The 144,179-nt window shown below is 40.0% G+C and overlaps 1 protein-coding gene across 1 annotated transcript; it reads left to right on the top strand.

Moving 5' to 3' along the window:
* Positions 1 to 73,253: 73,253 nt before the first annotated feature.
* CYYR1 (cysteine and tyrosine rich 1) lies at positions 73,254 to 143,526 on the top strand. Its single transcript, XM_087817929.1, has 4 exons — positions 73,254 to 73,508; positions 78,639 to 78,741; positions 133,837 to 133,994; positions 141,923 to 143,526. The coding sequence occupies exons 1-4, from the start codon at positions 73,436 to 73,438 to the stop codon at positions 142,054 to 142,056; spliced, it is 468 nt and encodes a 155-aa protein (XP_087674055.1). The 5' UTR covers positions 73,254 to 73,435; the 3' UTR covers positions 142,057 to 143,526.
* The last annotated feature ends 653 nt before the right edge of the window (positions 143,527 to 144,179 follow it).

Raw genomic sequence — 144,179 nt, 5'->3', positions numbered from 1 at the left:
AAATAGTAATGACTCTCCAGTGGCATCGAGGGCACTAATAGTCAACGGCATAATCTTGCAATACGGATACATAAAATATCTCTGCTGGATACTCCTGAGCTGGGTGACTGAGTATATGATACTTTACACCATTTTGGGAAAGCTAATAAATATAATAAAATGGCCTAGATATTCCTAATGTGTCTGGGGAAAGTGGTGAAAGGAAAGAATGAGCTCTAGCATTGGAATTTCCAGCTCAAGTGCTGCATAAATTACGGGAAAGCTTCTCTGTGTGCCCTGAAGGTCACTCTTATCTCCCGAGGACCGAGATTGCTGAAAACCAAAAGCAGAATCTCACCCTGTGACTGGCTGTGTTACAGCACAAGCTGAACTATAAGCCACACAGGACATCTACTTTTAAAGTAAGGATAGTGATTGAAAAAGAACAGGATCCTGTAAGTTGGGAAGGGGATGTGTGGAAAGGCCCCGACGAAGATGGGAACACCGAGTCACTAAATTCTGATGAGACTTCTCTGCCCGTGGAAGCAGCTTCTCCACTCCCGGGGGTAACATTCTCTTCGGCCGCCCCCGACTGAAGGGATTAAACCCGCACTGCCTGAGAAAAGTGTAAGGACCTCTCCTGAACCACTCGCCCTATAAGACAATACCAATTCTCTTCAGGACCCACCCTCACAGCCCCTCTTTGCTTCTAGATCTATAGCTTGTATCAAGACATTTGAACTAAGAAATTTGCATAAAATTTAGAAATCAGGATAATAGGAGTACCATACTATTAATAAATGCAATAATAAAAGTAAAATATAAAGAAAGAATGGGCTTCTGGAAATTTAAAAAAAAAAAGATGACAAGAACAAAAAATAATAATAAAATGCATGAATAATAAATTTGAAGAAATATTCCATAAAATAAAACATAAATAGAAAGAGATGCAAAATTCCAAAGAAAAATTAAGATGATCATTTCAGGAAGCTAAATATCTAGTTCAAGACAAGGAAAAGAGGTAAGAAATTGTATTAGAAAGCAATATGAGAAAACTCTTGAGAACTGGATGAAGGACAAGAAACTCCATCTTTAAAAGGCTCATCAAAAAGCCAAACATGAAATTGAAAGAGTAAACTCACTAATGCCTATGACTGACATTTCAGAAGACTGGAGGCAAGTTACATAGAAAGAATGAGAAGTCATAACGACACAGGAATTCTCAGTAGCAACACTGGGGTCTGGAAGTCAAAAGTATGATACAAAACTCTCAGAAAATGTCTTTCAAAGTCAATTCACTTTCCAAACTATTAAATGCAAGTGTAAATTAAAGCCATGTTCAGACACGCAAATGTTTTTAAAAATCACTTTATTTGCACCATTTCTCTGCACTGTTCTCAAGAAGCTATCGGAAGATCTGATCCAGCAAAACCAAGAGGAACACATGGGACCCAGGAAACAGGCGATCCTACACAGAAAATAGGGAAAAGATTGCCCCAGACGATGTGTTCATATTGTTTACCAGTGCACACTGACATTGTTTGCAATTTTTGTCAAATATTAAGAACTGTACAGTGATATCCTTTGCATAGCCTTTTCATATAAATTCCTAGAAACAGAGTCATTCTGTGTGAAAAACACTTGCCTATGTTGCCTAATTGCTTAATGTCTTCTCATTATAATTTACAACTTCTGAGTGGGGATGGCTAGGGGGCCGCCCAATTCCTCTTTTAATATTCTACATGCTCCTGAAATTGATTTGCTCCATGGAAGAAGATTCGCTCCTGGAAAAAGTGGCGTAATTGTGTCTGGAAGAAAACAGGAAGATATATTTCTAAGAAAGAATCTTTGCACGAGCTTTTCGGGCTTGTTCAATGATAATAAACTCAAGAGCAAGGAAAACCCCCAGTTCCAGCCCCTTATTGTATAGTCCACTTGCTCATTTCATATGTTTACTGTTTTATTGGAAAGGCACCCAAGCTGTTACCAAAAGTAAAACTTAAATGAGTTATATTCATATATGGCTCAAAATGTAGCGCCATATATCTAAATTTAATGGACAATAATTGGGTGCATGTTAGTTACTCTAAATAAAATTAAACATGGCCTTAAATCCTACTGACTACACTTCATCCAAAATCCAAACACCTAGCATCCAGGCCTGTGACAATTATAAAGAACATTTTACTTCTGTTAGGCCTATTTTATTGTCATGTATAGTGGAGTTTGGTTGATTAGTTCTGAAAATAAACTCTCTGATGTCTTGCTTTCTATTTAAAAACCCGCACCACCTGGCAGCTAGCTCCTCTGCTGACAAGGGCTCAGCACTCATCTGTGAGTACAGGATTCGTCACAGAGAATAAGTTCTCAGGGGTAAAACACGAAGAAAAGGCGGAATGGAGACATCAAGCAGAGAGACAAAGACAAAAGTGCAGGGCCTGGCCCTTGGTTACATCAGCCCGTAGTCTTCTAGGTAATTTCAGGTCTTTTGCTTTTTACTGGGTTTTCGCAATCCTAACGAAAATAGGAGCCCCACATCAAAATGCCCTGAGTTCTAGAAAGACCTTTTTGACAGATGTTCATATGCTCTTTTCTCCAGCATTTTGGACATTTTGGGGAAATGTCAAGTGAATAGATAATGAAGACAATTGTAAAAATGTGTCTTTGATAGACCAGCTCTACTGAATGAAGCAAAATACTGTGAACTGGTTAAAAAAGAAAAAAAAAGGGGGTGGGAGGAGTCTATATTTTAATCCTGGCCCAATTCCCTTTTTCTTTCTTCATCAAACTAAAGTGTTCTTTCTTTTTTCTTTCATCAGAAATTAAGTATATAAAATTTATCAAAATTTAACAATAAATATTGCAGAGCATATGAACCTAGTGATTTTTAATTTATCTTAGTTATTAGACAGCTGTAACTGCCTTTAGATTTCATGAAATGTCACATACTATTGAGAGGAATAAAGAGGCCATCATCACTCTTTGTCTGTTACAAGCAAGGTTTTTCAGCATCTGGCAATGGCTGTGCCACTGTTCATGCGAGGAGGGCTGGGGTGGCCTGCCTTGTCCTGCCAGGTTAGACAGGTGCTGATTTCTCTCATTCCTGGAGGGGTCTGTGAGGTTGGACCTTTAGGAGAAGCACACATCAATGCAACTTTCTACCAAATTATCATATATTTCTACTTTCCCATTATAAAAGCAAGAGCATTTAAAGAGGGCTATTGGCAAAGAGCAGCACTGTAAAAACAACAACATAGCAAAGGGAGAAAACAGAATCAAAAGAAAACCAGAGAATACGCTCATTGCGGTGGTTACAGGTACTTTTACCATTTGATTTTCTCAAAATTTTTCTATCAAACTCCAACACGTAATATGTCTTATAAAGTAAGTTCTTCAAGGGGCAATGGGGAAAGTCTACCGTATTGCCTCGGGCTCCCATAACAAAATACCACAAACTAGGTGGCTTAATCAGCAGAAATTTATTCCTCAGTTCTTGCTGCTGGGAGTCTGAGGCCAGGGTGCCAAGGGGACCGTGTTCTGGTGAGAGCTCTCCACCTCACTTGCAGACTGCCACCTTCTGGCTGTGTTCTCACAGGGCAGAGAGAGCAAGCGAGCTCTCCCGTGTCTCTTCTCATTTTATCAAAGGACTCCACCCTCAGGACCCAACCCCGCTTACCTCCCAAAGGCCCCATGTCCAAATACCATCCCATTGGTGGTTGTGAATGTTGGGGAGACAAAAACATTCAGTCCATAGCATCTACCAAACTGATATTCTAGGCAGCATTAAAACCAAGGTCAAAACCCAGTTGCGGCCAGCAGGGAAACAGAAGCAGAGGTAAGGGGACAGGAAGGATTTAAGAACGCTTCTGACGAGGGAGCCAATGAATGAAGGCAGCTGGGTCAGTTAAGAGCATCCTCAGAGGAAAAGGCAACCCGCTGCCGTGTCCTGAAGAGTCCTGTGTCCTACCGCAGGATGTGCTCCTGGTCTGCAGGAGATGGACTGCGGGCCACTTCCCTTTCTCGTGCTGTGTATCTCTGTTAGTTCGCATTCATAAGGTGAATTTGTTATTGACCACATATTGTTCCAGAAGCATCCTTATGTATTTTTGAACCTGTCTTTGTTTAATGTCCCCAACTAGCATGACACTTCTTGACGACAGGGACTGTATTGCTTATTTATTATGTCCATACCAAATAACTTCATTAGCAGCCAGTTGAATCCTGTAATAGAGAGTTTACATTTTGAGTTTCTATATACTGATTAAGATTTTCTTTAACTATATTTTAAAGGCAAGTTGGTACTTTTCAAATCAAGATTCGTTGTTGTTTTTTTAATTTCTGAGAAGTCATAAATGGAGTGACAAACATTTTCTGCTGCCTTCTTTAAGGACATTAACATGGTTATGCTTAGGATGAGTTATGAAAAATTAGAATTTTTGCCTTTGACTGTGTTGGTAATTTTTACTCAAATGCCACTGCTAAATGCCATCACAAAGTGTTCATTCCTGGCAGGCTATTCTCTTGAGAAAGTGATCGTTATATGTAAAAAAAAAAACAAAAAAAACTCATTTTTATATACATATCTTTCCTGTGTTCTCTGTGAGGCAAGGCTACTTTGAAAGAAACCAAAGCTTCCTTTCTATTTTGCAATAGAGCTATGTTGAGGTGAAATTAGAGTACTGTAGTTAAATATTTCTGTAATATTTTTCTTATTATAAGTAATATCTTCTCATTATGGGATATTTGGAAACTATGAAAACCATGCAATGGAAAATAAAACTCAGTTGAAGCACAGATAAAAATAGCATTAACATTTTAGGGCATTTCCTTTTAGTTTTTCTGTGTGTGTATAAATATATTTTACATTACATGTTGCATTCATTTCTGTGTCTTGGCATTTTGCACAGCATTATATTAACAGTGTGTTTCCATGGCATTAAAAATATCAGGAGTATTATTGCTAATGGATGTAAAATGCTGTATTGATGGTCATTTTTTGATAACAACCTTATTGAGATATAATGGATATACTTCATATAATTTATACACTTAAATTGTATAATTTAATGGTTTTTAGTGTATTTACAAAGTTGTGCGGCTATCATTGCAATAAATTCTAGAATATTTTCATTAGTCTACACAATAGCCCTACCTTTTAGCTATCCCTCCAATTTCCCCAACCCTGCAACCTGGGCAGCCACTAATCTACTTTCTGTACAGCTTTGCCTATTGGGCAGTTATCACATAAATAAAATCATATATTAAGTGGTCTTTTGTCATTGGCTTCCTTCAGTTAGCATAATGTTTCCAAGGTTCACCCATGTTGTAGTGTATAACAGTCCTTAATTCCTTTTCATGGCCAAATGATATCTCATTGTAGTGGCTATATTTTTAAGGTAAGTCTTTATAAAGTAAGGATATTGATTCTAGGCTTGTCATACTTGGTGCAACTTGTTTATGGAGTCTTACGCAGTAAAGAGGATCATTTTTAAAAACTTTTCAAGTCAAATAATTGATTTTTTTTCCAATCTCAGAGTTCCTTTCTTCTCCATTCATCCAACAGGTAATTATTTACAGACTACAAAATACCAGATCTTGTGCAGGCTTTGTGAATTCAATGTGACCAAAATCAACACAATTGCTGCTGTCTTTATAATTCTGTGAGGAGCCCAACTTTATCACATAGCCAGACAAATAAGGATATCATCAAAATTACCGAGGTAAGACCTACCAAGTGCCCTCTAGCTACAGTTCACCAGGAACACACTTGAAGTCACACAAAGCTAAGCTTATTGGCTGGTTGCTCTGAGGGAGAGCACACACGGTGAGCCATGGAGCATCTCCGTGGAAGAGTGCTGGGTGGGGGTGCTGTAGAAGTGGGGCTTGTGTTACATGATTTTGAGAGTTCAAGGAAGTGTAGTTCTGCTCCGAACTGAGTGCCGTCAGAAAGTAAGGGCAATTCTATTATTGGGCATCACGGTAATTTTTACCTAAAGGCAGGAGGAACTAAGTAAGGTAAAGCTATCATTGGTAAAGGAACACCAGTCACTGATGCAGCTAAGGGAGGGGACATCTGGTCACTTTGTGGTTAGGACTATGTTCTTGATTTTGGCTGTGCTCAGTCAGATCTGACTATGAAGTGGTCTTGTTTTTGTTTTGCTCCATCGTGGTCACAGAGTGGACATTCTTTCTGTCCCGCAGAACACCGGGGCCTGGCTGTGAGAGCCAGGCCAGCTCAGCTGACAGCGGTCAGGGGTGCCGGTGTCTTTCTCAGTACCCCCTTTTGGCACAAGTGGACAGGTCGGCCTGCAGGATGTGAATGTACAATACCAGGGTCATTATCATGGCTGTTATTTTGCCTCTCAGAAGTTTGTCTAGAGAAGACTATCTCTAGTTGGACGTGGGTTCGTTCTTCTTGATCTTTCTGTTAGAGAAGTCATTGAACCATCTGATGTGACAATGGCTGTGCAGTAACATTTAAGACTCTGTAAAGGATCCACTGACCAGCTGTGACTCAGGCAATCAGCAGAGGGGAAAATGTTGTTTAGTCCTTGTAAGAGAACCTGAAATAGGAGCCTGAATTATCAAATCTGGGCAATGAAAATATGTCTCCACCTTCATCTGGGTCTCTTCTACAGATCTGGTTGGCTTTTTCCCCCTAGTCATGCATTTTTTACTTGATCTATAATATTTATATAGGTGTAACCAGATGTGTTTATTATAAGCATAAACTGCCCTTTGGATAGCTAAAAAGAAATTAAATGCTATGCATTTGACCGTGACAACTCTGGTTAGTGAATTCAAACTGTTTTGTTGGATTTCCAGAGTAGAGATTGTGTTCTCATAAATAGTAGTGATTTAAAGGGGTATAGAATCCAGTGGAAATATAAATATTGAATATCTCAATAGAAGTGAGCTGATGATTAGTCTCTTTAAATTGGAAACTTTTCAGAGTGGAGTTAAACAGCTGTTGAAAAGCTGGCTGGAATGTCTCTGAAGAAAACAAACTAAACATTTTAGCCGAGAGAGCCCCAATATTTATTCTCATTGTTAATGAGCTAGATTTTGCTGGGAAGGTTGACAGATCTGGCTGCAAAAAATACAAGACCTAATGCAAAATGAAATAGTAGCCCACTTTCTCAAAATTATTAAGAATTTCAGGATGACAACAGAAAAGCATTAAACCATCCTGAAATTATAAGAGCAGGGTCACTAAGTCAAAAACTACTGTCAATTCCCAGTCCAAAAAAGCTGGGTATGTGATGGTCCTGATAAGAGAGGAAAGACACTATATGAGGAAAGAATTAGCTGACATGCACTTGTCAGAGATAGAAGAGGACCCTGGGATTGGATTTTCAGGGTACTTGATCAAGGGGACCAGAATTTAAGACTGGAAAAGCAAAAAGTCCTTGACTTAGGAGCTCTTGCTCTCAGCACTCAGAATTTAATATCCAACCAGATACTTCAGAGATAGGGCAAACTTATTGCTAGGGTTACTTTTAGAAACATGGAGTAAAATCTCAACAAAATGGAAATGCCTGGTTTTCCCTTGAACATAGTAGAGGAGGGAATGAAGAGGCTGAGAAGAGAACATGCTGGAATGGCTACCTTATGCAAGGCCAGATCATTTGTACCAGGAGAAGACCCAGAGGAAACACCATTCACCAAGGCCGTCGGGAATGTGTTGGTGAGAGGGGCACCAGCATCACTAAGATTTTAGGTGTTATCTCCCCTGCAGGCCAGGGGTAATACATGGTAGGAGACACAGTCGCAGAGCTAGATAATTAACATCCATGGGGATGGAGGGGCACTGAAGAAATAAAGATCAGACGGCCACAAACGAGGAGGCTGAGTTATTATAATGAACAGCTGGGTAAAAGGGACAGACAAAGGGCCACAATCCACTGGAAGTTTGGAAACTCTTTAACTAAACATGGTGTTTCCAGGGCCAAAGTAGATGGGCAGCCAACAAGATGTTGCTTACGATCTATTACCAAAGGAAAAAGAATTGAACAGGAGGCTAGAGGCGGTTTCTGAAATAAACAAATAAATGACCTTTTGCTAAGTTTCCACAACTCATTCATTGACTGAAGAGGTGTTTGAATCCTTAAGAGGAAGAACCTTGAAACATCATGGCAAGTCTATACCATAACCATTTCCCTAAGTCTTTGCCTAAAGGGACCTGTTTAGGTGGTAGTATGCTGGGAAAAGGAAAATATCAATATATTTAGAGAACTGTTGGACACAGGCCCTGAGTTGACAATGACAATCAGAGACCCAAAGCATTGTATTGGCCCCCCTATTAGTGTGGAAAGCCCATGGATCCATGAAAGCCTATGGAGTCCTGCCTTTTAGTGTGCCCGCAGCATCCACACACCACTAAGTAGTTATTTCTCTAGTCCCCAAGGGCATAATTGGAAATGATATGCTGTATATGGCAATTAGAGCAACCCTCATTATCAGGAGTGTCTCATCACAACCCCTCTGCCATCGGGGGGCAGCTGGCTTCATAAATGCTGGAATCACTATGAATAATGAGGTGCCATCCTTTAAGACAGAAAGTATCTACTATACCAGGGACTCCAGGAAAAATCTCAGTCCGTCCTGAGATAATAAACAGTTGCCAGAGCATACTCATAGCCCATGTAGTTCCATCTATTTTTTATAGTCTTATCAGAATTATGAGGGTGGTAGGTAGGACATACATTGCAAACACCCTTGAAAATACTCTTAAAATTACCTCATTAATGTTGAATCAGTATCCCTATTAATTTTTCTCTGTAATTTTGGATAATATCCTGAAACATTTTTATTAAACCACTATCATTACATCTACCTCCTTAAATAATAAAAAGGCATATAAGAATCTTTAATTTGTTGTCATAATATTTTCTGTAGAAATGAGAAAACATAGTATTTGAAGTCATAGACTAGTCCAAAATCATACTTTTAGTATAAATAGTTGCTCTTTTTGTTTTGCTAGCTGGCAGACCTGTGCAAGGGCAACTAATTTTAACATTTGAACTCATTTTATTTGGGGAGTGTCTTATATTTCAAAAGTAAATTCAGATCTGTTATAACCTGCTTGTTAAATTTTAGTTCTTCTTTTGAAGAGAAGCCATTAACAAACAAAATTAAATTAGAGCTATTGAAAGGAGTCTCCAATGGGTCTTTGCAGGGCTTGGGGAGTTTCCTAACAGCTGTGAGCAATCATGGCATTCTCCTTCTGGGTTTGGAGTGTTGCAGCCATGGGTAGTGATGTGTGAAGGGGAAAGAAGGTCACTAGCTGAGAAATTCTGAGTGTATTCTGTCAGCAGAACAGTCTTCATGGGAAATAATTAATTGTAAAGGAGACCCTGGAACTAAATCAGTTGAAGTTTCATAAGATTTTTCCACTGCTTATATAGCTCTTGGATGAAGTGGATATGCCTCAACTACTACATCTAATGAAAGACTGAAATCATGGCTTTTTGATCATTTCTCTGTATTAATTCAGTACCCTGTTATGGATTAAATGTTTGTGTTCCCCCCTAACTCATATATTGAAATTCTAACTGCCAGTGTGGCTGTATGCGGAGTAAGAAAGTAGTTAGGGTAAGTGAGGTCATGAGGATGGGGCCTTCATCCAATAGGATTAGTGTCCTTCTAAGAAGAGACAACAAAGAGTTTGACCTCTCAACCTCTCTCTCTCTCTCTCTCTCTCCCCCTCTCCCTCCCCACTCCTCCCCTCAACTTCCCTTCCATTCTCTCTAAAAATCAATGGAAAAAATATTCTCAGGTGAGGACTTTTAAAAATAGATTGGAGGTGGCTGCTCAGAGAACAGTGGCCGATGACCAGGTCAATTTAATCAAATCTATGTCCAGTAGAAGAGGAACTTGCTTTTCAATGAACCCAGGGGTCAAACACATTCTCTTTGGGTTCAAATCAAAATAAGAAGGCACTCAAAACTTCTTAACTGAATGCTTTAGTAGAGAACACGTAAACAAGTAAACTCCCAGAATCCTTCTTCATTGACAGGATATCCTCTAGGTTCGATGAGGGGTTAAGAATTACCTGGTTAAAGAAAAGATCTTAGCCACTAGTTGGCATTAGGTTCAGCTGATAAACCTTCTCTCTTCCCCAAAGCAAGGACTTTGGGATTACGTTTGGATTCATAGTCTGGCCCTGCTTGCTGTGTGAAAAGATGGGCATATACCATCCTTCTCAGGCTCACTTTCCCACTTGAAAAGTGGTGATGATAGGACTTATCCTCCAGGGTTGTTGTTATGATTAAACTTAACAAGTGTTAAATGCCAAGCATATTTAATATATCCATCAATGGCAACTATTAATATTTTATTCCATTGTCTCCCTCCATAGTCTTCTAAATTTCTTATAGCTTGTGTTGAAATGCTATGAGACCCAAACTGGAGTCGCTCTTGCCTGGGGTGCCTCATCAGCAAACTGAAACTTAGATAATTTTGTGTTCCTGTAAAATGTTCTGCTTGACCAGAAATGGGGAATAGCTAGCTGACTCTTCAACATCATGGGGGTTAGGAGATTTCTCAGCCTCCGTAATTGCATGAGCTGGCTCCATATAAATATCCTGACGGACACAAGGACCCTGTGATTACATGGGGCCTACCCAGATAATCCAGACTAATTTCCTCACTTCAAGGTCTTCAACTTAATCACATCTGCAAAAGCCCTTTGGCCATATAAGGTAACATTCAGAGAGATTAGGACCTGAGTATCTTTGTGGGCCATCAATCATCCTAGTACATACACATACACAAATACAAACATTAGCAAATAAGTTTACTTTACTTAGTCTCTGACTTTTGTGTGTTTAATCTAAGTATTACAATTATGACAGAAACCAAATAGATTTCAAGTTTCCACAATTAAAAAATAAATGTTGTGGGGTTTTCGTAGATTGCACCAGCTTCTTCTAATTACAGCAAGACATTTATCTAAAATCTCTGTAACAAAGGTCTCAATAGACTTCATGAATATTATCTTAATTTTATTCTTACAACTTCCAAGCACGGTGGAGTAGTTATCAGGGGTCTGTGATAACAGTTACATTGCAAAGTACAAGCTTTTGAAATAAAGAAAGGTGACTTATTAAAATGTTTTAGTGTCTGCGATTTACAGATAACATTTATGTGGAAGAAAATGAATAAGTATCTGATGTTCAACTCATGGTTTAATTATAAATACATAGATCAAGAAGGCAATTGTTATTGGCTCCTAATTAAAAAAATAAAGTTGTACAACACAAAACACATACACTGTTTTCATCTTAGCATATCATTAAAACTCATGTTTCTATGTCTACTGTTTTTCAAAGTCCCACTCAAATCATAACAGAACATGCAAGAAATGCATGTCACGTGCAGTTACAGGATTTAAATTCAATATCAGTCATTACATATTTCAAAGCAAATTAACATCCACTAGTTCTCATAAAGATCGACATCTCTTTACTAAAACCTCAAACACTTCTGAACGTCTCAGTTACTTACCCTCTTACAATGTACTATAAATTCCTGGAATCAAGTGACTTTCTCCCATTTCTCCTGATGTTCTAGAATATTCCTGCCAATGCTTCTAACAGCAAATGAACTTGGCTGATAGAGTTTATCCCTTCAGAATCCAGGAAAGTCACACTTCTTTCTTTACTTGCTTCTCTTAGTGAGCACTCCAAAGCTGCCACTTTCCTTTCAATATTTTCATGATCTCTTCCAATCAACTCTCATACGATAATCGAGATGTCGTATTTCTTCTCTACAGGGGTGGGGCCAAAGTAGGTTCATAGTTGTCAGTACGTGAAACACAGAGTTTATTGTATTAATTATTAATTATTGTATTATTTTCCATACAAACTACTGTAAACATACTTTGCCCACCCCGTATTTGTGTATTTATCCTAATGTCTGTCTATCCATTTGAAATGCCACTATCAAAATGAGTTTTCCAAAGGCAAACAAAAACTCCCAGACACAGATAACAGTCTGGTGTTGCCACAGGAAAAAGGGGGTGGGGGGAGGTAGGGAGGGCAAAGGGTGACAGAAGACTTGATTTTGGGTGGTGAACGCACAATGCAATATACAGATGATGTACCATAGCAGGGTACGCTTGAAACCTATGTAATCTTAGTAACCTGTCACCCCAATCAATTCAATAACATTTTTAAAAAGTCTTCCCTGAAAGAGCATCTTTCTCTACCCCCGGGAAAGAACCACATTTTCTGCCATGCCCCTGAGTGTGTGGGCGTGGGTGTGACCTGTTCTGGCGGGTCTGTGGGCATATACACACATGCCCCCCGAGGCGCCCCGGTTTCTTTAGAGGGTAGGGGGCTCCCGCTCTAAGGCGACCAGGCTGTCCATCCTGGCACCTTCCGTGCCGGCCCCTCGCCCATGGGGGTGTTTCCCGCCGTCCAGGCCGCACCTCGCTCCTTCCTTCTGCTTCGGCGCCTTTGCTCGCAGAGCCGCAGCCGTGGGTGGCCCCCGTCATCGCTTTCGGCACCGGCCCCACCAGCAGGCCAGAGCGGCTGCCGGCTGTGTCCTGCGGCCTCGTTGCTGGCAGGTGCGTGGCGTCTAGACACCATTTGTTAGAGCTGCTCGGTGGGCGAAAGCTGTGGTTCTGGAGGCTTCTCCCAGCCCTGTGCAAAGGTGGGAGGGATTCATCAGAGGCTTGCCCGCCGGGGCTGGGTCACCCATCTCTGCACCCTCAGCGCTCGCCGCAGGGCCGACACTTAGTCTGCATTCTCAAATGTTTGCTGAATTAACAGCACTTTGGAGGGATATTGATTTATGCTGTTACCACAAAATCAAGCATGGCGTTGAGATGAAAAGCGTGGATGCTGGAGGCAGAAGAACACTGGGTTCAAATCCTGACTGTGTGACATTAGATATGTTTTCGAATGAGCCTGTGCCTTGGTCTCCTCACCTGTTAAGTGGGGGTAATAGTCATCCCATCTTACAGAGTTGTGACTATTAGGAGAGCTCCGATTTGGAAAGCTATTTACAAGTCACTGGGCACATGAGTAAGGCTCCAAAGATGCTCTATTTTTTATCATTTCCACTTTTCACCTGCAAACCCCCAACTGGACTGCCAGCTGTCAGTTTTCTCAATCTGATATTGTATATGTGTGACATTAGGTTAAACGTCAGGTTAGCATTAGTATAATAAATTTAGTGAAAACATTTCTTTCTCCTCTGGTGCTGAAGACACCAAATTGGGCTGTAAGGATGTCTGTTCCCTTACAGAGGATCTGGCGTCCGCAGTCCCCAGTCCTTGTAAAGAAGAGGAGGGGAGGGACTCCGGGCTTGGGGCTTCCTTCTAAGTCTTACATTATAAAGGAAAAGACCACAAATACAGAAATGTGAACAAATTGCACAGCTCTCCCCTTAAATCAAGGGAGTCTACTGTGACTCACTGCTGTCAGGAGCTATTTTTACTAAAGATAGAAAACATCACCGCAGATAATGTTGAAGGCAATAAATATTAGCTAATATGCACTGTGCCTCCAAAATGTACCTCTGAAAAGGAGAAATAAGCTCCTGGAAGTTGGATGAGGCGTGGGAGATGCCCTGTCCTGAGAAAGGGCCTGTGGGGAGGACCCTGCAGAAGGAACTCTGGCAGCCTGGGATGGTCCCCTGTTCTGGAGGGAGCTGGTGAGGCTGGAACTTTCCAGCCCCCCTAGCAAGGAGTCATGAGCTTTTATGAGGTGTTGAGGAGACCTGTCCTTCTTCCTGCTTCCCTAAGAGATAGGATTCGGGGCTCACAGGCAAGCACGGGGGTCTTCTGGAAGTGGAGGCTATGGACCATTCCTTTATAGCTAAATTAGTTTTACCTTCAGGGTTGTAATTTCTTGTCCTTCAACTCTACCCCATCTGCACACACACACACATACACACTCTTCTTTATTCTATTTACTTCTGGACTGTACGCGCTGATGTTTCTTGTATTAATTTAATTTGTAGAATGACTTAGCAAAGACCTCTGAACAGAGGTCAAGCCTTCAGCCTACTAACCTGGTGTTCATTTTGGCCGTATTTTACCAGGTGGTACCCAGCGTCACTTGCTGAGTCTATTGCACAGCCCCGAATATGGCCTCTGCAACCATCACATCATGGCACCTTTGTGGATCTATATACACATTATGGATGGTTAAATTTCCTCTCATTAAATTACAAACTAAAAATAAACTTCCTCATGTAACCACAAGATGGCGCATTCAACCCACAAGCGGCTACTGCTAAATCTGTTGGTAATGTATTTTATTTTTATACAGGCATTTTTACCGTTCAGGGAAGGAATCTAAAGCTGAGATAAAAGAGAATATTGTGTCTTAGAAATCTTAATTTTACACTAAAATTCCATAAGTTATACTGGAGTATAATTTTCTAAAACATGAGTTGCATTAAAAAAAGTCTTAATGGCCAAACTGTGAGTAATTCTAAGCTACTAAGTGAGTAATGTACCAAGTGATAGATTTATATAAGCCTACATTTTTTGAAGTGGATGGATTTGCAAAATGCAGCAGTTGCAAACAACATAAACCTGGATTTTCTTTTGCACTCTACTTGACTCATAAGAAACCAAATTCGTGTGTCTTTTTAAATCTAAATTCTCACATTTATATTAATCCAAATAGATTTTCATTATTGTAATTTTTTGAAGATTACCTTTGGAAGGCAAGGTATGATATGTAACACAAATAAGAAAACCCCTTCCAAATCAAAGGTCTTTAAAGGGGACTGATTTCACCCGAGTTGATGTTGACTACATAAAAACCAATGATAATGTGTCTTGAACATGCTTCATAGCTGACCTATTCTCTTGCTTAAAAAGGGAAACGATCGATTTCAGTAAGAGATGCTGGCTTCTTCCATGAAACCTAGCACTAGGCTTTGCTCTTACGCACCAGCCCTAGGCCACAAGAAGGGTCATGTCAACCCCAACGTACAGTCTGCATGTTTCCGCAACAAGGGCAGGATTCGGGGTGCGGGAGCCACATTCTGTGATCTGGAGGAAATCACACTGGGTGCCCCCTGATGAAACCTAACCAAATCGAACATTGAAAGCATCCTCAGAAAGGCAGCCAGCACCCTAACTGGAATTGGGGGAAGGATTCCACTGGATGTAGGGTGGGGAGAGGGCAGAGGGAGAAACACCCTGTCTTAGCTGGGAGGAGGTGCTGGGACATCTTGCAGTCACTCAAATCACAGGTTTTGGGGCTCTCTTGTCTCCTCCATCAACGGATCACCCAGGGGTTGCCTGCATTTTCTGCGTCTTCAGGATTATAAATTCTCTTGTCACTGTTAGCCCTGTCCAAGGCTGAAAGCTGCCTCGGACCACAAATGGGCACCCCTTCTTGATGGGCGAGGGGAGACAGGCACAGTTACAGGTGCTCACAAATGAGAGCTCATGGGGCGCCCCAGCGCGAGCGGGTGGCCTTCACGGCGCCACCTGGTGCCGGCAAGTGTTACTGCACTTTCTTGATCGCCCTGGTTCTGGGGCTGGGCACCTGGGTGCTGGACCCAGGGCTTTCACCCCTCTCTCGTGTCCCCCAGACCCTGGGTCTGAGACCGGAGAATGACCCGGCTTCCTGGATGACTACGGGCACCTAACGGAAAGAGAGACAGGGTTTGTGGGGGAAGTGGAAGGCGCATTTCTTCAAAATGCAGAAATAGATTATTGAATCTACCATTTTAGTTAGTCCTAAATTGTTTCAAAACATCAACATAGTTTATTTAAAAATCATTACATTAATTAACTACAAATTGTAAACACCTCATATAGATGGTCCAATTATCTACGGTGATGAGACAACCATAATTTCTTTAATTTAGTCATTGTTAAGGGAGGTTATATTTAACTGACTCTACATTCCACAAAACAAAATCAGAAAAAGCTCAAATTGCCCAATAATTAATTACGACTGATGTAGTTGAAACAAATAATTAGTTTCCATCCGATTTATGAACAGAATAATTTGCTTGGAAGTCAATGACTCAGAAAATAAAAAAGGCAAGAGACAGGTATGCTACTTTGTTTTTAGAAAAGTGTGCACACAATAATTCAATTCTTTAAAAAAATCCTTTGTGTTTTCCCCATTGGTTATACTGTTATAACAACAAAGTCCACCGCTGCAATTAACATTAGTTTGTTCAAAGCTTAGCTAGGAGGCGGCATGAAGCTTACGTAAGTAAAGGCATGGCCTCTGGGTTAGACTCTCATCGCAACCACTTGCCTCCCATGGGCAAGTCATTTTATCTTCCTAATCCTTGCCTGTCTCAGCTCTACATTCGGAATAATAATAGCACCTAACTGTGGCGGAGAAAATCCTATGAGTTTTGCAAACGTTTTCACTGTCTGTGGGCACACAACCGGACTTTACTTCCCAGCTCCCCTTGAATCAAATTGATGTCGTTCCTAATCCTGGTCAACGGTATGTGAGCAGAATGGGTGAAGCCATTTCCGGGCTTGGTCCCAGGAGCCCCTTCACGTGTTTTCTTTACTGGTTTTCCAGCTGCTTGCAAATGACCCAGTGGAGCAAGTGGAGGCCCAGGGTAAGGATGGTAGAGATACTAGCTCAAAAAAGCCCAGAATCACTGCCTTTGGAATCACTGCTTGAAGAAAAGGAACTGTCAAATGAGCAAGTAATAAACCTCTCTCTGTTAAGTCACTGAGATGTGCTTGGTAGAACAATGCACATGCCCCAAATAATACACCACCTCATGAAGTTATCCTAAGGATTCAAAGAGATGGTGATCATAGAGTGCCTGGAATGTAGTCAATGTTCAGTAACTGGGGAACGTTGTTACCGTTTAAAGGCCAAAGGCACATATAATGTCCTGTTGTACATTATAGCCTTTGATAATGGTTGAAATATCTTAAGAAAGATAAAGAAACTGATAATACACACACACAATCAATTCTATAATGCATAAAATTCTATTACTTAATGTAGTATACTATCACTCTCATCTCCTGGCATAATACCTGGTGGAACATCACTATTCATTGAGGGTTGAGTGAATGATAGTTTCAATGAATAAATTAATTCACGAATGCAATATAATAAAAGAAACTTTTTCTGTTTAATTGCACTGAACAGAATTACCATGGACCCTATAGAGATTAGGAATTTTCAGAGACTCAAGAATGAAAAAGATGCTTAACATTAAGAGGAGGGAGGAACACGAAGGAGCACAGAGGCAGCTTCAACTGAGTGGGTTCTCTGCTGGTTCCTGCGTCGTATGGTGAATGCGTGGGTGTTTGTGCGATTATTTCCTACATAATTTACATGTGCTCTGTAAATTCTGTTTGCAGGCAAATATAACAAAGATTTCATAAAAGAAAAATAATAGTCAATACAGATGATTAGGATCATACGGAAGTTTTGAAAGGGATTTGTCATCCGAGTTTATTAAATGAGCAATTCCCCATGACTAAGTATCAAGATAAAAGACCTTGATATGATAATGCTGTAGACACTCAGAAACCACAGAGATAGCTTTTGGTTCAAACTGAGAGATTAATAAGAGAATAATTGTGAGTAGACAACATTTGTGGTGGGAAGGAAATTTCAGGCAAGGAATGGATCATGAAAACCTTGGCAAGGGAGTCAGAAGCCTCAGACTCCAGTCCCGGGCCAGTCATTTAGCAGGGGTTTGGGGGCAGATAAACTCTCAGAGGCTCCATTCTCTGGTGCATAAAATTATGGGATTATTTGGCTAATTTTGTGATGATTCAGGGGGGTCATTATTTGTTTAATATCATCATTATAAACATTGGTTTTCATTGCACTATATGTGAAAAAAATTATCAGAAGAGCTTCGGCTGATAACACGCTAGGTAAATCTTTTTTCTTTCCTTTTTTTTCCCAGTTTGTATCCTTTCTTGACACATAAATAGTTGCTTTCCACAGGAGCCAAGTTATATCAGAGAAGAAATGGAAAGACAAGTGGAAGCGAGGATACTGTATTCAGACTTAATTGAGCATACACAGTTTGTACGCATTGCAAACAAACAAATGCCAAATAGGGCAGGTATTCGAATGAACCTTCCTAACAACAGAAGCAGTGAGGAAAGAACTGATCCAGAAAGAAAAGATGATTCGAAGATGTATTTATGGCACACCTGTCACCCCAGTTCCTAGGCAACAGGCATTGTTCAAACAGAAAAGTAGGTAACTATAGACCCTGGTATCTTTGGTCTTTAATCCTTAAGGAAGGGTATCTGCAAGAAATTAAATGTTAGGAGACTCCTAAAGGTGTCTAGTTTTAAATGGAGTTTCATGCCCTGTGCAGCCCAGCGAGGGCTCCTTCGTCCGAGCAGATGTGCTCGGGTCCCTCCTTGCACTCGGCCCTTCGCTCTGCACCCGTGGCCTCCGGCCTGCGGCGCTCACTTTCCTCAGCAGTTTGCAACTATTTTTAGGAGAGACTTCGGAGAAGAAGAAGAATCGTGGAAATGGGGAAGGAAAATATGCTTTCCCGGTGATTTACTGAAAGGAGCCTTTTCCCAGTTTAGAACATCCCTTTAGGTTCCAAGAGTGAGCTCCCGCTTTGTCTGGTGGCCTCTCGCCTCCTGCCGGTGTCCAACGCGAAGGGGCCACGAGAAGCGCCCAGGCAGGAGCAGAGCGCAGGCCAAAGAGGAGACAGCCCGGCGGGGCCAGCGACCAAAATGCCAATACAGGCAGAATCAAGAGCTACTCTAGAGTGCGTTTAATTTCAAACCTAAACTAATTATCAATTTAGTTTGAAAGCAAACTCTAAGAATCCATCTTTTTATGAATTTAACACATGCTGAAAATACTTATGGATCATCTTGTCTGTGTCAGGTACTGTTTGGTGCACTGAGGACATGCGGTGTTTGGCCATAAAGAAGTGGAGGGAAATTGTACCGAGAAGAGGCACCAAGGGAAGGTTTGTTTGTTTTTAGGTTAGTGTTGGTTTTAATATTGATGATACTACAGGCTGTTTCTCTGCTGAAGAAAATTATCCCGGATCAAGACGTGAAAATGCAAGGGGTTGGGACCCAGAGCACATGTGAAAGGAGTGGCCTTTACAGGAGAGAAATTGAGTTAATTAACCGGATCCCCAGCAATAATTACTTAAATATATAGAGATGTCTTAGCGACTCAGTTCAGAACTGTCAGAATCAAAATTAGTTTTTAAAATACAAAATGGAAACTGCTTTCATAAACTAAAACTAGGTCTTATTTAAAATGCTTTTCACTAGAACATAAAAGTGGGGGAGTGCAGGTTTATGTACTGATTTCTTTCTTTCACAGAACCAGCCTTAAGTAGATATATTTCATTACATCGCTGGTTTCGCTGCCCTGAAGGCATGGACATGAGTACTTAGAATTTCATTACTGTGAAATGTCAGTATACACAGGATAATAGAAAATGAGACCAAAAAAAAAGATCCTAAGTAATGTTATGCTTGCTTGCTTTCCCCCATGTCTCTCTCAAAGTTAAAGCCCAGTCTTGCCAATGTCAGATGGTCGGCGAGATGGCAAAAGGCGCCGTCCTGCCATGGTCCCCTGTAATTCCACGGGATGACCTTTCTCTAAAGAGATAATTCAATATTTACAATCCCATTGTTCCGTAAGTACGAGTAGGTTCTCCCTAAGTGGTCATTGTCTTATCCTGCATGTGAATCAATTCCCCTGCTTTCCTTCCTCTCTCAGAAATGTTGCCTCACAGTCCATCCTTCCACAGCTCGTTGGCACCATCGCAAGCCACAAGCATGCTGGAATTGAGTGGGAAGGGAAATTAACATCGAATCCTTTTATAGTGAAGCCAGTTTTGCTATGTGATAGATACGTTGAGGAGAAGTTTGTGGGGGTGGGGGGGGAATTTGAAGACCTTAGTGAAGTGATGTCCTTCCTGTCCCCTGCATAGTTAGTAACTGAGTTGGCTTTCTTCCCCCTTTTCCAGCCTTCAAACAGGAGTTTCCAAGCATTAGATGATAAAGGTCAACTAGCAGGTATAGACTAGGGCCAGAAATTATATGGCAACGTTTCTGTAATATCCATGTGTGGTCAGGAAAGTAATGGTACCCAAAGATATCCACGCTCTAGTGCCAAACCTGTGAGTATGATACTTTCCACAGAAAAGGGGACTTTGCAGATGTGATGAATCTAAGGATCTTTTCTTTTTTTAACAAGAGAAAGTCACAGAGGTAGAAGAAGTGAGCTGTGGAAGAAGTGAGCCAACTGGGCTGGGTGGGCTCAGGAAACAAGTAACAAAGGAAATGGAAAGGCCCTTGGAGTTCAGGGAAAAAGAAGGTAGAGAGACCAGAGAATGCACCTGGGGAAAGAGAGGAGGGAAGGCAGTGAGGGGGCGGGGGGGGGGTTAAGAACCTTGAGATGGGAAAAGTATCCTGGATTATCTGGTGGGCCCAATGTAATCATACAGGTCCTTCTGTCTAACAGTGAGGCAGGAAGGTCAAATTCAGAGAATTTGCAATGACAAAAGCAGAGGTCGTGATTATAGGCTGAGCCACCAGCCAAGGAAACAGGGTTGCTACTAGGAGCTAGAACAGGCCGGCAAAGACTCCCCTGAAAGCCTCCAGAAGGAACAGCCTAGGACCCATTGCAGACTTCTGACCTCCAGAACTGTAAGAGAATAAGTCTGAGTTATTTAAACCACCAAGTTTGTGTACTTTGTTACAGTAGCAATGGGAATCATCATTTTCATTATTAATATCACCTAATGTATTTTGTATTCTACTTCAGGCATACGTTATTGTTATTTTGTTGTTGTTGTTAGCTTGCCGTTGTTTAAATCTAGGTATTGTGTGAAACTGAATTTTCTATTCTATTGGTATCATTTTTAGGAATCTGAAAAAAAAAAACAAAAAACAGAAAACTCTACCTTGCTTTAGAAATCATTAGAAATGGAAGACAACTGCACTCCTTTGACAGTTGACAGCCCTTTTGCTGGAAGCAGCAGCTTCCACTGACCAAGTGGAAGGAAACGCTAAACCATTGCATCCATTCATAAAGTTGTACTGCTAGTTTTGTGGCATATGAGGAAGCTTACGAAGCATCATACTTCTTAGGCTGAAAGGACAAGATGAATATTAGTTCCTCCTTTTCTTTATGAACAGTAAAAAGGCCTGGATACTGTAATGAATTTGCGTGTTTGAAATACAAAGTATCCCAGGCTTACACGGGTAGTGGAAATATCTGGGGGGACACTTTGTGACGTCTAACCACTGTGCTGTACGCCTGAAACCAATGCAAAATAATATTGTAAGTAAACTGTAACTGCAAAATACATAAATAAATAGAAATAAAGTTTCCCAGGCTTTATTTCATTTATTTCTTCTGAAAAGTGCTAATTAAACATATTGTAAAACTTGTAATATTGCATTTTTAACTGTTACAGCCTATTCAGAACACAATACTTATCTTTCTCATGGAGTTTCTCTCTTGTTTTCAACTTGAAATAAATCCACGGAGAGAAACTAAAACTAGCCCCTTCGAAGAGAATTTTGCTTTGGAAGTGGCCAGGGCATCCCTCAGAGCTGGTCCTTGTGGTCCGCGCTGTCCATTTCCCTGTTGAGTTTAAACCACGGGGGCTCCTGTTACATCACCAAGATTCTCCTCCCAGGTCCGAATGTCCTGACTGTCCTACAAGAAACTCTGCAGATATAGAGATGGGAGGCTCTAAAAAGTGTGTAGAGCAACATCCCGGACAATGAAGCCCAACTTAACGTGGCTGGGTGGAGAGACGAGCACTTTGTGCAGCTAAAGGTTGCGGTTATAAACTGCGAGACAGCTTCCCAGGAGGCGACCGCGGCCCATCGGAGTGCTGCGTGCTCAGCTGCATTCATCTACCGGGCTGCTCTTGGCTGGCTGTCTGTACATACCTACTGCTTATGTTGAGAAAAGAAAGCCTGCCTTCTGTGAATATAAAACAAGGGAGGCAATAAAATATTTACGATGCCAAACTTGCAGGCCTCGATACACGTGCCTTCTAGAATACCAAGTATAATGAACCCTCCCATTAGAACTGAGTTCGGTCCTTTTTTATCCATTCATACTTCGCATTACTTGCGTGCGTGCTATATATAGGTGCCCTTTCCTCCTGCAACCTTCAGATGTCTTGGATGAATTTTAAACCTCCCGTTGCGAATTCTTATACCCTTTTGGTGTTAAAGAAGTCCTCACTGACATTTACAGGTCCTACCACTTGCAAGAGTGCGCTGCGGTCTCCATGTTCATCCCCCACTCGTTGCAATACAATGTGTTTAATGCTCTATTGATTATTGCTGCAGCAATAAGTGACCCTTTTCATGAGTGACTTTCTTTCTAGGCTTCATCCTGGAAGCATGTTACACAGTAAACTATATTCTGTGTTAAAAAATAAATAAAATAAAAAGGTTTACTCGCATCCAGTAACGAGCGTAAGACAAGCTACTTTCTTCAGTTTGTGAAAGAGAGTCACAGTGCAAATAATACTACTGATATAGAAATGGGAAACGGTTTGTTATTCCAATGACACCCATTTCGCCGTGGTTAAGACATTTTCTCCTCAGTGTTGAAGTCATTAAAAGTTTACCCTGTGCTTCTTGAATCTGTAAGTCAACAGTTGACATATATTCTTAATTTATATGAGAGTTATAGGAGCTGTGGGGGTGGGTATCTTGTGTTTAGTTTTAAATAACCCTTTTCAACAGGGAATGGAGGGTAGAAGGAGAGGCAATATTTTAATGCTAATTTAGAAGGTTGGAAACTGGACATGTATCTTTTACACATACGTTTTTAATTCATGTTTTGCTGGATTGATTTTTATGATATGGGGATAAAAAGGGAGAGAAACAAAGGCCTTTTAGGTTTATTGTATTCCTATTTAATTACGTTCAAAATTCCCAAGAAACAACTCAAGCTGTAGGTGCACGCGCAACTGATGTGGCGATTGTTGTCCGGCCACTCAAAAAACAATGAGTCTATCTTTTTGAAATGTTTAGGTATTTTTATTTTTTTCCTTTTGGAGACTGGATCGTCATAGAAATTCATGGATGGTCCTAAATTAAAAAGCGGCTTAGAGATCACCTTCTCCCCATCAGGAAACTCTTTACTATCCTGCACCTCAGACCTTAAATACTATCGTTCATTCTTTTTTTTTTTTCAAATAATCATTCCCAGAAGAAAATGCAAGCACTCCTGTGAAGGCTGGCACATCAAGACTTAGATTTTTACTCTTCAGTAAATGATTCCATATTTCCTGTCCAACCTGACAGCTTGCTGAAAACAGCTTTCTGTAGCATGGGGCCTGCAGGGAGCATCAAGAACCATCCACACAAGAGCTCCATCCACAGGTGCCAAGTGTTAGAGGAATGCCAACGGGGGGCCCTGCATAGCCAGCCAACGTGGCTATCCATACCCATAAGCCAACGACGCAGGCATAAGTATTTGGGATAGTAAAAAAAAAAGATGGGGAAGATGATTGAAGAGCGTGTAGGGGCTAAAGGTCAACACAGACACATCCCGTCCGCACTTCGACCTAATGCTGATGTTATAACAAGAGAGCACAGTGCCACAGGCTGAGACATGAAGTCATGGCTATAGGGCAATGGCTGTGTCAGAAAAAAAAGATTTAATAACGTGGTTAATTTCAACTGCTCATATTCTACCTTCTCTACCACTCCCCCTAAATCATCCAAACAAACCAAAGCCAAGTTTATATCGCCATCACCAGCATCCTGGCATCCTTGATTTGCACGCACAGAGTGACATACAGGAATAGAGAAGTGTCCCTAAGACTCTTTTTGAGTGAATTACCATATAATGATTCAAAATATGTTAGGCTCTGATTTTAGAATTCACTCAATTTTCCTATTTAAATGCAGAGTTGCTGTGTTGCTTATGAAATGAACAATGTGAGAGACAGATGCTTACAATCGGGTTGTTTTTTTTTTAAGGAAAATTGACAACCATTATATGTTCTTTGTCATCCTATGTCTCTCTGAGATGGTATGAATATATTTAGATAATAGGCTGTGTGTGAATCTAATTCCAGAAGAGAACTGAATAAATAATTTTCCAGAAACCAAGCCACATAATGGAAAATTAGATCTGCTCTATACCGCACAAATGTCTGTAATAACAGTGTATTTCATCATTTCTTCAATTTGCTAAAAGTAGGGTAGTGCCTATAGAAAGTGATTTTATGCATCTGCTCAACAAACATGCCCCGAATGCGTAACAGGCACCATGATTTGTGCTGGGTGCTGAGTGCAACAGCAAGTCAGACACGCAATTCCTGACCTCAAAGAGATTACAGTCTAGTAGGACTTAAACACGGTCAAGGGCAGGATATTGACTAGGCACGAAGCCTTGCTGGAAGAAAGCAAGTAAACCGGAGGCTTCAAGGATGACCAAGAATTAGCTGAGCAGTCTCAACGACAGCCAATGACAAGAAAATAAGAGTAAGGAGAAAGATCCTGTCTAATAATAGTTTTGGCCAATAATGATCCTTTGAAATTATCCATTTTAATTTCTACCCAGAAAACTCATATCATAAAAAAAATAGAATACCTGTGTTTGTATAAAACGTTCCATTCTTTTTTATCGAGGTATAATTGACATCTGTCATTACATTAGGTTAGGTGCACAACATGATTCAACATACGTGTGTGTATTGCAAAATGATCACCACAATGGTGATGAATACTTCTAAGATCTACTGTCTTAGTAACTTTCAAATATGCACTGAAGTACTGTTAACTATAGCCACCATGCTGTACATTACATCCCCAAGACTTATTTATTTCATAGCTAGAGGTTTCTATCTTTCGACAACTTACACCATTTTGCCCATCCCCTCCCTGCCAACACCAGCAACTACCCATCTGTTCTCTGTATATATAAAAATTCTTTGAATTATGATGTGAAATTGTTTAAACTTGATGTGCTTTCTCTCTCAACATTTATTTGTTTAAGAAATATTTGTTGAGACAACACTTTCAGTCACTGAGGATGTAATGTTGACAAAGACAGAGAGGTGACACCCAAACCTAGTGGACATTTGTCATGCACTTTGACTACCCACAGCTAGTGGACATTTTTTTAAGGACAAAACACCTGAACACCTTTCTTTCTTTGAAGAATTCTCCGTTTTTTGAGTCTTGGTTGAGCACAAGGACTTTCTCCCGCTAGCAGTGCTGAGGACGTTCAGTGCTTTTGCAGCCTCCCTTGCAGCTAGCCATGGGCTTGTACCTTAGGATCTGTCAATCGGAGCTAGTGGCACAAAAAGAAAGAAAAGGGAGGTAGCCTTTTCTCTCTGGCGTTGATGGCAATAGCAGTGGCTTAGGACTGAGCTCCGTGCAGAAGTAAAGACTGCACAGTTGGCCGCAGTGCTAACAGTAACACCTGGTCGTGCCCACTGGCAGCTGGAATGGCTCTCAGCGGAGCAGCAGAATTTAAGGGAATATTCCAAGGCCTTGAGCCTAACTTTGATGATGTTTGTTAAATCTTCTTAACAAACATACCTTTTTCTTACTCTAACCCAGTAGGTTTCTGTTGCCTACAACAAAGAACCATGATTGACAGACAAACTTCAGAGCCAGCCAGACATCAGGAGAAGCAACAGTTAAAGCAAGGAACATATCAGGCCTTAGGGACTCAGGAGTCTTCCGTGTGTTGATTTCTCAGAAACATTTCACTATAAAAATGGAAGATATGCATTTATTGTGGCTTTGAGCTTTCTCTATTAAATATTTGCATTCGTCTGTTTAGGTTGGTATAACAAAATGCCATAGACTGAGTAGCTTAAACAACAGACATTTATTTTTCACTAAAAGTTGGAAAGTCCAAGATCAAGGTGTTGGCACTTTTGAGTTCTATCCTGTCTCATCTCACTTCTTCTCATCAATGCTCTGCCTTGATATGAGTGGTCAGTCATGGCCAGGTGAACCCCAATGACTACAGACAAACTGTCAAGGGCTCTGAATTAAGATTTTGGATTCTTTCATCACCTAGCCTTTATGATGTATAAAAAAATATTAATTTAAAAAGCCAATTCAAACGCAAGTTCAAGTTCAGAGTTGCCAGCACTTCGGCATAGTCCTGATATAATTGGAAACCAGTATCCTACAAAATTGGTGTTCTACCAAGAGCAACCTTGCCAGGTAATGTGGTAACTGAGTAGAGAAGGGGCGAAGGGAAAGAAATGCCACAGTAACTGATTTCTTACTTTGTGTTTTTCTTTCATCGCAGCTTAACAATATAGGAATAGCACCCACATTTTAGAGATGAGGAAATACATGTTGAGGAGAATAAAATAATTTTTCCAAGTTCTGAAAAGCCTAAATAGGGTGGAGCCAGTTCACACTTCTGGCAGCAAGAGGATGCCCCTGTGTTGAGCTTTTGATTTTCAGTTGCCTAACGCTGCACCATCTCAGAGTGCCTGTGCCGTCCACAGCTTCTCCTCAGACATCATCAGTGTTTCCAGGCAGCTGCCCCGAATGAAAGGCTTCCCAGAATGCGAACATTTTTCATAAATGCATTAAATAGGAGCTTCGAGGCATTATCCTCATATATATTTATGAGTAGAGATCATATAAGCCCAAGTCATGGGTCATTTTCCATCAAAGTGCAGGAGAAAAACACAGCGCAGTATGACCGCCTGGTTTTCCATCTTCGTTACATTGCCGCAAAGCTGAGCATAAAGTGAAAAAGTGAAGATTTTACAACAAATCACCTATTACACATGGGCTCAAAAAACCTTAGCTAAAAGAAAAAGTCATTTTTGTTTCTAAGGTAAATTCATTAAGTTATGGGCTAGTTTACAAGTAAATCAGATTCTAAGTATCTTTATCCAACTTTCTCACTTATGGTTTTACATCACAATCAGTCCCCTCAGTTTTAGAGTACAGTAATCACGAAATCACACGGTACCACTTCCTCCAGGGAAACACACGTGGGCCTTCACTGCTGAAGAGCCTACGCTGACTCTGTGTCCACCTGGCGGGTCTCTCGCAGAGGCAGAGCGTAAGACTCTCCAACTTCCTTCCTTCTAGCCTATTATCTCGCTGCTACAGTCACTCCCGGCTTAAAATCCCCCACTGGTTACTAATAATTTTCAGCAGTTCAGATTTCTTAGCTTGCCACTGAAGCCCCTTCCTGATGGGGCCCCACTCTGGCTGCGCTAAGCTTCTCTCCATTTCCAAGCCTGGCATCTGCTGGCACACCGCCAGCCTTGGGTCACGAGTTCTCACTTCAGAGATGCCTTTCCATACCTGTCTGCTTATCCAAGTCCACATCTTGAATTAAAATCTGCATTGGGTTTACTCCGCCAATGGAACATACGTTGTGGCAATGAATTGTAATTTATCTTTATACATCTTTTCACACCATGAGACCTCCAGTTTCTTGAAGTCAGAGATCTTGTGTGATTTAGTCTTTGTGTTCTCAGCACTTAGCATTGGTCTGAGATATGGTAGGTGTGAAATAAAGGACCATATAGTGGATGGAGAATGAATGAATGGAAATGATAAATTGGTATTAATCCAGACTCCTTAGTAGAAGATAATATATCCTCATGAAACAGTCAACTAATTTAGAGTGGTTGAGTCTATTTTTTTTTTTTTTTTTTTTTTTGGTATAGCAAAATCTAGCCCATAACAATAGGGGAAAAAGCCTTCGTTTCCTGTATCTCATTTCTAATTCACCACCTTTTATGGCCTTATTTTTGAAGGTACAACACACATCTTTATTGATAAATAATAAACAAGTACCTTCCCAGTTTATAATTCAAGAATTCCAGAGTCGAAGTGGAAGCGGAGTGAAGGAAGGTAGTCAGAGCTGACATTTAAATTTTACTATGCGCCTGGCACTATGCTAAGTATTTTATATGGATTATCTCATTTGAACCTCACGACTTTCTATTATGCTAGATACTAGTTTTATTTCCACTTTACAGATGAAAAAAGAAAAAGAGGAATATCAGACCCAGAAACTAAATAAACACAGGGGGTGCAGTGCCCAGTGCCCCGTTCCCAGCTACTGTGTTACCTTGTTTCTGACGGAGCAATACACTGAATGAGGGTCAGCGTTTTCTTTCCTTTCCTGGCTGCAGGGTTTGCCTCCGTAAATCCCTGTACTTTCTGGTCGCACATGTCAACTATAAAGCTTATGCGATACGTAGTCTTCTACAGCTAAAACTCACTGGCGAGTTCCTATCTCACAGTCTGTTAAGTCAAGGTCAGTTATTCCTACATCAAATCCTTTATAGTCTCGTATTCATTGCCTCCGCCAGCCAAGACTAACCCCTTTCAGTGCGTCCTGTGGGCTTTGGATTCCTGACTGGTTTACAAAATCATTTAGGACAGGGACTCTAGTTTAACCTTTTTTTTTTTTTTAGTAACTTCTACAACATCTACTACTTCTTTTGTTGTTAACTGTTACTTAAGACACAGGCACTGTGTATAAGGACATGTTGGAGAGTTTCTGAATCACTTCTGCTATCAAACTTTCTTGATGTAGCTAATTGAGTTTATCCCAATTTGTGATTCAAAAAGCTTTGATTTCAGATTGATGGCTGTCATATAAATATAGATTAAAACGAGCATAAATATGCAGGTGCTGATCTATAAAAACATCTGTGCTGTAAAGCAACCACTTACAAAACATCAAGAGAGAAAAATTTCTGGAAGAGGGGGTAGGGGTGGTTACACTCCTGGTGTTTGACACAGAGACTACCATTCCCTTAATTCCTTAATGCATTAAAAGCTCCCACCGTAGTGGCAATCTTACTCTCTTTTGCTGAGAATAAGTAGGTAAAAGTTATGCATTTCTATGAAGCTCTACATTTCAAAAGAGAGTAAGAGGAAGTATAGTTTCATAAGGTTAAAATATTAGCATAAAGCAATTTCAGGTGCTTGGTTATATTATTATGGGTCTCCGCTTGTAACAGTCACAGAAAAGTGCTTCATAAACCAGATCCTGAGTGTTTCAAGTAGTTTCAAATAGAAATATAAGATATGATCTGCATGCAAAATCAAATAACTATCTACCATAGAAATTTTATATTGATCCTTATATCACCTTGTTAATAACTCCTGAAAATAAACATGGTGCAAGTTGGTAAGGAAGCTTTTTTTTTTTTTAATTAAAATCTGTTTTTCTATTGTGAAAGTTTTACGCAAGGCATGTACATCTCATTACTTTCCTGTAGAAGCACAATACTAAGTTTAGGTAGAGTCAAGTTGCTCGCCTCATCAGTTAAAATAAAATAAAATGTTCACTGAGGACTGAATGCACGAGACAATTGTTTAATGACTGCGTTAGGGTAAGGAAAGACTTCACTACCACCGGTCCTTAGGTGGCTCATCAACCCGGCTGAACATCATAAAGGCTGAGTCACAAGGGCTTACAGGCAAAACGGAGCATATACTCAAAATGAAAATTTTAAAATTTAGCTGGCCCTCTTCTCAAACTCTCCTTGTCCTTATTGTGAGAATTGAAAATAAATTCAGAGAGAAACAAGCTGGCGGCGCAGGTAACAGTTGTACCCACCGCCTCCCGCAACCACATCAGAATCACAACTAAATCACAGAACCGCCATCACTCAGAGCCTCCTGACCCCCGGCTGCACAGAAGCCCCACAACCAGGGACCTGAGGGAGCATCAGAGTGGGAGGAAGGGCGGAGACGCGGGAGGGTTGGGACTCGATCCCGGAGACGCAGCCGCAGGCCCACACCCGGTGCCGTGGGGTAAACCCAGGAGGGAATCTCGGCGGTGGGGGTTTCCTGGAGGAGCGAGGGGTCCCAGCCCCACAGCAGGCCCCCAGCCCAGGGCTCCAGGGCTGGGAAGAGACGTCCCCACAACTCCGGGCTGTGAAACCAGCGGGGACTGTGGCTGAGGGTCGCGGAGGCTGCGGGAGCCCCAGCAGCTCCTCTAAAGGGCCCGGCCCGGACTCACTTGGACGCTCCCCTGAGCCCAGCGCCGGGAGCAGCCTGAAAGGACCCGGGACACTCGGGGGGAACTAACCTGCCTGAGATCCGGGCGAGAGGCGGAGGGCGGCTTCCTCCCGGGCAGAGGGGCTGGCGGAGGCCATGGCTCCTTTGGCGAGTCCTCCCCGCACAGCCGGCAGGCAGGCGCCACATTTGAGTCGCCAGCACCTGACTCACACCTTTGGCCCCGCCCCGTGATTCCCGGAGGCCCCGCCCCTCCCCACCTGCAGCTCATCCAGGCCATTTCCAGGGGCTTTTCTGTGCCAGTGGCCTCTCGAGCCTCACGCTTAGGACTTTCCTAAAATCTCTCAAACAAGCAGCAGCCGGCCCCATACGGCTTGATAAGCGGCCCCAGGCCTGGCACTAGCAGCAGCTGCATTGGCTCATAGCTTGGCCTCTCCTGGGCACGTCCAAGCCCAGCACAAGGAGCAGCCAACTACGGTTTGCTGTGGAGCTCATGCTGGGGGGCCCTGGGCAGGGCACTGGCAGAGGCTGACTTTGCACCTCCCAGGAGGCCCCAGAGACAGTGCACCTGGTGGTCAGACTCGACCACGCTGGATTACAACCCTACCACATCCACGAGTGACACTCAAGGGGGGCACTTGGTGAACACCAAAGCCCCACTGAAGTAAATCCTGCTCCATAGGGGTGTCTCCAGCACAGCAGCTCTCTGGCTGTAGTTGCAGCTGGTCCTCACAGCTGATTGGCCTGGGGGTCAATTCCTTCCAGGGACGCTAACAGCAACCAAGGCTCAACTACAACAGGACAGTGCACACAGCACACACAGGGGAGCACCTACAAGGCCCAGCTGAGGCGACTGGGGAGGCTGAGCCACTGGACCCTACAGGACACCTACTACACAAAGCCATTCTACAAATTCCTGGAGACATAGCAGCTCTACCTAATACATAGAAACAAACACCTGGAAGCAGCCAAAATGCAGAGGCAAAGAAACATGTCACAAAGGAAAGAACAGAAGAAATCTCTAGAAGAGGAACTAAATGAAATAGATCGAAGAAAGATAACAGATACAGAGTTCAGAATTTTGTTGATAAGGATGCTTAAGCAGACTATTAGGGAAATAACAGAAAATCAATAATATAATAAAGTACCAATTTGAAATGAAAGCTACAGGAACTGAAATGAAGAATAATTTACATGGAATCAACAGTAGAGTAGAGGACACTGAGAATCAAAGCAGCAATTTGGAACATGAAGAAACAAAAAACACCCTACCAGAAGAGAAAAAAGAAAAAAGAATCCAGAAATATGAAGATAGTATAAGGAGCCTCTGGGACAACTTCAAGAGGCCCTACATTCATATTATTGGGGTGCTAGAAGGGGAAGAAAGAGACCAAGGAATAGAAAACCTATTTGAAAAAAGAATTACAGAAAACTTCTCCTACCTGGAGAAAGAAATGGACTTACAAGTCCAGGAAGCACAGAGGGTCCCAAACAAGAGGAACCCAAAGAGGCTCACAGCAAGACACATCATAATTAAAATGCCAAAGGTCAAAGACAAAGAGAGAACCTTAAAAGCAGCAAGAGAAAAGCAGCTAGTTACCTACAAGACAGCACCCATATGACTTCCAGCTGATTTCTCAACATAAACCTTGCAGGCCAGAAGGGAGTGGCAAGAAATATTCAAAGTGATGAAAAACATGGAACTACAACCAAGATTGCTCTACCCAGCAAAGCTATCATTTAGAACTGAAGTCAGATAAAGAGCTTCTCAGACATGGAAAAGCTAAAGGAGCTCATCACCACCAGACCAGCACTACAGGAAATGTTGAAGGGTCTTCTTTAAGAAGCTAATGAACAAAAGAATCTGATGAACTAAATAGATCCAGAGACATTGACGCATGTAACAGATGATCATATTTCAGAGGGAAGAGGGAAGGGGGGTGGAGGGTGGGAAGAGATTAACCAAAGAAGTTATATGCATATATGCATAACCCGTGGACACAGAGAATAATGGGGTGAAAGCCTGGGGAGGGGGTGGGAGCAAAGTGGAGGAGGTCAATTTGGGGGAGAAAATGGGATACCTGTAATACTCTCAACAATAAAGATAAATTTAAAAAATAATAATAAAAATAAAAATTTTTTTAAAAGATAAAAGAAAATAAATTCAGGTAAAAAAATACAATTTGAAGTAATGAAAACTAAAATTATTTCATTCTCTGCTATTTACTATGAAATTACAGAAATCCACACTAGTAGCACTTTAATGTTTGTTTTGAAAATAAAATACCAATACTTAAGAGTAAGTTTCTGAAAGTAAAATAAAATGATAGCTGCTAAAAACAGTTTCTGAAACCGAAGACTCTATGACCAACACAGGTGACTAAAGCATTAAGAGATTTAACGCCAAGAATAAAAATATAAAAGGCTACTGGTTCTGTGTAACAGTGAAACAGCAAGAACCTGGATGGAAAAACAAACAAGCAGCATGAGCTTGGAAAACATATCATGCTAGAAAAATAGTATGATTTCTACAGAACTAATGTAAAAAGCATTACCAGCAGCCAATAGTGAGCTATTTTTATGGAATTTACTCCACATGGAGAAGTAATTGTTTGGAATTTGATGTTAAAACATTTGTTTCCAGGCACTGTTTCAATAGGAAAAGTTGTTTATGCAACAATTAAAAATTTTATATGCACTATATATGTTGCAATTGGTAAGGCAAAAACATGGGTCTGTATTCCATCACAATCAGTGTCTTTCTGATACACACATATAATACAAATTAACAAGTTTTGGTGCCCAGTGATGTTTATATATTTCATGAATGTTTATTTCTTTACATGGCTACTTACCAGTTGCATGCTTGACCAAAAGAACTTAAAAGTATTTAAGCCATGCCCTTTTCTACTCAATAGAATCCCAGAATTGGTGACCAGGAAACAATACCTTAAAAGAAAGAACCCAGATAATTCTGATGTCTGTGGTCTGAGATCATACTTTAAGAAAAGAAAAAGCTATAAAGAATCATCACCTCGTGGAAGTTGGTATTAACCCTTTTGTCGTGTAAGTATAATGACATTCATCTCTCAGGTATCCGTGGTCGTTGAAGGGACAGTGACATAGATTACATAAAAGGGTAGATAACATAAATATTGATCATTGGGTCTCCCATACCTTATTCACTTTCCTAACTTTGTCTAATATAATCTTAACTGGAGCGATGTCCCTGTTGTGGGTTTGCAATGAGAAAAGATGGCCCCATGATATGCAGAATCCTAGAGAAGAAGTCAAGTGGAGGTTCTCTGGCCTGAGCTTTTGACATGTGGTAGGTTACTGTTAATATCATAATGTATGGGGCCAGGGTTCTTGGCCTCCTTATGCCGAGGTTGGACAATGCCATTTTGAGTGGAATTTTCCAAACGGTAGAGAGATCAAAATGACAGTGGAGGGGAAAACAAATGATCTCATAACTGACTAAAACTTTATCCAGCTAGGATGCTCGTTCCACTCTCCAAGCACAAGAAAGGAACAGAAAAGCACAAAAATATAGATTAGACTTGGATGAGCAAATGCTCGGTGCACATGGCAATGACTCAGAAGAACCACTGTTGGTCCCACGCCCACGTTTCTCTAACAGTCATCAAAATCGTGAATTTTTAAACAGGGCTCCGAGACCAGCAGTTTTTGTTTGCAGTGGAAAGTGTTCACTGTTTAATTTTCAAGCAAGTGTTGTCTTTCCTTTGGACTCCTCCTACGCCCCAAATAGACACTGCTAATGTACCTTTAAAAAAAAATAATAATCGGAATTTTAAAGAAGTAGTGCATGAAACTGGAAGAACAGTTCATTAAATGTGCATCATTGATGTTGGTTTTTAATCTTAGCTCCCTTCTCCCCTCATTGGGCACACGCCACTTTCATTAACATTCGGGGAGTTGCATACATGCATTAAGGAAAAGCAAGTCCTTCAGAGTAATGAAGCCAGAAGCGCCTGACAACATCATCGCTTCTCCCTCTTGCTTTGTGCCTAACTTCAGCGCCAGTCTGCTACCCCCGAATCGGCTTTCTCAGCCTCCTTTCCTAAGCACAGACACAGAAAGCCATTCTCTGCTATTTCATTACCATCGCTGCGATCATTTTACAGAAAGCGAAACGTACTGGAATGTGTCTTTTCGTAACGGGAGGAACAGTTTAAATGATTTTCTCCAACATCTGCTCAGGTCCGTAACTGGAAGCTGACCGAGTCCTGCCTCTGAATGGCCGGCGGTTGTTAAAGAGCTAACAGGAGAAGGCCCTGCTGCGTCCGTGCTTCCCATTTAAAGAAACAAAGCAAATGACCAAAGAAGCGCAATAACTTGCATTTGTATAGTGTTTATGGCGAGCAAATTGCTTTTCCCATTTCAGTCACTGCTCCAAGCTCCCTCAGACGACAAGCCAGGCGACACGACTACGCCAGTGTTGCGATGGACTGGCTGAAACTGATGGAAACGTTTGTTACTCAGGGTGCCGGGGTCAGGAGACCAACAGACGGGCCGTGTTTATGTTTCCTGTCTCCCACCCCCGTGCTCTTTCCCTACTTTTGATATTTGCTGTGCATCATCCCATAGGTGGCAGATTGGATTGCTGTCCCTTTGAGAGAAACTGAAAGCTCTTCTTAGACGACTGGCATCGTTTTCTGAGAGTTGATGGAGTTGAGTTGAGCTTTATACCGGGAAAGGCACAGAGAAGCCTTTCCTGAACATGGCCTAAGGGAAGGTAGAAGTAGCAGAGGAATGGGGGGGGGGGGGGAGGTGATAAAGACTAGATTCCCTGGGAAAACGGTGAAAGACTGAAGGGAGGGCAAAGATTTGGAGGCGATGCCGCATGAAATAGAGTCGCACGAGGTGGCCAAGGGAAGGTGCTGTTTCTCAGCTGCAAGGCAGGGCGCTTTGGGGTTCTCTTTGCAGGAGCGGCTGAGGCATTAAAGTGAAAAGAAAAGCCGTGGCTCCAAAGAAAAACTTGCCAAAACCTCTTGCTCTCCGAACTGAATCCACACTGACTTGAGGTAGAAATTGAGAAAGGCAACGTGGCTGTTGAGAGGCAAGAAACGGTGGATTTGACATCTAAAGTGAAAGACTGGACAGACCAGCCTGGGAGGAAGGAAGTGAATCCATAAAGAATCGAAGATCTTCCCTTTAAAAGTAGGAGCACCAGGACAGACGGTACGATGTATCCAGCGAGTGGGAAACGGTGGAAAGAAAGCAAGAAATGCAGTTTCCCGAACTCCGGCGATTCAGAAGATCGGGGTTTGAAATCGCTGCCGATGAAAGCACCCAGAAGGTGGTTGATCCGCAAGAATGAAAGCGAGGCATCGTTAAGGATAAGGTGTTCTGGCTGAAATGTTAATGCTTCACCGCCTCTTCTTCATCGTCAGCATCGACCCTGACACTGTAAGTTGCCTTATGTCTATTCACGTGCGATGGATTCTGGTTCCCTGATGTTAGGATACAGATTTACTGAAATACCCTCAGGGGCTTAACTATGTCTAAGTCATTATGGGAATCATAGCTCACTTTTCAAAACCAGATAGGATTCTTGTTTTACCTTTCCTCGGGTTTTGCTCTTTCATTCAAGTGAATAATATCGGGGAAGAAACACTGAAATGAGTTTCATAGTCTCTTAATTGGGTTGGTCTTCAGATCAGGAGGAACCAATGAGGCTCCTGTGCTGACTGAACGTCTAAGCCTGGTTATGCTCAAGGGCTGACTTCTAAGATTACTGAAGCAGAGCCCTAGCTCATTTTTATATCTTTTTAACTTAATTGGATGTGAATTTTATATTGAGCAAGGAAAAGAGTTTTAAAACAGCTGATTTCTGTTATAATTTGGCTACACCTTTCTGTTTCCCATTTCGAGTTATTAGGACAATCTTTAAATGATGTTTCTAATTATCTCAGATTCTCCCAGTGCACAAAAGTATGCTAATTATGGGAGTTCTGTAGCTCGGAGTTTTATTTTGTGTCAAACCAAACTCCAGTGTATTCAACAGAGAATGTTTAGAAACACTTACCAAAGTGGTTAATAGAAATGAACAAAACCAGGACAAAATTGACTGTCTTCTTTTTAAGCTTTATATTATTTTAATATAATATATGCTGATAATTTTAAAGAAAGATTTTCATAAGTCTGAAGTTTTACTTGTATGTAAATTAGGTCTCTATATCAGTAGCATTCATCTTTTTTTTTTTTTAGTTCTAGGGTCAGGAAAAAGTATGAATTTTTTAAAAATAATATTCATTGCAGAGGTTTTTTCCTTTTTATGGCATGATCTAGGAATGAATGCCAAAAAAATGCCTTGCTGATATTTTGATTCTATCTGCTATGGGAAGAGAAAACACTGCTCTGACCTTTATAATGATATAGTTTATGTTCACAGCCATTAAATTTATTTTCCTACTGAATCATGTGTTTCTCTGCTCCATTTGCAATGCAAAGTGAAGTTTTCCCAGTGCCTCATTAATTTAAATTATCAGTCAAATATGCTTATGAGAACTAAGTAGAGAAATATAATTTTCATCCTGACATGAGCTTTTCTCCCCTCAGGGAAGATATACCCAGCTTTATCATCAATGTTGTAAAATACAAAGGTCTTAAAATTTAGAGTTGAAGGGATCCCTCTACACTTTCATGCTATCATTGTAGTGGTTTTAAATTGCTTAAAACTGCTCTCATTTATGCCACTTTTAATATGTAGAAATAATAGAATCATCAGTGCCCTCTTTTAAGATGAGGGAGGAAAATGATATTCCTTAGAGATTTTAGCATCTAGATATAGGCTTGAGTATCTGGATAGCTGTACACTCACCCAGGAAATCGTCTCGTGAAATACTGCTCAGCGCTTGGGCGCTTGGAATAGTCCTTGGGTGCTTGAAATAGCCATCCTGTGACTTAGGGGAACAGTCTTCCATCATCCTCTGATTGCGCCGTTGTGACTATGGATGTTCTTATGGCATTTGCTGGGAAAGAGAGGTATTGAAACAGCAAAGCAATGAAATCAACCACAGTGTAAGAGAGCCAAGCTTCCTGGGCATTTGCGTCTTAGAAATTGAAATCCCGAACAGATGTGCAGTAGTTGTGAGGTCAGTAATGACCAAGGGGATTTTCTAAATGGGGTCTGCTGAAGGCTTAGGAGCCCCTACCTGTGGGCCTAGTCAGGATGATGCAGGATGCTAACATCTACCACAGGGCAAGGGGGCTTCACTGGGCTAGTTCTTGAATGTACTTTATGAAAAAGCATGTCTCTCACGACTAGAACTGGGCGAGCAGCCCCTACCTCAGCAGTCAGTGATGATGCCACAGTCTTTAGAGCTGGGTTTGGGAGCAGATTGCCGACCTACGAAAGTGGGAAACCACATCAGATTTTGAAGCGGTATCCACGCAGGTGAGGTTCCAGCTTTTCCTGGTTTCTTTTCCACACAACCTTGAGGGTCCTGAGAATTCTTCCCTTGCTCTTTCATGCTGGGAATGAGGTCATCCAATTAAAGGTATTGGGGCTGCTCAGAAATGTAGTGAGAGAAAACCAACCAATGTGGTTAATTACCACAATGTTTATGGAACTGTAATTGTGTTTCCAAAAAAAGCAAAGGGCAGCAAAAACGTCAAGATGTTGGTTTCACATGGTTTTGAATCTTGGTCTGTTGTTGGCAATCGTGTCAATACTATTTATCCTTGGCAGTATCTAAATATCTACATATTTTGTTTTTATTTTTTTAATTATCTTTATTGTTGAAAGCATTACAGATTAAATATCGGCATATTTTAAAACGGAGCAAAAAGAGCAGAGAGCAGCAGAAAATAGGATGGGGAGTGAAAAAGAAAGAGCAAAATCTCGATATGCGGGGGTTATTCAAATGCTGCTTTCTCTGCCAGGGAGGCAAACACCCCAACACATTTCAATGTATTTTAATAGGTAACAGCTTTATAATATGTTTCTTCAACAACCAATAATTCTTTAGTTCTCAAGAACATCTGTAATACTTTCACCAATACAGATAAATTTTAACAGATTTATAATTTATAATTAACAGATAAATTATAAATCTTTTAAATATATATTTATACCTGGTAATGACAATCAGTGGCATACTTCTTCTGCACGTGGTGTTTTTCAGTCCCGTAATATTCTGAAAGTAGAAATGAACTTTGCATATCACCCAATCACTCTCCCTAGTGACAAATAAGAACATTGAAGCTTACGGGAATGTAATGACTTCTCTAAATCACCAAGGCTGGTTAAGGGGGTAATAAGAACCAAGCACCAGCTCTCCTGTGAAGCAGTTCATTAGACTTTCCAACGCAGCACGGGTCTTTGCAGTTCTGCTATTTAATACAGGCCAAGCTCTAGATTCCTGTCATCTCTCCATTCACCTTTCGTCTGTCTTTTTTTATTTATAGACCAGCTTGCTTCAGAAAGGATGTAAGTTGACTTGCAAAAATAGACATAACATGGTAAGATTGTAAACATTCAATGTATGTAGTGAAAGGAGCATGAATTTGGGAAAAATAAGCTGAAACCGTGATTGAGGATAATGACCGATGCTGTGGGGCTTTCCCACTGACTAAAGCCGAGGTGTGACTGAGAACCTGAGATTTCTCCTCTGTGAAGGAAGAAACACAGATCACACGGTCGCACCGGGTAGATCAGATGACTGAATCTGTCCCAGTGGATCACAGTAACCATAGCATAGGAGTAGGCCAGTTGCAAACAGAAACCAACTCACAGGCACAGAGAAAAAACTGATGGTCGCTAGAGGGGAGGGGTGAAGGAATGGATGAAAAAGTAAAGGGGAATAAGAGGTACACACTTCCAGTTAAAAAATAAAGTAAATCGTGGGGATGCAAAGTACAGCAGAGGGAATGTAGTCAATAAGCTCGCAGTAACTTTCTACGGTGATAGATGGACTAGACTTGTTATGATGATCATACTGTAAGGTATAGAAAAGTTGAATTACAATGTTGTATACTTGAAACAAATATAATACTGTATGCCAACTATACTTCAATTTAAAAAAGAATAAACCAGTTGCTCAAGAGAACAGTCAATACTTTCTGACAAAATTGATAGACCGTTTTCTTGAAGAAAATGGCACCTCTCCAAAGAAATAAATTGCAAATAAAATCAGCGTGGTGCCATAGATTTTTCTGACCATATGTTCTGTCAGAATCTAAAAAGAAACTAAGTAGAACATTTTGTTCATTACAGTTTTACAAAATTATAAATAGATCCTTTATAATAATAAAACTTAAAACAAATATAATTAAACTCCTGCCTGACTCTAATTATACCAGTATATTTAAGGATACATTTTACGTGAAGTCACTGTCGGTAGTAAAATTGCTGCCCCGCTATACCATTTTCCTAGTGAAGTTGGAAACTCTGTGATTTTCAGGTGAGAAGCCTGGGGTTTATGGGATGTTCTGAAGTTGTGAAGGGCATCAAAAGACTCAAAAGATAGTGATTAAGCCTGTGGTCACACATAGTAATCACCTAAAAGCTATACACTTTAGAAATGAAGCCAATTGATTCACTTAAACTCTACCTACTTTCTTTAATTATTCTTTGAGTATAGTTTATTATGTCCCTAAGAATGATTACGATTTTTGTAGAAAGGGAAATTCAGCTCCAACTAGATCCGTGCCATTTCTAGGCCAAGCTCACTAACGTTACATAGATGGATGGAAGGCCGCCTAGTTATTTATTGTGAAATCACCACTGGTTGATGAAAGCAGAAAGCCTTTAGCTTTGATCACTCAGAAGCTCAGCATTATCATTTCACCAAGAGACTGAGCTCAGTCAGCCATATTGTTACTTTTTTGTGTATTAGCTATGGCTTTCCACAAAATCCAGATTCATATTTTGTTTGTTTTTTATCATTGTGTTTATTTTGTCTCCTATTTCAATAGTCTGTTTGATGAGTCAGGTAAACAAATTTCCTGTCAAACTCTTTTTCCGGGGCTCATGAGATGGACTATTTCATTCAAAAGACACTCATGCTAGAATCATAAATCATAGATCAGAAAATCAAATTCCATTTTTTATATCAACTTGCTTGAAAATTTTTTATTTTTAATGAGAGATAAAGAAAAGGTAAAAGATTTCCTTGTAACCTCAGCTGTCCCTTGTCTTCCCAAGATTTCAGTTTGCTCCGTATTTCCAGTTCTGCCTGATAATAAACTTCTTCATGGATAAATCAATAGACATGGGAGTTTAAATGACTTTGTCGGTTCTCAGAAGTTTATTCACTGAACATCAGATACTTACAGTAAGAAAATGGGTCACCTGTTACACATGCTTTGCCACGTCTCCACCATTCCTCAGAAAATCATCAATAACTATAGTCCTCCCTTTCATGAGCGACCAGAATCATTTTTTCTCTACCTACCGAATGGCCCATTTTGTTCCATGTGGCATTGGGGACTACTGCCTAAGCAGGTCTGAAAATACTCTCCTTGAAAAATGGTTTTACCTATTGCCTTACTTAGAGTGGTAGAGAATTTACAGTAATTCTTCTTTTAAGCATCATGTTGTGCTACTCACTGACTTCTTGATGATGCTCTTGATATTGCTTTGCTTTTTAAAAAATTGCCTCCTTTCAACATCCTTCTTGGATTATTATTTTTTCTTTCTATCTAGCAACTTATCATTTTACTAATGAGTTAAAAAGAAGAGAGGTAATCCTTAAACCCTTTCACCTTGCACTCAAACAGATGGTCCAATCTGTTCTCATTGTACCATTAATTGGAAAAATATTTTGGTCAAAATGTCAAACAATACAGCATATATCTGTATGCTACTAGAATAGTTATTACTCTATGTTGATAGTTTCCATATCAACAACTGGGACTCAGATAAACTGTAACCCTCTGTGCCTACTCTGTGTACACACACACACACACACGCACGCACACATGTGCGCACCCATACCTCTCAGCCCCTATCTTTAAAACCCAAAAAATTATTACAAATTTACACGGCAAACCATCTACATTTTTAATTTTATTTTAGAGAGAGAGAGAAGAGAGAGATCAATTTGTTGTTCCACTTATTTATGCATTCATGATTGCTTCTTGTATGTGCCCTGGCCCAGGATCAAACCAGCAACATTGGCATATCAGGATGACACTCTAACCAACAGAGCTACCCAGCCAAGGTGCAAACCATCTATTTGTAACGCTTATTCTACTGTGGCTGCAGGAACCAGGAAGCATTCCGTGAAGTTAGGTCGTTCCAGTCTCCCTCTAATGAATCGTTGCTATTGAGGAAAAATGTGAACAGCGCCTTTCTGCAATCATTGCATACTCAAAGATCCACGAACCACGTACCTAAAGTCACACAGTCACATGTCTGACTCTCCTTTACTATGGAATCCTTGGCCTTATAATAATACAATACAAGTCTATGAACTTCAAAGCATGGGTGTCATAGGCACATATTCAAACCTCAGTTTAGTTTCTGTATCAGGTAGGGCCCTGGTAAGCAAAGATGCCACACAGAAACTGAGTAATTTGAAAAGAGTTTCTTTTTAATTGAATTTATTGGGGTGACATTGGTTAATAAAATCATGCAGCTTTCAAGTGTACAACTCAATAAAACACCATCTGCACACTGCATCATGTGCTCACCACCCAAAGTCAAGTCTCTTTCTGTCCACATTTATCCCCTCTTTGCCCACTCCCACCTTTCCCACCCCCTTTTACTCTGGCTATCACCATATTGTTGACCGTGTCTATGCGTCATATATATATAAGGGGTGATTTACAAAAGTGTGGATAGAATTTAGGGAAATTTAACAAGGGAGAGTGTTGAATCTGAGGCTAACAACTGAGAGAGCTGTTACCCTTTAATGGAAGGGAAAGGGGTGGGAGAGGTGACTGAGGCTTGCAAAGGGCATCGGTGTGGAGGGGGATTCCTGAGAAACTCTAGCCTCTGGTAGAGGGAGGCAGCCAGTGCTCAGGGGGGGAGCCTGACGGACCATAGGCAAACCTCACTCTATCTCCGCTTCCCCGCGGCTGAGCCCAAGCTGGAGCCAGAGAACAGGGAACCTGTGGTCTAGATCAGCGTCCTGGGGTACAGCGTAGGCAGGAAAAGAGTCAAACGGAGCCCGAGGGAGTAAATGGACAGCAGTCAGCAGTCACTGCACTTGAAAATGGTAGCCAGGCGAGGTCCCAGGGCAGACATAACAAGACATTTTTCAGTCCAAAGCAGATAATCTGAGCTCTAGAATGGCATTGGGGGAAGCGGGATGCTACAAATAGTCTCATTGGGATTCAGCTTGCACCATCTGTCTCCTACCTGCACATCAATTTCTAAAACAATTTGTCCTTGTGCCTCCCAGGTGGCCTTAGTCATGTGCAGAGTCGATTGTCAGTGGACTCGAGTGGAGTCACTGAATCACTTTCCCCCGACCTTTCTTACCACTGCTGTCAGCCTTTTGTCTCGTATGAGTTTCCATCAGCGATGTCTCCAAGTTCCAAGAACAGCCAGGAGTCTGCATACAACGGTAGGCCGGCCCTGGACACCTAATACAGGATGCTGTATCTTAAAAGCGCCTTGGGATCAAGGCAGCGCAATTGCTGCCACGCCCAAGAGAAGCGAGGCCCCAAGAAAATCACCTGTCAAATGAATTTATTTTAAAAAGCCTCTTAGAATAGTCTGTAGTTTCACTGTGACACAGAGTCAAAATGACACGAATGGAAATGTTCAGCAGAAATTCAGAAATTCTTTTTCTCAATTTCCCTATGAAAAAAAAAAAAAATAGCATGCCAGCCAGTTTCAGGGGAAAATAAATGCAAGAACATTGTTTTCTGCCCACCAAGATGAATTGCCTGTAACAATTGCCATTTAAAATGGTGGTCTCCAATTTTAAGCACCCATGTGATATTTTTAAAAGCAGGCAGGTCTTGTTCAAAAGGAAATACACATGCTTCACTATTCTACAGAATATATGCATATTGCATTCAAGAGAAGGGTTTGTTTTTTTCCTTCTAAAATTTTAGTATCTCAGGTGACTTATGGGGAAAAAAAATCTGCATTGTGTAGTTCGGTAAAGGCTCCGCATTGATGTGCAGCTGTATTACTTTCTGGGCACAAAAGCGAACCCTTTATGTTCTAGTATCTAGTTAAGATAAAGATTCGCCTGGCATGCAATTTTGCCTCCTTAACATCTTTTATAGCGAAGTCACCCTGACTTGCAGAGCATCCCCCGCTTGGGTCACTGACCCAGAAAGTACAAGCGAGAGCTGGTAGAAAGACAACAATGAGCCCTCTGAGTACCTCACTGCGAAATGCCTCGATCTTGAAAGACATTTTCATAAAAATTCACCCACCGATTCCATTGGTCTGAAGGGCTAGAGAAGCACAGGGGGGAAATTTGAATTACACAGCCCACCTGCAATAATCTAAAGATATTTTGAGCTAAATTTAAAACTTTGGGATATGGTACCTTGCTGTTTCGGAGCCAGAAAAATGCAAAATACTAATAGTAAAACCCACTGAATGGTAAACTGTATTTCTCTACTTCACACTTTGCTCCTAGGGAGTGTCATTTATCTCATTTTAAAAGCTGTCTTCAAGAAACATACCAAACAAAAGTAATTTTAACTGGTTTTATGATACAATTATGATATCTATTTTTAAAAATAAAGTTCTTGTCCTTTGCATCAATTTCAGACTTTTTGGCAATACCTCCGGTAGCATACACTTCTGTTCCACCTGTGTTACATACATAATGCTATCGTGCTCTGTAAATGAATCTATTTGTTTCCGGCCACTTTTTCAAGCTATAGTTTTATATTTCGTTTTTTTTTTCTTAGGGGGGTGTTGCATGTATACTAATTTCCTGGGGCTGCCCTAACAAAGTACTACACACTGCATGGCTTACAAAATGGATTTTTTTAAAATAATTTTTTAATTTTTCAATGACAGTTGACATACAATATTATATTAGTTGCAGGTGTACAACCCAGTGATTAGACATTTATATAACTTACCAAGTGATCACCCGGATAAGTAGTACCCATCTGACACCATGGATACTTATTGCAATATTATTGACTGTATTCACGATGCTGTACTTTATCCCCAGTTTGTGCCTCTTAATCCCTTCACCTTTTCCACCCACCCTCCCAGTGTCCCTCCCATCTGGCAACCATCATATGCTCTCATATCTCATATCTGCTTGTTCATTCACATATAAGTGAAATGATGTGGCATTTGTCTTTCTTTGTCTCACCTATAATGGAATATGTATGACTTAGTCATAAAAAAGATTAAAATCTTGCCACCGGCAACAACAGGGATGGGCCTAGAGCCTACAGTGCTGAGTAAACAACAGAAATCTATTGTCTCACAATAAATTCTGGAGGCTAGAAGTCTAAGGCAAGGTGCGTAGAGTTGGTCCTTCCGAGGGCTGTGAAGATCATTTCTCTCTGGGTTTCAGGGGGTCTGCCAGCGATCCGGCCTCCCTTGGCTTATCGATGAATCACATCAATTTCTGCCCTCTCCCTCACAAAGCATTCTTCCTGTGTGTCTGTGTCCAAACGTCTCCTTTTTATAAGGGCATCGGCCGTATTGGACTGTAGTCCTAGTCTGACTTCAGCATGAACTCATCTTAACTAATTGCATCTGCGAAAACCCCATTTTCAAATAAGGTCGCATTCTGAGATACCAGAGGTTAGTATTTCAACACATGAATTTGGGGGGGGAGGGCAGACACGATTCATCTAATGACGGCAGGTCTAATCATAAATTTCAGTCTTTCCCCCCCCCTTTTTGTGCCCCAGTTTCTATTGTTTCAAGTACTTTCAAATTTACTAATAGGCTTCTGCCATGTCTTCTGCTTTTAAACCCATTCAATGAGTTATTCCCTGTTCTTGGTTTTTTGTGTTCTTTGTTTTAATGTTGTGCTTCTCATTCGTTTCATGTCCCTTTAACACTTGATCACCTTGAGCACAACCCTCTAACCTCTTTTAATGTCCCTGCCTGCCAATTCCAGCATCTCCCCACTTCTATATGTTTCTGCGGCCTCCTGTACCCCGGTACTGAGCGACGTGCTCCTTCCTCGCGTGTCTTCCCCGCCCAGGAACCTGGGACGCGGTGCGTTTGCGTGGATGAGAGTGGAATTCTGTAGCCTCCCTTTCAAGAAGGTGAACGTTCGTTCTGTCAGGTACTTAGGTTAACTGCAGAGCAGCCTGACCTTTGCAAAGCTTGTTTTTCCACTTTGTCAGGGGGGGTCTAGAGCAGCCTCATTCCAGGGCCTGGCTGCCTTAGACGCCGGCCCTTTCAGCTCCCCAGGTGATCAACAGTGACCCTCATTCCATCTGGTTGAAACCCCGTGTCTTCCAGCCCTCGCGAGGATCGAGCTCTGCTCAGGCTATGTCTCCCTGATTGTCCTTTCCCCACCTCATGACCGTTAGCCCTACATTTGCGAAGGTTGGTTGTCGTCAACACAATCAAGGGCGTCCCTAGTGAATTCCTAGAGCTTTCTCCATTCATTTCTCTCCCCCCTTTTGCTCTTCCTTGAAAACATAAGCTACCTCATTTTTCCAAAACTGGGCTCTATCTCCTCAAACCCCCTCCTTATGACCCCACTCCCTGTGCCATGACCCAGAGAGCACTGCCACACGGATGGCCAGGGCGTCCCTCCAGATCCCTCTGCTTCCTTGCCTCGAAGATCACAGTTTTGTGTTCTGTTTCCAAGACCTGAAAGCCATTCCAGTTTCTGTCCAGTATTCTAATTGTTTATGGCAGAATGAAAAGTCTGGATGCAGTCACTCCACCATGAGCAGAGCAGACCTTGCATTTTGATAAACGCTGTCTTTAATAGATTCTTTCTTTAATGATTAGTGCTTTTTTCCCCCATTTAATCAGAATCATGAAGATAAGCACTTGCTCTCCTCTACTATCTTTATTGGTTTATTTTAGTAATTAGATCTGCAATTCATCTGAAAAGTATTTTTACTGTATTGTGAGTTAAGGTCAAGATCATTTTCTCTTCCATATGAATATGCAAAGAGCTTAGTCTATTTATTAAAAACACTCACCTTTTATTAGTGAACTGCTATTTTAAAGACATGTTGCACATCACTGTTTAGATTTAGTCTTACATACAAGACGTTTTTGATGTTATAAGTAATATCTTTCTTGCAGGTTTTTCTATTCATTTCCTAATGGTACATAAACATAACTGCTGTTTGTTTATAATGATCAGTATAGTGACATTGCTTAATTCATTATTTAATTTAATAGTTTTAAATAACTATTTTTTCCTTGTACATAATCATATTGTTCTACAAATAATGAAATTTTTACTTCTCTCTTAACTATCCTTACACTTTTATTTTTTTTATCTTATTGGCCGGGGACGAAATTAAAATATTGAATAAAAGACGTGTCCTCATCTTGTTCATAATCTCGAGGGAATATTTTTAATATTTCACCATTTTTCCTAGAGGTTCTTTTTTATATTCTTTATCGGATTAACAAAATTTCTTTCTGTTTCTAATTTGCAAGGAGTTTGTGTTTGTTTGTTTGTTTGTTTTAATCATTTCATAAATGAGTGTTGATTTTTTTCCAAATGCTTTTTCTGTATCTAACAATATTATTCCATGACCTTTACCTCTTTATTCAATAATATAGCAGATTACGTTGATCAATTTTTTTAAATCTGTATTTATCTACCTGGAATAAACCCCACTCAGTCTTACAGATAAAACTTTCTCCTGTCTCTTAAAGCATCTTCTCAGACAAATTCATTATAAACACATGGTGGAGTTTTTCTTAAACTTTTTCACACACAAAAAAAGAGCTTATGTCATGACAATTCAGGTCATTCATCTGGGAGGGACATTTTAGGGAGGAAAATGGCTACAGAATAGTCATTAAATTGGATGAAATATGATGCAATGGCTGGTTAAACATTATAGACTCTTTGTGAGATTGATTAAATGACCTTAGGCTCTTTCTGAGGTTGAACACTGTTAGGATTTTAGGAGGGGCTCCTAAGTTGATCAATTTCTACTAGAGAATTATTGGAGAATTTTATCAGGAATGGTAATTACTTCCAGAAGGAACACCTAATCACATTAGACCAAGGAATTTTCTAGGTTTCGAACAATTCTTTTTAATGTCAAAAAAATTTATCCATTTATTAATTAAGAGGGTTGTGCAAAGCTATGAAACATGCCTAAGATTCCATCCATTTGTAGAACAAAAGAACTAGTTCACAACAGTAGTTTAAAGGCATAGTGGTGAAAAAATAAAGATACTATTTGCTGGGGCCTTACTGAGTCCTGCTGATCTCTACACCGTGGTCCATACCTTTTGATCTACCACTTATATTTCTAGCTATTTGATGTAAGAGGATAATCATGTATGGACCACATATAGCTATTAAGGTTATTATTTTAACATGGCTTACACCAAAAATAAGTAAGGAAATGAGACACAGTGGGTGGTGGGTAGAAAAGAAAGAAAATACTTCAATGCTTATCACCAAAGGAAGGATTATATAATCAGGGTCCATCAGTAAAACTAATTAATTCTCGGCAACTATTCAAGTGAGTATTATAGAATGCTTTCATTAACATCAGTACTAACCATTCATTGTTAAATGAACAACAAAAAGCAGATTACAATACAGTAAATTCTCATTAAAAATAATGTGTGTACAAATAATGTATATAAAAATCGCATATATAGTAACACAGAAAGACTATGGTAACTTATTTGGGGAATGGTAGACTATTTTTATTTTCTTCTTGATTTTTAATATCTTTCCTAAATATTTTTGCTTTTATAATAAGAAAAATGTTATAAGAATCTATTTTGTTATAGTTCAACACAAATACAACCTTCCCATATTATCTTATAAAAGCCTCTAAAACCCTTTTAAAAAGGAGCTTTTCTCCATGCGAAGCAATTCTTTAATATGCTTTTCTGCATACATATGAACTTTTGTCTTATTTCCTACACTCCCTTATTGAGACTACAGCTCAGTGTGTTTTTATTCTGAGCATGTCAGCCACAAGTAGAAGACATTATTTCACCATAGCCCATGGCATCCTTTGTGCAAATCAACTGTCAAGGAACCCACCAGATGCAATTTATCCAGTCCTCCTTACCGTTGCTGGAGGTTCTGGAATTATAAAGTCACTGGCCATTTTCTCCACAGGGATACTTTGTTACTCCATCAAGCGCTCGAATTCGCCTGCACAAAAAGGACAGGCCTGAGAACGTAGCGGACTAAGTGTCATCTAGTCAATGATGGCAACAGTCCTGGAGCAGGGTCACAGTTAGGTGAGTGCTCGAGCGAGTGAATCAGATTCCCATTCTAACTCTGAGGGATGGCAAGGCGCAGTGGCCGGCTCCCATGGGCAAGCCACAGCTTCTGCAGAAGCCAGGACTGAGGACAGGGTGCCGGATGGCGTCAGCTTCTTGCATTAGGCAGAACTCTAATTGGAAAACTCATTGCTGAGTATTCCAAGCTCCGTGTGCGTCCGGTTGATTTTTATTACCACTGCATAGACTGTCTCAGAGATAATAGACAGCTAAGAAAAAGAGATTTTTTTTCTCCCCACATGCAAGGTGGAAATCAATTCCCAATTGTCTTTTGTTCGTAAATGACATAATAAGTGTCGTCGTAATATATTTCCTGACCGTTGGCCATTGTTATCTGCAATAGAATCAATTAACGTGAAATTTTCATTCTAGATATTTCATAATACCTCAACACCATATGCAAATGTTTGTCACCCAATGACAAAATATTTGTTGAACGCATTAATGAAACCTCAAATATCCAGTTCTCTAAGGAAAGGCATTATACTAAATAAGCAAGGATCCAAATGATTGGACGATCACCCTTCGTGCGCTTAATTTTTCTTTAGCTTTTAAAAGTGATTGTGTATTTCTCCAACTTTTTAAGCCATCATATGAAATATAAAGTAAACGTTACTGATCTATAGGCTAACTTTCATGATGTTCTGTAGAGGCAGAAATTTAGGCTACGAGTCAAATGTTTTAAAGAGGCCTTTCAAACAATAGATGGAGAGAATTCACCGAGTATTTGGCAGAGACTCGATTAGAGTTTGCTCAATAAGCACTGAGGGCTCCCCCCCCCCCCGCCGTTCCCCAGGCACTGTGCAGTGTGCTGGGGACAGAGGGACAAGCACAACACAGGTCAGTCTGGAAAAAACACAGATAAAAAAGCAAATCACCACAGCAATGGGCCAGCACCCTAAGAAGCATGCAAGGTGCTCGAGCAGTATTTTCGCATTAATCAAATTGCCAGCTTTAAAAGGACAATGTATCTAAAAATTCACACTGCAAAGTGGAAATGAGACACTCTACTAAAACTCTTAATCGGGGGAAATATTCCAGTCTCTCTCCGATTGGTCACTCGTGTCTACATTAAGAAACAGGTTTTCCTTGCGGTTTGGTTTGGGGAGGTTCAGTCGTGAGTTTGGCTCTCGGTAACATTTCAAAAGAGAAGTTGGTATTTGTTTGTGGACGCAGATAACAGGGCATCTGTTACTGTTGTAAAACTTAGGGGGTAAAATGCTAGGGGGCAAAGGGAATTCAGTGTATGCTCTATTTCTTATAAATCAACAGAGATCCTATTTAAATGTTACTTATGCAGCATCGCCACATAAAAAAACACAGAGGTGATTTTCTAACTTCTTAAGCTTTCCCTTCTTTTACCCGGTGCAGAGCAAGCACAAAAAGCCATTTTTATGCATATTCTCCTTACAATGTGTAAATGTGTCCCTTAAAAAAAAAAAAAAAAAAAATGACAATGCCTTATTTCCATGTTTTCTATTTTTTTGCGGGGAAACTAGCTATCCTGCAGATCTCCATGCCTCGCTCTGCTGCTCTGGACGTGCATATTCAACAAAGAACCAGATTTAGAGAAGGGAGAGGAGCCCTAACTCCTGGGAAGCCAAAATCAGAAGAACGTTGCGAGCATCGCTTCCGTCGCGGCTCATAAAGGCAGTCTCCATAGCAACATCATTTTCCCAAGGCGCAGAAATGCTGCAGTTTATTTTATTTTTTGGTGGAAAAGCACAGGGTAAGATTATCATTTTTCCCCCATATTCCACTTGTCTTTTTCCCTCACACAGGTCAGACTGCATCCAGAAGGAGCTTTATGGTCATAAAAGATGGCTCTGTATTTAAGGGGAATAATACTCTTATCTGAGTTTCTTCTAGAAATATACAGTGTTAGAGGATTTGGGATCAATCTCAATGAAACGACTCCGGAAATTAGAAACATTATTTGACTATCACTCTGAGACCTTGGGAGCTGGTTACTTAAACATGACTGTAAATCCAACAAAAAAACTGTCTCAAGAGTCAAATAAAATCCAATTTGTATGGCCATACAGCTTAGAGGAACATTTCGCCTCTTTCTGTGTTTTGGTGTTTTTTTGTGTGTGTTTTTTTTTTCATTTGTTTTGAGGATTAGGTTTAGAAGGAGAACGGCTTATAGTAGCAATAATTTTTCATTAATAAAAATGTATTTATATTAATCCTTCAGGTATTTTTACTTTTAAAATGCTTTTTTGTTTCCTTCATAAAAAATAATGGTGAAAGAAGAAATGTAGGAGTAATTGACAGTAATTCTTTACTCACTGGGCTATTTAAAGGATTATTCTTAGAAAAAGTATTGATTTTAAATAGTCTCTTCTTAGTAGTCAAACATTGAATAGTCTAACATCTCTGGCTTTAATGCTAAACAGCATTTTAATATTATAATTGTATCACAATTCTGCAAGTGCATTTGCAACTTGGAGGAGGGGGAATTCTAAAACAAATTTTCATCCAAGAACCTGGAATAAATTCATTAGGAATAAATACCTATTTATTCAATAAACCAGAAGTCTCTTTGGAGCTTTCATGGCCGGTTGACAACATTTGCATAATTAGGTGAGAGGTTTTCTGATGTTTTTAAATCAATCACATCATGAGTCTGGCAAACCAGAGTGATGTTAATGAAAATAGTTTGTACTATCATTAAACAAATAATTCTTTTTGTAGTATATCCATTCTATATTAGAGATTTATAAAATTACTTTGTATCAATTAAAATTACAAAGTGCAGAAGAAAAAACATGAAATTCAAGTATATACGTAGCATAGACCTTAACAGTTTCCTCCAGGACAATGTGTTTTTCTTCTTGCTGTTTGCTTGATAATGATGGAACTAATGCTGTTAGGAGAAAATCATGAACTAGATAAAGAAATTCACTTTTATACATTTTATTCAGATGTGTAACATAACTTCTGTAGCTTCCAGACAAAAGAGCTTTTTGGGTTAAGGTTTACGTCTTCCAAGGAGAGACAAATTGACTTGTCCACAAAGAATATTTGGTTGATGGAAAAAGTCTAAGGTCAAGAAATAGCCAACTCCAATGAAACAGAGCAAAACTGACAAATGAGCCAAAACTAAACAGAAACAGAGCCGTCAGACTAAGCACATTGTTTCCTAAAGAACAGTCAGTCACAAAGGTTATAAAAATGTATTAAACAAACATATCAATATCTAATTTTAGTGTTATCCTCATTTGAACATGGAATATTTATAAATGGCAATATTTCTTATACTAAATGATCAAAAGCCATCAAATATTTATCTTAATATTTACATTGAATAAGTGTATTCTATCTACTGCTTACATAGCTATAGCGTAATTTTACCAATACATGATTACAGAATCCTCTGTTAGCTTAATAATTCTGTTTTCTTTTACTTTAATGCTTGTTTGCAATTTAAAATCCTCCTAGCTCTCACTTACCTTTTATATCTTTGAATCAAATAGAAACTTTTTTGTATCAAGCACAAACGTTTTATTGCATTTACTTTCCTCTGCTGATAATTCTCACCTTACCCATCTGTTCCAATGTCTAACATATTTCTAACCACAAAACTCTTCGGTACCAGCATAACTTGTAGGTCCTCTGGGCAGATTTCTCAGTCTTCTACTTGTCCACCTGCCCTGTGAGCCCCACAAAGCTTGGGGCAGCGTTTTCCACCCTGCCTGGCACCTCGAATTCCTCTCGTTCTTTAACAGCAACGCAAGCTTCAGGTCTTCTGAAGAACTGTTCCCAAACAACCTGTCTTTCTCAAACCTACCCGCGGAATATCTACCTATGAAACTTCTACAATTATTGTATCTCTATATTGCTTCAAGCCTCATGCACACCTCCAATTTCCACTCAGGGTGTTGATTCTAGAGGACAGGAGAGTAAATATGATTTCTGACGAATTAGATGCATTTGAACCGCTGCGGAACTCCTGATTTAGAAAGTATTTTCAAATTCCCCCCAAATGGCTGAATGTTGCACATCTACTCACAGCCAGATCTAAAATTTGGGAGGGACCGTCTGTAGACTGAGATTTCTTTTCTTTTCTTCCCCTCAGTTAAAAGGTCAAATGGAACCCCCCAGGAGACGCTAGCTGTGGGTGGCGGGACAGGTGGCACCTGTGCAGAAGGATGTACCCCCGGAGTGAGAACAACCTGTTTCCATTGCTCAGCTGTGTGCCCTGGATCAGCTAGTGCCTGATCCCACACATGTCATGTCCACGTGACGACATGGTGGTGCTGGGCAAGCCCCACTTTAGGGACTGGGGGGTCAGAAATGATGGATATCATCCAGTTCACGAAGAGCGACATGGTCCTCTAGTGTTCCCGTCAGGGACCCAGTCTCTGCCTTCCGATTCCTAGTACCACACCAAGAGCTGTTTCTTGAAAAAAAAACCAAAAAAAACCCACACAAAACCAAACCAAAAACAACAGAGAAACAGCAGTTATTTGACTAAGCACGCAAGACTTTGCTCAAATATCCCAAAGAAATGGCTTTCAAAAATTGGGACCTCAGGATCTGTAAGAAATGCATTTTTATTTGTAACCCAGTACAATGCACTAAGGCCTTGAACAAAATGAACACGTTTTAATAAATGCTGCCTTACTACAAGCCAGGTACAGATAGTTTCTGTCCCATTCTATTCTCTTTCATATGTTTTGAATGCTACTCAAGACCTTTTAAATGGATTTCACAACTCACCAGTGGGTCACAACACACAATTTGAAACACGCTGCCCTCCAGGCCTCACAATAATGCTCCTCCTGGGATTCACTACAGGAAGCACAGAACAATCCAATCCGCTATAAAAAGTTCAAGCTAAATTGATTCCCCTGGTTCGAAAGGTCCAAATGGCAGAGCTGTTTGCCCTGCAGGACCTGCTGAAGAAGCTTAAGCCCGGCTGCCCGCAGGGTCACCGGAAGCGGCTCGGGGCAGCAGCCCAGTGGGACACGCTTGGCATCAAGGCTGAAGGGGCCTGTGCTGCATTTTCCTTCTCTGTAATACAGGATGCAGCAACTTGTCCTTCAGTTTCTTTTCTTTTCTTTTTTTAAATATATCTTTATTGATTCCAGAGAGAGGAAGGGAGAGGGAGAGAGAAAGAGACATCAATGATGAGAGTCATTGATCGGCTGCCTCCTGCAGGCCCCTGACTGGGGATCGAGCCCGCAACCCGGGCATGTGCCCTGACGGGAATCGAACCCTGATCGCCTGGATCCTAGGTCGACACTCAACCGCTGAGCCATGCCCGGCCGGGCTTGTCGTTCAGTTTTGAGGGGGTTTGCCTACATGCTTTAGTAGTGGGAATGATATGTCTCAAATACCATCCAAAGTGTGTTTCTTACCAAGAACCACCACACTCGCAGGGAAGAGATGAATCCTACTATGAGAAGCTGGAGGGCAGAATCCACACAGGAAAAGTGTCCGCCAAACAAAAAGGGAAGTGGGGAGACTTTCAGGTCCCAGGTGGGGTCTGAGGGAAAAGAAGGAACAGAAGGTCAGATGTAATATTGTATGACTTATGTAATATGGATGAATTTGCTAAAAACAGCTATGTAAATTGAGGAACCCCAGAGTTGTGGAATTTTGTCCCCAGTAGGTCCTGGGGGCATTTTAATGGCCCATGACATGAGGGTCACATATGACAACATGTCTTCTGAGCTGGAAATGGCAGGTTGGCATCACGAGTTTGGAAGAAGACAATTTATCAAACTGATTTCTCTTATAGTTGAGGCCTGTGTGATGGAAATTCCTAGATTTACATGGGCCTAAAGAAGGAAGCAGATGATTGCTCACACTTGGATCAACTCTCTAGATTAAAAAAAATAATAAAAAATCAAAATCAACCTGGAAGGCAAGAGAATCTGACGGAGGGGAAAACTTTGGACCACTTGCAAATGATTGGGAGGTAAAGGTAGCAATCAAGGTGACACTGAATCCCCAGCCCCAGGATGCTGTGGAGGAGACACCCAGCTAGTGCCTGGAGACCATCAGTTATGCCTCATAAGGAACCAGTAGCCCGAAGCCAGAGATCCAGAAACCAGAACCATGAAGTCCTCAGAGAGGTCCCACAATCCCCAGACAGCAGCAAGGGGGGGCCACACAGGCCACAACGTCAGCACAGCAGCCAGCTGTACCAAGGCAGACCCCAGAGCGGGTGCCCAGCTAGACAAGAGACCCGTGAGAGTCCTGAGGACACACAACAGTTCACACATAAGCCTGGTTCTCTCCCCTCGTCCTCATGGGAATGTGAGAACTGTCTTCTCACTTGGGGCGTAGGATGGACAACAGAGAAACAAGCCTGAAAGGAGGTTTACATTTTTCTTGCCCTCCGTGGCAATGGAAGGTTGTTAGAAATCTTTGATCGTGATGGAAAATAATGCAACTATTATATTTTCTAACATATGAGTTTATAGGTGTACATAAGTGATCCTACTACCGCTTTGAACTGTATTTGATTAATGAAACCAAGTGAAAGTGTGGTGGTTGAGCTTTAGTTGTGCACCATTAAATGACCTGATAGGCTGAACTACAGCAAATAAGGAAAGATCCATTTTCTTTGGGGAAAAATGAATATTGTGAATAGGTAGGAAACATCTATCTATTCATTCAACGGACAACGGAGTGAGGGCTAGGCAGTGTCATTACAAATCAAGAAATCCAGAGCCACACTTTACAAATGACAAATGAGACCAAGAGAAATAAAGCTTCTTACTCAACATTCCCACAAAGTTAAGGGCAGGGCAAAGACTCGGATCCAATCTAGGGCACTGTTCATTCCATAAATAAACTAGCTTCTGTAAACTACCTTTTATGTATACACAGCCTAGATTTGCAACTGGGGCATAAAAGTGGAAGAAAACCTCTGTATATTAAGTTTCTACTCACTGTACGTCAGTTGAAAAGGTGATGCAGGAGATAAGTGAAATACTTCAATAACCTGCTTCTGCAGGATCCATGCATTATGTATGAGCAAGGGGGGTGTGTAATTGCCATTATAACCTCCGAGGGGATGAGACGGTAAAGAACATTTTTCATTCAAACCCTGTGATACACAAGTACCGCATGCATCAGAGAGATAGGTAATTATCCTGACGATACAGATATTTAGCCACAGGGTCTAAAGGCAGAGAGTTACACTAAAATAATAGATTTTATATAAGATGGCAATTGTTTCATAAATAATAATATATTGTGTTTGCAACATATATTGAACGATACTCAAGTAAACCAAAGTGCCTAGACTAACACCACAACTTTAAATATGGACCTGTACAAACTCTCATTTGGACAAAGGTCTCTTCCCACTCAGAAACAGAGTCCTAGATTCTAACCCATACCTTGTATTCTTCAAAAGGGCAGTGTTGCTACGTGCTTCATTCATTTCCCTCTTTCGCTGTTTTACTTTCTGCATCCTTTTAAACTCTAAATAGCCTGGCTCTCCTTCTCTGAACCCCCTCTAGTGGATGCTGGGTTGATTCATGGACCTCCCTTCTGGACAGATGTGCTCCTTCCCCAATACTGAGCTTCTCCTCTCCCCTCTTCCAGGCACTCACCCTCCACAGAAGATCAAAGTCAGGCCTCCTTACCAGGGGCTCCAGGCATCCAATGACCGACGGATGTAAGGGTATGGAGGCCTGGACCCCTCGGTCCTATTCGGGTCAACTCTGAAAGACCACCCAGCTCCACCTGCCTGCTAAGTTGGAAGAGGCCTGGTTGTGGTTGCAACGCAGCTCAGCTTCTCTCCACAGCCAGTTCTACTCCCTTCACTCTCCACAGCGTGGATCCTAAGAGCGCTCCCCACAGCAGCTCCCGCACACTGAAGCAGGCCTCAGAGTCGGCCTTCTGGTAAACCTGCCCATAGCGGCCGCTCCTCACCCTGAAATCCCAAACCCTCCCAAAGTGGCTGTTTTGTTCCCTCATAGCTACTAAAACTCATATAAACAATTGCCTACAAATAACAAACATGGGATTATGTTCATTACATATATTTAGCCTTTTTATTGTGGTAAACAAAATAACACGAAATCTACCACATTAACAAACTTTCAATAAGCAGTACAGTATTGTTAACCATATAGCATTGCTGTACAGCAGATCTCTGGAATCTTTTTAACCTCGCATGATCCTTTGCATAGCAACTTGCAGCTTCCCCTCCCCCCAGCCCCAGGCAATTACCGTCCTGCTTTCTACTTATATGAGTTTAACTACTTTAGATCTCTCATGTAACTGGAATCATAGAATATTTGTCCTTCTGTGATTGGCTTTTTTCACTTAGCATACTGTCCTGCCGAGTCATCCTTGTTGCCATCTATGACAAGGATTTCCTTCCTTTTCAAGGCTGAAGAATATTTTATTGTATGCATAGATCACATTTTCTTTATTTATCATCCATCTATAGACATTTAGGTTGTTTCCACCTCTTGGCTATTTAAATAGTACAGCAATTTACATGGAAGTGCAAGTATCTCAAGGTCCTGTCTCCAATTCTTTTTGGACAACTACTCAGAAGGGCATTTTGTTATTAATTGTCTTGTTCACAGATTAACCTTATATACAGGCCTTAATATGTGATCAATCAATTGAAAAATATATAAATATAATCATTTGAATTATGTCTACCATGTCATGATCTTTGTACATTATGTTGTTATATATCTTAGGAAATTAGGATTGGGGATATGCCATGCTATGATTTTTGTCTTGCCCAAGATCAAGAGCATGAACTAAACCAACTTTTCACAACCTGTGGTTTGTAAATGACCAGCAGTGTGTCAAAGCATCCCAGAAAGTCCATGACAACGGTTCTCATTTCTATTGTTAATTAATTCATAAAACAAAACTGTTTCTCTTTACAATGGAACATGGAGTAAGCCGGTAGAGATCAATTGAGTGGTCTGATATGCCCTTGAGAAATACTCATGGATCTGTGACCCATTTGTACCTGACTAAACACCATGGTAGTTTTGAGGGGTGTTGAGTTTTAATTTTTTTTACTACTTTTAATTTTGGTCATATCCTGTGTAATGTTTACTCATTTTTAGACCATTCATTAAAAGCAAGAAGCATAAGGAACATTGATTTTGAATTAAAGATAATGAGAGGCTTATAAAGGATGAAAGTCCAAAATTATATTTTAGGGTAATCTTTACTAGATCACAATGTTTAACTATCATTTTAAAATGATTTTGTGACTAACAATCAATGTTAAAAAGATGTTACACAGAGATGGAATACCTCCAGTTCAACTTTTGCCTTTTTGGAAATAATGATTACCTAAACTTACATTGTATTTGTGAAGCATAAATGAAATAATTTTAAATGGTCTCTCCTGTTTGTTTATCTAAAAACAAAACACAAAATCATGGACAAAAATACAAATAACAAGATTTTCAAAAGCAGATAATGAAAGCTGCTTTTATATATTTTCCATAATATAGTACATACATAGTACTTAAAGTTCCACATACATTGACTTCCAAAATAAAATACATCATTCATTATTATTTATTTTTAAGTCACACCCTTTCTCTATAATTAATTTAAAATAAAGTAACCAGCAGATGTGATTTATTATTTGAAAAAAAGCTAAAACTTGTTTTACATGTCTTGAGAATAGTCATAAAAACGTACTATAATTTAACATATTCCACTGTGTGTCTCAGGAGACACTGTTTCCTGGTTGATCTCAGCAGAGAGGATGCATTTAGATAAAGCACCAGTGTGACATCTAAAAATGATTGGAAGGCAATTTAAGTTTTTACTGCTGCTTTTGGAAAGCATTAAAGTGGGACTGTATTTTTAACTCTGAGCAAAATGTGTTAAAATCTCTTTCTCTGAGAACTCTCTTTCAATATCTTATACAGCATGGCAAGCTAGTTGCTCCCACTTCCCTTCTCTGTCCACCCAGCTCCCCCTAATTCTTTCTCCCTCAATTTTTGCAGTCCTTCCATTGTCCTGATCAACATCTATTTTAAAAGAATAATAAAATAAAGAGGCAACCCTGACATCTGCACAAGCAATTAAGCATTCTCTCTCTTAATGTGGAGATGGGGGAAAGACTGTGACATTCAGATTCAATATTTTTTATTTCTACACTTTTCATGTCCTTTGAAAAAATTGATGCATAATTTATATTCTATTTTATATGTGCAGTTTGATATATTTTGACAAATATGTACACCTGTGTAACCAACACCCAAAGTTCAAACTATGTTGAGCATTTCCATTAGTCCAGAAAGTTTCTTTGAACACTTATGAGGCAGTTCCCTACAATTAATAGAGCCGACCAGCATGATAATTTCTATCGCCATTTTGTGATTTATTCATATGTTTCATGGAGCAATGTTTTGTTTCTTTTTATTGCTAAGTGGTATTCTGTTGTATGAGTTTACCATTGTTTGTTTACCCATTCTCTTGTTGAGGTGCGCTGGGTTTTTCCAGTTTGGGGCTCTCCCACTACTTTGTGTTTAATAATATATTGATCTATGTTTTTACTTAAAGCCACTTTGTTAATTCCACATCCATCATGTCAGCCAAAATTTAAATCTCACAGCAAATTTAGGAAAGGTTATGCAGAATCCAGAATGCTTATACTCTGCTGGATGGAATGTAAATTATTACAATCACTTTGGAGAGCAATTTGGCAATATTTAAAAAAGTAGTTCGGGCACAGTCTCTATTCTCTAGTGATTCCACGCCTAGTCATATATCTTAAAGACATCCTTAGATAAGTATATGAGGAGATATCTACAAAAAATGTCTATAGCAGCAGTTTTTATGAAAACAAAAGTCAAAACAGCATAAATGTGTTGACAGCAGAATGAAAAATTGTGACATATATCCTTAAATTGCACATCGTAAGGCACTAAAACTAACTCAGAAAATTCTCACAAATATAATATTGAGCAAAAAAATCAAGTTTAAAAGAATGTCATGATACTTTTTATTTAAATATTTAAAGCAATAATAGAATAACACATATTATGTAGAAAATGTATCAAGAAATATGTAGAAATTATATACATCATATGGAGGATAATTATTTCTGCAGAAACAAAAGAGACATAAAAGACAGGAAACTTTAATTAATTTTCTTTAAGCTGGGCTGTGGATACATAGTGGTCATTATAATATCTCTTGTGTCTTATATTGTGTCTGAAATATTTAATAATAACAAATTTTTTTTCATGGCACTAAACCACTCAGGAGTGAATGCATGATGCAACAAATTCCTAAGGAGATCTTTCAGAAAATATACTAGAATAACAAGAGTTTATGCTACACTTTTTATTTTATGTTTGGGAGACATGGAAGCAGCCAAATTCCAGGTTCTTGATTCTGTGAATCAGCATTGGAAACAGTTAAACATGATGAGGGAGGGGTTGGGTACTATTAAAGACTATCTGATCTTTTCTAGGGACTAGAGTAGTTGCTTTGTGACATTTTCAGATTGATCCTTTTTACTATTTGTGCCAAAATATAACACTTAAATAGATACAAATGTATATAATTTGGGGACAGCTGTATGCTGGTAAATGTTTAGAAACCTGCTTAGGGAAAGGGGGACAACGAAAGCCCGCATTTGTAGCTATGGTCAATTCCAGTGGTGTAAACACTCCCACCATAGCTGATGTATGCTCTTGACCAGCCTTTAATGAATGCAAAGTTGGGAGGAGATGCACACATTGGCTGATATGATGAGATCTGGCAATTCACTGTGGGAGGCAGGTGTCACAGAACACGTCCCCTAGAAACTAGAGAGGTCTGACGCAGTGGAAGTCACCCACTAGCCAAGATGATACTGAAAGTTTCCCAATGGTCAAATGAATGCAGAGTTACCTTTAAAAAATACACTGAAAAAAAGGTAGAAGAGCAGGTTCTTCACAGAGAAGTTTACAGTATTTTCTATATTGAACTAAAAACACAAGTCTGCAAATTTTCCTGCATTTCAGAGGCCAAGTCTTATCCTTCTGGAAAGCAGATCTATTTCCAATAAACTGTCCCAATGTCTTGAATACCCTAATCAGTGTTGGTGCATTATTATCACAATGAAATGGTGATGTCCTTGATAGACAGAAGCCAACAAATACAGTTAAAAGAGCTGAGCTGATAGCGACAATATGGCACTGTATGGACTTGGTTGCATATGGAGAAGAGTACACGTAGGTACACGTCCTCAGTTCCCAGAAAGACTGTAGGGAACCTAGGTGTGCATGGCTGTGCCTGGTTCCATCTATGAAAAGAAAGAGTACGGCCGGGTGAGAGAAGTTTCTTGTACATCCACTTAGGGGCTTTAGGTCCTCTTGTCCCCCCTCCTCACTACTGCACTGTTGGAAAGACAGAAACTAGTGTTCTGCCTCCTTGACAGGAGCATGGGCCTAACACAGTTGTAAAGTTTTCTGAGAGGCAGAGGTCAATTTTCCAGGCTCTTTTCCAAGCCCACCCAGACTTCAGGCCTGCTTGAGGTTTATTCCCAAAGGCAGATCAAGAAAAACTTGTGATAAGATTAGTATCTCAAATAATGTGGGAAATTCTGCAATTCAATCATAGTTTTTGTTCTGTGTCTCATGACCTTCAGCTCAGCACCCCAGACGCCTACAGTCATTAAATGATGGTATTTAATATGCAAACTATTTCTTTAACCCTAGATCAAAACTAGAAAGATGATCTAACCTAGAAAGTTCCTTTTTTTAAGGTAAAATAGGAGGTCAGCCTGAACAATGTGATTTTCCCGGGAGGACTTAAGAAAATTACGATGTCGGCTTCTCTGTTAAAGATTTAAAGTGAGATAAAATTTCTAAAATTTTCATTTGGGAATGTTGTGTTCATGGAGCTGGCTTATAGTAAATATTGCTATAAATGTAGCTTTAAAAACATTTCCATTATTTCCAAAGAGCCATAAAAATAAATTTTGCTGCTCTCACTGTTTAATAATAGATTTTTAATTACTGCTTATTTTTTCCTTGGGATTTGGGAGGTTTGTTTTATTTTCTGTCTACTTTATGAAGAAAGAATACACTCAAGAATTTATTTTTTCACAAAGTTATGAACATTCAAGAACTTGTTTCTTATGCTGTGCTGGGGCCTCTCTAGCTCTCAAGGCTTCACGGCATATGGACAAACAGTAATTCAAAAGAGAGATGGTGTGAATAATTTTCTTCAGAGATCTCCCACAATTGACTCTCAGGTTATTTTCTTAACCTGTCTTTATGCCCTCAACTGAAATGCTTTTAAAAATGTATTTGGTCATAAATCTGAACTGATTCTTAGAAAAAGAAATGAGCTATCAAACAAAGGAAATACATGAAGGAACCTTAACTTCATATCACCAAGTGAAAGAAGCTCATCTGAAAAGGCCACATACTGGAAGATTCCAACTATATGACACTCTATAAGAGCCCAAACTTTGGATACAGTCTAAAGATCAGTGGCTGGGAGTGCAGGGATGGAAAGGCAGAGCACAGAGGATTTTTAGGGCAGTGGAACTGCTCTGTGATATTTTTTTTTTTAATATATCTTTATTGATTTCAGAGAGAGGAAAGGAGAGGGAGAGAGAAATAGAAACATCAGCGATGAGAGAGTCATTGATCGAGCCCGCAACCCGGGCCTGTCCCCTGACCGGGAATCGAACCCTGATCGCCTGGATCCCAGGTCAACGCTCAACCGCTGAGCCATGCCTGGCTGGGCTGCTCTGTGATATTATAACGATGGATACATGTCTTTATACATTTGTCCAAATGCACAGAATGTACATCACCAAGAGTGAGCCTTAACGTAAGCTGTGGGCTTTGGGTGATTATGCTGTGTCAATGTAGGCTCATCAATTGTAAAAAATGGATCTTTTCTACCAATATTTTGAAGTATAAACACTACTTAGAAATGTCATCTAGGCTAACCAATAAAAAAATAGCCTCTGTGTAAAAAATACACTGTTTTGGAAAAAAGATGTGCTCTTTTTTTATTCAGTCAGTTGTTTATCTACAACAGAAAACTTTTGGTTAATATCGCACCAGCTGCTTGAATCGTGGAGAGTAGTTTCTCTGAGTTGATCCAGGTTAATCAGATTAGATTGGAGACAATCTTCCATCCCTGCACAACTGACTCAGTCTGAACTTTCAGTCAAGACTTATTTATCCCACCCAGCCGGGTGTGCCCGGGTTGCGGGCTCGATCCCCAGTCAGGGGCGTGCAGGAGGCAGCCGGTCAATGATGTTTCTATCTCTCTCTTCCTCTCTGAAATCAATAAAGATATATTTAAAAAATAAAGAAAGATTTATTTTTTCCTTGGGAGTTTTAAATTCTTTTAGACTCCTGTTTAAAAGAAATTCTGCTACTTTTTGTATACTTCTGTGTTGTTTTTATTACTGCAGATAGAACGTACATCTTTTGGAGTATAAAAAATATATATACAGTGTTCCTCCACAGGCTGATTCTTTAAGCTGATATCAAGTAATGCCTTGGTGGCGATGAACTGACAGCTGGTTGAGAACTTTATAGGTAACTTTCAAGGCATAAGTGAGATGGAAATCACGGGGGAAGACTGCAGAGAGAAAGGCGAAGAGAAAGGCTGTTCCCCTCATTCAAAATTCTGTCTCAGGGACGTCTGCTTAGAAGGGCAGATTGCACGGATGCATTTCCCATGCTGTCTTCAGGACTCCAACCAAGATGACGGTAAATAGATTTTTTTTTAAAAAGGTGAAAGTCATAATCTCACAAGGATAAAGAGAGTAGTAAAGGAGACAAGATCAGACAGGTCAAAAAAATTTTAGAAATAGGAAAACAGATAGATGAGTGACAAAGGACTTAGCTGAATGGAGGAAGCTGGAAGCTACCTGCCTTCCCCAAAGCACACGGCTGGCCTTCTGAACTCCAGAAGGGCCGAGGAGCTGAATGTGTGGGCAGGTGGGCCTCAACATAGGAGAGATGACGGAGATTCTCTACAAGAAACAGTTTGGCCCGGCCAGCGTGGCTCAGCGGTTGAGTGTCGACCCATGAACCAAGAGGTCCCCACTTCGATTCCCGGTCAGGGCCCGTGCCTGGGTTGCAGGCTCCATCCCCAACAGGGGCATGCAGGAGGCAGCCGATGGACGCCTCTCTTATCCATGTTTCTCTCTCTCTACCCTTCTCCCTTCCTCTCTCTCTAAAATCAATAAAAAACATATTTTTAAAAAAGAAACAGTTCAATAATAGATCCTTCCCCTACCCAATGCCCCAGAATTGAGCACATTCTTGAGACAAGGAACAAATGTTTGAGAATAGCAGGGGCCACATTTTATCATACTCTATCGCCAGACGTGGACAAGAAGGAAGGCGGAGGAGTAGGGAGTAGCAATTTTATTTCCTTTTACACCCCCCCATGTTGTCATAAAGTACTGAGGCCAGTACTTGGGTCTAAACAGCCATCTCTCTCGAGGAGTTATGACACATAACTCAAATGAGCATATAATTAAAAAATCATTTTTTTATTTAGCTTTGAATTGTGTTATGAAAATTGCAGCTTTTTAATTTTTTACACATCTTCTTAATTATGTTTTGTTTTGTGTATTAGTAAAATTAGTTTTAATTCCCTACTTACTTGCTGACCAACAATGGGGAGATACACAGTTTGAAAGTGGAGTGGGTGCTTAAAAATGTAGTAGCCACAAAAATGGAAGCCTGGTAAACACATTCCCCTATAAAATATCAATTAACTTAAATTTATTCAGGATCTCTAAGACTAGCTAATAAAATTCTAACTATCTTAAGAATCAATAACAATCAGTAATGATTCTATGAATCAAGATAATCATGATCATTCAGGGTATATTTATTTCATGAAAATAAAATGTACATGACTTGAATTCACAGCAAAATTGTCACAGGAAAACTTAAATGCAAGGAATGATGTCATCTAAGCCAGCTTTGTCTCCTAGAACAGTGACGAAGCTCCAGAAGTCAGCAATGCATACAAAATGCTTTATCCCCAATCCTATTACTTGACACATTGAAGATCCATATCCCCACATAGTAATATCACACCATAGGTTTGATGTGAATCTTTATAGTTCAAAACAAATAAAGCAGGGCGCAAATTTTTACAGAATTAGAAGTAATGGCTATTTGTCCCAAGTGGACTTTATCAGCTTTTGTGAACTGCTAGAAGTGGGTAGCTGTTTGTGTGTTTCCATGAGCTATGTTCGCACAAAATTTCTAAAAATGTAGGATTTCAAAAATATTTTTATGTACCCACCACTCAAAGTCTAGTCTTCCCCCCTCTTTCGATAAAGGAGGGGAAATGAAGATAGTATTGTATTCATGAGACTTGAAGGTCAGGTCTTTGAATGCCCCAAAATGCCATGACGCTGGGCCCATACCTATTTTCCTACTGACTTAATAATATTCTAATTATACCTGTGACTTTCCCAGGATCCCTTCCAAAATACACTGTCCTTCTCAAGGAGCTGGCCACTGCTGCTTTGGCATAAGGCTGCCACCCTGCCAGGCCCAGCCATCCAGGACTGGTGCCCACCGCTGTCACCATCCTGAGCATGTCTGGCCGCATCATGAGCCATAGGGCCAAGACCAGGATGGACCTTTCAATGCCTTACTGAAGATTCAGCGATAAAGGGGGAAATTACAACAGAGAGTAACTATCAGCCTCTCCTGTATACACTGATCTCAGAGTTCCCAATTCCTTTTCTGGTTTATTTCCAGTGTAAGCTAAAAATTATGTCTATATCTCTTCCTGAAGCCCTTTTCATCTCAGATCCTCATTCCAGAAAACAGCTGCTCAAGCAAGAATACATGCAATCTCAAAGAGTAAATTACAGTATACAAGCAGACTACACTATAAATACAGGTGTGGGCAAAAATAGGTTATAGTTGTTCCTATGGAAAATAATGCAATAATTAATAAATAATACAAGAATAAACTCTCACATATTCACAACCGTATACCTAATTTGCCCACTCCTGTACACTCATAAAGCAGAAACACATCTCTCAGAGAAGCAACAAAATCTGTAGAGACATAGCTTTGCCAAGAACTTATGCACAACAGTTAAAACTACCAAAGAGGCTACATTGTTTCTCAGTTTAAAACATCTGTAGTCGTGTTTACACACACAGGAAAGAGCCAGAGAATAAAGGAAGGGATGCTAAATTGCAAAATAAGAAAGACTTGCAGAAAAAATACTCTCTTAGGATGATTAAAATTAGGAGAGAGAAGGAAACAGAAGTCAGAACACAAGTGGATGGAATAACCTTGGATAGACAGAAAATCTGGCTGGGGCTTGGGAACAAAGGTCTGGGGAAAGATTCTAAATTAAAACTGAAACCTCTCCTATGATCTGGGGAACAGATAGGGGGGAAAAACATTAGGTTTCTTTGAATCCCACAATTAACTTCTGGATGGTTAGTAAATAAGCCTCTTCACCTTCCTAAGTTTGAATTAACTCTATAAAAGAGAAGTATTATTGCAGCCCTGCTTCTCACATTAAGAAATAGGAATAAAAAATGCATGGTCCTAGAGAAATGAAAGATGGCAGGCCTGCTTCAAGTATATATAGTCTTTCTCATAGTCAAGAGGGAACATACATGAGAAGCCTTGTGTGCTTGCTGAATAATTACTGAGCAGAGGCACTGATCCCAGTAGACGGAAGACAAGACTTCCTCCTGGTTAGCTCGAATGTCCCACACTAGAGGCAGGTTTATCATTAGGTCTATGATACGGAATATGGATTGCATCAGATGTTATGAAAGAGGGTCTATGTGTTCACTAAAGCAGAACATCACCGTGTTCATAATGGCGTGAAGGCTGCCTCATTATTGCCATAATTGGCTGTAGCGAGGATATAACTAAAGAGACTGAGTCTTGAAATACTCTGATTTTAACATTCTGATTCCATGGTTGATTAGTTGTGAATTTACACATCTGTAAACTCCTTTTACATGTGGTAATAAAAGCGGCACTTCGCAAGGTTGCCGGCCTTTCTCTGTCTGGTTTTAGTGAGGCAGCACTGACTGGTACGAGTGATTGTGAAAGACAGAGGCACAAAGACAACCCCAGGGGAAAGCAGGACAAACGCCTGGAGTGTCTGGGGAGGGTACAATAAGCTTGTGCATGTGTGAGGAAGCACTGACGTGCCACTGGCGTCAAAAACCGGCCAGAAACCGGGGCAACACCATGGATTCTCCCAGTTGAGTGCCTCGTGGCTTGGTTCTTAGATCTCTTTTGTATACATTCTCACATTGAAGGTTTTCACCAGGCCTTTGCTTTTAAGTACCACCTCATTAGTTTCCTGACCACTGCTATCGCCTGGTACCACTGCGACTGCCTAGTAGCACAAACTAGGTTGCTTAAAACAACAGAAAGCTTTTGTCTTACAATTCTGGAGACCAGAAGTCCGAAATCAAGCTGTCAGCAGGGCTCTGTCCCCTTTGAGTCTGTAGGGCAGAATCCTTCCTGGCCTCTTCCTAGCTTCCACTGGTTTGCTGACAGTCCTTGGCTTCATTTGGTTTGCAGCTGCATCATTCCAGTCTCTGCCTCCATCATCATCACATAATGTCATCCCCTCACGTGTCCATATCTTTGTGTCTGGTCTCTTCTTATAAGGACACCAGTCATATCAGATTTAGAGCCTACTCCACTCCAGTATGATCTCATCTTAAGTTGACTACTTAAATCTGCAATGACCATATTTCCCTAAAAGGTTACATTCTAAGGTACCGGGAGTCAGGACTTCAACATATCTTTTTGGAGGGAGGGGACACAATTCAACCCACAGCACCATTAATTTAGTGATGAGTCCCAAATCTACACCTGTAGTATTGATCCCGAGCCATCCCCCAGTTGCCTGCTTGGCAGCTCCACTTGGATATCTACATAGACATCGCAACAAGTGCAAAATTCAACTGTCCCAAACCCCCACTTTCAAACCTTTCTGTTCTCAGCCTTCTTCATCTCGGTGAATGGGGCTAACATCTGCCTCATTATTCAACTAAAAACTCAAAGTCATCCGTTGTTCCCCCTCCCCCCTCATCTTTTACAGAGAGTCCATCCACAGCTTTCCCTTGTCCTTCCACCTTCATGAAGGGAGCTGAATCATCCATTTCTCTCATCTATTCTGCCACCACACAGATCCAAATCACCATGAAATACAAAAATAGCTCCCACAGTTTTATCCTTGCTCTCCTTCTAATCCATTTTCTATATAGCAATCAGAGAAAAAAATGTAAAACGTACATCAAATCATGGCACTTGTCTTCTTGAAACTCTCGAAGTCTTTCTGCCACATTGAGAATAAATGTTGAACTTCTCAGTATGGTCTACCGAGAATAATGAGGCTGAGTCCAACACCCCCACTTCATACCACTGGCCCCCCGCTTATATTAGCCTAGTCGCTTGGTATCACTGATTCCAGAAATTCTCATTTGAATTTTCTAGAGCCCAAATACGAGGTGCTCATGAGGCTAAGGGGGAAGTGAGTAGAGGAGGGAGAAAATGGAAAGCCCAGCAACTGGCATTTCATGGTTTCAGGGGAGACCTGGAGTCCACCTACTTCTATATACTCACTTTAAACCAATCATTTTCATTTCGCTCCTGCTTCCTACCACTGACTTCCATGTCATCTACGCCTCCAAGCTCTGAACATTACAGTGGGAGTAACTTTTGCAGATACTCAAGTGAAGGTGTCTTTGCCATCTGCCAGGTCGGGTGCTTCTCCTCAACTGACTTCCTAGCTTCCAAAACCCATAAAAAGTTTTGTCTACAGACATGTTTTCTCTTATCTCTTTGACCTTATTAATCAATACACTTTTGATCCTTAATTCTTCTTTAGTGAAAGTTTGGGAGAGAGAATAGATACCTGTGCGTAATCAATCTGCCTGGTTCATGAGAAGCCTCGCTACGTTAACTTGATTTCTCTATTCCAACTCTTCTATGATAACAACTGGCAGATTTGGATCAAAACAAACACTACATCATTTGTTTAAGAACAATGGGTGGGGTGCTAGTTTACAGCAGTGTTTCTCAACTTAGTACTATTGACATTTGGCACTAAATAACTTTGTTGGGCAGGGCTGCCCTAAGCATTGTAGTATATTTAGAAGCATCCCAGTTCTGTCTCCAGATATTATCAGATGTATCTTGGGGGGGGGAGGGGCCTTGGTTGAGAACCACTAGTTTAGAGAGAAATCAGAGTACTGTTACTAGAGAAAAGAAGAGAGAGTGACAAACATAAGAAAGATCCTCTACTCCTTAATTTAACCAACAAAATATGACTTGGAATGCCTTGCAGCGAGACATGCCAATACTTTTGATCCAGAGTTACTGTATGATCTCGGGACAAGCAGGAAATGGCAGGAGCCGAGGTGGCTCTGAGGAACTCGGCATTTGGATCCTTTGATCTTTGTACAAGTGTTTCACTATTTGCAGAGTTGAGAGTCTGCAGTTCTCAGTATTTCCTCTCTGTCTACCAACCTGACATTATGTATGTCATACATAATTTACACTTATCACATATTTTTAAACAGACATTTATTTCCCACTCGCACTATGTCAGGCACCACTGGGGACACTGCACATACATGCAGCAGTGATTGTGATATGTAGGGCCTCAACCATCACGGTGTTTAAATTGATAGCAAATAGTAAATCCATCAATAAATAAGTTAATTCAGGTGGTGATAAGTGCTGTATATAAAATAAGAATGTAATGTGTTAGAAATGAATGGCGGTGGGGGAAGAAATGGAGAAGGTAAAATTAGCCTGGGAAGTGAGGGAAGACCTGCTAAATAAATGACATCTGACTCGGAGCCCAAAACATAATTAGAGGGTATAATAAAAGGTTTCTCATTTGAAGACCTGGAAAGAAACATTAGAAGGAAACAACCAGAGCTGTGTGTGCGTGTACATGTGAATATGTGTGTATGTGTGTATATCTGTGTATACACGTTTGTGTACATGTGTGTATATATGTGCTATGATCTGAATTCTTGTTTCCCCCCCCAAAATTCATGTTAAAATCCTAACCCCCCCCCCAAATGATGGTATTAAAAGATGAGGCCTTTGGGCAGTAATTAGGTCCTGAGTGGGGAGCCCCCCTGAATGGCATTAGTGTCCTCATAAGAGAGACCCCACAGCGCCCTCTACCTGCTTCCACCATGTGAGGATGCAGGGAAAGGCAGATGGCGAGGAAGCGGGCTTGCACCAGAGCGAAGCTGCTGGCACCTTGATCTTGGACTTCCCAGCCTCCAGAACTGTGAGAAATAAATTTCTGTTCTTTATAAATCACTCGGTCTATGGGATTTTTGTTCTAGCGGCCCGAATAGACTTAAAAACGGTACATATACAGATGTACATTTAATTAACTTTTCTCCACACCCTTGCTTCTGTTTATCCACAGCTACTGCTTCCTCGGTAACGTAGGCCAGCAATGACCCCTCGGAGTTGCCTGCTTTCTCCTAGTATCACGCTCCTGCATTTTCGGCTCCTGCTAGCGCCTGCCTCATTATTTTGGTATTTCTGAATTTGAATTCATCTGACGGGCTGAACTTTCCTTTTGCTGTGAGTAATGCCATAAATGGCTTGCCAGTCTATAGACTGACTAGTCTTGGATCAGATGCCCTTTCTTAATCTAATCAAAAAGTCTGTGCTGGAGAAAGGGCAATTGGTATTGCAATCCCTTCCTGCAGTTTCCCTTGAGCAGGGGCACAGACAAGTCAGTCTCTCTTTAAAGAGTCTGGGTAAGCAAGCTTCCTGACACACATCTCCAGAAATCACCAGCTGGAGCACTCTTGCCTGTGTACTCAAGGTTATTCTACCCTTCAGTTCTGCCATCGTTCATGTTCCATTTTTAATTTATCATCCAGAGAAATCCCTGGAAGATATCAGAGAAATCATCCTGGTAGTTGCAGAGGTTAAAAGAAAATAGGTAAGTTTGTGTGTTCCTCAGAACAGTGTCATCTTGAAACTGATTTTCCCAGAATGTGAAACGAACATGTTTTGTATTTCTTAGTACATATTCTCTGGTGTGAACCATAAACTTCTTTATTAAACCAAATATTATTGCACAACCATTTGAGCCAAACTATGTTTAAAGCTCTGAGCAAATGATCCATGAACAAAATGATGAAATCCCTGAGTTGGGAGTTCACACTGCAGTGGGGACAAGTAGTGGCTATTTATCAGACCCTCTGTGACTGCCCAGCACTCTTAGAGCACCTTTCCAGTATTTGCAAATATTCCACCTACATGGTCTTGCCTCCCCAAGGAAGATGCCACAACTCAACATTCCCAGACTCTCTAATAACTAGATTATGGGGCTATGACTATGGCCCTTCCAGTCATATGCATGAAAAAGAGATTAAATACAGAAAAAAGTGCCATAAAGATGAAGACTCACAGATGTCTATTTTTTGTGTGTGCTTTGGTGTTGCAAAAAAGTCACATAGGCCAGAGAGGGACCAATAATAGGGATTCTTGTAGTAGCACTTGGTGCCTAAGATGCAGAGTCCTCATGGTGTAATTTGGGCATTTTTCTAGATTTGTGCCATCCAATATGGTGGCTAATAGCTTTATCCAGCTCTTGAGCCCTCAGAATTCGGCCAGTGCAACTGATTTACTAAATTTTTTCATTTAAATTAAAATTTCAAGTCAGCTGCTTCATTCAGTTAATAGAAAACTTTTAAGTATATTTGGAATAACTTTGATATGTGTATCTACTTGTTCAACTGTAAATTTTAGGAAATGAAAATACAGATCAGATTTTTTGATAGAAATTTAATATCCAAATTGAAATGGGATATTAATTGTAAAACACACACAGGATTTTGAAGACAATATAAAAAATAATACAACATATCTCAATAATCATTTATGTTGGTTATATGTTATAATAATATTTTGGATCGACCAAGGTTAATAAAATATATCTTTAAATTAATTTCATTCTTTCATTGTACTTTTTAAACATGGCTATGGAAAGCTTTAAATACATACGTGGCTCATGTGATATTTTCATTGGACAGCAATTTCCTAGACAAATGGTTCTCAAATTTTAATATGCATCATAATTTCCTGGCAGGCATGTTAAATCAATACAGTGTTTTAATTGAGAATAACAGAGGGTGATCAGGGAAGAAATCTGAAGAAGTGACCTTCCAGGTGATCTCTGAAGGTTAAGATTTGGGGAGAGATCTGCCACAGAGAGATGGGAGAGCATGAGCTAGGGTTCTGAGTGAGACAGGAAAACTATCAGTACTCCTGAGAAGCTCCAAGAGGCTCTTGTGGCCAGGTCACAGTAAGGAGAGATGAAAATGTGATAAGAAATCAGAAAGGCAGATGGGAACCAAATTGTACATGGCATTGTAGGTCTTGGTAAGGAGTCTATTCAAAATATTATTCAAAATGCAAAGGAAATCCATAAAAAGAATTTCAATCAGTGGGATGGGGGGATCTGAAATTATTTCTAAAAAATTACTCAGGCTAATGCCTGGAAAACTGATGGAATATGAGAAAGTGGAAATGGGCAGAACAGTAAGAAGACTATTGCAGCAACAAAGGAAGGGCTGAGCAAAATATGCTGAAACAACCTAATGCAGTTGTCACCAGCTACTGACAGTAAAGGTTATGGAGATGGTACAAATACTGAAAATGTTCAAGATACAATGTTAACTGAAAAAAGCACAGTATATAAATTTGAGCAAACACTACACTTCAGCTATGTGAAGTTATGTATGCATATGAAGACTAAATGAGAATATACCCCATCTATCTGGAAGCAGGAAAAAAAAAAAAAAAACAGTGAAAATCTGGGCGACAAGTTTCCTTTTCTAAAATTTAAATTGAGCTAATATTACTTCAGAACAGCATATATTGGGAACTCTTGTTTAGTTAATTGAAAGGTTTCCCTTGCCTATCCTCTTGGGAAATGTTTTTATCATCTCATTTACTCATTTTTAATGGATATTCTTACAGGTTTATTTTCTGTGCAGTTTTTAGAATCAGAGCAGTTTGAAAAATTCATGTTGGTATTTTTTACTGAGTTCAGTTTAATTTCCAGATTTATAGGTTAATTTAGGGAAAACCGATACCTCTAAACTCTTGAATTTTTCCATCAAGTATCGCCGTTTACTTATGTCTTTCATTCCTTCGTGCGCATAACAGAACTTTCCAACTGACTTTTAATTTCACAAAAGAAAGCCACTGAAGTTTTAATCGTGCACCTCTAATTAAGAGCTTTATAGTTGATTCTCTTTGATTTTTCATGTACAAAAGCAAGTGACAGTTTTCCTTGCAGCCTTTATAATCCTATTTCCTTTCTCTTGTCGCATCCCGTAGGCCAGTAACTCTATAGCGCTGTCCAGCAACAGTAACCCCGGCGCGCGCTCTCGCGGTGCGTCGCTTTCCTTACTTTATGGAAAATGCTTTAGGCGTTTAATAAAAAAGCATCTTTTTTTTTTAGCTTTCAGTAGAGACACGGGGTACTCTCTGTGCCCTTTCCACTTACGCTGCATCTGCACCCCTGGCTTTCTTTGCCCAGTACCTTACACCTCGAAAACATCCTACATTTGTTTAAAGACAAAAAAGTAAGATTCTTGGTCTCTTCATCCATTGCCTCAAAAAGAAAGAAAGAAAAAAAAAAAGAGTGGAGGAAAGGGCGCAAAAGGAGCCCGCGAAAGCTCCATAGCAACAGCCGGAGCAGAAAGGTCCCGAGTCCCCCGGCAGAGGGTCGCGCCCCGGGGTCGCCGCAGGAGGGAGGCCGGGAGCGCGGGGAGGAGTCGGGGCCGCCCCCGCCCCCAGCCCGCGGCCGCGCCGCCCCCGAGACCCCCCGCGAGGGGGTGGCCCCGGACGCCCGGCGGCAGCCTCGCCCCCCGCCCGAGCCCCGCCCGGGAGACAAAGGGCCCCGGGCCCCGGCGCAGGCGGGTGCGGTCCCCCGCGCCCCGTCTCAGGCTCCGCGCCATGGCCAGGTCTCCGCGCGCCCTCGCCGTCGGGAGCGCTGGCGTCTCCCTCTGACCGCCCCGCATCCCTCCATCCCCTTCCCGTTCCGGGCTCGCCCTCCGCCCCCCGCCAGCCCTCGCTGCAGTCTGTCGGTCTGTGTGTCCGTCCGGCCGGCCTGGCGCGCAAACCTCCGGCCACCGGCTTGGATGGACGCGCGGAGGCTGCCCGGGGCTCCAGGGGTCTTGCTTCCAAAGTTGGTTCTGCTCTTTGCGTACGCAGGTCAGTGACACGGGGACGGCCGGGGGCGGGAAGGGGACCCGGGGCCGCGCTCGGGTCGCGCTCGGGGCGACGCGCTGGGACCTTGGCGGGAGCGCAGAGATGCTGGGGTCCCCGCGGGGCGGGCGCGCTCGGCTCCACTGGCTCGCGGTTTATTTGTTTTGTTCCTTGAACGTTTCCTTCCCTCTCTTCAATTTTCTTTTCGTTGCCCTTCTCTGTCTACAAAGCAACGTGGAAACCCCAACCCCACATTTAGGGGATTTTACTCTCTGGATAGCGTAACGTTTACCCAGTCGTGTCCACCACTCAGGAATCGGGGCGACTGGAGGCTAAGGGGTGGAAGGAAAACATTTTGTAAAAGCACCTGAAGTTTCCCAGTAAACCCGTGTGGTGACCTTTCCATTTCAGTATAAGCTACTCGCTGCGCCCTCCATCCTCGAATTCTGAATATTCCGCCTTTTGCCTCTTGGAAATAAAAGCCCTTAGGCCTTTGCTTCTGTTCTTTAGGAGATGATTCCCAAGTGTGCTGGCCTGGGCAGTGGGATGCTTCGAGGTCAAACATAAGGCCTCCGGGAGACAGTTCACCCAGAGTCTAGCCTGTTTTCGGGGATTTCGTTAAGCCCTTGCTGGTGGGTGAAGGGCATCTCATTGCCCTCCTCCTAGTCACTCTCAGGGAGAGGCGCTGATGACTGATGGGGCAAAGTGGTTTTCCTGTTTTGCGATTGCTACGGAGCCCCATGATGTGGCCTTTCATTCCTTACTCATGATTAAGTTAATTAAACGGGAGTTTTGCATCTGTTTTCTGGTCACAAAACAAGCTAGAAGCAAACGTGTTTTGCAAAATGTTTTCGTGTCTCTGATTTCCTGTGAGGAAAACCAGAGGCTGGTACCCGTGGCCTTGCGATGCTGTCTCCGTAGGCCTGCGGCTTACCTTCTAATATGCGTAAAGGTTGGCTTGGAAAGCCGTGGAAAGGCGCTAGAGCTGAAATGAAGACGCTCGTCAGCATGGCCTGGACATCAAAAGCTTTGAACTCCTCTTGCAGCTTTGCGAGGAGTGACACACAGCAACTCCTGCGGAACTTTTCAGTCTGTTCCTTCAAGTGCAAAGGAGTGGTTTCCCTAAGTTAAAGATACTTTCTTATAGGGAAAATGCTGACTTTCCAATGCTGAAATTCATAAAAGTCGGGAAAGCGCTTCCTCCTTAATGAGGAGAATCCGCATTGGAATCTGCTCGCTCTCATTTCTTTGAAGTCATCCAAGGTGTTCAGGACTTGAGGGACCAGCAGAATCAGCTGTGTTGATAGTGGTTTTATCTCTTTATTAGTTTACTTGAAGCAATGAGAATTCTTTCCTACCTCCTCTGTTTTTCAAAAGCATCCAGAAATAAGAAATCGGGCAGAGCGAAGAAAGCGGTGACAGCCTCACTTGCCCGCACGCACGCTCACCGTGGAGAACAACTTTCTCTCATTCTTTTGCCTCTCCCGCTCCCTGAGGAACACAGAAAGCTGCCAACTCGCACCTACTTCCTCCCCGTAGTCCTTTCCCCAGGCTCAGGAGCCCCCAGAGCTGGCCTGCTGCAAGGTGGGGTCCTTTAGAAAGTTTCCTTCCATCATTCATTCCTCCTCTCCTTCCACATCTCTCCCGGCTAAGCTACAAAACACGCAGCCCTAAGCCAGCGACGCTCGTCTTTGACAGGGGATGTTTCCTGAATGTGTGCTTCGGTGCCAATCCTGAACTCTTTATTTCAGGGGCCTTTTCACGCTGGCCGTGCTCGTTCAGCTACTATTTGCTGAGTGAGCTATGGGGAGTGATACACAGGACAGAGCCCCCAGGCTCTGAGTCTTGGCCAGGAGACAAGGGGTGCCCGTTCCTCAAATGGGCCATAGGAGAGGTACAGCCATGTGCTGTCGGTGTTCAAAGGAGAGGGTCTCACTGCTGCCTAGGAGTGTAAGCTCTGTGAAAACCATGTCTGTTTTGCTCAGCGTAATAGTCTCAGACACTAGCAAAACACCCGGCCCATAAGCGGAGCTCAACCAGTATTTGCTCAGAAAAAACTGAATTAAGACTTTTAGGAACTAGACCTCGGAAAGATAGGGAAGTCTTGGACAAAGGAGATGGAGTAGCACAAAGGCAAAAGCCAAGAGATGGGTCTGTGCAAAAACAGGTGATTCCGTTTGGTTGGAAGTCAGAGTTACCGCTGGAAGTGAGGATGGGACGAGATGGGGGAGCCCTGCAGAAGTAAGAATGGCTCAGACACCCTGTTCAATGAATTGCCAGCCTGAATGGGACAGAAACACAAGTAGATGCGCTGTCCATAACCGGAATTATTTTCCCCAAAGCAAATGTGTTAAATTCATGTTCCATTTGTTAAGGAACTAAGAGCACGTTTCTATACCCAGAGCATCATGCTGGACTGTGGAATCGCTTTTGGAGAGGCCCAATGAAGTGTTTATATTATTGTCCAACTCCCAGTGCAGGCCACAAAGACAGGATTTGGCCAAGGCTTTGCCTTCGTGGCTTCTGTCCCCTCCCTTTCCTTCCTCTCTTATCCTCAGCTGTAGCTTAAGAACCTTTTCTGAGCAAACGTTTGCAGCCAGATGCTGCTTTTCCTATAGGACACATTCCTTAAGGTGGCGTTGGGGTGGGGAACCTTCTTCCAGATCGTGCCTTCAATTAGTCACTGAAAAAAGTTTGAATTGGGTGATTTTCAAGGATATTAACTTGAATATTGGAAGCAATATTATTTGTTTTCTGAAGGTCTTTGGAATGTTCCATTTTTTTTTAACAAATGAGAGAATGCTCCTGTATCGTTCAAACTCTGATCTTCACAGAATTAGTCTCAAATAAACTGGAGGAAGCAAGTAACATATCAAAACAAGCTTTGAGGTGTGGTTGGAACCTCGGTTTGGAAACGTGATTGTGAATGTATCTGCCGTGCTATTAAATCTGCCCTTTTCAGTCATTTAATTCTGGGAAGTAGACGAGAGGGCTGGAAAATGCCATAAAACTAATGAACAACGTGTGACATGACGGAAATGTTTGCTGCAGGTAAAATCCAGCGCTGCTTGGCTACAAGATTTTGGGCTTGGTTTCCCGTAACACTGGCTCAAAATATTTTTATATCACCACGTCCTTATAATAATAGCCATTGGAGTACAATAGTAGTAACTGAATCTTTGATATTCATGGAGATCGTAGTAAGATGTCACTGTCCTGGACATCATTTAAAAAGCACCTCATGAAGCTGCTTACACATTGGTTGTCCTGCTCCCACAGAATAAGTGGGGACATCGGCTCTCCCTGTCTCTGAGTGGCTTTTAGTAGCTTTTAAAAGCAGGAAGCAAAACATTCCTGCTAAGCGCTTGAGGCAACCAAGCAGTCTAAATATTTGAATTAATTAAACAGCACAAAAAATGAGACCAATAAACATTCACTGGGAAAATGATACAATAAATAGCCTTTAAAGGTTTTATGTACTCTGCAAAAAGCATGCACTGTCAATAAATCATTACAGTGTATTTCCATCTTCAGATTTTTCGAGTAAATTTAAGCAGTATTACTGCATCTTACGAAGGTAATTATTTCCCCCTCTCATTCCGTCTTCCAGCATCCCAGAAGAAGGCATTAAAGTCTGTTAACGTATGAGGTAGAAAAAAAATTGAGGGAAAGAAAATGTGAACTTTTTTCACTTGTTCCACAAAGGCCACGCATTATTGATAAAGGTGAATGAACTTTGCTACTTTTTAATCACATCCTTTTGTAAAAAATCATCTTGGCAGGGAGGCAATTTAAAAGCAGAACCTAAATTTCCCTTTCGAGATAAATCAATTGCATGGACATATAGATGTGGATATAACATCTTGTACTTTTATGTTAGGACTTGGGCAAGAAAGCAGAAGTCTTCTATAATTTAGAAAACAGTTGATATTACCTTCAGAGACTGAGCTGGAAATGACTTATTTTGTGATTTTTGAACATCTGACTTAAATTATCAGACCATACTTAATGTTTTCCTGATCCTGTACCTGAGACTCGCATATCCATTATAATTTATACCACTGACTATAATTAAATGGTAACCTTAACGTGTTAAACATAAATTATTTAGGTGGAATAAAGAATTTTTAAAAGCCAGGGTAATTTTTGTTCAACATTTTGGGTATAATTTTCCTTACCAAACGTGGGGGGAAAAGACAGTAATTTGGCTTTGTTAGCTCCAACACGTCCTTTTTAATCAGAAAATACCTTTCCCCCTTCCCACAGTGCTGTTTCATAGATTATTGATTCTTCAATCTGACATTAAACTCTTAATTATTCACAAGTTAATTAGCCAGGGACACTTTTTATTTTCCAATCCAAATGCATCGACAGGATGTGCAGACTCCTTTGTGTTACCATATGTAGGCAAACTGTGTTTATGAAAGTAGAAAATGGTAAAGAAGGGAAAAGATAAAATGCATTGCCATGAAAAAGTACATTATTTTAAAATTATTTCCATTAAATGAAGGTGAGAGTAACACCCTAAAGTCAAAAGACTTTCTCATTTAAAAATGATCCGAACTCGACTGACAATGTGAATGGGTAGCTGGATCATTCGTCCCTCCCGTCATTGTCTCAATCAGTTCTGGCCGCCGGTTATGCTGCTTGATGCTGGAGACTCAGTGATCTCTCCCTCTCTCTCTTCTTATTCTCACCCGAGGATATTTTGATATTTTTCCCATTGCTTTTTCAGAGAGAGTGGAAGGGAGAGGGAGAGAGAGGAAAAAAAACATTGATGTGACAAAGACACAGCAATTGGTTGCCTCCTGCACGATCCCCGACGGGTAGGGCATCAAGCCTGCAACTGACGTAGGAGCCCTTGGCCAGGATGGAACCCAAGACGCTCTAACCACTCAGCAACCTGGCCAGGGCTGCTGCAGGAGAGTCGAAGAAGAATGGTCTTTGCCCGTTCTAGCTTTATGTCTAATAGGGAAGGTAGACTAGTTCAGATGCCTACAAACTGCTTTAGATTCTGAGTACATGAAACGAAACTCTAAATGCACCGAGGAGTGATCGAGGTCTGGAATGGAATACTTTTTCATGAAGCTGTGATTTCAGAACTGTAACTGGACATATGTTGTTTTTATTTTGTAGACGATTGTCTTGCTCAGTGTGGCAAAGACTGTAGGTCTTACTGCTGCGATGGGACCACTCCCTACTGCTGCTCCTACTATGCCTATATTGGGAATATCCTCTCGTGAGTATTGGTCAGATTTGACACTACTGACGCCCTTTCCCATGCCCAGTTATGTTTACAAAGAGTACTAAGTTATAGGAGTGGGCAGGAAATTTTAAGAGTGGCTGTTGACATAAAATCTCTATTGGAGATACTAAATCCTCACTACCTAGCACATTACTTGACAAAATGTACAAATTCATATACAAAATAAATTGCCTTGATTAGGAGGGAGTTAAAAGAAATATGCTTTTATTGCTTAATTTGTGTTTTATAAAAATAATGTTTTAAGTAGACCTTATTCGTATCATTGATAATTTTTTCAACCTTGTAAATGACATTGTCTGCTTTGTCGAAAAATTTATGTTAGAATTTGGCATTTAACTATGGCCGGTTTATTTTGCCATCCATGTATTTGCCTAACTCATTCAGCAGATATCATGGAAAAGGAACATTATGAGTAAAAAACAGTTGAAATATGAAATGTCAGCTTTCTATGTAATGCGTTTAAAGCAACTTCAGGGAACAAGTGTAGAGCCCAGGCAGCCGAGACACCAACAATGTAAAGTAACAGCCGCTGCACGAAGCAGTGAGACCTGCGCCCTGGGACTGTGGGAAGCGTTTCTCCACAATCGACTGAGAACCTGTTCTAGAGATGCCTCTGGTCAGAGGGATCGGAGAAGCAGGAACTGCCTTCGGGGATGTGGGCCTTAAAAGCATGCAGCTCTCAGTGTCCCCACACAGACATGCAAGGTGAGAAAGGAAAGGTAGAGAATTAGGCACGTAAGAATTTCCTGAGTCAGAACCACCCGTGACCCTGAGATAGCAGAAGCCTGGCCTCTGCTCTCCTTAGCTTTTATTTTTCAGGCGACCATCAGGATGAGTTGGCAGCTGTCCTGCTGTGGCTTAGCTCATGCCCTATGAAGCCTTAGGTGGTGCCAGGCAACACTGGGCCCTAAAGGATGAACATTGAGACAGCTTCCAATTCAGCCTCTATTTCCTGAGAACAGAAACACTGGGGCAACATAAACTTTCTCGATTCAGAGTTGGGGCTGATGTTAGAGAGCATGTCTCTCTGAGTAAGACCGAGAAGAATCCGACTTCAGGATCTTCTTAAAGACTGTCCTGATTACGTGAGAAAGGCCAGGCTGTAATAAAGATGGATGAATGGAAGTGCATTCTTTGAAATGCATGTAAACTCTAAATAAAATGTTCGAATTTTTTCTCATGGAAGACTTGGTGGAAAGGAGATGAAGTCTCCTTCTTATGTTAGAGAATGGCCAGAATGATATCTACGGGAATTAATCAGCTCAGAATACCCTAAATATAAGTATATAATGATGTTGCACATTTGTATATCACTTCACACTTAAAATACATTATGACTGAGTTCCAGTTTTATTTTCAAGTGGTCTGCACATGCCAGATACGGCTGTTCCAGGTAGATGTGTGAGTGGGCCCGGCAGGTGGCAGATTGGAGGAACCAGGCGTCAGAGTGATTCTGGGGGTCTCGGCTCCTCTGGCTCCTGGCCTGTTCCCCTGTCCACTGACTACTTCGTGTGTTACTCCCTGATTTCTCACCTGATAGCTACCGCCACCCTGGTAAAGATACACTTGAGACATAATTACTTATTAATCAGGACACTTAAAAATTAAGTTTACATGTGTGCTTTATATGTTTTAATTTGAGATCAGAGTCGTATTTCCATGGTATATATTCTAAGTATTTGACTGATTTCTCACCACATAATTAAAGTATTAGTTAAACTGATATGTTCATCTGGGTTATTAGGGCCATGGACTTGTAATATTGGTGGAAAAAAGGATTTTGTTTTTTAGGGAAATAAACACAGATGGATATTATATTTCAGGCCATTAAAACTGAATTTTCTGTTCAAAATAGAAACCACTAAGTAAAGCCCTTGCTAAACAATTGTTAGGGGGAAAAAGGAGGGGGTGCTTTAAAGTGTTTTCACCACTGGATAAAGGAGAATACATTTTCAGGATTTCCAGTTATTGTTTAAGATTTGAAAAGAGTTCTTAACTCCACCCAAAGCTTTTTCTTTTTTTTTTCTTTTTTAAGTTGGGTGTGGGTGGAGGGGTTCAGAAAAAAAGAATCATTCCAAGAATGCTTAGGAAAGTGTTTTTATGCACATGTTTTCAAATATTGCTATTTTGGAACTCATAAACTATGCTCCCTCTCCCAAGCATCCAGACACATTCTTAGTAAAACCGTTTTAATCACCTTAACAGAAAATTAAACCTTTCTGGTTATCAGAAAAATAATAAGGAAGAAAGCAATAAACACAATGGGATGTTTTGTCCTCTAAATGAACAACTTTATAAATTGGTTATACTTTGGCTTCTATTTTTGTCTGTTTGAAAATAGGAAATATCTTGGCTCAGCTGAAAATGAGCCAAATAGAGTACAGAATACAATGCGGGTCATTCTAGACTGTTTGGAAATGGCAAGGTAAGGCACACTTACCCTGGTGGCTGACTCCTCTCCCCAGTCATCCTCTAAAATATTCGGGGTGGATGTGTCTCCTTCTTAATTCTATTTACTTCATCTCTCCTCTGTTTTGCAAAGTAACCACTAAGACTCATTTTGAAGAGATCAGAAGAGCTAACTTTCAATTTATCTTTTAGTTGAAAAGTCTTGTTTTACTCAGGTCCCTCCTTTACTGATATTTTACCTGAATATGAGTTAATCTTGACAAATAAATTGAGATCCCCCCCCTTTATTTCCTCTTCTAGTTAGTACTTTTAAAATTCACTTGTGTCTCATGGAAAACTTTACAAATTAAACTTTTAAAATAGCATATCTACCTTTTTAATGAAGCTATAATTGACCTGTAACATTATATTAGTTTCAGCTGTAAAGATGATGATTTGATATTTGTATATATTGCAAAATGATCACCACAGTAAGTCTATTTAACATAAGTCTATTTAAAATAGCATATTCTATTTTTAATCATTATAGTCACAAATAATGTTCACAATATAGGAAAACAGCAGTGTCATTTTCCAGAATTTAAGAATAATTTTACAGAAGTTGGCATACACTATGCGATCATTTATTTACAAATACATACTGAGTGCCCATAACCGTGGCAGTACTGAGCCGGGTCCTGGGATCCAAAGATGAATCAATGATGTAGCCTGACCTCTAGGATCTCGTAATCTAATGAGAGAAGAGCGTGTGGACAATTCTAATTCAATGAACTAATCTCTGAAGTGTTATTGGAGGGCCAGGGAGAGAGAAAACAGTGCAGTCTGTGTTTGTGCGTGTGCGTGTGCGTGTGCGTGTGTGTGTGTGTGTGTTTAGGGAGAAATGTTTAGAGAAAGCCTCATGAACATGAAATTTGAACGGCGCTTTGAAGGCACAGTATCTACATAAATGGACAGTGAGGAAGGGGTGTGCACCTTCCAGATAGAGAGACTCTTGCTTTCAAAGCAAAGACATAAGAAATGCCCAGTTTGTGAAAACCCATGTTGTTCAGTATTGCTAGCGAGGTAAGAGTAAATTTCGAATATAATATAAGAATGGGTGTGTAAGGCAAAAGATAAGCCCTTACTTTTGCATACTTTTATTGGTAGATTTCATACATTTATTGGTCGGGCCTAACACAACTGAAACAAAATAATCCAGTAGTTTTCTAGAAATAAGACAGCTGGTTTTATATAGAAAGGACACATTATTATTTAGACAGCACTGAGACAAGGGACAAAGGTGAGAAGGCACCGAATGCCAATTATTTTTATTCCATAGAGAAAAGATTTGGAATAAACATTTTGAGTTGTTACACTATTTAGAACTATTTATGACAGAATATGTGACTTTGGAATTATTTTTGACATTTTTTTTTTTTTAATCACAAAAGCAACTACCTGAAAATTTAAAGCCCCGCTATGCTTGAAAACGAGAATTGGGCCAGGTGAAGAAATAAACAATTTCTCATCAAACTGATTCTGAGACATTTCATTCAGCCACCCTTTTGCACGGAAGATAAACATCTTTGATGAATACTGAAAAGGCTATTTCAATTTTTGCTGCCGAAGAAATGGAATCAACATTCCCCAGAGAGAGGATCCAGAGTAAAGCTGGGGCTTGTGCGACAGTCTTTAGAATCGGCGGCATTCAAGGGAACAGGGCGTGCGGTTGGGGGGCTAGCTGCAGTTGGACTTGACCGAAGGGGAAGGAAGGTGGGCTGCTGTGGGAGTGAGAGGGCAAGTGCACAACACTGACCAGGAGCCAGGAGTGACTGGGCTGGACACACAGAGGGGAGCTTTAACCCCCTTACTCAAAAATAGATTTTGCTCTTCCAGTTTTGCCTTTGTAAAATGCAGGTCTGTCTAGGGATTCGTCGGAGAGCCATCTGGCCAACACAAAATCCCCACGGGGAAAAACCAAGAGGAAGAACTGATAACGGAGACCCTGGTGGGATTAAGTTTCTTTTCTCCTCAATGAAATGTGAAAGATGTATTGCCTGCAGTTTTGCAAAGACAGCTACTAAATATCACAACTGTGATTTCAGAGTCGTGTTATGCATGAAAGCAAAACTGAGTTAAAAGATAAAGGTTTCATATTTTCAAATGGCATTTGAGGTTCTGTGCTCATTAAGTAGCTAAGCATTCTGTAAAAAACACACGAGGCTATTCAAATACTGGCAGAAACATAATGCATCTTGAAAGGCCTTTGGCATTGGCAGAAACATTAAAATTAATTAAATTTAAATTTTCTTAGTACTTAGATATGGAAAAAACACTTCTGGAAGGGAGCCTATGAAGCAAATCCATCTGTGGGAGCCTTATTTTTGTTTTTATAATGATGCAAAGATAAATAACTAATACAATGTTGAAATAAATATGAGCTTGATTTAAAATGTAACAGATAATTTTTAATATAAGAAGTCAGTATTTCTCAGAAGACATACATTTACATTTTATGGGCTATTTTTTTAAGAGCCAACATAAATGTCTAAAACTTTTCTCAGTCAAATCTATATCCTACTCTTTCAGAACTGTCTTTGTGAATTAAGACTAATGTCAGAGTCATAATTTGTTTTTAAGAAGGAATAGCTGAAGTTTTCAGGACATAGTCTCGGTAACTTATTTCTATAAACAAAGCACTTTAGGTGAGGATCCATCTTCATTTATTCAGATCATGCCCAAACCAAACTCATATCTGCTCAGATATTTCAGATTTCAGGGGCTACCTTAATTAGACAGAAATCAGAGTTGGGTATTATAAGAGAAGGTGTGTTTGGTGGTGGCAGGGGTTATTAAAGTCATAGGAACTACTGTTTATTTAATTTTTTCTGTCCCGGGTACTTAAATTACTTTATTAATCTTCAGAATGGCCCTCCTGATCTACGTATTATTTATTACTCCACTCTGTAAAGATGAAGAAGCTGAGGCTCAGAGTTAAGTAATTTTTTTCAAAATTCACACAGCTCCTAAATAATGAGCTGGCATTTAAAACCTCATGCAGTGGGTTCTCTGCTACTCTCCACTGGCTCCTGAAAATCTGAAGCTTCCAGGGTGGGAGAATGGAAACTATTTATTGTCCTAAACACCAGATTTTAGGGCGAGCCTTTTCTTACCCTCAATATCTGAATTAAATTCTCTCCTATATGCTGCTGTAACATTACCCTTTCTCTATCATGTTATTATCTATCACTTTATTCAAGTTCCTAAATTACCTGGCTGCCCTTCCACACTCTAGACCCTGAGGGGACAGGAAGCCAACCTGACAATTTACCGTGGGAGGGACAGAGCCTGGCCAGCTCAATGACCCATGATCCGTTGCTAAACGCAGGTCAACCCTCCATTTAAACATGAAAAACCTGGCATTTTGTGTGTTCTAAATAAAGATGTATCCTGTGGATAAATAATTGCTTAGAAAAAAATCAAATTATAATTTGAATATGTTAGAATTTCTTTTCAGGGAGTAAAATCAGGTATCATTACAAAGTAAAAGGAGTGATTTCTATGGATTGATTCAGTGATCACTTTTTAGTCACACTGTGTGACGATAAACTTGTAATCAGATAATAAGGTGAGAACTCAAACGCCAGTGTGATTATAATGATTTAACCACTTGTCATGTTTCCCTGACAAAGCTCGCGTCTGACTGTGGTCCATCAGTGAGGAGGCCTGATCTGCCTGCCCATGGCTATTAAGGCATCAGCCTGCTGAACTACTCTGTTCAGTTGCGCAACTTTTTGCAGATAAAATGTTTTATTGATAATGTCAAAGAGGGAGGAATTGTGCACACACACAGGGATGCTCATCCCGTTATATGGGAACATTCCTGGTGGGCCGCTGCCGGCTAGAGCACCACGTGCAGCTGCTTCCCAAACGTAAAATGTTAGGGTGCGCACACCCATGACGAGTGACAGTTTTAGAGGGGTGATAACCCCTCGCAGGGAAATGGGGTTCCATCTGAAAGTGCCAGGGGCGAAGGCCTTGCCCCTCAACTCATAGTATGACTCAGACGAGCAGAATTTCTCGTGTCGATACTCTTACAAAAAGAAGAAGGAGAAAAATCTTACAGGTAACGAGAAAAATGCTTTTTTATGCCTTTGTACAAATCTTACAAAAATAGAGAAAAACATGACAAATTACTTCCAGTGTACTCTGTATGAGTTCACACTGTCAAAAAGGTACGCACAACTGTATGTCTCTATGCTATGCTGCGTTTTGCAAAAAAATAAGTGCTACCTGTGGTTGCAAATAACCAGTTGGGCCATGTTGATACAACATTTTCCCATATTCTACAAACACCAGGAATGAAACAAAATCAGTCTCCAAAGTCTTACACAGAGGGAGATATTTGAATTTAAATTTATCGACTAAGTGGTGAAAATTCGACGATGCAGTTGCAATCTTGAATAATGTATTAAATAAACAGACTTTACCCTTTCCCAAGTGGAATTAAACAGGATCAACTCTTTGTGAGTCTGTCCTTAATTCATGGTAGCTTCAGTGACAGTAGGTTGTAGAATAATTGATAAAAGTTTTGGGTCCCTCTTTCATGCTGTGTGGACTTCATTCACCTAATATCACCAAGCCTCAGTTTATTAATTTATAAAAAGAATATCAGTAACAGGTTACCTATATCTCAGAATCAGGCTGAAGGAAATATAAAAGCACTTAGAATGGCTTTGGAAATTTTTCCTGTGATTAATGAAAATATTGGGTGATGAAAACATCTGGAGTTTGGAAAAAGATTAAATAGATGGGGGGCAAAGTGACTTCTCCGAGGTCATTTGGAAAGCCCATGACTGACCAGCAGAGCACCACTTTGGGTGTGAGGCTCTCTCCCTGGTTCTCTAGTCCAAAACATGGGTGAGCACTCTCAGCATTGAATAAAATAAACGATCTACTTAATCAAATCTGATCACAGCCTAATAACAGCAAAGGTAGCTGATTAAGTACCTTGTCCTGCTGCCTGGCAGTTGCTAAAAGCATAATACAGCCCCCAAAATCATTTGCATCAAGTAGACGAATCTGTCATGTCGCCCTAGGCTGACCTGTGCGTTAGAGAAGGTGACTGAAAAATGGGGTAAACCATTCTAAACAGAAATATATAAACATAAGTTATAAAACAATCACACATGTAATACCAAAACTCAGGGGCAATGATTTGCTTTATAAGAGGATTCATTATAGAGTTCCGGTTAATTCACTATTCAAAATTTATTTTATTCACAACTTTTCAGAAGTGTCCACTGGGCATATGACTGGTTCGCCTCTACTGATGACCTGCCAATAATCAGTGCACAGAACAGTGGTCTAACCATTGGCCATTTCAGTGGCGATCCCAATACTCTATAGATTTGAGCATGTCTTTGCATGTAAAAGTTTAGAATTGCCCTGATCAGGCTTTTTTAAAGAATGTGTTAATCATCCGTTCTTTCAGTATGTCAAGTGCTTAGAAGACTTACCAGAATAAAAAGAGCAGTGGTGTGCCTCTGATGATGTTGTATACAACCTACATTGGCAACAATTGACAGATTGAACGTATTTTCACTGATGGCAAATAAATGCCGGCTGGCATGCCAAATCAAACATCATTGATCCTAGCAAGGATCAACTGAGATCTATCAATTCTAAAATGAGTTTCTTTTTACATAGCTTGTTGGCTTTAAATAGCCAACTTATCATGCTCTATATTTTGCACAGTGTTTGCAGTAGTTTTTGTCTCATTACCTTTTGTTGGAAGGATTGGCTCCAATTTGGGGTAAGACAGAAAGCACACTCCACTCTCTGCCTTCCACTGAATGTAGCTATAGAATTTGGATGGAATGTACAGAGCAGCAATTTCAGGTATATGAAAAGCAAAGAATAGCAAGCAGATTGGTGAACAAGACTAAAATTTGAAGTACTGTACTACCTAACTAGCAATGAGTTTACCAGTCCCCACCGCCCCCCCACCCCCGTTTACTCCACTTTGAACTAAGCAGAGCCCAGAACACATAAATAGGTTTCAGGACATGGACAGAGAGAAGTTCTCTAGTTCTGGCCAAATAAGCAAGGTCTCTTCATGCTCAAAGACAGTGGGGGAAGTACCTTGATAATGGTGTTCTCTTGTGTAGCTCCCAAGTGACCTTTTGATTGCTGCAGCAGTGGCAGTAATCAGTGGCAGCAACCGGACCTTATAGGAACCCAAAACCCTGAGAGCAAGGAAACTTCCTTTCTGATTAGAGTCATGTAATACCAGGAAGATGGGGTGAATGCCCATTCCTTTTTTTCTATCTGTGTCCTCCCATGGTTCAACCCTGAATATGAGTGCATTTGTGGAAGTATACAAAGAGCAGGATAAATAAAGCCCATCTTTCTGACCAGAGAACCAAAGAGGGTTGTCCCAGGGAACCAGAAAGTACTAGGGAGATCACCAAGACAGAGGGACTCAAGAAAGTGACCACAGAAGTTGCTTGTGAACTCCTAGGCTCACTTCAGTTTGCATATGCATGGCTGTGACCCTATGGTAACAGGCCTTGATAACTGAATATAAGGTAGACAACTGCCCAGGTCTCAGATTGGCAATTGGGTGTTGTACAAATGGGACAGATCCAAACATGACTACAAAGCCTTTGAAAATGGAATTTACATTGAAATCACAACCCAAAGAAGCCTGATTGCAATAGGTGGTCTAAACTGAACCTGGTTGATTGCCTGCTAAAACAAAAATATCAAAATTCCCCATTAACCTTAAAGAAAACCCAAAGCCTTATAATATTTTAAAAGTCCAGGGTACAATCCATAATTACCCAGTATACAAAGAACCAAGGAAATCTCAACTCACAAAAGAAATGCAATCATCAAGCAGCAAAGATGTTGGAATAATCTGACAGAGACTAAAGCAGTTATTATGAAAAATAACCCAGGAAGTAAGAGCAAACATTATTTGAAATTAGTGAAAGGGCTAAAAAAGAAAAAAAAGAAAGAAAATATGAAGAACCAATGGAAATTTCAGAACAAACATATAGTAGCCAAGGTTTAAAAAATTCACTGGATGGGCTCAATAGCAGAATAGAGATATCAGAGTAAAGAATAAATGAATTTGGAGGCAAGACAATAGGAATTATCCAATCTGGAAACAGAAAAAAAAAAATACATATTGAGAGAAAAAAGAACAGTCTCAGGAATCTGTGGGACAGTAACTAAAGGTGTAGCATTCTTGCTATCAGAGTCCTAGAAAAGAGAAGAAAGAGGATGGTACTGAAAACTTTCCAAATTTGGTTAAAGAGAGAAACTACAGATTCAGGAAGCCTAATAAATCTAAAAAGGATAAGTTAAAGAAATCCACACATAGAAACATCATAATCAAACTATTGAAAAGTTAAGAAAAAAATCTTGAAAGCAACCACAAAATAAACATCAAATTACCTGTTAGAGAGCTATAATTTGAACAGTCCACATTTCTCATCAGAAACCAGGGAGGCCAGAGAAGTAGTAGTACGTTGTTTACGTGCTGGGGGGGGAGGGGGATTGTCAAGTCACACTTTTATAACCACCAAAAATATCCTTGAGGAATGAAGGTAAAATAAAGACATTATCAGATTAAATAAAACTAAGAAAATAATTATTGAGCAGACATAATCTATAAGGATTACTAAAGGAAGGTCTTCAGAAAGAAAGCAAATAACACCACAAGGAAACTTGGAATATCACAAAGGGAGAGTAACAAAATTGACATAGACCTAAGTAAATATAATAGGTGATTTTTCCCCTTAAAATATCTTAGACTGTTGAATGTGAAAATATGTAGCATTGTATGTTAGTGCACAACGAGAAAAGGGTCAATCAGCCAGGCAGACGTGACAATGAAAAGGAAAAATTAAAAATTTTAACATTTGGTTTCTGTAAAAAGCCAATAAACTAATTTTGTTTGTTGAAACTCACTTTACAAGGGAAGAAAAAATGTGTATGTTGACCTACTTACAGGGTTAAATAAAATTATTTGTATTTTCCCTTTCTTTTTCTTCTTTATTTTAAATTATGAGTCATGTCAGTTAATGCAGATAATAAATGGAAGGTTAGATGCTCTCTCTTCCAATTCTAAACCAATATAAAACTTGACAATCCCTGGCTTTTTTATTTGTAAGCCCCTCAACGAGAGAATGAGATCTTTCAGGAGATGGCCCACACGTAGGCTTTTTATAATGCACCGAAAACCCTCTTCACTGATGGTAGAAATATTAATTTAACATACTGGATGGAGAGTGTGCTCTGTAGGTGACATAGAATAAAGACAAAGACACAAGCCCCAGAAAGTGGAATGTTGATAATTAAGTGTTGGGATGAAAATGACTAAAGTGATTAATTTCAACTTAGTTTTATTAAAAGAAATATATTGTCTCATGAAATGTGGAAGAGAATTTTGGAAGGGAAATGAATGTTATATTAAAACCAAGACTTTTTAATCACTAGCAGGCTTTCCCAACTATATTCATACATTTTTAAAAATTCATTAAACTTTTTAAAAGAATGATATCCTGGGTGTTTTTCTCTCATCTAAATATTGATGAGAAGGGAGAGCTTGCACAGAACTGCAAGACCCCAAAATTCATTCCTTTCTGGAATGAAATTAGTTCATAAGGAAGAAAGTAGCTCATAAGGGGAAAGAGCTTATGCTGAAATGATTCATTTAAAGCCAGTAAAATCTATTCTACTTTTCAGATTATACTATTAGGAAGACCAACCCCCAGGAGTTTCAATCAATCAATGGTCTGATTTAAAGATTTGCCAAACCTTGCAGGTTTTTTCCCTTATACTACATTCGTTTCAAATAACACTTAATAAGCCTATATTAGCATAGAAGAAACAAAATATGTTTTTTTTATTTTTAAAATAACATTCAAGCTTTTAAATGTCTTATGATTTAAATACTAGGCATTAATTATGTCTGTTAAGTGGAAAGTAAAGTAGAAATTTGACGGCATTTACATTAGTTTAAATTAGAGGTTCCTGAACTTTAGCATGTATGAGAACACCTGGGAGTGCTTGCTAAAAACATATTTTCCCAGGACCTAATCTAGAAATTCAAGGTCAGTAGATCCAAAATGGGGTCAAGAAACCTATATTTTTATTAACCACCTCCCACTAGGAGATTCTGGAATAAATGGCCCTTGGACCACACTGGTCTAAGTAAACCATACCCAAATTATTTCATTTTGGACTCCTATTATGTTGTTTAGTTATCAAATTAAAAGATATAACAAAACTGTCATTACATGAACTATAGCTTCTTTACACTTATACAGACTTACATAAAAGCTTATTTCAAATTACTATGGTAAATATATTCGGGAATTCTGAAAATAAAATGTCATGAAGATTTATTTGCGTTTAATCAAAGTAATCCAGTGGAGTTCTTGGTATTGCTTGGGTACCACTGGGTTCTCGGTAAGGCCACGAACAGTCAAACTAACAAAGCTTTTACCTCTACCAAAACTAGGGCTGTAGAATGGTGATAACGCTGGAGTCTCTTCCATAGGTGGCACAAGGAATAAATTAGTTAGTACTTACGAACCCCTCAGGACAGCAGCTGGTGCTCAGTAGTTCTTAGCTGCCATCTATTCTTCTGCAGCGTGTGCTCGCATTGCATCAGTTATCTCACGCACGCTGCATATCTCAGAAGTGCTGTGACTATAGCAGAGAAGTAGTCCTGTTTGCTTCAACATGATTTTTTTCTTGTCAAAAGGAGTGGGGGGAAAAGTGGGAATAGAATTACAGTCTTCAGCCGGACAGGACATAACCTTTAGCTTAAATGCTGCACAGGTTGGACCATTTCTTGCTCTATTTTAAGAAAAACAAAAATGAGTGCCGGCACCCGGGGCTCCCTAACCAGACAAACGCACCCTCAGCCTTGCTCAGCTCTTGACTTCTGGCAGATGGCACTTGCGTCTGCGCTGTCTCGGTGCTGGGAAGCTGGCATTCCCATTAGATTGTTTTTTGCGCCTTTTTAATATCCTCTGAGGCAGCCTCCAGCCACAGTGAACTTCCTCTCCAAACAGGGCATATATTTTCCTTAGTATCCATTATATTGCTCAAGTACTCCAAGCCCAGTAGAATCTACTATGGCATTAAGGAAGCTTTTTAGCCAGGGCTCCTCTCTCTCATGGGCCTCTTCACTGCGTCCCCGAGGCGCATTCATGGGGCCGTGCATTCTGTAACACTTAAAGTCAGAGAGTCTCACTGTCTCTTTTAAGACCACAGTCTCTTGCCAGCTCATTGTTTTCTCCCTCAGGGGGGTTGGAATGGCTGCACCATTTGAGGATCCCCCTGGGGAAGTGGAATTGTGGATATATTCAGTCTAAGTTGAGTACACATTTATGTGGCTCATAGTCCTGGCAAGTATAGTTAAGTTGCTGCGAGCCATTCTGATGCAGGAGCGGTTCCCAACAATGACCAAAGTGCCCAAAGCAGATTTCAGTGCATCATGTTAGTTAGAGCAGCCATTCTCAGCGGGCAGGCCGCAAGGATTTTTAAAACATGCAGTACCTGGCCTTTTAGTCAGGGGCACCGACCCCTTTTCCCTTAGATTGTCAAGGAAAAAAATGACAACAGCCAACACAACAAGAGCCGTCCAGTGTGAATGAATGAAAAGTATACCTATTTTTTTGTCAGATCGGCAAAAAATCTATTTTTTGATGAGCTGCAAAATTTCAGTAATTAGTTTATGTGCCATGAGATGACAAAGGTTGAAAATCGCTGTGTTAGAGAAAACACTGCATTATCTTTCTCTTCTCTGTTTGGAAAAAGATACTGCAAAGTTATTGGCATATCAGGGGGAGCTCAAAGAATTTGCAGCCTAACCATGTAGTAAAACATAGAGGAATTCATCCTGCTGAGTCGTGTCAGGCGGTTAAACTAATACACTTTCCTGGTGAGGGTCCTCAAAGTTCTACACGCTCAGACTCCAGGAAGCACTGCCGCTGGCTTTGGCTAGCAGGTGGCATAGATCTCCACTGGTCTGTCTCCAGTCTGTTTTTTCCATAAACCATATTATTTTTAATTCACGATATTGTAGAACTTGAGTTTTTCTGAGAAATGCATATATCATGTTAGAGCAGAAACGCCTGTAGTTCTTGTTGCTTTTGTTTTTACCCCTACAATCACTGGGCCTCGGGATGGGGAGGGGGGTGCATTTAGCCAAACCTCCTGCTACCTTTCAGTAGCAGGAAGATTTTTTCCCGTACGATTTCGCATTTTATATTTTATTTTATGTTTTTAAAACGTTCCATTTTGTATTTGAAAAGCTGCATTTTAAGAAAATATCAAGAGAATTAAAGCCCACAGAACTACTACCCCAACTCTTTCTGAAATTGGAAACTAAGCCTATCATAGTTTTCTTGACCAATGTGCCAAACTTCCATTTTGATTTAAAAGTTACAAACCATTTGTTCCTGCTTTATTTTTGAAATCTCTGGTATCTGCAGGTCGGAAGGTCCAGTCCCACCTAAGAAAACACCTAATTTATGCATATATTGAAATTCTCTGCTTAATCTTTCATTGTTGAGAAGCGAACAGGGTGAGCCAGCTTTCATTTTACTTGGAGGACTGTGCTCATCAGAAGGGAGAAACTTCGCAGGGCAACTGTCTGCCTTTGCTGTTGCTCATTAGCGTTGCCATCCTGGAATTAAACTTCCAGTATCTTTCTATGAAAAAAAAAAGAAGCCGCCAGGGTGGAGAGTGACATGGGTGGTGCTTTAAACTGGACGGTCAGGGATGAGCAGGTCGGGGGCCCTACAGAGGCGACATTTCAGCAGAGAACTAAACCAGGTGAGGGAGCAGCCATGTGAGAAATTTGAAAAATGCCACTTCACCGTGTAGGAGGCAGACCCAGGGACTCTAAAGGGTGTGATAAAGGAGAAATAGAACTTTAAAAACAAAGCATTTCAAATAGCATGAAGATTTTATAATTGTAATAAAATATATAATTTTAACATAAAATTATTTGCCAAATTAGGAAGTAAACACAGAATAGGGTTTATAGTAGAGAAATTTTGTCATTGAGTCTTTTCTGAAACATTTAACCTGAACTGAAGCGGTTTTGGCTTCCTCGTAAGTTATTCTGTTCATGTCATTTTATACTCAAATTATACTTTATCTTACTCTCTAAACCCGTATCTTCGTAATATAAAAATATAGAGATAGATATTTTAATTATAAAATTACATTTTAACATTTATTTAAGTAATGTTCATCAATTTTAATAAAAGTACCTTTCCTTCAGACATTCTCACTAATCAGTATATCCTAAGAACCACCACTGTATATATCCACCAAAAGTGTCGCTGGGGATGTACCCTGACTACAAAGAGTTCCTAAAATTTAGTTTTGTAAATCAGAAAAGCAGTTTATAAACATTGCATTCTTATGATAAACATTTGGCTAATAAATCCTTACTAAGTTTTGATATATAAATCCTTTTATTGCACTTGGAATTCAAGTAACTGATTTATGGGTCACTATGCTAAAATCTATAATTCGATCAGGCATAGATCTTATCTGTGATTTCGGTTTTAACATGTAATTCATAAATCCTGGTCAGTGTACACTATGAGTTTCTAAGTGCTTTGCACTTAGTGGGGCTCAAAGTACATATTTTAGGATATGGATGATTAAAAGTGATAATGTGCACAAAGTTTAGTTAAATGAAAACAGCAGATGAGTAAAATGTTCACTGAGTTAATAGAAGTGATCTCTAAGCTCATTGATTATTTCAAAGTATTTTAGCCTTAAGAACAGCAAAATATTGTAATTAAAATTACGGTTGAACAGATCTTCCAGGATAGAACCGATCTATCAGAAACCACTAGTTGTCTTCTTTTTGTAATTTTAATTTTTATTGATTGATTTTTAGAAAGAGAGAGGAAGGGAAAGAGAGAAACACTGATTTGCTGTCACTGTGTGCCCTGACTGGGGACTGAATCCGAGACCTTGGTGTATCGGGACAGCGCTCCGGCCAACTGAGCCATTGGCCAGGACCTAATTGTCTTCTAATATCCAATCTCGCTTTTTCTATAGTAATATAATTTTCATAGAGCACAATATCTGCTCAAGATAAACACTACATTTCCCAGCCTGCCTTGCGGCTGTGTGTGACCACGTGACTGACTTACAGTCAATGGTACCCGAGCAGAGGTGGGAAGCGCAACTCGAGGCCCTGTGCTCTGGCTGGAGCGCACAAGTGGGGAGAGGAGGGCAGGCCCCTGGCACGAGGGTGCCCTGCTGTGAGCCCTGGTGCACTTGTACCATGAAAGATAGATGAGCAGAAAAACAACATCTAATATTCTAAGAAGTTAATATAAATCTCTGTTACAGCAAGCACTCTTGTTTCTCAACAAATTTTATTAACTATTGTCAGGAACTCTGCTAATTATTGTGGAAATAAAGGTAAATGTAATTCCGTCATTGCCTTTGTTAAATTTATTCCTAAGTAATTTGTTTCTTAATGCTCAAATACATAGAACTGTTTTTAATTTTGCTTTCTGTTTGCTGCTAGAATAAACAGCTATAGTTAGTATTTGTAGGTAAAATCTGTATACAACCTTGCTAAATTCACTTAGTACTTCCAGTAATTATTTTGCACATTAGGATTTTCTATGTAAAAATTGCCATCTGCAAATAGAGTTACACTTCTTTTCTGACCTGTGTGCTTTTTATTTCTTTTTCTTACCTTATTGCCCTGGGAATAGTAAATAGAAGTTGTTAGGTATCTTTGCCTTGTTCCAGAACTTAGGGGGAAACATTCCAGTAAGTATGACAAATATAGTGGTTTTTTTTTTCACAGATTCTCTGTCATTTTAAAGAAATTTCCTACTGCTCCTAATGATTGGGGTTGGATTTTATCAAATACTTTTTTATATCTGTTAAAATGATCATATGTTTAGTATTCTTGTAAGGTGAATTATAGTGGTTGATTTTCACATTTTAAACCATTGCATTCCTCTGAGAATCCCCCATTTAGTCATGATTTTTAAATCCTTTTTATATATTTAGGAATTTAAGAAGGTTTTGTTATGGATTTTTGCACTTATATTAATGAGGGATATTAGTCTGTAATTTTATTTCCTTGTAAATGTCTTTAGTTTTGCTTCCAGAGTTATGCTAGTCTCAGGCAACAGCCCAGGAAGTGCTCTTTTCCCCTCTATTTTCTGAAAGAAGTTGTATGAGGTTTATTTATTCTGTAAAAGCTGAATGGAACTCATCAGAGAGTCCATCTGGGTCTGGAGTTCAGTTTTGGGGAGTTTTTAAATAGTTATGGGACTATTTTGATTTTTGATTTCCACTTACATATTTTTCAAGTTCTTTTTATTTCACCTAAGTTTTCTAATTTAATTCTATCGTTTCTACTAGTCCCTTACTATTATATCTATAGGATCTGTAGCGATACACCCTCTTTTATTCTAAGTATTGCTAATTTGTATTCTTGTTTTTATTCTTCATCAGTCTATCTTATTTAGGGGTTTCTCTCTTTTATTGATATTTTCAAAGAAGCAGCTTTGGGCTTTATCAATGTTCTCTGCTGTTTGTTTCCTAACTCACTGATTTCTGCTCTTTATTATCTCTTCCTATTTTATGTTTGCACTGCTCTTCTTTTCCTGGCTCCTTAAGATGAAAAGTTAGATCATTGATACTAAACCTTACTTCTTTCCTAATATAACCATTTAAAGATACAAACTTTCCCCTATGCCTGGTATAATTACATCCCACAAATGTGACTATGATGCACTTCCCTAAACATTTACATGAAAACCTATTCATGTCCTTCATTATGACTTTTTTGACCCACCAGTTATTTAGAAGCCTGTTTCTTAAAATCCAGATATTTGGGGTTTTCTCAATATCTTATTATTGGTTTCTAACTTAGTTGTGTTTTGGTCTGAGGACATACTTTGAATATTTCAATTTTGAACTTTATTGAGAGTCGTGTTTGACTCAGCGTGTGGCCTGTCTTGGTGAATGTACTATGTGCACGTGAAGAGAATGTGAGTTCTGCATTTGCTAGGTGCAGTGTCCTATAAATGTCAGTTACGCAAATGGTGATAAGTGCAACTCAAACGGTCTGTATCTTTACTGACATTTTAAAGTTGTTCCTTTCATGCCTTGAAAGCTATCCTGACAATCCCTGCCTTTTAATTGGAATACAGAATTTTCAATTAATGTAATTATTTATGTGGTTGACTTTAGGGCTATGAGCTTACTAAGTATTTGTTTTCTATCTGTTGAGTTAATTGAAATTGCTTTTAGAATTCCATTTTAAGTTATCTATTGGCTTTTTTGCTTATCTTATTTTAGTGGTGCTCTACAGATTACAATATACATCCTTAATTTTTCAGTCTGTTGAAAGTTAATGTCATAAAATGTAATAACTTCGCAACCATTTTTTAGTGCAATCTTATAGGTTTTTTACTCCCTGTGATTTATGCTATGGTTTTCATGTTTATTACATAATGTGCTATACATGCTACCATTTTAACGTTAAACAGCCATAAATACTCTTTAAAATTAAGATCTGAATTTTTATCTGACATCATTTCCCTTTGGCTTAAAGAAATTCCTTCAGCTTTTCTCATAGAGAAGGTCTACTGAGGATTTATCTTTTTTTTTTCCCACCTGGAAATGCTTTTTATTTCACTTTTATTCCTGAAAGTTATTTTTGCTCCATATGTAATTCTGGATTAACAGTTCTTTTCATAAATTTTAAGCTGTCATTCCACTGTATTCTGCCTTCCAGTGTTCCTGCCGAGAAGTCATTGGTGACTTGTTTTCTTGTCCCTATATGTGTAAATGTCCTTTTTCTCTGAATATTTTCAAGATGCTCTTCATCTGTTGCTTTCATCAGTTTAACTGTCATATCTCCAAGGTTTTTTGGTTTTGTTTTGTTTTCTATTTGTACTACACAGGGTTCTCTAAGGTTTCTGAATCTGTACATTTCAGAAATTTTCTTCCATTCTTTCTTCAAATGTTAGATTTACTAAATTCTTTCTTCTCCTTCTAAAACTCCATTTGTATTTGACCTTTTGATATAGTCCCACAAAGCCCTGAGACTCTTTTTTTTCTGTCTGTTCTCCACACTGTATAATTCTGATTGAACTATCTTCAAGTTGTTTTCTTTCATTTACAATATGCCGTTAAATTCATCCATTGAATTCTTTGTTTCAGATATTGTGTTTTTCATTTCTAGAATTTTCATTTTCTTTTTTATAGTTAATATCTCTACTGAGACTTCCTATTTATCCATTCATCACAAACGTATTTCCCTTTGTAACCTTAAGCATAGTTATAATAGCTACATTAAAATCGTTGTTTGCTAATTTTAGTATCTGGGTCATCTCACAATTAGTTTCTTTATTTTAAATGTATCTTTATTGTTTAAAGTATTACAGATGTCCCCTTTCCCTCCCCCATTGACCCCCTCCACCCCACTCCTACTCACACGATCAGTTTCTCTAATTGATGAGCAAACATTTAGTTCTGTCAAAAATGTTCTTGGAGACACTTAGACCACACCAACCCATCTACCTAACCCCATGTGCCATGACTACAAGCAAGGCTTCTGAGACAAGAAGGGTTATTATTGCCAATACAGCCACAAAACAATTATTGGACCAATAAAACATGATAGTATTTTTTTTATGTATTAATTCTGTAAATCATAAGTATAAATGACTGTTAAGGGCTGTTTGAACCCGTGGACATTTCCTAAGCATGGTTGTATATGGGCCGTGTGAAATATCAAGGACCATTTAGCATGGACCAAGTATGCTCACAGACATTATGTATAGGACCAAGTTTTAAGGACCTTTTGACATGAACCAAGTATCTCCGTGGATGCTTTGGATGGGAGCAAAGGTCCTGCAAGGCTTTCATTTCCTTTCCTCTTCACTATATATCTAGTAATTTGTGTCCTGGACATTGTGGAAAATACACAGTAGATTATCTTATTTCTTTGAGAGTTGATTTTTTTGTTTGTTTTATCAGGTAGTTAACATGGCAGGACTCACATCCCAGTCTTTGTCCCTCCTGCAGTGGGTAGCTGCTCAAGTCTCTGTTCAGTTCTATAAGCCTTAGCTGAGCTGCTGGCGGCTTGCCCCATGCATGAATCATTCAGAGGTGATCCTGAGACTTTTCCAAGAATTTATGTATAAAATGCAGTGTCCCCCACACACCCTGTCCTTTCTCCTTTCCCTGATTTACCTCTCATTCGCCTTCTATTTGATAGTCCTAAATTCTGTCCTCTGGTTCTTGAACCAGCACACTGCTGGGGTTCTATCCAAGATTTAGCTAACTTGCTTCATCTGACTGGAGTACTACCTTGAACAAAAAGTCTATCAAACAGGGAGTTCACCCAATCCCATTGCCTATTTCTAAGTTTTAACTCTTTTCCAATTTATGCCCACTTTTAATTTCTCTCCAGTGACTTCATGGTGGTATTTTTCATATTGTCAAGAATTTTTCTATGTTTTCTGTAGTGGGGTTGTATCAACAGGACCTATTCCACTCTTACCATTCTACCAGAAGAAACTGCCCACGTCCCTGGTTATTGCCTTTGAGGAGCTCATAGTCTGAAGGCCTAAGTAGAGACACTAAAAGCACCTAGGGAGCGTCTCAGACAAGTTCTTTTATGAAATGATTTCCTTAAAATACAAAATAGATGTCTTCCTTGAAGTGGCATTTCATATCAACCTGTTGCCCACTCGCTTTTATATTAAATCAGAGAGAAGGAGATGTGCCATTATGAGGGGAAGAAAAGATGTGAATTCAGACATAATAAAATGCTGCTTATGAATTTATGAATGCGTCCAAGCTTCTGTTCAACAGCACAGATTGAATGCAAATGTCTATCTGTACTTCCTCCTGAAGCCTTACAGAGCAAAGACAGTAAGAGAACCAAGGGGAAAAACTCACAAGGACAGAAAGACAACAGACAACCTAAGTAGCAGTGTGAAATCTGGAATACTTTAACCACTGGTTATGTAGACTAAAAGATGCAGTGATCTGAGTCTGCTGAGACAGAAAGTCAAAAAGCTAGTCATTTCCACACAAAACTACAGCAAATCCCAGGGATCGGCAACAACTGATGCTTGAAAGGCAGGTACGCCAAAATAAAACTAAACAAAAAAGGGGTGCAGGAGGACTGGAAGTGAGAGCTTGGACTGAGCATCTTTAAAAGAGAAGCTAGACTTCCTATATCCCTTATCTAACCTTGCTCCATCGAGAGGAAACCCTGGGTCTCCTCCTCTACCAGGGGAGTGGTTTGATCTGACAGCCTCTGGATTTAGAAACAGCGAAGAATTGTTGAGGACAGAGAGTGAGGTCCTGTGCTGAAGTCAGAGGGATTATGGGAAAATCTTCCCCCTGAATAGTGACTTGCTCCCTGAAGAGCTCCAGAAAGGCCTGCAGCCGGGCGTGGGAGATCGGTACTTCCTTCTGGAAAAAGGCAATCTACCCAAAAGTGTAGACCTCCAGCAGGGATTTTTAACCAGAGGGTCTGTGAACTTAAATGAGAATAATAACTTATTTTCGTTTTTACTATCCTCTGAAAGCTAGCGTTTCTGTTATTTCTGAATGTAGAAAACAAACCATCACAGTAATGGCAATACCTGTGCACCTTTGTCACAGTTACTTTCTCATCGCATTACTCTGAGGTAGTATTTACACTCACCATCATTTTAACAGTTATCAGACACAACTCTACAGCTTATTATATGATGCATTAATAATGACACACATATTACTGTATCACAAATTTAACTTTTAATATTTCAATTTAATTGGTTTCATGCATTTAAAAACATCCTGAAACAGATCTTTTGCAGGCTTCACCAGATGACCATGGTGTGCATGCACACAGACACACACACACACCCCCACAAAGTAAAGCACCTCTAATTTGAGGATACAGGCATTTGGAGACCCCCAACCAGACAAACGATCCCATAGTAGCAATCCTACCGTGAGACTCTCAAATGGACAAGCCATGCTTCCAAATGAGGTGTTTTCAGGACTCATTCTTTTTTACCCCCATTGATCCCCTCTACCCCGCATCCACCCCACCCCCAGGCCTTCTCCAGACCAATGTCTATGTCCATGGGTTATGCTTGTAAACATCGAAGTTCTTTGATTAATCTCTCCCCGCCCACTCCCCCATCCCCAAATGTGACCTGACATCTAAGGAAGACTAGACCTGTGAGGGCAGCCTCTACCCTGAAAGGCGGAGACGGGACAAAACAAAATAGAATCAAACAGGAAACAAAGAGTCAAGAAAAACAAAGTGGTGAGAAAATAAATGTGAAAGAAACATCATTAATATCCTAGGAGAAATAAGAGGCTATGTTGCATCCATAAAACAAGACCAGGGCACTGCATACAAAGGAACAAAGAATGCAAGGAGCTCTTGGAAATTCAATTAAGAGAGCTTTAATAAACTGTTCAACAAGCATGCAGAATGTAAGGGCATGACTCATTTCCTTGTTCCAAGAGGTAAAGTCAAAGAGATGGAAATGGCGTTTTATCTGCTCTACCCAGTCTCATGTACAAAGCATTGCCCTGCTTAGCAAAGGCCTCCGACCTCCACTCCCGCGCCCCACCCGCGCCCACGCCCCGTCCGCAGCAGCACATACTCGAAAATGAGCAAAGGTTAGGAAATGAATTGGTTACGGGCAGGGCCTCAGTAATTTGCTGTTTCCATAGACGGCGATATTTGATAAGCCAAGGTTCATCTCCACGGTGACCACGCCTGTTCCTCGCCGAATGTTCCTGACTCTCCGCTCAGCCTCACGCAGCAGGCTGCTCCCTCTCCCTATAGTGTGAGCATAAGCTTTGCCCTGCGGCTTGTTTTGTCCAGGGAATTGTGCAGAACTTGCAGAAAGATTTCAGAGCTGATTCATTTTTATGGCTGGTGCTCATCTCTCATTAAAGCCCCTGCCAGCTTGGGCCACTGAGTGTCCATAAAGGACAAAAACCCCTTCCTGTCCACCCAACTTGGATACAAAGCTCGAGCACTAGATAAACCTTGTTTGGGCCGAACACTGAGTTCTTGAGGTTGGTTGCATTGCAAGGCCGACTGGAACCTCCACCATCGACCTCCCTGCGTCTGCCCTTTATGTGATCTGACTTGTGAGCCAAGGCGAACGTCACACAGAAGAACAGGACAGAGGAAGCCAACTCGGTCCCTTTAATATCCAAGCCTTGTTTTTATTCATAAGTTACCTAGAGTCCAGTGGTTTTAAGTCAAACACTGCAGATATCCATCCCTTATCTCAGCACCACGCAGTCTCTGGGTCCCTGCATACACCATTCTTTCCAACTAATAAACACTTATTAGACCTTTTCATTTACTTTTCAATTAATTAACCAATTTGTACCCACTCATCACAGCCTCCTCCAACATCATTTCCCTAAGAAAATATCTCTAAACCCAGATGCCAGGTAAAGTTCCTGGTTTTATACTCCTACACTTGGACCATTCCTTCAGTGTTTACTGTTATTTATCAGTGTTTACAAATATTTCTTTCTTTTGCTTGACTCCATGAGGGCAACCTCTCTGTCTGGGCCTGGCACATAGTAGGTGCTCAGTAAATATTTAATGAGTAAATGAGCACGTGACTGTAGTATCAAGAAGGCTGAGAATAAGTCTGGATAATACAGAAACAATGTAGTCTGAGGGGGTGCAGAGGTAAAGGTCGCGGCAATGATGAAAACAAAGCCGGTTCAAGGACTGGATTGAGCGTTGCCCAGGCAACATCAAGAAGATACATTTCCATTCCCTGTCTCAGGGTTGCTAGTGTTACAAAAATAGTGACAAAATCAAAGGGAAAAGGTTATCATTTTCTTTCTACCCTAGTATTGAATTTTAAAAGCAAAAAGGCCCTTTGTAATCACATTAGAGTGACTCCTGCCATTCTTTTCTAAAAGGAAAGTCTCTGAAGTATGGAGAAAATGGTGTTTAAAATGTACTAAGGTGGCTTACGCTTTCCAAAAAGTCTTAGGTTCCTGTCTTGCTGGATTTTGGAATGTTAGCATTTGACATTGCCTTCCTTTGATAATGTGCGTCATTTCTTAATTCACATAGACTATACATACACCTATTTATTAAAAGCATAATAGAGCATCTCCCAGAAAAGCAGGGCTTAATGGCCATGTGGTTTTCAACAATATGTTACATCTGCCGCCTTTTTCATGCTCCTCTGGCAGTTTCAGGCCAACCGGCAAAGACCTACAAACTCGATGCTGGCCTATCGGATAAGCAAGTCACAAATATGCCCTGGTGGAGGTGCCTCGGAGTCCCCCCGACTCCTGAGCCTGATGGGGAACCTGAGGCAGTCCTTGGAGGGCGGGATCTGAGAGTGGCCACCGACTCGCTGCGGCAGCCCCTGCAAGGGAAAGAAGCCCCAGGGTGCAGACACTGTGTATAAAACAAATGAGATTAGGGAGTCCCCTAAATTTTAGAGGGTACTGGAATAAAACCTGGTTTAGAATTCATTGACTTCACTCCATTGCCGCTGGGCTCAATACTAGTAAAGTGTCACAAGCCTGTCCTCCTCCATCCAAATGACTGCAAAGAGCAGAGCCTCAATAGGACTGTTCTTTACAACAGCAAACATTCTGAGCTGAGCCTCCTCCCTGCTTCCTTTTATCACTTTCCCCCACCCCTTCTGCCCTCACAGCAAAGACCCTCTTAACCTGGTTGATTTGTTGGTGCAGCAGAGGCACTTGCTTTGGGCCAGAATGTCTCTGGTACTCAGCTCTATCAGGAATTACACCTAGCCGTTGCAATGTTAACAGACAAATTTGCAATGACTATGGGAAAGAAAGAAAGGAAATGAATGAATGAATGAATGAATGCATGACTTTGAATGAATGAATGAATGCATGAATGAATATAATACAAGTTCCAGGTAACATGAATTTCTATCACAGCTAAGTTGTAAAATAGGAATAGTCTTATTTCCCTTGCAAGTGCAAGGAGTAAAATTAATTATGTAAGATCTATGCAAGCAACTATTACACTACTAGGACGGGGTCCCAGCAGAAAACAGCATCCACAAACCAAAACTAGAAGAGAGTTTAATAAAAGGACCTTCCCTAAAGGTGCAGAGAGGGACTGGAGAAACCAGCAAAGGATGGTACAGTATTCTGGGCTATCAACACCAGAGTCTCTACCATCCTTAAGCCTGAGAGAGCCCAGGGGAGGGAGCAGTTACCAGAATTCAGAGAGAGGAGCTGCGTGAAAAGGACTTCTCATGCGAGCCAGGGCTGTCTAGGGGAGGCAGCCAGCTGGCTGCAGCTGACCAGATGGGAGCCAGAGATCAGAGGCCTCACTCTCACTTTCAACCCGCTGTCTCCTGCGGCAGACGCTCATTTGCCGGGCCCCCAGCAGAAGGCAGAAGGCGGGCTGGTCTGCTGATGCAGTTATGGGTCAGCCTTCCTCATTACTGAGCAGGACAGAGAAGGGTGGAAGGTGGGTCGGGAGGGGCAAGAGGAAAATACCCAGCACATTAACACAATGTGGAGATGCAATGTGTGGCCACCTACTCTGCAGCTGAGCAACGGAGCGAGAAATCAGCAACTTGTATTCATTGACTCACTCATTTAACATGAACCCTGTAGCCAGCCCTGATTAAGCAAAGGAACTCTACCAGTTCCCTGGCATACAAAGAAATAAGATGCCATTTCTGCTCTCCAAGAGTTGCAGTGGAGAAATCAGACAAATAAGCAGGCGAATTACAATACGTCACAGTGGTATTAGTGAAATATTGGCAAAGTAGTTGTACAAAGTCACTGACAAATTCCTTGAACTGATTTGAAACAAATGCTGACAGAGTGACAGAAATACCGGTGAATGGTATGCCATGTGTGCTTGAAACTCCATGTATTTAGAATTTGATACTGAATTTTTTGTCGTTTGAATCAATGTACAGCAAATACACCGGAGTCCTAAATTTTTGACAGAAGCTTCTAGGCCTTTTGCCATGAAAGAATAAGTAGCTTTGGCTGGCTATGTTATGTAAACTAGTGTTTGTTAACATTCAGTTTTACAGTCTTTTCACTCTCAGAACCAATGCCAAGCACTGAACACAAGACAGGCGTGCGAGTGAGCGCACACACACACACACACCACCACCACGGGCAATAGCAACGGTCAAGTTGATGTTTGGTCATGAACAGTTCTTGAATGTGCTGCCTATAGTGTGGCCAAAATAAGAGAAAACTCGTCTTCTACACACCAGTAAAATGTCCCCATTAAGAAAACATAATTTTATTATGGCAGAACAGTCGTGCAGGCTACTTGTAAACAGTCTGAATTCTATAAGCAGTGTCTCAACTTCGATGACTTTCACAACACACAAGCAAACTGGCTGGCAAAGCTAAGCTTCACGGTGCACCCCAAATAACACAGCTTTAGGGTTTGCTGTCTGCCATGGAGGGACTGCTCATTTACTTACCATGGCTGCGGAGTTAGCTCCTCACCAATACTAGCATGTGGGCATTGCTGTTGAGATAGACTAGTGTTGCTACACAACTCCTCACTGTCAGGAGAAAAGATGGGTTGAGTGCAGGAACAAAATTGTCAAGAAAGGAGCTTCCAGATTCTTTGGTTTCTGCATTTTGAAGTCCATTGTTACCAAAGGTCTAATTCTTCATCCATGAAGAGTTACACCCCCCAATACACCTCTGCCCCTCAACCATTCCAGCAAACAACTTAAGTGCTTAATGAGATAAAATCCAATAGCATTGGACCAAAGTGACCTCGGTCAAAAACACTACCTGCAGCTGATATTTTAAAGGAAGTGAAACAGACAGATAATAACCCGAACTGTGTAATCCATGCTCTCCTGTGCCTTCAGGATCTGTGTGTGTGCGTGCCCTGCTGCTGGCCCAGCCACACTCCAAGTCTACAGCTGTGCACTTATTTCCAAACCGTGCTAACGGCCGCCGCTGCTGCCTCCAACAAAACCATGTTTTGCACAGATTTCGTCCACTTTAGGGGGGGAAAGAAGTTAAATAAAAATTGTGGTTCCCTGTTTTTTTCATGAATTGTGTACTTTATAAATGTAAGGCATAGCACTCATTGAATTAACAAGTGCCTCTTATATATGTTAGTGTGTCCCTCGATCTATAAAAGATAATTTATATCCAGTTTATCAGAAACTCATTTCTTTCATAAAACTCTATACCTTTCTAAAAATACACAGAAGGAACATATGCAGGAAAACCTGATGTGTTAGACGGGCTTTGCACTAAGCAGGCTTCTATTCTAATTGCCCCCTCTGCCACTTCACTAACTAGGGGACCTTAGGCGAGTTACTGAACCCCCCTGAGCCTTACTTCACTTACATGTTAAGTAGCAGTGACAATGCACACCTATCGGGTCGCTGTGAGAAATAAGTAATATGTGTCTGGTATACTTGCAAAGTGTAGAGAGGAAAGGCTCAATAATTGCTTAAATTTCACCCAGGCACCGTTTTTCGCTATTAATAATGGAGTGGATAGGTGGGAAATAAATAACAAACCAGTAAACGTTTCTGGTGTTAGCCTGCCTGCCTCAGGTGTTAACCTTTCTTGAGAAGGCTTATGCCAGATTTATGTTAATGTTTTTCCTCCTCTTGAATATTTTATCTTCTGATGGCTGCATATGATCAGTAACCGAGCTCTTCAATAACACTAGGTCAGGTTGATTTCTGATCAGGAAGTTGCTTCTCTCCAAGCATATAAATAATGGTATCATCCCAATAGATGGAACTAAATCTTACATTAAACTCACACTTTTTCCCCCCACTTCAGGATCTTTCCAAAGCTGCATCAACAAATTTCCAGAAGTTTTTATTTACCAGGAATTTCTAAAAAGAAATCAAAACTTTTAAGTGCAAACCTTTTTGAGCTGAAAGCAGTAATTTAGTTATTAAGCAAAATCATAATATTTTGGCTAAAATAAATATTTTTATTTTTATTATGTTGAAATAGTTTTTCTGTAATGACATCTGCCTCTTTGTGATAGGCAGTTGACCAGACTTCAATATAACATTTCTAGATTTTTATTCATTCTAAGTGTGGCTGAACTTTTTTCTTTATCTTTTTTATAGAATTGCCTCGCTTCATTTCTTGGCATTTATATGATGTTTGTATAAAATAGTTCACTCCTCTGTCAGAGCTTTTGATAGAAAGGGAAGTAAAAATAAATGCTTTGACCTTCATTACCTCTGACTTTGTAGAATATTCTATTTCTAGAGACCCAACAGAACCTCTGATCATTGAGCTGTTGTATTATCTGAACTAAATATTCACCTAGAACCTATGAAAGATTCTGATACCTCAAACCTGAATTTAGCTTTGAATTTGGCAGCAAAAGTCTTTGTAAAATAGCAGTGTTCTGGAGGAGCTGAGTTTTCTCTATAAATGATTCAAATGGCCATATTCATGCCAAAAAAAAGTGCAGAAGCAGCAATGACATGGAATATATTCATCCCAACACAGGCCATTTTTACTTGATGATGAAAATATCTATTCAGCAATCAAGAACTGTCCATAATGAAAGATTCCTAAATTCAGGGAGAATGTTAAAAGCTACTTAATAGATAGATACCCTTTTTAGTTGGCTTTCTACCTTTGAGGTTTACACAACATTCACTGAGAAAAATAAGTGATTAGGCATTATTGGTTATGTAAATTAGATTATTTCACATAGTTACAATATACTGAGCTTCCACAACTTCATGCTTGCAAAAACAAAACAAAATAAAATAAAAAGCCATAATATTTTAGAAATGCTGCTTGGTTACCTCCAAATTTCCATCCTTTGTTTATTGACAGAATACTTGTTTTGGTGAGATGGTGGCCAATGGAGGCAGAAAAGATGGAATCGGGCAGTGCTTACAGCCTCTGCTCTGGCTCTAATTTGCTCCAAATGTCCAAATGCCCTTTCATACGTTTCCAGAGCAGAATAGAGTTACACGGGGCAGCCATTCCCTGACTTCTCATCACTCATGTTATGAACACACCAGTGTAACTGCAAGAAAAAACAACAAAGAAGAGTCCAGAGCCTCTTTATCTTTGGGGTCAACATACTTTATCGTCTAATTCATTATGAGTGATTGGCCTGAACTCTTGGCTTCTTTTATGCAGGGAGAGGACATCTCAGGCAGATATTGAGAATTAATGGGGCTATAGTGTTTGGAGGACATTTGATGTGTTCCTAAGTGGGGTTGCTGAGTCTTAAAATGCTTTCACCTCTCACTTCTTTTGATTCCTTCGAACCCTGAAGTAAGGACAGGAATTATCCTACCACTTTAAAGATTAAAAACAAACAAGAGACACAGGGTTTGCACAGTTCCTTAGCTAATAAAAAGTCATAGCAGGGTTCAAAATTAAGGTAAATATCTCTATGGATTAAAAAAGAAGAGAAATACACAGATGTTAGGGCTGGAGTCTCCGTAGAGGGTGGCAGGCAGAGGAGGCCAGATTGTTGATCTGAGGTTGAAACATGTTTGTTTTTTTAATCTTACGCTGGGATACCAAGGTGCAAATAGGTGTTCCTGGAATCCTACAGTTGAAATTGGATTCATATTTTCATTTGAAAAGCCTATAAATTCTTTTAAATGCAGCTGGAATGCTCATCTTCATCAAATAAATTATAATTCAAAATGTTTGTCGTGGTCTTATGCAAATAGTTTCTATATTACAATAAGATTTAAAATGTAACTTCTGTAAAACTTTTAGTAAATTAGAGACTGCCTCTAGTTACTTCAGCAAGCTAAAGTAAAACTCTTCAACCAATGGGAACCACCCACCAAGTAGCAGAGTAAAAGGATTTTAAGTGTGGACAACGATTATAGAGCTTCATGGGGGTTCAGATAGCCTAGAATAGCTTTAATTAATAAGTGGGTCCCGTCAGAAAAATGGTAAGCTTCCGTTTAAATATCTCTGATACGCATAAGAATAACTATTTTTACTTAAACAGTTGTAGTAGGGCTCCATAACGAATGTCTCCATGGAAACCTGTGGGAAGGGAAGCAAGCAGGGATGGCTAGTTGGATTCACAAGTACTGCATTCATCCTGGGGGGTGGCACCATGGGACTGGGAGTTGGAAACAGACTCACTGCTTGAACCTGTGGCAATTATGGGACTGAGGTCAGCTCATCTACCTATCAGAGAGGCAGAAATAGCTGCAAAGAAATAATAGGAGGCACGGACAGTTGGTTCAGAATAAATATTTTGAAGATTCTCACAGACACAGAGGAACAACTTAATGAAAATTTTTGAAAGAGCGACAAAGAAAAACAGGCAGAAATGAAAAAAAAAAAAAAGTGAAGGAGGAAGAGAAATAATTAGAAATCCTGCAAATAAAATAAAAATGTGGCATTGAGATGAAAGAAAAATTGCATAGACTGAGATCTGTGTATGGTGGAAGAGAGAGTTAGTGCATTGGAAATTGGTACTGAGAAATTCAAAAGGGCATCAGAAAAGGGTGACAGAGAAAATGTCCTAAAATCTCCATGCCAGTTATTAATTTATTGCCTCTTAGTTCCATATTCACCCTTCAATACCTTTGAGAGCAGATATAATTTTTTTAAAAATATATATTGACTTCAGAGAGAGGAAGGGAGAGGGAGAGAGAGAAGAAACATCAATGATGAGAGTCATTGATCGGCTGCCTCCTGCGCGCTCCCGACTGGGGATCGAGCCCACAACCCTGGGCATGCACCCTGACCGGGAATCGAACCCCGATCTCCTGGATCCTAGGTTGATGCTCAACAGCTGAGCCAAGCGGAATTATTTAAGCATTGCTCTTCTAAAGTGAGCTTGATGTTAAGCTTTCTCAGTAGAGGCCACTGGAGGCACATGGGGTCGGAGAAGGTCAGCAGTGTAAACGTGAGCACTCACCAAGAATGCAAAGTCCATCAACAGCCTTGCAGCTGTGGCCTGATAGTAACCTCTTCCCAGCCCTTTAACCAAGGAAACCAGAGCCCTGAAGGTTTCCTCCAACACCAAAGGCCTCCTGCCCACACAGGCACCTAAGATTTCCTCTGTAGGCCCCCTACTCGGCAGCGCATCCCCGCCCAACCGCCACTCCCTCTGCAGATGCCCCTGCAGCCTGCCAGCACCCCCGCTTAATCCAGTTATTGACTTTTTACAAGAGACAAAATGACACAAAAATGTTTAAAAATAAAGGGAGGAAAAAATATACCATGCAAACATTAATCAAAAGAAAGCTTGGCATTGTAAATTTAATTAGACACCAAAAAAAATCTTTAAAGTAAAAAGCACTATTAAGCAAACTTGAAAGCAAAAGCATTATAATGTAAGTATGTTTATTACTTTTAGAGACGAGGCACAGCCCACCAGTCCAGTTATCATGAGAATGATACATGATCCTAATCCTACACATCTATCAACATAATCTTAAATTACATAAGGCAAAACCTGATAGAACCACAAAGAAAAATGATAATGCACAACAATGACAATGGGAGATTTTAACACACTCCTCAGAAACAAATAGGCCTTTCAGATACATAATTTGTAAGGATCTAGATGATTAGAACACAGGTAGATATGTTGGTCAAAAACCTTGCACCAAAAAGCAGAGAATTCACTTTTCTTTCAAGAATATATGTGACGTTTACAAATTACTACTCCCAAGAAAATTTAAACAGATAACAAGAAATAATATCCTACAGACCACCCAAGATACAATTAAAGTTAAATATCAAGCATCTAAAGACAGTTACACTACAACAACTTAGGTTTAGAAAATGGGGGGGGTCCAGCCGGGCGTGGCTCAGCGGTTAAGCGTTGACCTGGGATCCAGGCGATCAGGGTTCGATTCCCGGTCAGGGCACATGCCCGGGTTGCGGGCTCGATCAATGACTCTCTCATCATTGATGTTTCTGTCTCTCTTCCTCTCCTTTCCTTTCTCTGAAATCAATGAAGATATATTTAAAAAAAAAAAAAAGAAAATGGGGGGATCACTCATAAATAAATCGTGGATTAAAGAGAAAATCTTAATGGAAATTGCAAAGATGATTTGAACTCGATGGCATCAAAAGAACTATATAAAGTTTTCTGAAATGCAAACTAAACTAGAGAAAAATGGATAATCTTGAAAAGATTGAAAATAATTGAGTTAAGCATTCAGTTCAGGAAGTCTGAGGCAGCAATAGAGCTTCAAGGAAAGTAGAAAGAAGCAAATGATAAAACCATCTTTTTGAACCACTAATTGGAATGTAAATCAGTAGACCCTTTGACACATGGTGAAGAGGAATATTCAAAGATGTTCATTGGGATTTTTTTAGTCATAAGAAAGAGATAAAGCTAAATAAACTCCCAAATATTCATCAAAGAGAGAAAAAAAAGTGAATTGTTGGATATTCAGGCAATGGAATACAGTCCCGTATGCTCACACTCTAGTTCTCTTGCTGTGCCTGGGAAATATTGTTCATCTTTCCAGGCCCAGTAACCCTTGGCAGAATTCAGTTACCCTGGGGATGAAACTGCTCTTGAATTCATTTCCCTAATAATGTTTTTCACAGTGTGTGATGCTGAGTTGTGTCTGCATCTCTCCTGATACAGTGTGAGATTCTCAAGGGCAGGAACCTGGACATTTTTTTTCATCATTGTTTCCCCCAGTGTATAGTGGGTGCCCATAAATATTGGTTGGAATAAATGAAAGCCTATTCCACCATAAAAAAACAAAAACAAAAACAAAAAACTATAGCAGGTAAAATGGAATATTTTCTTTTAAGTTTTTTTTTTTTTTTTTTGAGAGGGATGTCAGGTGCCTTTGAAATTGTGATAAAAACAGAGAATTTAATTAGATTCATATCAATGCACGACTTTGCACATAATTTGAGAGGCTACCATACCCACTTAAACCCACTCATGATCAAGACTAAAGTATCATTTTTGAGATTAAAAATAATGTGCAGTGAATCTCTGTGATTAGAATATTGCCCCCATTGTCAATTGTTACTATTCTCATAGTATATGTAGGTGTCTAATACTATGGTTGGTTTAAATGTGCTAATAAATAAAGATGAAATCTTTGTTCTAGACCAGAGACTTTCAACCTTCATCTCATGGCACACATAAACTAGTTACTAAAATTCTGTTGCCCACCAAAAAAATGTTATATTTTTTGCCAATCTCACACACACACACAAAAAACAGGTATAATTTTCATTCATTCACACTGAACGGCTGCTGTTGTGGTGGCTGCTGTCATTTTTCCTTTGACAGTCTAAGGGAAAAGAGGTCAGTGCCCCTGACTAAATAGCCAGGTATCACATGTTTTAAAAATTCTTGTGGCACACCAGTTGAAAATCACTGCTCTAGACGGCAAACAGTTTTGACACAGAACAGTACAACATCCGTGTAAAACCTGGTGAATGTTCACGTCGGATAGAGTTTATTTGTACACGGATGGCAGCGTAACCTTTTCAGTCTGTACCACCACAGATTCTTCTCTTGAGGACAAAGCAGCTAACAAGGAGCTCCGCGGAAAGAGAAATGTTACAAATGCTACCTGAGCCTGCTAAAGAGATAGGCTGACTTCTTCCTGAGCATGAGCCAGTGTCCAGTTCCGTCTTGTCCTGTTTTTCCCCTTGAAATGTGATGGCCCCGTGTGACTCCAGGGCTGTCACAGAGGAGCTGTGGGCAGGCATCTTCCAATGGATAGCATGCGCCCAGGACCCAAGAGAACAACATTCTCTTTGGAGTAGGACACCCTTGAGCGTTCAATAGAGCAGCAGTTCATCAGGAATTCTTTGCAAAAAATAGATGGTGATATATTACATGGCCGAAATTAGAAAACGTTGAAGGACGTTATTAATTTGTTGTTATTGATTCACGTGAATTTGAATGTACCTTTCAGATGAGTGGGTGCTGATGGGTTTTACTGGAATCTGTTACTGAATTCAGAATCTATTCAGTGTGCCACCTGTTTACAAAGTGTAAGAATTAAGACAGCCTTGAGAGTATCTTATTGGGAGAGCTGCAGCTAGTTAACGCGATTTCTTAGTTCCCATAGAAAGCAATTTTAGTGTAGCACAGAGAGCATGATAGGTTAATTCATGGAGGGACCAGGGTTGCCGATTTCATCTCTTACCTGGATTCCTGCAGTTGCTCCTACTTTCCCCCACTCCACACTCTCTTCTCAGCTCAGCATCACAGTGACACCTTTCAAAATCCCAGGGTTCGATTGTGTCCCTCCCCTGCGCACAGCCCTCCAGCACCTCCCATTTTCATTCAGAGTGAGAGCCTACAAATCCCTCAGACCTCTTAGCCCCTGACTTTATCTCCTCCCATTTTCCCCTGATGCAAACTCCCCAGCCACACTGATTTCCTTGCTTGAATCTAGGACACATGCCATGGGCAACTGCTCTGTCTGTGGCACCTGCCTGGAATGTCCTTGCCCAGGTGTCTGCTCGGCCAACTCCTACACCACCTTCAAGTCCTCCTTTGCCTCTCAGCAAACCTGCCTCCCTTCCCTGACCCTCATCTTGCTGACTTATTCTCTCAGTCCCTGTGGAATGCAGTACCTCCGGATAATATTTATATTTTATTTATGGTATAAATATATATTTGCTTTGTTTATTGCTTGTTCCCCAACTCCTTCCACAATGTAACCTCCTCAAGGGTAGGTATCTTACTTAATACTATATTCCAAACAGCTAAAATGGCTCTTGGCACATGGTATAGGCTCTCATTATATTTGTTGAATCAGATGAATGAATGGATTGGCTGGACAACCTAAGATTCATGTATTAATTCATCCCGAGGATACAAAAATGAATAAAAAGATATGGTCCTGTCCAAAATTGAGTTTACCTCTGATCTTAGGAATTATATCAAAGTGTTTGCCACTGATCTCGCACAGGCCTGAGTGAAGGAGCAGGGATAGTTCTACCAGATCTATTCAACTTCAGGAGAAAAGACATCTGCTGCCAGGAGTTCAGTGATACTCAAAAAATGTAAATTACTGCCTAAATTTCTGAACCCAGAATGACACCTTGAATCTGAGCCTTTTCTTACGTAGTCCATTGGCGGGAAACTAAATTGGACCACTGTTTGGTGTGGGAAAGCTGAGCTTTCGGAAGATAGAGGTGTGGGAACAAGTATGAAGCCACAAGGCATAAAGTAGCGTAATTTCTGCTTTTCACAAATGAGATAAAAGCAATTGGTTAAGAACTTAGCATCCCATACAACCATGTCAGGGGCCTAAGTCTGGACCTCAGATGGTTGCAGATACACAGGAACTGATTTCTGTTTTCATGACTCACTCACATTTGAAATTAACCCTTGCTTGTTAAAATCCAGTGTCTTCATCATTGCTCTGCTCAGACGGTGTAGGTGCTGAGACACAAAGATTCTGTGATGTGGGCCAAGGTCTTAGGGCCAAGTGAGAGGAACACTGATATAACAGAATATCATAGGCGGGGTGCTCAAAGAACCAATATTGGTTTCTCACAGTTCTGGATACTGGGAAGGCCAGATCGGTCAGCATGGTTGGGTTCCTGGTCAGGGCCCTCTTCCTCATTTAGAGGCAGCTGCCTTTTTGCTGTGGAGATGTGGGGGCAGGGCAGTGAGAAAGCCAGTTTTCTAGTCTTTTTATAAGGGTATTAATCACATCATGGAGCTCCACCCTCATGACCTCATCTATACCTAGTTACTTCCCAAAGGCTCCACCTCCAAATATCATCAAATTAGAATTAGGGTTTCAGTATATGAATCTTGCAGGGACACAGATATTCAGTCCATAGCAGCCCCTGAAAAATACTTGTGTATGCCTGTGTGGAAACCTGCTGGGGTCTCTTGGAGATTTAATGAAGAATTGTCTGGGCTAGCTCAAATTTTGGAATTCCTTCTCCCCTCCCCCACTGCTACCCCCACTCCCACCTGTGCCAATATGTCTAATGCCCCATCCATCAGTATCTTCTTCTTTTAGATGAAAGAATAAAAAGAAAAATATTTTTACATAAACTAAATATGTCTAAATGAATGAATAAGTTTTCAGCTGCTTTTTTTTTTTAATAGCAAGCCATTTCTGGGAAATAATTAGGTTTTTCTGATAGCAGTACTTGAAAGATTAGAAGTAATGCCATATTAAAATTGCATATAATAACATGAAAAGTAAAAAATGGATCCTGGAAGAAATAGGCTCAGATAACCCTAGTATAGGGTGTTCTATTTCTTCCTTGTAATTCACTTTATTGATAGGTACATTATTTTTAGCCTTGATGGCAGTCAGAATTATAATTGGATAGATTATCCTAGTGAATTCTTAAATCCTGGCTAAACACTTCTTTTATTATTCCCTAGAATCCCTTCATTACTTGCTAGCCCTTAGAATAATTTTAACATTAAGTTAAGCAAAGAATTTTGAAGCAAATAGTCCTTAAAATATGTAACACATTCTAGGGACCAATATAAGTGGCTTTAAATTTCACCATTACAGTACATAATATAGACAGCTACTATTGCCTATTTACATAGATAATTAAAAATTGATTATATTTTGAGAAGCCTCTGTAAACCTATCAAAACTGGGGAACTTATCATCTAGCGAAGCCCATCAGTTTGATATTCTGCAATCAATAATTTTAAGGTGCAATTTTCAAAAGAATGTATTTTTTCCTTTTAGCTCTCATAATGGTGACTTATAGTCATTACAAACTCAAGATTATTTTTTTTATAATTTAGTACCCTTTGGTTTTCTATTAATAAATGCATTAATATTTATGCAATGAAAAGTCTCATTTAATATAATTTTTAAATATCCTAAATATGTTTTGCTCTCCAGTTCAAATTGGCTTTCAGAGGGCCCTTGAGAACTATAGGACTGTCACAATGACGTAAATTATGTAGAAAAAGAAATTATGCAGTTGTTTAAATAGAATTTCTTGGAAGGATATGTGATCTAGGATGCAAATCATTATATTATATTCAAGACTTTGAAAAACAGCTTGAGACAATAGTTTGGTGAAAGCCTGGGGAGGGGGCTGATTGGTTCAGCCAGCTCTTATGCCCAGCCCTACTCCAGTGTTGTCTCCCTGGCGTCACATTGCATCTTAAGAAGATCATTCCAGAGTTGGCTGCTCTGGTAGACCTGAAGAGTGCTCACCAATATCAAGGTCTCCTCCTTACAGGGCACTTAGAAGACTACTTTCTACCCAGCCCTCTTGTAGCTGAGTGAACCCATGGAACAGCTCTGATCAGTGGACAGTGAGCAAAAACGTGCACCACTTTTGGACTGAGTTGGCTAAAGCCACAGTGGGTCCTTTCAACGCTCTTTCCCTTTCGTGTCAAGAATAGATGCCGTAAGTAGAGATAGTGGAGCCATAAGATGCAAAGGGCCTGAATCACTGAGTCACTGAATGGAGGAGAGCTTTCTTGGTGAGTCATCTGCCTTAAGCAGACTGGTTGAGGAAGAAATAAACATTTCCAGTTTAGCCACTGAGATGTGAGGCTTGTTTGTTATAGCAGCAAAATCTCAGCCTATTTTAATACAACTCACCTCAATCCTTTCTACAGCTGCTATCAGCACATTTCCATTCTCCCAATACACCATTATCTCCCATTAAGATGTTTAAAAGAAGTACAAAAACTATTCTGTGGTGCTATGAGGAAATAAGGCAGGAGAAGGTGGAAACTTTTGCCAGTTACACAAAGTTGCTTGTTGTTTTACAAAAATGATAAGCTATTTCACACATCAGTGACTTTGTACATACCCTCTGCTGGAATATTTTTTCATCTTGTTTAAATGGCAAATTCCTACTGCTTTCAGCCTCTGCTTATATGTCCTGCCATTTGCAAAACCTTCCCTGATCTCCCCTCCAGGGCCCCTCAGATATAACTATTTCAATGGTGTCTTTGAGCTTACATCTGTCACCCCCCCACCCCCGCAAGATAACTCTTTGTGTGCCAAGCTCCTAACACAGAGCCATGCATAGTAGATACATAGTAGTTGCTCAGTGCATGTTGAATGAATTAATAACTCTAACTACCATTCTAGCTCTGTTGCCTGGTATTAACATAATTAAAAAGATGTCATGTCTATATCTCAATACCCATCTTGTAATGCTCCTTGGGTAAAATAGACATTGTGTAGTCATATCTTTCGTGAGGGAAAATGTAGTTATTTCTTTCAGCAGTTTGTTGGGAAACTTGCAAATAAACAGTACTTTAATACTGAACTTGTTCTTACTCGGGTTTTGAGGGGGGCATTTTATTGCTCCAGATTGATTTATCTTTGTAATTCTTTTTTTTGGCTTACAGCCGCTGTTATTAGATGATTACCATTCCTCTTAGGGCTGACCTTATTTTCATGTGCACTCTATACTTTGGCTTTGAAAGGGAAACTGGTTGAGAAAAATCAGTTTCTGGTTTCCTGGTTCCTATGGGAGTCTGAATTCTGAAATTTTTGTAAAAATAGGCTTCATTTAAGAGAGCAGCTATTTTAAAATTAATAACCAGATAATGGGGAAAGTAAAGGTGCCTGATTTTTTTTAAGGGATTACGTTTTAAGAATACAACGTTGTTTAGTATTTAGATTGGACTCTTTTTTTCTATCACAGGATAACATATGTTCTGAGTTGGGACATTGTTCTTGCCTCACCAACTTGAAACCCCTCTCTAGACAGCGTAAGTCATGTTTGGCTGAGTACTGCAATAATATGCTGTTATAAGTGGGGGCTGACTCATCTGTTTTTACAGGGTTGGTACTGTAAAGAACTGAGTCATATGTCTCCTGTCAAAGTTGAGTGAGAATTTTAAAGTCAAAAATAAGATGAACCCTTTAGAATAGTCAAGTGAAAAATCACCGCAACCTGTGGGCTGAGGGTTTGCATAGCTACCATTGGCATCTTCCCCAAGTTGCATTATTATATTCTTGGTATTCCATGCAGCAAGTGGAAAAATGCAAGCCCAGAGCTCACTAGCCCTGTTATGAACAGGATGGTAATTGGAATGATTCTAGTTTCTCTGCAATCAGCTGTACGCCTTGATCCTCTGTTTCTTACTAGCTTTGTTTGTAAAGATTACAGTGGTCACATGGCTCAAATGAGGCGTCAGGGTCATTTTAGTAAGTGGACACTCACCTGGATTGGGTAGGGAGCCTACAGAGATCCATGCACTTTTGGAGGCTTTTTTCTTCCCAAGAATGAAAGGATTCACAGCATGAGCCCTGAGTCAGGTATGCAGGTATCCAAGGTGTACGACTGGGGACACAGGAGACACTGACACTAGACACACATGGAGAGCCGCTCGGACTAAAACCACCAAGCTCATTCATCTGTTGAATCACGATTTAACTCTGACAATGAAACCAAAACAACCTTTGGGGATCCATAAGTCTGTTTCTGTTTTATTTGTTTGTTTATTTTGTTCCTTAGAAACCCTTCTCTAGACTAGATTCTACATAGGTGTGCAGATATCTCTACAGTGAGCTTGTTTCCTTCAGATAAATACCCAGAAATGGAATTACTAGATCATATGGTGGTTATACTTTTGGTAAATTTTTTGAGGATCCTTCATGCTGTTTTTCATAGTGGCTGCACCAATTTACAATCCCACCAACGGTGCACAAGGGTTCCCTTTTCTCCACAGCCTCGCTGTCATTTGTTACCTTGTCATTTTGATGTCAGCCATTCTAACTGGTGCAAGGTGGCGTCTCACTGGGGTTTTGGTTTGCGTTTCCCTAACAACTAGTGATGAGCACATTCCATGTGCCTGTTAGCCATCTGATTCTCTTTTTTGGAAAAATGTCTATTCAGGTTTTTTATCCATTTTGATTAGATTATTTGGGTTTTTGCTAATGAGTTGTATGGGTTGTTCATATATTTTGGGTGTTAACCCCTATGAGATATAGGATTTGCAAATATTTCCTCTGATTCCATCGATTACTTTTCCATTTTGATTGATGATTATTTCTTGTTGATTGTTTCTTTTGTGATGTGAAGTTGTTATAACCACATTTTCTGTCCTTTATTGTTGACTTTTTTCACAGTTGTCCTTATGCCATTTCATTGAATTCACTGCTTCAAAACTCCTTTGGGATAAAAAGAATGCTAATAAACACTCAATAGAGCTAAAAATATGGATAATAGAGCCTGTAGAATAGTCATTAAAATGATAATATAAGCAAAATGGGGGGGCCTAAAAGGTTCTCTTATTTTTAAAAAAGTACAGATTTTAATTTTTGTCCCACTTCCCTTTTGCATGGAGTTCTAAAATTCAGATTTTCCAAAGGTATTTTTTTCTCCCCTGCATGTTATGCTTCAGCTGTTATGATAACCTGAATAGGTACTATCCAGACAAGTGTTTTATTGTGACTTTTAAAAAATGTTACTTGCTCGAGGAGACAAGCTGATGATTTCTGTCAGCTCCTCATTAAATGCCTTAAATCTCCAAGAGGCCATGACAGTGGATGTTCTTCAAGAGTGGTCTCTAGGCAACAAGATTCCAGGCAGATAGAGACTGAGAAGGACACGAAAGGGAACAGAATAAAGTGCTGAGGATGGAAAAAGGAAGAATTTAGAAAAATGTAGACATGTTTGAGATATATGTGAGAACATTCTAGTGTCTTGGAGAGAGAAGTTAAAAGAAAAATGTTTAATCTATAAATTTATTTCTTAAATTAGACTATGGTATTTTTAATTATTCAGGATTTATTTAATAGCATTTAAATTGTTAATCAATAAAATGTGATGCTCAATAATGTACTCTTAAAAAAAACTGAATTTTGATTCAGTTTTGAACATATAACTAGAATTACTTGTTCCTCTTTTAAAGACTGAAATACGTGGTTAAAGAAGGCAGGACGTAAATATTTGAAAGCATGTCCCATCACTCAAGAACAGGCTCCACATTATCTCACTAATATCCTAAATAAATGAGGTCCCCACATGTTCTCTCCATCATAATAGAATCACCAAGTGTTTTTAATGGTAACAAAATTACCCTACTGAGATTACAATTAATGTCATAGAGAATGATTTTTTTTGTGTGTGTGTGGACTCCAGTGCAACTCTAAAATTGAATTTTGTAGAAAAAAAGAATGTTAAACTTGTTATGAGTTCCACCTAATTTTATTTTCCCTTCCTTGTCCCACCTAGCTCCAGAATCTAATATAAAATAAACACTTCTGACTACAGCAAATACACTCTTGATCATATCTATAGAGCAGGATATAAACATTTGGGCAAAAACAAACTAGCACGTGTGAGTAAAGAATGAAAAGAAGAAACTTCATCGCCAAAAATATGCATCCACAGAAGCAGAGCACCGCCTGTTCCACACGTGGCATTAAAGACAAAAGAATTTAAATCAAATGTCTTATCTTCGCTTTAACACTGGCTACAGCTCACTGGTGTATTACAACTTAGAGACAAAGAGGGTGAAAAAGAAAATACATTTGGAGTTAAACATATAGATTTATGACACTTGTTTCAGGAATACAAGGAATGGGTGGCCTCTGAAAGGAAAGTCGGGCACTGTAATAGCTTGTCCTCGTAGGTGCAAGAACCAAGAGAAACTGTAACGACCAAAATAACTTAACTATTTTCTATTTGCTGGGGGGTTTACAGCCTAAAATAATTAGTATATAGGAAGCACAGGGTGACTTCGGCTTTCTTTTAAAATGCTTAAATTCCTAAATAACGCATTCTTCTCTTACGGTTCTATAAATGTAACTTACTCTTCTTGTCAAAATTGCTCTACACTGCCTTCTGCTCCCTGGCTACCTCCAAGCAAACAACAGTCACATCTCCACTTGATCGCCTTTTGAAAGATAAAAAAGACAACAGCCATTTATCAAATTTCTACACAGCCAATGGATTCCGTCCATGCTGCGTTTTGAATTGGGAGGGAAAGTGTCCTTGAACTATTTGCCTCCTAACCGTCTCTGTCTTTAGTTCTGTGCCCTCCTCTGTAGACTGTTCCAAGCTTCCAAGGCATGTGATTTGATGTCATTACATCCTGGGTGCATGAATCAGTGCTTCATTTTAAAATTTTTATATCCCTTACTACTTTGTCTGTCTTCCTTCCCTGGCGTCATCGAAAGGAGACATCTTCTGGACCACTGCTGTATCTACAGCTCTTAGACAAACACCTGGATAGGTACTTCATCCGCAGTTCACAAATGTACAAAGAGACCTGTTTCTCAGTCTTTTTTGAGAATTTACCAAATGTAAAAGATGGAAATCTCGTAAAGCTGATGTCAAATTTAGCTGCTTGAAATTTCAAACCCAATGAAAATATATGACACAAATGACATATGGGAACTCAATCTGAGATTTAATTCAGACTTTTTCATTCAGGGGAGAGCATGAAATCGATATTTACACATGGGTCTCCCAAAAGAGCCGTGTTTCACTTGTCTTTTAGTGCGGAAAAGAATGTGTGTTTCGTAGTCATTTTAAAACATAACATTTAGGGTCCTGATCTTAAATGAATTTAGCCCCCAAAAGCAATGATTAGTTTTACATGATCACAATATTGTCAGAAGCATTATGGATGACTCCTTCTCAGGTTGCTCACGTGATATGAACCACATTTCACTGAGTCCATGGCATTTTAATAACTTGAACTTAAAATAATAAAAGACAAAATTATATTTCTTAGCCCCATGTGGTACCAGAACTTCCCTTAGGGACTAATATAAGAAGCAAACTATCCACTAGTAGCAGATGGGGGGAAAAAGATGCCAAGATTTAGAATAGAGCCAAAAGGTTCTATGGCCATTTTTCTTTGTAGGTGTGCTAGCTGATTTGATTTTTAAAATGAACCTTATTTAATAGAATAAAATCCAAATTTTTGTTAAAAGGTTTATTTCATATTCTATGACTTGAGTGATAGAAGACTGATAAAATAGTCTCTGAAATCATGAACTGGTGAATTGATGGACATAATTCTAAACTGTTTACGTAGAATAAGTTATTGATTCTGTTCCCTAGAATATTTATGATTTGGATTTCCTAATGAGGATACATTGGTGGAAAAGAGCTCGTTTTCAAATTAAATCTGAGCAAATGTGTGAATATTTTAAGGACCAGAAAGAATTATTGAGACTGTTGACTTTGATTCCAAGTAAAGAAGAAAAAATAAAATCCCTTGGCACCAATGCAACTTAGCCGAACTGAGTGCTCTTTAGTGACCTTTCCACAGCCTCAAAGCCAAGAGATTAATACGTTACTGTCCAATTAATACTTTTCATTACCAGCAGATACTTTCAAATTTGTCATCCCACTGGGCCTTAGCAGTTCAAAGACCGCTTAGGAGAAATGTTAGTAACAGTTATAAATGACTAAAGGAAATTGAAGTATACCTTTTCACTAAGATTTACTTACATCTTCTAGAAAATTGATCTTCCTCACTGAATGTGGGTTAGGTCAGCAATAGAACAGGACGGTGGATAAATAATGGGTCTGAACCAATCTGGCAATTCCAGGCTGCTAGACCAAGTTTTCTCCCCATTTGGGGAGTACTGATCTGCCTGTTTTCATAGAGCCAAAGGCATCTTTTAATGACTATCTATGAGCAGAAAAGATTGCAAGCAGTTGCTCAGTTTCTGTATTTCTGTAACATTTTATAAACATTTGCCTAGTTTTGTATATTACCAAAAAGAAATATGTTTCTATGTTGGAAATTCATTTTGTACACCCGTGATTTCTTCCCATATTTTAAATGCATTTAGTAGACTGAAAATATGAAATAAAATGAAGACTGAAAAGAAAATAATAGTAATATTCATAATGACATTTATTCTGTTTTATCCCTGTAAACGGAAATGTTTTGACTTAAATTACTATCTCTTCTTGGTTGAGAAACTGCTGCTAAAATCATCTCTTTTTTCCAGTTCCACATATCAGATTCCACCTTATGTTTCTTTCCCCTGGCTCTGTCCTTCACCTCCTGAACTACTTTCAGCTGAAACAGAAAGCTCTTAAGCAGCTTTAGACCTCTTTGTTACTGCAGCTCATTGATCCTCAACTCTGGCTCTAGATTAGCACCAGCAGAGTGACTTTAAAAATAGAACAATATCTGGATCTCATCCTCAGAGATTCTGATTCAATTAATTTGGATTAGGGCCCAGGCATCGGTATTTTGTGTGTGTGATTTAATTTAAATCTAACGTGAAACCAGAGTTGAGGACCACAGCCTTCATTCTGAGGCATAATGGGACGACTCTCATAGTCTTGGCCAAATCAGGTGCACTGTGCACCCCACTCAGCTGTGTAACTCAGGGAGCCTGATAGCCACATGTGATTCCTTTGAAATTACACATGTCTTGGGAGGTAACATTTCCAGGGCCCACCCCTGGACTTCCATAATTGTTTCCTGAGTTGAAACCCTTTTATGAAGTCTCATTCTTGCCCCTCCAGACTGAAGCTCAGAGAGGTCAAGGGCCAGAGCTCACTAGCGGTGGAAACTGGATTTAAACTTTGTCATGCTAAACCCACATTTGTGGGTTGCTCTGAATCACAACACCCAAAGCTTAGTCAGGATAGTTAGGCTATTCTGCAGAAACAGGTACCCTGAAATCGCAGTGGCTTAGCCCAAAGCCACTTTATTTCTTAATCACACAAGCTGTATGACTTAGTCACTGAATCCCAGTATCCTTCAGTTCCAGTAACACATACAGGCTGGGATAGTAAAAGGAAACAAAGAAGAAACACCGAGTCCTTACTGACCTTGACAGGAAGTGATGCATCCCTTCCTTTAATATTCTGTTGGGGAGAATTTGTCACACAGTCCCCCCCCCCCAGAAGGGGAATGTAGAAGAGCATGTGGCCCTCACTGTCTCTGCCACAACCCCGCCACTGCACTCACCTGCCTTAGATGAATCTGTGGCATTAAAGATTATCACACACACACACACCCTTGTTGGATCTGCCTCTCTGCCCAACCAACCCACGTTGATTTGATTAGAAGAATCTTTAATCTATAGCAGCGATTTTCAAACCACTGGAGTGCCGCAGAATTTTTTAAAGCATGCCATACCTGGCTCTTCAGTCAGGGGCACAGACCTCTTTTCCCTCAGATTGTCAAATTTAAAAAAAGACAACAGCCAACACAATAGCAGTCCAGTGGGAATGCCCTGTCTTGAACCATAAATATATAGGTCACATAATAGAGATGCATCTTATTGGTCACATTGCATAATAAGGTTGCATTGGACTGATTAGTTCTTGGTTAAACTAGAAATCTTTATATACAAGGATAGGCACCTGATTTTTTCAAAAGTCACTTTGGAACAAAAAGGGCAGGTAATTACTTTCACTTTTTGTAAATCAATCAAAATTATACCTTTTTTTTTCAGATCAGCAAAAAAATAGATTTTTTTGTGTGTGCCACAGAATTTTAATAATTAGTTTATGTGCCATGAGATGGAAAAGGTGGGAAAGCACTGCTCTCTAGTGAACACCCACACTATAACTTGCTATTCTCTTTGTCTACACTGGCAAGATAATTACTTGGATAACTAGTTCGCTTCATTCTGCCAGGCTACACAGCTTGTATTAGCTAATACTTTTTTCTCCCCAGTAGGAGGACTGTCATTTCCCAGTCCAGGTCTGCTTCCTTTTGTCTGTCTTGGAACAGGATATGAAGTTTGCCTGTCTTCTGAGACGCTCAAAAGAGACAAACGTGGTGTTATACCACTCTGATGGTTCAAACATGGCATAATCCGCACCCCCACGTTTCATGGCAGCTGGAGTGAGGAGCCCCCTCCCTGGCTACTGGAATTTCAAAGAATACAGTGAAGCCTTCAAGCACATTATGATAGCTGCTCCTAAAAATGCACAGAATCAATCCCACTTTCAAATCATTTAGGCTCTTAAAAAAAAAATCCTGTACGATACCTTCCAAACCAACTACTGTGTCATGGTACAGCTGTTTTTTCCAAAATCTTCGAGACAAAACTCTATCGTTGAAATTAGAAATAATTAATTGAGAGCCGGATAGATGATATGAATAAGTACATGCAGTTATAATTACTTAGATAAAATATGTAACGCTACCTGGATGGTTATTATGTCTCTACAGACTTGAGATTGTTGCTTAAATTGACAATAAATGAGATAAGAATTATTGAAAAACATTATCTGTTTCCACCTCAGAACCGGAGGTGATGTTGGGGGAAAGATCTTTGTGATAAGTATAGCTTATATTACAATTAGCCAATATTCAAAGGACTTTGTTCTTGTCGAACTGTAATTAATTATCACACAGAAATTTCAAACTCTTCTAATCTTTTTTTGTATCTTCATCAGGCTGAGATTTCCATCTCTGCTTCGCTTTCCTTTCTTGACCTGCAACAGCTGTATCATTAAAGGGAAATTTCTGTTAATTAGCTGTGGTACCGAGATGCTGGAGGGGACCTTGGGCGTTCTCTGATCCAATTAGATTTTATCTGTACAAAGCCCCGGATCGGAAGATCAGACTGCATGCAGCAATCTAAGCATAACTCAAAGACTATTATTTTTAATTTATGTTTCCAGAAGTTTAGGAACATTCGTTTCAGAGAAGGACAATTAAGAGTTCATTCATTATACAAATAAAGCAAGCCTCTTATCTAAAAGTGTATGCAATACAATAATAAAGGGTGCATATGCCTTTTATAAATATATTCATTTTGGAAAACACACTTGGTTAAAGCCAGACCAGTAAGCAACAAAGGTAAGCAAAGTTTATCTTCTGCCCTCTCGGTCCTACCTCCCGGGCCTGACACTTCCCTTCTTTCCTAGAACAAGTCAGAGCTTTCCCTCTGCAGGGACCCCTTCCCTGGGAGAAACAGGAGACCTAGTGAAGTGTCACACACTTACCGGCTATCTCTCTGTAATGGAATAAGCTGCCTCCAGAGTCAATGACTCTTAAGTACGAGGAGTGTCCAGAGCTTTGGGTGACTGGGGAAAGCAAAGACTAGAGTTATCATAATCCTTTAGGTGTTTCAACTTAGTGCCCTTAAGGCGCCACTAACTTTACCTTCTATGTTTTATGTTCCTGAACTCCCTGCTCCCCACCTTTTTCCCTGACCCTCTGCCATTGTCAGGTTCAGTCTTTCACCAAGTTTTGCCCAGATAATCACAATGGTATTTTAATAGGACTACCTGGGGACAGTTTGATGCCCATCAAATCCACTCTCCTCATAACTCTTAGGCTGATCTGTGCTTACAGATTTTCACTTGTTTTCTGTTCCTTCCAATAAAAAGGCCAGGTTCTTCACTGTGTCACTGAAGGCCCTCCTGACCAGCCCCCAAACCCCTTCTTGTCCTCAAGCCCCTCTTCCCTATACCAGCAACTCTTGACTTTCCTCGGTCCCTTAAACACATCTTATTATGCACATTACATTCCTATGGCATTTATATGCTGTTCTTTTGATCTGAAATGTGCATCTGCTCTAATCCCCTCACATCCCTTAGATTCATTCCTAATCTCCCTTTAAGATTCAGAAGGGGTTACCACCTCAGGAACCCATCCGCCAGCACCCCAAAATACACATATACACCTGCAGCCTCTTTTGCTCACGTGCACTATCACACATGCCTTCTTTCTACTCACACACCCCGATCTCTACTCACACACACGCACACACGCTACCACATTTGGACTAGACTCTGTCCTCTGTTCTGTAGAGCCTAGTCTGTGTTTCCCTTTGACTCAATGCCATGCATTATCATTACACGCACGTGTGTCTTCCCCAGTCTTTGTCTCCCTTGAATCTCCAACATCATATCTAGGCTAGAGAAGGCACTTAAAAATGTTTGGTGTTACATAATTTATGATTCTTGCCAGCCTTGACATTAAATAATTTTTTCTTTTTTTTTTTTGGAATAAGGTCTGCTAGAACAGATGGTCACGGGAAATCCTCAGACTCCCACACCTGCAAACTTGTCTCAATTTCTCAATTTACTTTTTTTTTTTTTTTTGTCTCTTCATTTTGGCTCCTATTTGGGTTTGTTTCTATGTATTAGTTAGGCCTGTGAGGACTCTCAGTCTTTTTGGAGGGTCCCTGGTACAGGCCAATGTCAGAAGCAGTTTGTGCCCTGAGTACCCTGTTTGGAGCTATCAACAACCCTCGGCTTGAGGTCCCCTCTGCTGGGGCTGGGTGTATTTGGACAGGAACAAGATGCACACCAAAGTCTGCTCTTCCAAGGCCTGGGTCCAAAAGCAAATCAGGCAAAGATTCAAAGCACCCTGAGGTCTGCCTCTGCGTGCAGGCTGATTAATCTGATTCTCTCAATGAGCTTCAGGCTGTGGAAGCTCCTCCTGGCTGGGTGAGAGGTTTTCTAGCAGGGTGGGGCAATAGCTTCCCCCTCAGGCAAAAGCTGCTTGGAAGGTCAAAGACAGCCTATGAAAGATGTCCTTCACAGTGTGGGGGAATGACTAGGCCCAGGAATCCAGAGGCGCGGCCCTGATCTCACTCTCCAGAGCCCACAGCCCCAGGCTCTCCCCACACAGCTCCAGTCCACCCCACTCTCCCTCCGCCAGAGCCCAGGTGAGTGGCTGCTCACGAAACGTTGTGCGTTGGCTCTTTCAGAGGGGCCTGCAGCTCCAGCCGCCTCTCCCTGGCAGACAGAAACCTGGCTGCTTTTCACAGCCAGATGCTATGTGGGTGCCTCAGGTCTGGTGCTCTGCGCTGGGGAGCCCAGCCTGGGGTTTAGGCCCCAGAGTCCTCAGTGGGACCCCCACAGCTGAGATCCCCCTGGGGACCCTCAGATGCTGCCTGTGGGAGCCCAGCCAGCCCTCTTGCGTCCGCGCTTCCTACCAGTCTCTTGTGGGCTCCACTTTTTCTCCTTGGTTATGAGGGTGCTCTCCAGCTTGTCTTCAGTTGGTTTTCAGGATGGTTTTTCTGTGTTTTAGTTGTAAATCCAGATTGGTCCTGGGAGAGTGTCAGTGAACTTCTACTCAGTCCGCCACCATCTTTAATCTGAATTTACCTTTCTGACTTTGTAGTACCACTTATATGTTTAGGTGAGGGGTGGACAGATCTGAGATTTGGGGTGAATTGTCTCTGTCTGTCCTTCATTCTTTATAATTCTGGCTCACATCTATAAATTCTGACTTGGACCTGGAATCCTAATAATGCCAACTATACAAAGTTATAGTGTGTGCCATGTTTGCCAAGCCCCTTGCCTGTGCTCCTGAATAGACTACCTCTCTTTCCCATGTCTTTCCTCATTGGTTACACATTGCAGGTCTGGGGACAAGCATTTGACCCAAGCTGTGCCAATCACAGTATTCCTGGTCCTGGCCAAGTGGGTTGATTTAGAGGTGGGTCCTCAACTCCAGCTGGACCAATCACATTCCTTCTGTGGGATTGGCTCTACTGGAATGAGACATGTTGAAATCAGTTTCTCTCTCATGGATAATTATAAGGCATGAGACCCAGAAACTGTTAGGAGTTTTGCAGCAGCAGCCATCCACAGGGAGGGGAAAGGATAGTGATGCTATGATGTGCATGTATTCCTTGGAATGACTTTAAGAATCACTAAACTGAGCTTGAGGCTCCATCCTACAAGGAAGCCAAAGTATGACATTTCCAATCAACCGCATCAGGTGGGGCACAGGTGAGCTGTGAGCAAGGCTTCACAGAGGTATGATCAGGCAGCCTTTGGGTCTTAGAAGCCACAAGCTCATGAGAGCTGTGTGTTGATAAACAAATGTCAGAGCTGAGCGAATCATTGGCAGGCCTAGAACAAGAGATCTCCCCACCAGATGGTGATCAGTCCCAGGCTTGTCTCAGCAGAGAACTGGACCTTGTTAAGGCCTAGGAAGCGGATCACAGCTGTTCGGATGGGCAGCCCGCTTGTAATGTACGGTCTAGCAGATGGCAGAGCCACAGGAGAAAACACTGGGTTAGTTAGCAAGTGGGCTCACTGCCTGGGGTCCTTTGTGCCATGGTGATCAGTGATCTGTTTCAGTAGCTAATTTGGAAAGGTTTATGACTCCCAACATTCACCCCAATCCTATAGGAACCTTATTAAATTTTTAAATGCCTAAGCCTGAAAGGTAGTTGCTATTCTGCAGGGTCAATAACTGTAGGAGCCTCCATATTTATTTGAAACCCTCCAGGCTAGAGTCGACGACAGAAAGGAAAGCAGGTCACTCTGAGGACCCTGCATTTTCATAATTGGATTCAACCTCCTAAGTCTTAGATGCTCTTAGGACTTAAGTCTCAACAAATAGATTTTTCAATAGAAATCCTCATAGTCACTGTTGAAATACTGCTTCGTGATTTATTCCCCCACTCAATATATGATAAAAGGGTACAAAAAGAAAAAGAAGAAAGTCCTGTCTAAAGTAATCATGATAAGTTGAGGTAATTATCTCAGTGTGAAGTTTCAGCAAAGGTTACTTTAAAAGGGTGAACTGTGCCAAAGCATTAGAGATGAGAGAACTATAGCAGTAATTGGGACATTTTTAGGTTTGGAAGGCAGAAGACAGGGACACCTCTGTGCAGTGGCTGTTTCTTATTTAAATCTAGCTTATGGTTGCATGTCTCATATAGTCTTGTTTCAATACATTTTATGAACTCTATATTGTGCAGCAAGGGGCAATCACCCACATGGAAGATACTCTACACCTTTGCCTCTCACGTGCTCCCCAATTCAATCTAGTCATCAGGTTTCAGAGCTTCCCAATAAGACTTTGTCCATTAATCTGGCAGAGTGAACAGGCTCCATAACGTTTGCCGAGTAGACGAGAGAATGTGAGCAAGGCAGCCCACTGCAGTATAAACAGCTCTGGGGTGGGAATTAGGACCGAGGAGATCTATTCTTTACCAGGAAACTAGCTAGAAGATCTTTATTTTAACCTCTCACAGATTTGTTTTTCTTGCCTGCAAAATAAGTTGGATTCTATTTCAAAGAAGCATCATCCAGGTCAAAAAACTGTATATGCAACTAAGTATTAAGAAGTCATTAATACTCTTTTTATTACATTCATATTGTTGATTTTTAAAAAGAAGCAGTTCTCTTCTGCTGAGTATGATCAAATTCTTTAATTTTTTTTTTTTTTGTCTTAGCCTTCTATGTTTAGAAATAGCTGACCTTCAACATCTCTCTTTGCTTACTGTTCCATACATGGTTCCCAAATCCTTGATGGTTCCATGTATCAATCAGCTTGGTATCCCATTACCCAGATTAGTGCCTAGCACATGATAACTATGCAATATATATATATATTTCATGAATGTTGCTATCTAGTGGCAGCCATTTAGAATTGCAGGCATAATGACAGAAATAAATCAAAAGCCTCTAGGGCATACCTGGAAAAGTAAGCTGATATATGTGTGGGTTAAAACTGCTCTTCCAAATATTGCTATGAAATGAATCACATTCATGTATACTGCACAAAATTTTTCTAGAAACTTTACTAACTATGAATGACTGTACGTTTTGCTAAGACTATACTGGCAGGATATATTTGGAATCCATACAGTACACAAAACATATCATGTAATATAATTCGGGAAATCTTGACTGAGATTTTTGTTTTCCTAAATAAAATACAAATATGTTGAGATATATATATATATGTATATATAGTGTGTGTGTATATATATACACACACTTAGAAAACAACATTTAATTGCAGTTATTAATGTTAGTCTTATGATATGCATTTGAACTTCACTGAACTCACTTTATGAAACAACTTATTTATTAAACTGCTAAACTTTAATATAAGAATTAGACACTTGTTCAAAAAATTTGTTCATTGAAAATAAGTATAAACCAACCAATTCTCAAAGGGTATTTTTTGGGGAAAAGTGTTATTGTGCAGGTCAGCCTCTCCAGGTGCTCCACCCTCCCAGCACCACAGTGTGCTCACCAACCCAGAAACCCTCTGAACCTCATCATGAAAGGGTTTCTATGAAGCGGTCCTTGGGTAGATATGATTGATTACATCCCGGCCAGTGGTGATTAACTCCATCTCCAGCTCCTGCCTCCTTCCCAGAGGGCAGAAGTGAGGCTGAATGTTCCAGCCCTCTAATCACCCTTCAGTTCTTCTGGTGACCAGAAAATGTGCACACCCTGAAACTCATTCTTTCAGAAAAAAATATCCCCTAAATATTTTTCAAGGTTTTTGTGATGCCATATTTCTCGTCTGTTTCCGATAGCTGACTAAACCAAATTATTTACATGCAGAAAGATAAGTTTGTTTACTGCTTTGTTGAATTAATAAAAGTAAATAATGCTATGAATTTTGTACTTGCCATGTATTAAATAATTAATTTACAATTGTTAATGGGTATCAGAGGATCAAGGACACCAAAATTATGATCTAATATAAAACATAACCTAACGCATTAGTTGCAACCTCGTTATTGACCTCCAGAGCAGGCACTTTGGTTGGAGCTGCCAAGGAAACAAAGTGTAACTAATTTTCTACTTTCCTCTATTTAAAAAAGAATTAATGAATACAAATATATCCTGATTTGATATCAAGAGCTTCTATAACACATACTTTGGAAACTCTATGCCTGAATAACTGGGCTACCGATTATTTCTGGAAAATAAATTAAGCCCTCCAATTTAATCTTATTTAGACATAAAAATCACAATTAAAGGAGGTTTCTGGATCCCTTTACTTTTCTTATTTCAAATTATCTTCCTTGATAAATCTTTTTTCTTGAAAAAACTTATTTATTAAACTGCTAGACTCTGCCATTCTTAATTACTAATAGCAGGTCATCCAAATATCTTTCATTCTGCTTCATAATTGCTAATAAAGTTAATATGCAGGAAGGAATGTTTTAATGGAGTCTACTAGAACTCTTAATGGTATTCCATTGGTCTGTTTTCTCAGTGAGTGGAAAAGGTCATGAGAAAGTCTCTTCTAAAAACTCCAAATACAGGTTTAAAATCCCTTGTCTGCAATTCTGAAATTCACAAAAAACTCTGGCAAACGAAGGGTTTTATATAACTCAGTTGGTGGCAAGACTGGACCTCAAAAAACCTGGAGCTTTTTTTTAGTCCCTATGTGATCCACAAGTGTTAATATTCTTACCTGTACTGCAAAAACATAAATGTGTTGTGCTCAGGATGCTAGCCCTGGGGGCATCATACAATATAGGGTATACGAACTGCATTCACTTTTCCAAACCTGAAAATTCATGACTTATGAGACATGTCTGGCCACAAGAGTTAGGGATGAGAGATGATGAACCTATCCTAGATAAGGACTATATGGGTGTTCGTATAGCACTAAGACCAAGAACTTATTTATCTGGCAAGTGAGCCATTAGCACAGATATTTTATGACATGAAATGTCAAATAATATGTTATTAGTAACTTCAGAAGTTAGGGGGAAATTACATCCATGAAAACAAGACAGGACACTCTAAAGGGGGGATTGCAATAGAAGATAAGATAGAGCACCTGGAATTTAAAAATATGATAGCTGAAATTTAAAAGTTTGATAAAACTTTGAAAGAGAAAGTTAGGAAATTCCCCCAGAAGTAGTTCAAGAAAATAAACAGGGATAAGAAAAATTAGAGAATTTTTCCAGGAGGTTCAGATTCTTATTTCAGAATAGGCTTCCAGAGAGAGAAACAGAGAAAATGGTGGAAAATAAATGATCAGTTTATGAAATGGTTTCAAGGACTGAAGAAGATGAGCCTCAGACATGAAAAAAATCTTCAAGGGCCTGGCAAAATATTTTTAAAAAAGAAAATCCAAGCGCATTATGGAATTTCAGAATACTAGGAGTAAAAATAAAATATAAGAACTTCAGAAAGAAAAATAAAAGTATCACATAAAGGAAAGTAATTAGAATCTATGGGATTTCTCTATAGCAGTCTCAAATTCTGGAAGACAATAAACAGTGCCTTTCTATTTCTGAAAAATATGTTTCAGCTTAGAATTCCGTACCCAGTCAAACTATCAACAAGCGAGAAGTAGCGTTAAGTCACTTTCAGGCATGCAAGGACTCTGATGCATTTCTCTCCTTTAAACCTTTCTTTAAGAAGCCGTTCAGGAATATGCTTCAGTGAACAGGACATTTCACCAAGAAAGAGCAAGAATGGGGTCCAGACACTTGACATCCATGGACCATCAAGCAGGTCTAGAAATAGTTCCAGGTTCAAAAGACACCACCGGAACTAGCAGGCTATAAAAGAAATCACCATGGGGACAAACAGAACTGATAAAGTGATTGTTGCTGTGTTTGAAAGTAACTGATAATTGAAAGATTTCTAAGAATTTTGGGGGGGAGGGGAGAAAAGGGCATAATAGTAGGTATATGGAAACTCATGGAAATAAATGCCTTATAAGAATAAGTGTAAGAGAAATGAAAGGTGACAATGGTACATTGCTTGTCTCAGTAGTAAGTGATGTCATGGTAATATATATACTGATGGTTGATTTAATGAAGAATTAGGTTCATCTAAGGGATCTACAGTCCCCAAAACTATAAAACAAGCCAACAGATAATATATAGAAATAAAAATTTAAAAAATAAAGGAATGTAAAAATATTTTTGAGAAATAGGAAGAGAGACGCTAAAAAATGTCAAGAGTTGGAAATAGATAGATAAAAATGCAATTTATCCCATTATAGTCATTCTGTTGATGCTGGTATTATTCTGTTAGTATTTGACTTTTTATTTGTAATATTATTATTAAATTAACTATCATGAACAACTCAATCCATGGGCCACTTCACCTCTTTTAATCGTTGTATAGGATTCGTTCTTTGATGTGTCATGTTGTTGTTGTTTTGTCAGCCCCGTTTTCACTGACATTAGGCCGTTGCTGATATTTTTCTCTTAGCAACAACACTATGATGAACATCCTTAGTACATTATCTGTGCCCACATGTGCTCTATTTCCTTGGGAAGCATTGCTAGAAATGATACTGCCTGTCGAAAATCTACGCTTTGATAAAGAATTTCCCCCGTTATTTTCCAAAATGATGGACAAATAGACTCTACACAGAATGATAATGTTGACTCTTTCAATTAGTATTTTCTTCTTTCTATGATTTTGTGAAAAAACTTTCTGGAGAAAAGCATTAACACTGATAAAATAAAGGTTTTGTTTACATTGTTCCTGAATCTAATGGGAATCTGTCATACTGTTCTCTGTATAATTTTTAAAAATGTTTGGTTTTCTTAAGAAAAATATTCTAGTTCTACTTTATGAAGAGTTTTAATGAAGGTAAATGTTGTTTTAATATTTTGACATTTATCAAGTTGTCTTCATTAAACACCTCTATGCTACAGAAAATAGACAAATTCTTTGATGTTTACGTACACAGCAGGATGTGTTTTTTTTTAATTTTTTTATTTTAAAGAGCGTATCTGGACAATCATGTTTTATATAAATACCTGAGTTTTTAAAACCAGAATCTGAATGATGGATGGGTTTACTGTTCTGGAAGAGGATTCCCTAAAGATTTGTAAGCTTTATTTATTCATCAAAATACACAAGACTATTTAACTGAACCAGGGAATTATCTTTTTAAAAAACATTTTCCTTAAGAACATTAGTAAAAAAGCACTTGTCATATAGTCATTGAGCTTTATTTTAAAGTCTGAAGAATCCTTAGAACTTTGCAATAAACATACTTTGGTTTTTCCTTTTTAGGGGCACGGCGATTGCCGGTATCGTGTTTGGAATTGTATTTATCATGGGGGTCATTGCTGGGATCGCCATATGTATCTGCATGTGCATGAAAAACAACCGCGGGACGCGGGTGGGCGTGATCAGCACCGCCCGCATCAATGCCATCACCTCCTACCCTGGTAAGCAAAATTGCTCACTTCTCAAGGAAGAGTCAGAATCGTTAGTTATGCTCTACCCCTTAGAGAGAGGAAACATTAAACAATTTCATTGGAATAATCTCCAAGCAAGTAGTGTATTTCTAAGTTAATGTAGATTGAAAATCTAGCTTTCATTGGAGATTACTTAGATCCAAATAATGAAATCCACCTGATATTTGAAGATATAAGTATTTTCAATGGTTGTCTCATTGACTACAGTTGACAATCAGCCAGAGTTAAGAGAAATAAACAATTCATACCCATTGTGTCTATATGCTAGTGAGTCAGTGAGTTCTGACAAATATAGAGAAAGTATAAGCTACAGGTCTAAATAAACTGGCCTCTAAACTAACAGGCATGTATGTTTTGAGAAAAAGTATTTTACGTGTCCTCTTTATGCAAATAAAAGTTTTAACATAATATTAAAATTCTCAACAAAAAGCAAAAGTAACAATAATTTGACATTCATCAAGAATTTGTTAGAAGTCCCACATATAAATATCTTGAACACATATAACTCTGTTAACTGTGTTTTGCATTTGATGATTACAATAATGTTTTCTGAGTCAATGTGCATATATACAATTTAACATAAAAAGGAGTCAAGTTCTAAATTTGGCACATCCTTAGGAAGATAATTTATTATCCATACTCATGTCCTCTCTCTGTCTCTATAGAGAAGAACCAGGGTACCTTCTACATGCAACCTGCCCTTTGTGCCAATTCCCTGATCTTTCCTTCCTTTCTTAACCTTTTCCCTATCATCTTCAACTTGAGGGAGCCAATTTCAGATGAGTGTGCGAATAGCCATTTCTCCTTTTTCTCTTTTGTCAGTTCCTTCTCCTCTCCAGCATCTTCATGTTGGAGTTCCTCAAGGCTCAGTCTTGTGTCTTCTTGCATCCTGCATCTACATGTACTTCTTTGGTTATACCATTTGGCCTCATGGTATTAAATACCATTTCCATGCTATTGCTTCTCAAAGTTATATATTTCCAACCCAAACTTCTTTCTGCAATTTCAGATTTATTTGATCCCTCTGCCCTTTAGACATCTCCACTTGGATGCCTAAATAGATATCTCAAATTTAACAGGTCTAAAGCAGTACTTCTGACCATCCCCCCAAATCCATCTCCACTTAACAGGGTTTGCCATCTCAGTAGATGGCATTTCTAGCATTCCAGTTGCTCAAGCTAAAAATCCTGGACTCATCCTTGACGTCTCTCTTTCTTTCAAACCTACAGGCAATCTATCAGGAAAACACCTCTTCCCTAGTGCCAGCCACCATCAGCTCTCACTTCTGTCACTGTGATGATATTCTAACTGCTCTCCCAGAATCCACCCTTGCCCTCCAGGGTCTATGCTCCACACAGTAGCCAGAAGGAACCTTTAAAAATAGTGGTCAAATCATATCACTCCTCTGCCTATATTCTGCAGTGGCTTTTCATTTCCCTCAGAGGATGAATCAAAGCCAGTGGTTCCTCATTTTATCTAAAGTCAAAGACAAATCCTTTACCAGGACCTTCAAAGCGATGTATGATTTGGCTCCTCTTTTTATTTCTCTGACCTCATTTCCTGCTCCTCTCCCTCTTGGCACTCTGGCTCCAGTCATGCTTTTGCCCTTGCTGTTCCATGAACAAACAGGGCACACACCCATCTTAGGGCTTTGTCTAGAATACCGACTCCCTCACTTAATTCAAGTCTTTGATCAGAGGTCATCTCCTGAATGAGGCCTGTCCTGATCACCTTATGTAAGATTGTGATGTGTCCTTCACCACAGCACCCAGTCCTCCTTCCTCTACTCTACATTTTTCCCCAGTGTTTTTGATCTTCTAATATGCCATGTAGTTTAACTAATTGTTACATTGATTGTTTAGTATGCATTCCTTCCTTCCAGAATATTAGCTCCATGAGACAAGGATCTTTGTCTACTCTGTTCACCACTAAATCCCAAACATATAAGGTCGGGACTGGCACATACTGGGCACTCAGCAGAAAAGGCTGAAAGAATGAGGCTCACAACTCATGGCAAGACCTGATTTAGAAACCAACACCTAGGGAATTTACCTTAAATTTCAATCTGCAGTGTGTAGCATTTATTCACTGCAAAAGTCATTCATGATTTTGAATCTCCCCAACTTCCTGAGACTACTGGTGGGATTAGTGGGATGATGTTAGGACTAGGACATAAGGAAAAATGGGAGAATTATTTTTTATTCTTCACATCTCCCCATTTTTACCTGTTCAACCTGTAACCCAAGAGAAGAACAGAGGAGAGAGAGACAGAGACACTAACTGGAAAGCTGTGCTCTGTAGATAACATTCCAGAGACACTTTTGCTTGACCGAGGAAAGTTTCATTAAAATTAATTTTTGAAACATTTAAAAAAATTATTTCTAAAATTAGAATAGAAGGTACAAAATATTTTCGTGTGAAGTCTTGTGTTCTCTCAGGTTTGAAGTTTCTATTTCATGCATGGAAACACGTTTTTAAAAGTTGATAGTGGTGCAATTAATACTGGGAGATCATAGGCGTGTTGCATTTTTAGTAAACGCATGGTTCTGGGAACTGAGTAAATGTAATAAGCATTGTAAAATGCTTATGGTAGAAGCATTTTTACTGCAAAAAGACAAGGTCTTCAAAACATAATGCTCTTGATTACTTCTCATTTCCTTCTCAAAGACACTAATTAAGCTTTTACTTAAAGGACAGGGAAACAACTCAGAGTAGAATGAATGCTTTTCAAAATCTTTCATGTGTAGAAATATAGAATGTTTTTATCCACATTAATTAATTAACCCTGTGATAATAGAGATAGTCTGGAGGCCACATAAGTGAGTAGAAAACAATTTAGCCAAGCTTATATTATCCCTTGGTGAAAGTGCTCAGTGAGGATCCCTACAGTGAACATAATTACTCTGCACTGGGGAGAAGATTACCAACAAAAGGTGATCTGCCACCCCTGACCCTTGGTTGGACAGTGACCTTCTAAAATAGTTTTTTATTCCTGTCATGTTGAATAGAATGAATGGTGTCCTGTTTAATTACAGTTATTTTTAAAACCATCTGTATGCAAATAAGAATTATTTGTCCAGTCTTTCATTTCCACTACTTGCCAGAAGTTCAATGTAAACAAAGAAAGGTGATCATATTAACCCCTTCTTAAGAAGTAGGTTTGAATTATACACACCTGAAAGAAAATAATACAGAAAGACCGTAACAAAAGGTTTTGCAAAGGTATAAAAATCAAATGCCAAAGAAGGGAAAACAAGGCATTTTCATGCTAGCAAGAGAGTTGAGATTTGAAGTCCCCTGATGATTAATTGATAATAGATGATAGATAGATAGATAGATAGATAGATAGATAGATAGATAGATAGATAGATAGATAGATACATAGATACATAGATGATTAGATAGATAGATAGATAGATAGATAGATAGATAGATAGATAGATGATAGATAGATAGATAGATAGATAGATAGATAGATAGATAGATGATAGATAGATAGATAGATGATAGATAGATAGATAGATAGATAGATAGATAGATAGATAGATAGATGATAGATAGATAGATGATAGATAGATAGATAGATAGATAGATAGATAGATAGATAGATAGATAGATGATAGATAGATAGATGGATGGATAGATAGATAGATGGATAGATAGATATAGATCGATATAGATAGGCAGATATAAAAATGAAGGAGGGAGAGGCTCTTGCTAACAGAAAAATGCCAGAGGATATATGTAAAAAGGAGTTGTAGAGTTGGAAAATTCATTATTTTAAAACCATCATAAGAAAGGTTTAGGACAAGAATCAGTTGATGGTAAATTGGGGGGAAAGACTGCTGAGGATACATGCATGCTCTTAAAATGTCTGTTTCCAGACTCTTGTTCATTATCAAAGTGAAGAAACCAGACATCTCAACCAAGAAATAAAAACTAGTATCACCAAGGAAAGACAAACAGACATCTTACATCTTTGGGTGTTACTCTGAGGGTGACACAGCTTCATCTATGTAATATTGTGGCTGGAAGTTGACAGCCTGAATCTTAGCATGAAAAGCTATCTGACGAACCCAAGTTTATTTTATTCTGTAAAATAACTGGCTTGCAGTATTTAAAATCTTTTGGAAATATTCCATTAAGAAACCAACACTCCATTTGCATCATCAAATTAACAACTGAGGGCAGCCTTATCCGGATATGTACTGAAGGTGGAAGACTTTCAGGTACCCATCTGGGAGGAGTTGGTGATAAGGTGCCTTCTAATTGTGCGTAGTTTCTTAATGAAATAAGCAAGTCTTATGCTAAAAATAAGTTAAGGAGGTGTTTGTAGTTGAGAAAGAAAAACGCATGAGACAATAATCTCAGAGAATGGAGGGGTGCTGAAATGCTTCATTTCCAAGCACTGCCAACAGCCTCCACACTTAAGATTACAGTCATTCATTTAAAGTGAAATCAATCAGTCCGATTGTGCATTACGCTCCTACGCTAAGTTCCTAGATACAGAGCTGGGGTGGCCAAAGTGTTGGATTTAATTAGAATTGGAGTGTTGTCAGGCAGTGGGGAGAGATAAGAAGGTTGACGATAGATGCACAGAAATAATTTCTGTGGGGGACCATAAATCTAAGCTGAATAAAGATATGAAGACAGAAAAGAGGTGACTTCAGTTTAAATTATTATTTTTGAAATGTCACCAGTAAATTGAAAACCCAGGTGAGGTTCAAGATGTTTTGGAATGTGTATTCTAGAAAGATAGAGGGCTGTGCTCAGATTTACAAAATGGTAGCAACAAGGTGAGAAAATGATTTTTGGATGCAAAAAAGTCCAAGGGGCAGAGAAGAAGGTTACATGTGTTTTCAAAAAATGATTAAAGCAACAATTCAGATGATACAAACCAACAGCATGAAGTCGGCTGTCTACATTTGGAGAACTACAAATTGGGCATAAGGCAGGAAGCTTTCATAAGGTAAAAAACAGAAACAGGAAGACAAAATAGTAAGCGATGGCCAGTTGATTCCCAGAACTTTAAAGAGCCAATTCAAAATCATAGGTCTACATATAGAAAGATATACATCACTCTGTTATTTATAATAATAAAAAAATTGTTAATCTCAAAATAAGTGAATGGTCAGTTGAATAATATGCAGCTATTAACAATAATGTTTATGAGGAATATATAGCACAATGAAAAACACTATATACAAAGTAAAAAAGCATATGCCATTTTATATGACCATAAGGATATAAAAAACAGAAATGACTAGAAGAAAATACATAAAGATAATATTTGTTAGATTGTGGTGACAAAATTACGAATGATTTTTCTGTATAGTTGTGATAACACCCTGCATCTTCCCTTTACATTTGCATTAGAAATGCTGGCCTGAGTGGGTGGAAAGCATTAAATTTCTTCTATGAACTTCATAGCATCCTTAAATTTTCTAATATTATAGAAAACTATAATGACATTAAGGAAAAGTGGCATGCTTGCTCTGCTCAAATAAGAAGATTGGAATATTGATTATGAAAGAATTTCTAAGATATCATATCTCCATTTGCATTCATACATCTTTTAGATATGGCTTAACCTTTTAAGAAAGAACAAATCCTCTTAGAGTTAATCCGGAATTCTAAAAATTGATACTATGCAAAGTCACTTCCTAGTGAAACCTTATTATCTGCAAGAAAGAAAGATAGCACAGCCCACAGTTATACAAGTATTATTTCAAAATCTCTTCCCATAGCTGGTACCATAAAGGATGTGCCATGCCTGTTTCATGATGGATCGTCTTCCAAATATCGCTCTTCAGCATAATGTATCACTTCATCGAAATTCAAGGGCAATATGAATGCAAGAACACTGTTTCATATCTTCGATTTTCATGTTCAGCATGCATCTGTATAAACCATGGGGAATCGCACTGAAATGTCCTCCAGCAGTTTTTATGCAGATGGCAAAACATAAACACTTTGCTGCCGAGGCGTAACCACACACCGCGGCTTTGTGACAGAGAGCGATGCCACCAATCTGGAGAATCATTTGGTGTGCGCGCCTCACGTGGGAAGCGGGGGAAAGCTTAGTATAAAAACAACTTAAAACCACATGCTGACAAGAAGCAGTTCAGTGGATATCCAGCTGAAACTTCCGCCTTCACATGGAGGCTGCATTTCTTAGCTTGGAGGAAATTTATTACAAATCTCTTTGCCTCAGTCCTCCTAGACATAATGAAGCAAAGGAGTGGGTGTAACGCAGAGGGGATGTGTGTTTAGACTCCACAGGACTTATTCTGTTTTGTTGTAGAAAACAAAGCTTGGAAGGGCCCAGCCTCCGCAGGTCTCCCAGGCAGCCGCGGAGAAGCTGGGATATCACTGCTGCTTTCTCTGTACAACTCTGTGCTCTGCCCTAAGCCCTCACCTGCTCAGACCACGAGAGGCTTGCAGAGCCTTTGCTTACCAGAGAAGTCCTTGGAGGACATCCCCCCCGGCTCTGTGACTCCATCTTCCTCTGCTTAAGTGACTTGATCCTGCTTCCCCGTGTCCCTGGAGATAGGCAGACCTGTAAATGATTCAGATCATTCAGCTGCGGGTAAAGTTAGCCCATGTAAAGGGATCCAGAAGGAACAGTCGTGCTTGCAGGTAGGATGAAGCCCAGTGTTGGCACGTGCGTACCCATCAGAACGCTGTCGGAACCCTCCTGGTATGAGCGCATTTTAGAAGACGTCTTAGAAATAAGTTGGTGAAACGCTGCTTGTCCTTTCCTCCCAGTCGAATGTTCAGAGCCTGGCCTTAGGTTTTGGTTTGGTTTTTGCATTATTATGACACTAGTCTTGTGATTTAGGCTACATTCCCAGTAAAGCAATTAGACATGTCAGTTCCAGGTAGAATCATGCTCTCAATGATGATCCAAGCGCTGGCAAGTCATCAGAGGCCCGCTGAAGGTTTGTTCAGACGTTGCAGAATGGCTGGGCCCTGAAAAACATGGTGTACTCAGGGGGCATCTCTCTCCCAACCCTAGAGATGGGGTTGAGATCACCACAAAGCAGACATCTGTACAGAGTCATAATGAAGTGTATTAAGAGTGCCTTAAAACTCACTGACATATATTACAGTAAAAAATTCATTTAAGAAAAGTTTTCAGTTAAGATTTAGAAAACTAAATTCTTCACTCTTACTCACAAACCTGCCTGTCCTCTTTGTTTTTTTCTTGTTCTTGCAATGGTTCCATGACCTTCCAAGCTATGGGAGCCCAGCAGTAGGTGCCCAATACTTCAATGCCTTCTCTTACTCTCCACACCTTTCTCCATCTACCCAGCCATCACCTAAGTACTCAGCTTCCTAAGGGCTCTTATGATTTTCCTCCCTGCCACTGCCATGAGTCCCTTATAATCCCTCACATAGCTCTTATATCATCTCACCTCTTCTTTGGTCCACCTCAATTCATACCGCAGAGAGAGCTGTCTTCCCAAAACACATTCACTAGCATATTAAAAAACATCTGATAATTGCATATCATACCCTCCCATGTGATTTTCAAAGCCCACCATGATGATAACACAATCAGATTCCTCAGCCTCTTTCCCATTTCTCTCCTCCATGTACTTTTTGCTTTAAACAAAAAGGCTCTCCTGCTTCTGTGCTTTTGCTCAAACTTAAATTATCCCCTAGCCTCTTCTCTGTCTGCACTCTATTTCCAAGAAACGTACCCTAAGCACCAACCCTGAAGACTTTGGCCAATGGCACCACTCTTTATAGCACTAGCCCTTAGCCTGATAAAACTCAGATTTTTGCAGGCAAAAACTATGTCCCCTCCAAAAGCACCCAGCCCAGTGGCATAAATATTATGGACTCTCAAATATTTGCTACTTGCCTCATGCCTGTTTCCTTTCCTCTTTCAGTGGCGCCGCCCCCCTATAGTTACAACCATGAGGTGGAACACTGTGCAGAACTGCCTCCCCCCTACTCGCCAGCCCCACAGTCTTCAGCACAGCGTTCGCCACCCCCTCCGTACCCTGGACATTCAAGGAAATAACCCTTCTCCCGGAGGGAATATGTGCCAGCCACAGATCTTGCCATGAATAAAATGCCTCTACTCAGAAACAGACAGGAAGAACTGCTGTAAAAAATAGTCTTTTGGGCCAAACTAAGTGTCAAGTAGAATGTCCAGGCTGAGATACAGAGCCTTTAACCACCCTCGGAGCTGAATCTAGACTATTATGTCTGGTTCCATGGAACCACCTTTGAAGAGATCTACTGATCAACCTAAGCACATTTGGAAGAGAGTAATGAGATGGAAAAAAATGTCTGAAAATCATGTTGCTTAATGAAATTGCAATATTGATCCAAAGAGAAGATCTATGTGAGACAGGAAATAGCCTGGACTACTTAAAGAAAACACTATATTCTATATTTCATGTAGCCTTGAGTCAGAACTAAAATTGTTCATTCTTTCGTTCGTCAATAAATGCTGGTCAAGTGTGTGAGAACCTGCTCTGTGCCTTATACTGCTGGAAGCACTAGATGGAAGTTGCAGCAATTTTGGTTTCAGTATGAGAAAGAGGTTTGGAGCTTTTGTGAAGAGCCCTGTTACCAAGACTTCACACAGAACCTGGCTGACTCTCTCTGTTAGAGAGTTGCTCTAGACGGGTTAGCGAAATCAAATGGTCAAAGGGTCTGGTGGACCTCAAATTTTCTGCTCATGTTTTATGTATGTGTGGGGTAAATTTGTATGTCTTCAAAAGTGAAAACTACTGGAATCATTGAACCTTATATCTTTAATTTGAGTCTTAAAACAGGATCAAAGGGATTCAAAGTTGCTTGAAGCCAAGAACTCTTCAATGCTAGCTACTGCCACCTAAAAATCATGACTTTTAATTAGTGTATTATGACAAAGGTTATTCCAGTAGCAGAAAAAAAAAGTATCATATCCCATAAGCAACAAATTCTTCACTTCAGATTAAAAGATGAAAAGCCAAATATTTCCATTTTATATCAGAAGTCAAACCTCAACTTGACCATGGAGATAGACACACTTACAAACAGAGAGGAAAAAATGAGGTTTGTATTCTGTTCTGTGGAATTCCATTCCAGAGTAGTTTAGACACACTTCTCTTTTGTGATATTTTTATAATCTGCTCCCTTGAAAAAGTTACACAGTTAATGGAAAAGTTAGGATATTAGCATCAAGTTGTTGCCTTTTGCCAAAATCCGAATGTTATGAAGTGCCTGTCGTTAGGTGTAAATGTTGTTAATAAATAAGTCTAATGTGCCATATTTTGCTGCAAGTGGCCTTAACATTTATGTTTTTATGTTGGATCTTTCATGTATTTAAAATTTACACTGAGAAAATATTGGGAATGGATGATTAAATTTTTGTAATTTTTATCACTTTGCAATTAAATCCAAAATGTTTAACCCAACATTATTATCACATTTCTGTGAAATCCCAAAACAATGCTCAGAATTTTGCTGAATAAAATAGAAAAATGCCTTACAGTATAAATTATAGTCTCATTCTTGTGGTCAGGACATCAAGGAGCTGATACCAGTAGCATGTTTTACTTACCAATACACTGATCTGACTGAAATGTGATGTAACTGCGAGTGAGATCACAAACCTAAATGTGTTTTGAATGACTTGCTCGGTTCTAGGCACCAAGACGCATCCAAGAGTTCCACCTATTGCAGTGACCGAGATGTGAGCAGTTTTCACAGTGCCTACCCTCTCATTCATCTCTCTCTGCAAGTGTGATCAGACCAATCACACTGACGCTGTGCAGCTCAAAGTGCCAGGGTCTCTGTGACTCTCAGAACGTTGGTTGCAAATGCACCACGCATTTCTTAGGAAAAACGGAGAGGGAAAGAGCCATGGAAATTGAATGCTCATCATCTCTGTCAATAAACATTTATCACGTGCCTCCCGTGTGCCGCAAGCATTACCCACAGAGGAGCCATTTCCTTCCACGTCATCTCTCTTCTTTGAGTGGTTGAATGGCCTCCCGTAAGATAGATCACAAACCCACAGGCCTGCAATAGATGACTCTTTTTATTATTTGTATTTAGTGTCACAGTAGCGTAAATGGGCACATTATCAGTATAGACTTTTAGAGTTCACCTATTATTTTCATAGATGAAACATCTTGAGGGAAGCAGTAT

Source organism: Miniopterus natalensis, chromosome 6 (assembly GCF_054644295.1).
Source record: "Miniopterus natalensis isolate mMinNat1 chromosome 6, mMinNat1.hap1, whole genome shotgun sequence".
In the NCBI taxonomy this organism is placed as follows: Eukaryota; Metazoa; Chordata; class Mammalia; order Chiroptera; family Miniopteridae; genus Miniopterus; species Miniopterus natalensis.
The sequence above is the reverse complement of the archived record's forward strand: the minus strand, read 5'-3'. Positions and strand labels throughout refer to the sequence as shown.

Coding starts and splice junctions, on each gene's coding strand:
- CYYR1 (XM_087817929.1), top strand. CDS start 73,436: ATGGACGCGCGGAGGCTGCCCGGGGCTCCAGGGGTCTTGCTTCCAAAG. Junction 73,509..78,638: donor TCTGCTCTTTGCGTACGCAG/GTCAGTGACACG, acceptor TTTATTTTGTAG/ACGATTGTCTTGCTCAGTGT. Junction 133,995..141,922: donor TGCCATCACCTCCTACCCTG/GTAAGCAAAATT, acceptor TTCCTCTTTCAG/TGGCGCCGCCCCCCTATAGT.